Genomic DNA, 144,179 nt, shown 5'->3' with positions numbered 1-144,179 from the left:
GTAGCATCCCTGGCTGAATGATGGTCTCTTATACTGATGCTTCACAGAGGTTTTAATGGAAAAGTTTTTATTGAAACATTCAGTGAAGACACCGTAAGAGCTAGGAACAAAACAAAACCAGCAATATTAATACCATAACATCAAAGGAAACAAATTTCTCCTGCTCACATATAGCATATACATCAAATTTACATCACTCAATTCATTATATCACCTCACCAACTTACAACTACACATAAAGGTCAAGGTCAACAACACATAAACTATTAAACGACATTTTGATTGCAAATAACTTATTTCGTTAAAGGAAACATTAACAAACCTTGTGCTGTCAGCCAGGTACTAATTGGCAAAGGAAACGTACATATTTTTCACTTTAAAGCACACTATTTACCATATCCTAAAAGAAACGTTACTAACAAGCCCTTTACGGTTTTGCGCCAGTTTCCTGTTTCAAAATAAAAGCATGGATTTCAAAATAAAACCGAAGTACCTTTCAAACAAACGTAAAAATATTTACCAAATTTAAAGGTCATTTACACTCCCACCAAATCATGAGTGTTTTAACAAAAGGGAGAACCATAACACGAATGATTTTTAAAAACAAATGACCTTAACCACAAGGCCTTTTACATAAAGAAAACAAAAGAATTATCCATCCATGAGCCCGCAGGTAATGTCCACAAGTCTTCATACAATAAAGGATATAGTCATTGTCTTAGACAGCCTCTAAAAGCAAGATCAGCTTCTGAATGGGCCGTTCAACAATAGATGGCTTTCCAGAACATTGACCCTCCCTTTTCATTTTCTGGTCTCCAAGACGAATCTTAACTTTCCTCACAAGTCCATCTTTATCAGCGACTGTTTCTTCAACTCTGGCTAATCTCCACTCGTTCCGTGGCAGATCATCCATCCTTTCGATGACTATGTCACCAACTTTCAGATTCCTTCTAGAAATATGCCAACGTTATCTAGTGGCAATATTAGAGAGATACTCTCTTCTCCAGCGGTTCCAGAATTGCTCTGCTAGATACTGGATATGACGCCATCTCTTACGAGCATACATGTCTTCTCTGATGAACGTCCCAGGAGGTGGTAAGGCTCCAGTGGGTTTCATAGTGAGTAGGTGATTAGGAGTCAGCGGTTCTGGACCATTTGGATCATTCAGGTTATCCACAGTGAGTGGACGGCTGTTCACAATAGACATTGCCTCGTAAAACAATGTCCTCAAACAGGCATCATCTAATCTTCCAGGTGAGAGTGAAAGAGTGGACCGAAGTACATTTCTTACTGTTCTGATCTGTCTCTCCCAGACACCTCCAACATGGCTTGAATGGGGAGCATTCATAATGAAGTCGCACTGCCTCTCAGCCAAGAATGCAGTCAGACGATTGACATCCATCTGTTTCAGAGCATTATACATTTCATTCTTAGCTCCAACAAAATTGCTTCCTTGGTCACATCTTATTTGTCGTACTGCTCCTCTTATGGAAACAAAACATCAGAGGCCATTAATGAAGGCATCTGCTGACATATCATTCACCATTTCAATGTGAATTGCTCTACAACAAAGGCATGTGAAAAGCAGACCATAACGTTTATTCACCTTACGCCCTTGCTTTGTAAAAAATGGCCCAAAACAGTGCATTCCGCAATAAGTGAAAGGTGGAGATGGATCCACCCGCTCAGATGGCAGGTCTGCCATTCGCTGCTCCTCCACTGATCCCCTGAGTTTCCTGCATTTGACACACTGATGCACATAAGATACAACAGCTCTGTTCATTCCTGGGATCCAGTATCCATTTGATCTGATCTCGTTGATGGTTATACCCGTTCCTTGGTGTTTAACCTGTTCATGATGATGAGCTATTATCATCCTCGTTATGTGGTGGTCCTTTGGAATGATCATTGGATGTTTCTGAGAGGCAGGGAGAGATACATTTTTCAGTCTTCCTCCCACCTTGAGGATTCCATCTTTGTCAAGAAAGGCATCCAATCGAAACAGTTTACTCTGGCGTGAAAGTTGTAAGCCATTACTAAGTAGCTGGATCTCATCTGGATACACTCGTCTCTGTAAATCTCTTATAATGATGCGCTGTGCATCCTCTCGCTCCTGAACTGTGCTGTGACTTGTTGACTTGTCACTCTTGGCTCGGCGAAGAAGTCGCGCAACAGCTTGTTTGACCTTACACCACGAAGAAAACTTTGACAAGCGGTCTGAAAGAGCCACTTGTTCTGCAGACTTCAAATTTAGTGCTTGAACCCTTTTAACCTCAGGGTCCCCAACTGGGATTTCTGGGATTACCTCTACCTCTGATGATACCTCTTTCTCCCATAAGAACTTGGGTCCAGTAAACCAGTTCGATGTCAGAAGCTTGCTTGCACTAGAACCTCTCGATGCAAGGTCTGCAGGATTCTTGTCAGTAGAAACATATCGCCACTGCTGAGGAGTTGTACTGAGATGTATTTTCTGAATCCTATTTGATACAAATGTGTGGAAGCGACGTGCCTCGTTGTTAATGTACCCCAGTACAACCTTGGAGTCTGTGTAGAAGTATTCATCAATCCCTGAAATTCCCAGTTCTTCCTTTAGAGTATTGCTTGCTGCAACTGATACAACAGCAGCAGTCAGTTCTAACCTGGGGATGGTCACAGCTTTGATTGGAGCAACTCTGGACTTTGCCATAATCAGAGCACAATGAACAGTTCCATTTTCATTCACATGTCTCAAATATGAGCACTGGCCATAACCATACGTGCTTGCATCAGAGAAGTGATGTAGCTCCCTCTTTGTGACCTTTCCAAAGTCAGCTGGTACATAGCATCGGGGTATGGTGATTTAATCCAAATTTGCCAGATCACTCTTCCAGGATCTCCAGACTGGTTGCAGTTTACTGATGAGTGGGTCATCCCAACCTGTACCATGCCTACACATTTCTTGAAGCACCTTTTTCCCAGTTAGCAGGAAAGGAGCAATAAGCCCAAGTGGGTCATAAAGAGAGGCAACAGTGGATAGTATACCACGCCTGGTTTCTGGTTGGTCCTTCAAACGGGTATGGAACCTGAAACTGTCTGACTCAATGTGCCAGTGGATTCCTAAGGCTCTTTCCAGCGATGAATCACTAAAGGCAAGATCAAGAGCCTTTACTTCAGTGGCACGCTCAGATGGTGCTATACTCTCAAGCACCTTTGCATTGTTACACACAAATTTGTGTAGTCGCAGACCACCCATAGCACAGAGCCTTTGGGCTTCTTTTGCAAGCTGAATAGCCTCATCTACATCTGCTATGCTTGTGACACCATCATCCACATAGAAGTCCCTCATAATGAATTGAGAGCCCAGAGGAAACAGGCTCTCATTCTCCTTAGCGAGATGTTTTAACCCATAGTTGGCACATCCCGGTGAAGATGCAGCACCGAAAAGGTGAACTTTCATACGGAATTCCTGTGGCTCCACACTGAAGTTTCCATCCTTCCACCACAGGAAACGTAGGTAGTCTCTATCCGCTTCGCGCACATGAAACTGATGAAACATCCTTTCGATGTCGCACATTAGAGCAACATGGTTCTGTCGAAATCTGATAAGAACACCAGTTAGAGTATTTGTCAAATCTGGGCCTGACAGGAGATGATCATTTAGGCAAGTTCCCTTGTACTTGGCCGAGCAATCAAAAACCACTCTGAGCTTCTCTGGTTTTTTGGAATGATAAACTCCGTGGTGTGGAATATACCATGTTTCACCTTCCTTCTCTTCACAGAGAACTTCTTCAGCATCATTGTTTTTAATTACCTCATTCAAAAACGTTACATAGTGAGTCTTGTAGTTCTTGTTGTTCAGCAGCTTTCGTTTGAGATGGTTGAGCCGGATGATAGCTAACTGCTTGTTGTTGGGAAGGTAGGGTCTCTCTTTAAAAGGGAGAGGCATCTCATAGTGACCATGGGCGTTCATGTAAATTCAGTTCAGTTCAGTTCAGTTCATTTTTATTTCAAACATGTGCCTTCACAATCATTTCCAAATATCATTTCATTATTTGTTTGAAAAGGAGTAGGCAGAAGTAATTACTTATTTGTCCCTACCCCCTCAAGTTTTACCTCTCATTCTTTTAATTTTCTTTTAGTCTTAAATTAAACAAACAACATATGAAACAAAAGTACAGCAAAACAAAACAAAACATACATAAATAAAAAAAAAGAAATTAGCAAATGCTTTCCTTTAGCATATTCAGGAAGAGGATGTCATCTTGAGACACTGTTCTGCTGTCCTTGCTGATGTCCTTAAAGTCAGACTCAAGTACTTTAATGGCATCGGATGGCGTCACTGGAGGAAGCTCTTTGACAGTTACTCTATGGCATATGTTGGCAACAGGAGGAGATTCAAGGTGAGGTGGTGAGCAGCCTATGATGCTCCATCCTAGGTCTGTGCGGACTGCATAAGGTTCATTATCTCTTCCTAGGATGACCTGTCTTGGTGCTAGTGCCTGTGAGCAGTTATAGCCTATTAGAAGACCAACTTCACAGTCTAAATGTGGCGGAATGTCATCTGCTATTGCTTTGAGATGATTCCAATGCCTCGCTGTTTCACTGGTAGGAATGTGCCTTCGATTCACTGGTATGCAGTCTTTGGTATAGGCAGGAGGGAGATCAATGAGATTTGTGGAGGTATCAGAAAGAATACTGTATATTTTTATCTACATTTACTTATATTTTTACTTAGAATCTCTAGATAAACTCACCAAAATGTTTTACTTTTATAAAATCTGAATTATTGATGAAATCAAAAATTAATAATAACAGAGTGGAAAATTTGCCATTTTTAAAAAGTTAAGTACTTAATTTCCTGAAAAATTAATCAATTTTCAGAAAAATGAGACCTTGAGTCTTATTTATGCACATTGTTAAATACTTAAAAGTAAGTAGACATACTTCCAATTGATCCCCTGGTAAACTGACTGATAAACTTTCTGGAAAAGTAAGTAAACAATGCCAAAGAAGTGATAAAAATATCATTAAAATAAAGTGCCTTAGTAGTGTGTTCAGCCACTAAGTGCAGCCACAGCAGCTTCAGAGATCTTCTGCATTTATTCTCTGACTCTCTGAACTCTATGAGAAGAATGAAGACCGTTCTTCTAAAACGTATTTCCTCATTTGATGTTTCATGATGGTGGAGAAGCACACTACTTCAAACAGTGGAGAAAAATCTCCCAGAGATTTGAGCTGAAATCTGGTGGCTGTGAAGGACACAACACAGTTTTTACATCATTGTTATACTCATCCAAGCACTCAGTGAGCCTTTGAATTCAGGCATTTTTATAGTAGGAGAGATCGTTCAGTACAGGATAGACAGGTTTCATCAGATAATAAAAGTGATCACCCAGACCAGCTGTAAGTAATTTGAAATGAAACATCGCTCTAACTGGATAACTGGTCCCAGCTTTTTCTTGAATTTGTCATCTGTCTATAAATCCCAAAGACTGGCATTTGGATCAAAGTAAAATTCTAAATGCATTTTAAAAAATCCTTATTTAAATCAAACAGCATCATCAGATTGATCCAAGTCCCCGTGTGAGTCAGTCAGATCATTTCCATAGAGAGCCACTATGGTTTAGAAAAAACTTGAATTTCAAACATCTGTGCATCTTGGCAAAGAGCAACTGTTAAATGAACTTATTTTAAATAGAATCAGTTATTAGTTCTTCACAACCCATCAGGGTCTACGTGGGGTACAAAATGTTGTAAAAGCATATGGTGAAGTCCAGGCCTTTAATTTTTCACATTGTGCTTTTAAACTTACTCAGATCATTTCCATAGAGAGCCACTTTGCATCAGCAGCACCATGCTCCAGTGCTCTGGGAGAGTTTATAGTCCTGAGAGTTGAACACTGGATGACTGACAGCTGTCCTTCATCACAACAGAAGCCACAGAAATCCTCCTCATCAAAAACATGACTTTGATCTGCGTCCTCATCTGGACTCTCCTCTGCTGCTGCTTCACAGGTAAAGTCCAGAGAATCAAACTCCTCTCCTCTATCAACATCTGTCCCTCTGAAATGAAGCCCACAAAACCATGAAGCTGCTTTATGTTTTTGTCTCTGTATCCTCAGAGTCCAGAGGACAGGTCACAGTGACTCAGCCTGGAGCAGTGAGCTCTGCTGTGGGAGGATCTGTGAACATCAAGTGTAGGACCAGTCAGAATGTTGATGGTAATGATTTATCCTGGTATCAACAGAAAAGCGGACAACCTCCCAAACTGCTCATTTACTATATTAGCAGTCGAGCATCAGGGATTCCAGCTCGTTTCACAGGCAGTGGATCAAACTCTGACTTCACTCTGACCATCAGTGGAGTCCAGGCTGAAGATGCAGCAGCTTATTACTGTATGGGAGAATTCTATGTTAACAGTCAGTGGGTGTTCACACAGTGAAAAACAGTCGTACAAAAACCTCCCTCAGTCAGACTGAACAGAAACTGAACTGACTGCTGCAGCTGGGAGATACTGCAGAGACTGATACAGTTCACCGAGGACACACACACATTCTCGTTCAACCATTTTAGTGAGAACATTCATTGACGTAATGCTTTCCCTAGCCCCTCACCCTAACCCTAACCATCAAAAATGAATGCTTAACCCTAACCTTTACCCTAAATCTAACCATAACCTATTCGTAACCCTGACATTAAAACCACATTTTGAGCCTCAAAAGTGCCTTCAAATGCTTTCAAACTTTGAGGACCGGTGTGTATGTCCTCACAAGTGACTGTTGGTCCTGTCAAGTATAGTAGAATGCAAATTTCGGTCCTCACAAAGACGTCTAAACAGGAACACACACACGCACACAGAGAGAGAGAGTAATTAAATGTAATCCTGTGGGGATAAAATAAAGGTTTTTAAATGTAGACATAGTTCTAATTGGCCTCTGCTCAGCACTAAGATTTAATCCTGGGAATTGTTAAAAGATCTGCAGCTTATGACTGAGACCCTGAGCATTGTAACAGCAGTAACCCCAGAGTTATTGGAGCACAGAAAAAGACAGATTAATGAACTAATAGAAGATTTTAAAGGAAAATTCTGTATTGAACTGAGAGCTAATGAAGTGACTTCAATCCCTGGGTAATATGTTCAAACTTCCATGTCCGTGTCAGGAGTCTGTCTGCTGCATCAATAACAAGCTGAACTCTTCCTGCTGATGTTTTGGAGAGTCAAATAAACTGCTGCAGTAGTCTAATTTGCTAAATAGTGATTTTCTAACTTGTGATATATCTTTAAGTAACAGAAAGCAGTTCTGGTAAACTTATTGAAGTAATTATCAAAACTGAGGTGACTATCCAGAACGAAGACAGGGTTCCCTGACTTGCTCACTGTGTACATTTAATGGGCTGGAGTAATCTGTAAGAGTTATTTACGCTAATATGGATTAATACTCAGAATTTTTTCTTTGCTATTCCACAAAAGGTTCAAAAGTGAATGTCAGGAATTTAGACTGCAGAAAATTTGATTAAAGCAATTTAACAAGAGAAAAGCAAACTCAAATAATAATAGTCACAAAACAATCAATCATCAAATCATCTGAAATATACTTATCGAAATAACCTTCTCTGAGTTAATGATTATTTTGTTCTGATCCTTCAGAGGAGAAAAGTTGGAGTAGATAAGCACAACTGCATACGAGGATGCACTTATCTCTGTGTTCCAAGTTGATGATAATCACCTGACTGGGAAACAGCATCTCCTGGGCATTCAGTGGAAGTATTGTGTGAACCAAAGTCCTTCAGAATGAATCATGTAACACAGCAGAAATGAGCAGAGGAAAAAAGCCAAAAATACAAAACCATCTTCCATGTTCACATTTTGGGCAGTGAATTTGGCATCTCTGCTGGAATTTTCCAACTGTGACCTTTTTCAAAATCACTTCATTACAGTTACGCATTTTCACTGGCAAAAACAATTTAATATTGATATTACTGGTAACAAGGTAAAAGAGTAAATGTATAAAAACAAACTTCAAAGCAGTCAGAGAATAATGTCCACAACAGGCTTACAGCAAACGTAAACTTATACAACTGTTATTTTTCTTTTATAATTATTTGATTTCTGCGGCATCTCTCTCTAACCTTTGAAGATCTTTTGTGAAAAAAAATCAAATTAATAAAAATTTGAGAAAAAAAACTCAAAAAAATCAAACGATCTTTACACACTCCTAAATCCAAAGACATTTAATTATTTCTTTGTTCAGTGAAAAACAGAAAGAAAACATGACCTGACCTACATGTGAAGCATTTCCACAGAGAGCCTAAATGTGATTGCAGCAACAATGTTGATTCCTTTAGAAACAAACTGAGCTGCTTCAATAACATTTGATGTTTGCAAAGGGAAACTTTCCAGTCAAATCCAAATGGAAAGTGAAATAAATTTGAACATATTATTGTTAATATTATGATAAAGTGATTGATCAATTGAAAACAGAATCATCAGTTTGATCCAAGTCCTTGTTGTTGTTGGAGCCGGCCAGAGAGCAAATGAGTAATAGTAACCTGAAACAAAGCATCCTGAAAATAACTTAAACATACACTTTATTGTCAAAAGTTTACTCTTACTGATCCAAATCACTGAATCCGCAGGATCAAATTCTTACAAACCCCAGTATATGAACCAAGTCTGGTGCCCCTGTTGCACCAAACGTATGTGACTACTTACCATTATACTCAGAAGGCAGATGAGTACCTGGGGTCTGGTAAATGATCCAAAACAGCAGACAGTGCACAAGGGAGGCGAAGAAGAGAGAGCACGCAGGGTGGAGCGGGTGGAGATTTTCATTGTGAGAGATCAGGGTAGACAAGATTAGAAACAACTCAGGTTGGTTGATTTATTCCTACCAACTATGGATTTACAGTGGCTTGCAAAAGTATTGGGCCCCCTTGAACTTTCCCACATTTTGTCACATTACAGCCACAAACATGAATCAATTTTATTGGAATTTCACGTGAAAGACCAATACAAAGTGGTGTACACGTGAGAAGTGGAACAAAAATCATATATGATTCCAAACATTTTTTACAAATAAATAACTGAAAAGTGGGGTGTACGTAATTATTCAGCCCCCTCTGGTCTGAGTGCAGTCAGTTGCCCATAGACATTGCCTGATGAGTGCTAATGACTAAATAGAGTGCACCTGTGTGTAATCTAATGTCACACAGCTGCTCTGTGACGGCCTCAGAGGTTGTCTAAGAGAATATTGGGAGCAACAACACCATGAAGTCCAAAGAACACACCAGACAGGTCAGGGATAAAGTTATTGAGAAATTTAAAGCAGGCTTAGGCTACAAAAAGATTTCCCAAGCCTTGAACATCCCACGGAGCACTGTTCAAGCCATCACCTGACTCTCGTGGCTCAAGAGTTGGGAGTTCGCCTTGTAATCGGAAGGTTGCCGGTTCGAGCCCCGGCTCGGACAGTCTCAGTCGTTGTGTCCTTGGGCAAGACACTTCACCCATTGCCTACTGGTGGTGGTCAGAGGGTGGTCAGTGAATGGGTGAATGACTGGATATGTAAAGCGCTTTGGGGTCCTTAGGGACTAGTAAGGCGCTATATAAATACAGGCCATTTACCATTTACCATCATTCAGAAACGGAAGGAGTATGGCACAACTGTAAACCTACCAAGACAAGGCCGTCCACCTAAACTCACAGGCTGAACAAGGAGAGCGCTGATCAGAAATGCAGCCAAGAGGCCCATGGTGACTCTGGACGAGCTGCAGAGATCTGCAGCTCAGGTGGGGGAATCTGTCCATAGGACAACTATTAGTCGTGCACTGCACAAAGTTGGCCTTTATGGAAGAGTGGCAAGAAGAAACCATTGTTAACAGAAAACCATAAGAAGTCCCGTTTGCAGTTTGACACAAGCCATGTGGGGGACACAGCAAACATGTGGAAGAAGGTGCTCTGGTCAGATAAGAACAAAATGGAACTTTTGGGGCAAAATGCAAAACGCTATGTGTGGCGGAAAACTAACACTGCACATCACTCTGAACACACCATCCCCACTGTCAAATATGGTGGTGGCAGCATCATGCTCTGGGGGTGCTTCTCTTCAGCAGGGACAGGGAAGCTGGTCAGAGTTGATGGATGGATGGAGCCAAATACAGGGCAATCTTGGAAGAAAACCTCTTGGAGTCTGCAAAAGACTTGAGACTGGGGCGGAGGTTCACCTTCCAGCAGGACAACGACCCTAAATATAAAGCCAGGGCAACAATGGAATGGTTTAACACAAAACATATCCATGTGTTAGAATGGCCCAGTCAAAGTCCAGATCTAAATCTAATCGAGAATCTGCAGCAAGATCTGAAAACTGCTGTTCACAAACGCTGTCCATCTAATCTGACTGAGCTGGAGCTGTTTTGCAAAGAAAAATGGGCAAGGATTTCAGTCTCTAGATGTGCAAAGCTGGTAGAGACATACCCTAAAAGACTGGCAGCTGGAATTGCAGCAAAAGGTGGTTCTACAAAGTATTGACTCAGGGGCAAGGCAAGGCAAGTTTATTTATATAGCACTATTCAACAACAAGGTGATTCAAAGTGCTTTACAGAGACATTAAAAACAAAAACAAATAAAAAGCATGATTTAAAATTGATTAAAACAAGCAAACAAACAAACAAACAAACAAACAAAACAGTATATAAAATCAAAAATCAAAACAGTAGTTAAAATCAGTAGTTAAGAAGTAGGTTTTGAAATTTAAGCTTAAGTGTGGATTTGGTGCTTTATTTAAAAGCAGCTGAGAACAGGTGAGTCTTCAACCTGGATTTAAATAAACTGAGTGTTTCAGCTGATCTGAGGCTTTCTGGGAGTTTGTTCCAGATATATGGAGCATAAAAGCTGAATGCAGCTTCTCCGTGTCTGGTTCTGACTCTGGGAACTGATAAAAAACCGGATCCAGATGACCTGAGGGATCTGGAAGGTTCATACTTGGTCAGGAGGTCACTGATGTATTTTGGTCCTAAACCATTCAGAGCTTTATAGACCAGCATCAGAACTTTAAAGTCTATCCTCTGACGGACAGGCAGCCAGTGTAAAGACCTCAGAGCTGGACTGATGTGGTCCACTTTTTTGGTCTTAGTGAGGACTCTAGCAGCAGAGTTCTGAATGAGCTGTAGTTGTCTGACTGATTTTTTAGGTAGACCTGTAAAGATGCTGTTACAGTAATCAAGCCTACTAAAGATGAATGCATGGACTAGTTTTTCCAGGTCCTGTTGAGACATCAGATCTTTTATCCTTGATATATTCTTGAGGTGATAGTAAGCTGATTTTGTTATTGTCTAAATGTGTTTTTCTAAGTTTAGGTCTGCATCCATCACTACACCCAAATTTCTCGCCTGGTTGGTGGTTTTTAGGTGTATAGATTGAAGTTCTCTGGTGACCTGTAATCGTTTTTCTTTGGCTCCAAAGACTATTACTTCAGTTTTGTTTTTGTTTAGCTGGAGAAAATTGTGGCACAACCAGTCATTAATTTCCTCAATGCATTTACCAAGAGCCTGTACAGGGCCTCGGTCACCTGGTGACATTGTGATATATATTTGTGTGTCATCTGCATAGCTATGATAGTTTATTTTGTTGTTCTTTATAATAATTACGCACACCCCACTTTTCAGTTATTTATTTGTAAAAAATGTTTGGAATCATGTATGATTTTTGTTCCACTTCTCACGTGTACACCACTTTGTATTGGTCTTTCACGTGGAATTCCAATAAAATTGATTCATGTTTGTGGCTGTAATGTGACAAAATGTGGAAAAGTTCAAGGGGGCCAAATACTTTTCAAATACTTCACATGCATGGTTATGCATGTGAAGTTTAACATGTGACAGTGCCACATGGTGCTCAGATATAACCAGAATGAAAACAACTACCACTGATATTCAGTGGGAAGGATTTACGGAGTTGAAGCACAGGAGTGGACCATCTCTGTAAAACAGAAATGTAGACTGTAGTTAAAGGAAGTACTTATGCACTCTAAAGTGAACCTCATTAAGCATTAAGCCCTGTTTGTTAGACAGTGCTGAAGATAGGAAAGGAAAAAAGAACAAGGACGAACAACTGGGTGTCAGGGGTTCAAATCTGGGTTTGGGACAACTACACAAGTGCAAAATGAAAAAAAGCAACAACACAAACACACGTGATACGTTTTGACTGGGTGGCAGGGTATGGAGGGACACATCAGTGTCCAGTGTAGTGGTTTATGTGCAAGTATACCATCAGCACTGACACAAAAACAAGAAAACAGCCTTTGAATAGCGTCCACTGTGGTGACCACTATCCGTGAAAGGGTTAAGACATATGAACATACTACACTAAAATCATTATGATTAGATATTCCAGACCAAGAGGGTTCAGACAGGGTTGTTAACATTTGAAGGAAAATAAATAGATAACTAGGGATGGGTATCATTTAGGTTTTATCCGATACCAGTACCAAACCGGTACTTTTTTTTTTTTTTGCCTGTCCCGTTTGGCTCTTTTGCCATCAGAATTATTGTCTAAAGATGAAGAAAGATGCCCAACGGATTTACTTTACCAAATAGACCATCCCAGCCTTGCCGTGATGGTCTATTTGATTCACCTTTTATTGTTTATTTTATTTTCACTTGCTGAATACGGGACAGACTTGACTGGGGGAAAGAAAGGGGAGAAAGAAAGAGGGAAAGAAAAACAGCTGGGAAGAGGGACGGGGCAAAAGGGCAAAAAACAAAAACCAACAGAATAAGTAGACAAAAAATACATATATTGATCACCTGGATCACCTGTTGAGAAAGAAAAAAGAAAACAAGCAGAAGAAAACGAGAGTAATAGAATAAACAACATCACAATGATATATGGGAATATGACAGTAAATATTAAATGTTAAACATTATTGTGCAGCACGTAAGATTGACAGCGCACAGTGTGCTTTGAGGTAGGAGCCAAAAAGGGTGTAGTTTGTGTGTGTGATCACCCGTGTGTACACCTGTGAGCATGAGCGCGCTTGTTTTTAAAAGGTTCCTTCATGTAATGATCTGCTAGAGGGTGTAGGGGGCCACTGCCCCGTCCTCCAGGGCATGAAGCAGGTATGGAGGAGATCCAGGCTCCAGACATCCAGAGACCCTCAGAACACAAGAGACCAAGGAAGACCAACAGAGGGGCAGCCGCGCCACTATCCCAGAAAGAGCTGAGGAGAGTCCCAGATGAGGGGTCACTCAGCAGCCGCAGAGCAGAAGCCAGGGGGGGTTGTAGTGACGTGCCCGTGAGCTCCGCCGGCAGCCAGCTGTGCCAGAGTGACCGAGCCCCAGGCTGAGAGGCCGAGGGCACCCCATCCCCGAAGTGGCCCGAGCGAGCCCCAGGCTCCAGGCCCCGATAAGCAGCCACCAAGGAGTGAGCCGGTGTATACCTGGACGCCCATCCCCGGACACAAAGAACCACCAACGCACCGATGTCTGAGGGCGTCCGCCACCGGCAGGGGAAGTGGTGGGGGAGATAGGCCTCCAAACCTTGGAGGGCCTGAGATGTCCCCAGAGAGGTGGCGTCTGATACCCAACCTGACATATAGACACAGACATACAGGCACACACAGATACAGACATCCATTCCCACCCTCATGCTCTCATAAGCAATTACTCCACACTCAACCAACGTGGAGACAGACATAAAGAGACACTGTACACACAATCACACTCCCCAAGCGTACTCTAAGAACCGGGACTAGGTACCCTTGCAGCCGGAGGGGGAAACTGCACCCAGACCCAGGTGGCGTTACCCTTTTCCCTGCGGTGGGGAGAAGCAGACCGCCCCGACTCCGCAGCAGCAGGGAGGCCCCACATTCCAGACCCCAGTTGGACGGCCAACTCCTCCTCCTAGCCCCCCCGCTCCAGCAGGCCGCAGAGACCGGGGGTGTGAGAAGACTCCAAACCTCCCTCCACCCGCTCATATGTAGTGTTGATGTATGTGTGTTCTAAGGTGCATTTAAAACCCAGGAGGGCATGGAGCTACCTGCCAGAGAGCAGCAGGTAAGCGCATAGCCCCTCCTGATAGCCCTCAATGTCTACGTGTATTTAAAATTGAGAGGTGGGCAACGACGCCAGGGGTGAGGTGTACACCCTGATGGTAATTTGGAGTCCGTGTTGCGTGCCCACCCCCAAGATCCTATATGTATGTGTTATGAGAGTGTGAGTAATGTGAATGTCTAAGTTGTGAGGTAAAATTGAGGCAGAGGCAAGCAGAAGGGGACAGAGGGGGGGGATGCCTCCTCTGCACCCTGGTGACACACCCCTACCCCAAGGCCCTGCATGTGTGGGTGATTGTGGTGGAGCGGGAAGAGGGAGGCAGCTGGAGATGAGGAGGGAAGGAAGGGAGGGGCAAGTGACCCCTCCCTGGGGCCAGCTCCCCCGCTGACCCCAGTAGGCACCCCCATACTCTGCAACCCGCCAGGGAAAGGGGGCCCAGGCCCATCCGAACCAGGGCCCAGTGCAGCAGCGCCACCCGGCCCCACAGAGCCCGGGACAGCCCACCCGACCCCACCACAGAGAAAACTGCACCCACCCCATCATCCACTCATCTTCCAGACTATCCAAGACAATAGACGCCCAGGCTGAGATCTTCCTCCACCTCTCCTATATCTCCCCCTCCTGCAGGGAGAATTCCTGAAGAGAGGAAAGCTCCTGCAAGATGTGACAACCTCCCCCACCAGTTGAAGAGCCCCCCAGGTGGCTCGATGCACTGGTGGCACCCTGCACCAGTGCTGGGCCCCCATACACCCACCCGCCTACAACCCCGGCAACACACCAACCAGGAGCCAAGCCCCTGAGGCCTGGCCAGGGCCCCAGCCCAGAGACGGAGTGCCCCCAGAACCTCACGCCCGTCCCGGACCCACCCAGGGGCAGCCAGGCTACCAGGTCAGTAACCCACGTCCGTCAGCACAGACCCTCCCCTAGCCCCGCTGCACGCAGCCACGAGGAAACCGTCACCTAAGAGCCAACAGAGCCCTTAATTGGCCATGACCGCTACCCCGGGTTGAGCCCCCCAAGGAAGATGCTCCTGGTTAACCCCCCGACGCCCTAAGCCTGTCCCTACCCCCACACCAATCACAGCAGTGAAGGTGGGACCAAACTATGACCCCCCCACCCCCACTAGGTGATGGAGCTGATCAAAGGAGCCCAGAGCAATTGATCTGATGTGGTGGCAGAGGCTGTATCAAGACTGATGTAATCTAATAGATAATTTCTATATTGGTTAGAATTAAGATTATTTTTATTTTTCCAGTTCATGAGGACTGTTTTCTTGGCTATGCATAGGGCAGTGAAAACCATATGAGCTATATTCTTTTCTGTAGTGACATTATCTAAGCTGCCCAACAACCATACTAAAGGGGAAGTTGGAATGTTACATTTCAGACACTTTGATAAGTCTTCACATATCTCGCGCCAAAACTTCTGAACTGGTGGACAGAACCAAAGAGCGTGGATATAATTGTCCGGTGAATTGGTTTGGCAGTGTGAGCAGTTGTTGGTAGACGTAAAGCCCATCTTGAACATCCGATGACCTGTATAGTGCACTCTATGTAGTATTTTGTATTGAATTAATTGAAGACTGGGATTTCTAATTAGATGAAAGGTTTTTAAGCAAATCTATAGCGGCAACCCTTCCCATGAGTGATATGGGTAGACATTTCCGTCTAGCCAGATCACCTTCTACTTTCTTTAAAAGTGGGATATGGTTTAATTTAATTAGATCTGCAAGCTTGGGAGAAACATTAATACCTAAATATTTTATATTTCCCGATTGCAGTGGAGTAGAAGAGGAATTATGGAAGGAGCAATTAATCGGAAGGACTGTAGATTTTGACCAGTTAATTGAGTAATCTGATATTCTTGCAAAAGAGTTTATCAATTCAATCACCCCAGAGATATTGGTTTGTGAATTTTGGAGAAAGAGTAACACATCATCCGCATAAAGGCTGATTTTATGTTCCACGTTCTTGCATTTTATGCCCTTAATTACTGAATTCTGTCTAATTGCTGCTGCTAGTGGTTCAATAAAAATTGCAAACAGTGAAGGGGAGAGTGGGCATCCCTGCCTGGTGCCCCTCAGGAGACAGAAGCTGGAGGATGGCTGGTCATTTGTTCTGACACAAGCGGTTGGGGAATTATATAATATTTTTAACCAGTTGATGAAAGAAGATCCAAAACCAAATTTGTGTAAAGTTGCAAATAGAAATTTCCAGTTAACTCTGTCAAACGCTTTTTCTGCATCTAGAGAAAATATTGTAGTTTCAAGGTTTTTACTGTATGAGTAGTCTATCAAATTAAGTAATCTACGTGTATTTGTTGATGAGTGCCTACCTTTTATGAAACCAGTTTGATCAGGATGAATTAACAGGGGGGTTATTTTCTCTAGTCTCTTCGAGAGAGCTTTGCAGATTATTTTAAGGTCTACATTTATAAGGGATATTGGACGATAGCTTGAGGGATATACAGGGTCTTTGCCTGGTTTTAGCAGGAGATCAATGTTTGCAGAATTCATATTTGATGGAAGTCTGCCATTTTCTTTGATTTCCAACAACGTTCTGTAAAAAATTGGGGCTAAAATTGTCCAGAATTCTTTGTAGAATTCTGCAGGAAAGCCGTCTGGGCCTGGAGCCTTATTATTGGGCATATTTATCAGGGCTTCCTGGAGTTCACCTGGTGTCAGTGGCGAATCCAGTGCCATTGCTTGAGAGTCTAATAATTTTGGGAGAGTTATGTTGTCTAAAAACTGATCAATTTCCTTTTTAGATGGGTTTATTTGTGGTGAATACAACGTTTTATAGAAATCCCTGAAAATGTTGTTTATTTGTTTCGGGTCATATATTGTGTTCCCAGATGAATCTTGAACAGCACATATAGTTGTTTTTTATTTATTTATTTTTAGCTGGTTTGGTAGAAATTGACCGGATTTATTACTATGTTCATAATTTTGTAAGTGTAGTCTTTGTACTAAGAATTTTTTTTTTTTATCAATTATCTCATTTAATTCTAGTTTTGTTTTGCATATTTTGTTCAATGTTTTCTGATCTTGGTGGGACACATAGGCTTCTTCTAGTGATTTGATGGTTTTTTCTAATTCCTGAATATTTTTGTTTTCTTTTTTCTTTTTATGTGATGAGAAAGAAATTATTTTACCTCTCATCACAGCTTTCCCTGCTTCCCAGAGGACAGATGCTGATGTTCCGGGAGTGTCATTAAAGTCTAAATATGAAGTCCACTCTTTTTTAAAATATTTAATAAAGTCTTCATCTTTAAACAGTGATGTATTAAATCTCCAGTTTTTACTAGGCGTAGTATTATTCTTGTGCATTAGTGTTAAAGATACAGGAGCATGATCGCTGACAGCTAAGGGTGAATCTCAGTGTCTGAAATGTCCCTCAGCAGTGAGCTGCTGACCAAAAAATAATCCAGACGACAGTAGGAGTGATCGACATGTGATAAAAAAGTATATTCCTTACTGGTGGGGTGAAGGGAGCGCCATGCATCGCAAAGACCAAAGTCGCTCATATACTGTTTGATTATATTTATGGACTGCCAATTACGCTGAGTTACTGCTGTATTGAGCCTATCCATTTCTTCATTTAGTCCAAGGTTGAGGTCGCCTCCAAGAACAAGTGTGCCATCTAAGTGTTCAGAGAGTGCACTGAAAAAACCGTGAAAGAATGAGGGATCATCAACATTTGGACCATATACACTTACAATACATAGCTTTTTATCAAGTATAGATAGTTTAATGATTAAGAATCTGCCCTCTGGATCTATAACTGTATCGAGTACTGTGAAATTAATATTTTTATGTATTAAAATTGCTACTCCCCTTTGTCTAGAATTATAACAAGCTGAGAACACATTAGGAAACTCAGGTGTTTTAAGTTCATTCGAACCTCTAAGAGGTCTGTGGGTCTCTTGTAAAAGGACAACATCTGCCTGTAGTTTTTTGAGTTGGTTAAATATTTTTAGCCTCTTTTCTCTGGAGCCAGCTCCATTTACATTCCATGTAACGAATCTTAGTGCACCCATAGATGTCTGTGTATAACTAGGGGTGTATGCTGTGTGTGTTGCTTAGACAGGTGGAGAGAATACATCACTTGTTCGTAAATAAAGAGAGGGAGAGAGAGAGAAAATGTGTGGCGAGATGCTCCCTGAGTCTGACTATGTGTGTGCATATTTAGTAATATGAGTACGCTTGGCTTAAGTGTGTGTATCCTATACGACTGTGTGCACTGTCTGACTGATGTAAATGTGCTGCCGTTGAGCGCATGACTGTGTGTGATCGTGCTGTGCGTATGTGTCGAAATAAAGGATGTTGTTTGTGGATGAGTCTGGAAGCAGGTGATCGAAGCAGTGAAAGAAAGAAAAAAGAAAAAAAGAAACCAAGGACAAGGGTGAGCAGCATAAAAACAAGAGGGGGAAAAGGAGAGAAGAAAAAACGAGAAGAAAGGAAAAAAACCCGGAAACATTCCAATCAAACCATTGACGGAGAGTGGCGGTGTTAATTCTGCTATGAAATCACACTTAAGATGTGATTTGATACTAGTAAGTTAAATAGATGTTAATGCAAGTTAGTGTGAGTGGATAGGGAAAGCGTGTAGCGGATTCTTATCTGGTGTGAAGTTAATACAGCCACGGAGTGATGTCGGGGTCGCGGTGGAGCTGTCCGTCCACGTACAGCCGGTCCACAGCGATGACAGCGCGGGAGCCCTTCTGGATGGGAAGAGGACCCTGCATCGTTCCAGGATCTCTTTGGGGAACTGGTCGTTCACGCTGAAGTCCGTTCCTTTTAATTCCCTGCCGCAGCTTTTCACCTGTTCCTTTTGTTTGAAGTGGCCGAATTTGGCCACGATAGGACGTGGTCTCCCGGCCGCAGCCCGAATGGGGCCGAGGCGATGCACCCTATCGAAGACGATGTTCTTCACCGTGTCCTCCGGCAGCTTCAGGTGGGTTTTGATGAAGCTTTTTACCGTGGTCTCCGCGTCCTCTCCAGCGGCTTCTGGAATACCAGAAAATACCAGATTATCATGCATGCTACGGGCTTGTAGATCTATAACTGATTCTTTTATTTTTTTATTTTATCTATTTAGCTGAGTAACATTGTCTGTGAGACATTTCACCGACTCCCTTAGCGTGGCATTTTCAGCAGCGAGCGTTTCCACCTGCTGCTGGCTGAACTCCAGGGACTCTCGCAAGGATTTAAATTCCCGGTGAAGAATCTCCACCAAGGACAGCCTTGCATCGAAACTGGACAATCGTTGGTCGATTGACTCCAGTATGTCGACAATATCTTTGCTGGCTGGCGATGTCGTGCCGGGGGAATCTGCCGGGCGAAGTCTTTTCGACGACGGCGTCTCAGGTTTTGCCGGGGAAGATGCACACTAGAGATGGCACGATACCACTTTTTTATGATACCGATATCATAAATTTGGATATCTGCCGATACCGATATGAATCCGATATAGTGTGTTTTTTAATCAATAAAACTGTTTTTTAAATATCTTGCTGCATTTTGTATAAGTTCATACTCAAGTTTAAATAAACAACAACACTAAAGCTGTTCTGTTATACCTGTATGTAAAAAAATAAATAAATAAATAAAAATACACTGCGCCCAAAATATTTCATAGTTCAGCAACACTGATCAATCTAATAAACTTATACCTACTCCATCCTCCCTATTCTGGTATTTTAAAGAGTATTTAGTAGAAATATTAAGCAAACTAACTAATAGGGTTGTAAACTCCCAGCAAAAGAAAATGGGGAACCACCCCCACCCTCCACCTGATGATACTTAATTGATGTAATTAACTTTAATTTGATGCAGGGTGAAAAAAAATGCACAGAAATAAATTATTTTTCAAGAATAATTAAATAGATTCAATATCTTTCTTCAACAGAATTGCAGACTGCACAGATGGTATCTTCCCAAAGGAAAAAGTACTAGCTTACTAGGGTATATTAGACTTAACAGTTACTATATACAGTAATGGACTTCTATATATTTTACATCAGATTAAAACTTTGGGTGTAAGATTCAGATAATTATTTATTGAAAGCTAGATATTTTAAATGAGAATAAGAAAGAAAAGTATGTCTTTGTGCCCCCTTTTCCCTGTTCATGCCCCATCGGCCCCCCTGGCTAAACTTTGCTAGATCCGCCCCTGCACAGTTACCAGCCGTCAGCTGCTTAGAAAAGGATCCTGGTCTAGAAAGTAATATTAAATAAATTCTAAAGACAGCTTATCAAGCTTAAACGTGCTGCTGTTGTTCAGCCGCTGGTTTCCTCTTTCTGGCGCAAAGTGGGCCAAAAACAAAGAAGAGAGACAGACTCGTGACAGAAAAGCCGATCAGCTGATCATTAATCAGTTTCATGATTGAAGTAGCAGCAAGAGAGCCAGAGGCAGTCGCTCCATATATCGGTTGTTAAGCTTAACATGGGAATGCTTTACAAACATTCAGAGATGAACTTACACACTTGCTTTACTTCTCTCTGGGATCACTTCCTCAGAGATGAAATGCTGGTTAGCGAGGCTACAAATACACACAGCCGCTCTATCACGTGACGCATACTGCTCCGACGTGCTACGGTTATGAGCCGAGTTACGCCGTGTCGCAAGTTTTGTGAGGTGTTTTTTTGATATTTAATGGATCGGATTACATTTTTTATTTCTCGCCGATATCCGATCCAGTAATTTAGGTCAGTATCGGACCGATACGTAATATCGGATCGGTCCATCTCTAATGCACACTGAGCCTTCTTCATCACGAGATCCTGGAAGCACTGATCAATGTAATCTTGGAGAGCCTCTAAACTCTCCCCGTTGTTCTCCAGGGTGTTGGAGATGATTTAGACAAATGTTGTTAGTTATTAGACAATTGATAAGTGTATTTGGTAATACTGAAGCTTAAAGGAATTTGTTCAAATCTAAACTACCATTCGCTTTAATTTTCCGTCAAAATCTCCGGCGTCTGACGTCAGTTACAACATGAGTCGCTTACCTTGTCCGTCACTTCCGTCACTTACCTCCTCACTTCCGTCACTTACCAGAATCAGCCGGACCAGACCGGTACTTTTGAAATGGTGCCGGTGCTTAAACGGTGATTGAACCGGTGCTTAAAGAATGGAAAACACAAATTTGTCCTAAAACCTCTCATTTTTAGCTGTTTTTTTGTAAAAAGATAACAATGTTTGCCTTTTCTGCAGCTATAGGGCATATATGGTATCACTCTTGGCTGGAAGCAGTGCTTACAATGGAAAAAACACAAACTTTGCCCAAAAACCTCTAATTTTTAGCTGTTTCCCACTTTTTCTTTGGTCATTTTAGCCTTTTTGGCCAGGGTGAAGGGAGCATGTGCCATCAAACAAGAGGACAACCGCATGTAACTACCACGGTGTTTGGTAGTTCACCTTACATGCATTAATTTAATAACGTGGTTAGCCTACGCAAAGTAAATTACACACGAACAACATTAAGCTACTGACCCGGAGAAGAACGGCTGCTGCTGCCATCATCATCCTCATCATTTCTGCTACACTGGCAGGGCTAGGGACCAGGATTCTACTCTTTAGGTTCTTGGGGGATGTTGCTAGCTCAGGCAACCCACCCGCAGTAGATGTGCTCGGTGTGAGGTCTCGCAGCAAGCTATCAAATACGGTGCATTTCTCGGCTTAAAAAACGCTATGCGTCGCCAGGTGTTTCATCAGATTCTAGGTGTTACCTCCTTTGCACAGTATCACCTTAAAGCACTTGTTGCAGGCTGCTGAGTTTGCATCTTTTGCTGTGAAGTACAGCCAGACTTTGACCGCTTCGCCTTGGGTATTTTTAATCTGTAGCTCTGCTCTAAAAGAACGGACGTACCTGGGCCCGCCTACTATCTTCGGAAACGTAAAATGATTGGCTCGAATCCAAAGTGTATGACATCTCAGGAAAAAAAAGCACTGAAATAAAGCACCGAAATGTGCGCTGCTTTTCGGTCTGGTTACTACCGTTTATGTCAGAACCGGTGCCATGATGGCACCGGATACCGGTACCCATTCCTATCGATAACACTACATCTTTAAAGCCTTTACAAATTCTGTGAACTTGAAGTTTTAACTTCAGTGTGAACTTGAAGTTTTAACTTCAGTTCACAGAATTAAACAAAAGGAAAAAAAAATCTGTCAGATCATTTCCATAGAGAGGCACTTTGCATCAGCAGCACCATGCTCCAGTGCTCTGGGAGAGTTTATAGTCCTGAGAGTTGAACACTGGATGACTGACAGCTGTCCTTCATCACAACAGAAGCCACAGAAATCCTCCTCATCAAAAACATGACTTTGATCTGCGTCCTCATCTGGACTCTCCTCTGCTGCTGCTTCACAGGTAAAGTCCAGAGAATCAAACTCCTCTCCTCTATCAACATCTGTCCCTCTGAAATGAAGCCCACAAAACCATGAAGCTGCTTTATGTTTTTGTCTCTGTATCCTCAGAGTCCAGAGGACAGATCACAGTGACTCAGCCTGGAGCAGTGAGCTCTGCTGTGGGAGGATCTGTGAACATCAAGTGTAGGACCAGTCAGAGGGTATATGGTGGAAGCTATTTACACTGGTACCAACAGAAAGATGGAGGAGTTCCTAAACTGCTCATTTATGATGCTGACACTCTAGAATCAGGGATTCCAGCTCGTTTTACAGGCAGTGGATGGGACTCTGACTTCACTCTGACCATCAGTGGAGTCCAGGCTGAAGATGCAGCAGTTTATTACTGTCAGAGTTTTCATGAGATCAACAGTCAGCTTGTGTTCACACAGGCAAGGCAAGGCAAGTTTATTTATATAGCACAATTCAACAATAAGGTGATTCAACGTGATTTACAGAGACATAAAAAAAAATAAATAAATAAAACGCATGATTTAAAATTGATTAAAAAAAAACAGTCGATAAAATCAGTAGTTAAAATGTAAGTTTTGCAATTTAAGCCTAAAAGTGTGGAGTCTTCAAAAAGGTGAGTCTTCAACCTGGATTTAAATAAACTGAGTGTTTCAGCTGATCTGAGGCTCTCTGGGAGTTTGTTCCAGATATAAGGAGCATAAAAGCTGAATGCAGCTTCTCCGTGTCTGGTTCTGACTCTGGGTACTGATAAAAAACCGGATCCAGATGACCTGAGGGATCTGGAAGGTTCATACTTGGTCAGGAGGTCACTGATGTATTTTGGTCCTAAACCATTCAGAGCTTTATAGACCAGCATCAGAACTTTAAAGTCTATCCTCTGACGGACAGGCAGCCAGTGTAAAGACCTCAGAGCTGGACTGATGTGGTCCACTTTTTTGGTCTTAGTGAGGACTCGAGCAGCAGAGTTCTGAATGAGCTGTAGTTGTCTGACTGATTTTTTAGGTAGACCTGTAAAGATGCTGTTACAGTAATCAAGCCTACTAAAGATGAATGCATGGACTAGTTTTTCCAGGTCCTGTTGAGACATCAGATCTTTTATCCTTGATATATTCTTGAGGTGATAGTAAGCTGATTTTGTTATTGTCTAAATGTGTTTTTCTAAGTTTAGGTCTGCATCCATCACTACACCCAAATTTCTCGCCTGGTTGGTGGTTTTTAGGTGTATAGATTGAAGTTCTCTGGTGACCTGTAATCGTTTTTCTTTGGCTCCAAAGACTATTACTTCAGTTTTGTTTTTGTTTAGCTGGAGAAAATTGTGGCACAACCAGTCATTAATTTCCTCAATGCATTTACCAAGAGCCTGTACAGGGCCTCGGTCTCCTGGTGGCATTGTGATATATATTTGTGTGTCATCTGCATAGCTATGATAGTTTATTTTGTTGTTCTTTACAATCTGTGCCAGTGGAAGCATGTAAATGTTAAACAGAAGAGGTCCCGAGATGGAACCTTGGGGAATTCCACATGTGATGCTTGTCTGCTCAGATGTGAAGTTACCTATTGATACAAAGTATTTCCTGTGCCTCAATTTTATCCCACAACTTAGACATTCACATTACTCACACTCTCATTACACATACATATAGGATCTTGGGGGTGGGCACGCTACACGGAATCCAAAAGACCATCAGGGTGTACAACCTCACCCCTGGCGTCGTTGCCCACCTCTCAATTTTAAATAAATGTAGACATTGAGGGCTAGCAGGAGGGGCTATGCGCTTACCTGCTGCTCTCTGGCAGGTAGCTCCATGCCCTCCTGGGTTTTAAATGCACCTTAGAACACACATACATCAACACTACATATGAGCGGGTGGAGGGAGGTTTGGAGTCTTCTCACACCCCCGGTCTCTGCGGCTTGCTGGAGCGGGGGGACTAGAAGGAGGAGTTGGCCGTCCGACTGGGATCTGGAATGTGGGGCCTCCCTGCTGCTGCGGAGTCGGGGCAGTCTGCTTCTCCCCACCCCAGGGAAAAGGGTAACACCACCTGGGTCTGGGCGCAGTTTCCCCCTCCAGGGGCAAGGGTACCTAGACCCGGGGCTTAGAGTACGCTTGGGGACTATGATTGTGTGTACAGTGTCTCTTTATGTCTGTCTCCACGTTGGTTGAGTGTGGAGTAATTGTATATGAGAGCATGAGGGTGGGAATGGATGTTTGTATCTGTGTGTGCCTGTATGTCTGTGTCTACATGTCAGGTCGGGTATCAGACGCCACCTCTCTGGGGACATCTCAGGCCCTCCAAGGTATGGAGGCCTATCTCCCCCCACCACTTCCCTTTCCAGTGGCAGACGCCCTCAGACATTTGTGTCCGGGGGTGGGCGTCCAGGCACACAACGGCTCACTCCTTGGTGGCTGCTTATCGGGGCCTGGAGCCTGGGGCTCGCTCGGACCACTTCGGGGGTGGGGTGCCCTCGGCCTCTCAGCCTGGGGCTCGTTCACTCTGGCACAGCTGGCTGCCGGCGGAGCTCACAGGCATGTCACTGCAACCCCCCCTGGCTTCTGCTCCGCGGCTGCTGAGTGACCCCTCATCTGGGACTGTCAATGGAAAATTGTACTTAGTAGTCAGTATAAGCTTTTAATTTTATAAGTTTGCATATGATAGAATACTGCATGTTGACCTTTTGATGACTTAGACTGTTGTCCACTACAAGACTTGTTCCTGTTTCATAAATTCTTTCTCACAGCGATAATAGCTGAACAAGCAGTTTCACTCCTACCAGGAAGAGGAGAGCTGGACACTTATCTGCGCTCCCTAACAAGAAGAGGGGCCGCGTCCTTCTGAATCTCACAACACACTCATACACATACATACGCACTAACATTCCTCTGTCTATGAACAGATGTATTCACTATTGTATTACTTTTGTATATAAATAAAGACCAGAGCAGTAACAGAGCGCTGATCACAGGGCCCCCACTTTCGTGTGAGCGCTCTGTGACCGCCTGTCAGGAGTTGCTGAGCGGAGGTGAAGTAGAGGACTCAAACGCAGGACTCACGGTGAAGGTTCAGGGTGTTTATTGTGAGGGACAAATGGCGAGAATAGGAGATGGCTGACTGACTGAATAACTGGACTGAAAGAACGGCTGACTGATCTGAACTGAAAGGCTGGCTGACGACAACATACCATCACAAGAACATCATACGAACATCACGGGAACATCAATGACACGACACTGGACTGGTTGAACTGAGGAACATAAATACACAGGCTAAGTGAGGAGTGATTAGAAACTGGTGAGTACACAGCTGAACATAATGAACTAATGATAAATGGGAAGAGGACTGAACATAATGCGCATGGACCAATATAAACAGTGAACATGAACTAAGAATACTGGGTCAACGACCCAGAAACCCTGACACCGCCCTTGCAAGTAAAAGGCTGCAGCGTGTCTGTGTGTTTCTACCCTCTCTCTCAGCTGAAGAAGTGTCTTTAGAATAAATCTCTTGACAGGGGCTCTCCTCAGCTGTTTCTGGGATAGTGGCGCGGCTGCCCCTCTGTTGGTCTTCCTTGGTCTCTTGTGTTCTGGATGTCTGGAGTTTGATCTCCTCCATACCTGCTTCATGCCCTGGTGGATGGGGCTGTGGCTCCCCACACCCTCTAGCAGATCATTACATGAAGGAACCTTTTAAAAACAAGCGCGTTCATGCTCACAGGTGTACTCACGGGTGGTCACACACACACGACACCCTTTTTGGCTCCTACCTCAAAGCACACTGTGCGCTGTCGATCTTACGTGCTGCACAATAATGTTTAATATTTAGTATTTACTGTCATATTCCCATATATCATCGTGAAGTTGTTTATTCTATTGCTCTCTTTTTCTTCTGCTTGTTTTCTTTTTTCTTTCTCAACAGGTGATCCAGGTGATCGATATATGTATTTTTTGTCTGCTTATTTTGTTGGTTTTTGTTTTTTGCCCTTTATCCCCGTCCCTCTTCTCCGCTGTTTTTCTTTCCCTCTTTTTTTCTCCCCTTTCTTTTCCTCAGTTAAGTCTGTCCCGTATTTAGCAAGTGAAAATAAAAAATAAAATAAACAATAAAAGGTGAATCAAATAGACCATTAAGGCAAGGCTGGGATGGTCCATTTGGTAAAGTAAATCCATTGGGCATCTTTATTTGCCTTTAGACAATAATTCTGATGGCAAAAGAACCAAACAGGACAGGCAAAAAAAAGAAAAAAAAAGTATTTCCTGTTTTCTAAGTATGTTTTGAACCAGTTTAGTACAGTTCCTGAAAGACCTGCCCAGTTCTCCAGTCATTTGAGTAATATGTTGTGGTCAACTGTATCAAATGCTGCACTGAGATCCAATAAAACTAAGACTGACATTTTTCCACTGTCTTTATTCAGACATATGTCATTAAACACTTTGGTCAGAGCGGTTTCAGTGCTGTGGTTCTGTCTAAAACCTGACTGGAAGGCATCATAGCAGTTATTCTGTTTTAAGAAGTAATTGAGCTGTTGAGAAACTGCTTTTTCAATGATCTTACTTAAAAATGGGAGATTTGAGATCGGCCTGTAGTTGTTCATTTGTGTCTTGTCAAGATTGTCCTTTTTCAGTATAGGTTTAATTACAGCAGTTTTTAGTGGTTCTGGAAACACACCTGACATTAAAGAAAGGTTGACGATCTGTAACAGCTCTGACTCCACAGTCTTTGAGACCTTTTTGAAAAAACTTGTTGGCAGGACATCTAAACAGCAAGAGGAGGAGTTCAGTTGACCTAAGATGTCCTGCAGGTCCTTGCTGTTAATAGGGTGAAACTGTTTCATGGTGTTTAAACAGTTTTTCGGTGGACACAGTACATATCCTCAATCTGCTGTTGATGTACCAATTGCTTGTCTAATCTTTTGGATTTTTTCTGTGAAGAATTTGGCAAAGTCATTGCAGGCCATGGTCGAATGAAGTTCAGCTGCCACTGACACAGGAGGGTTTGTTAGCCTGTCAACTGTAGAAAATAAGACCCGAGCATTATGACTGTTTTTGGTGATGATGTCAGAGAAGTAGGACCTCCTTGCACTCCTCAGTTGTAAATTATAATTGTGAAGTTTCTCTTTATAGATGTCATAATGAACCTGGAGGTTTGTTTTTCTGCATCTGCGCTCAGCTTTCCTACACTCTCTTTTTTCATTTTTCACCAGTGTGGAGTTTCTCCATGGAGACTTTTTCCTTCCAGAGATAACCTTCACCTTAATGGGAGCAATAGTGTCCATTACATTTAACATTTTAGCACTGAAGCTAGTGACGAGCTCATTGACTGAACCTCTGGACAGGCCAGGTGTTAATGGGAAGACCTGGTTAAAGATCTCACTACTGTGTTCAGTTATACACCGTTTTGTGATCACTGCTGTTGATATATTTGTGTGGGCTGAAATTTTACTTTCAAAGAAAACACAGTAATGATCAGACAGGCCCACATCAGACACAGTAACCTTTGAAATGCTCAGGCCCTTGGAGATCAGTAGGTCAAGAGTGTGTCCTCTATTATGTGTGGCCTCTGTTACATGCTGAGTCAGCCCAAAGTTGCCCAGAGTGTTACTCAGGTCTTTAGTCCCTTTGTCCTGAGGGTTGTCCACATGGATGTTAAAATCCCCAACAATAATTACACAGTCGAAATCAACACAGATCACAGACAGCAGTTCAGCTGCTGCTTACATTGAAATGATTCATTAAATAAGACAGCAACCCCTCCTCCTCTCCTGCTCACCCTGGCCTCACTGGTAAAACTGTAGTTAGGAGGGGTCGTCTCGATGAGAACAGCTCCACTGTTACTTTGGTCCAACCAAGTTTCAGTTAAAAACATAAAATCCAGGCTGTGCTCAGTGATTAAATCATTAATTAAAAATGTTTTCCCAGCTAAAGATCTAACGTTAATAAAGCCAACTTAAGTGTTTTAGAGGTATTATTTGCCCCCTCGTGTTTGGGAGCAGTCTGTGGCACACAAGCTTTGTTTACTATATTTTTAGAGTGCAGCTCTCTGTGTTTTGACCAGGCCACATGTCGCCTTCTGTCACCTAAAAGTACAGAAATTTTAAAACCTTCTAGTGTGAAGCTCGCACACAAGAAATTCACTCACATGTACCAGTGTACCTGCACATGTGATGTGACAATAAAAGTGATTTGATTTGCTTCTCTTAAATGTCATTTAAATGATCTTTGTTTAAACATACAGATGACACCCTGCTCTTTAATTTTAATGATTTGGATTTTTTTCTACATCATCAGATTAAAATGTAGATCATAAAACAGCTTTGATACTAGAAATTCTGAAGAGCACACAGAACATCTATGGTTGACACTACCTCAGCATCTTATACAAACTAACAAATATGTGTATAGGAATATATTTAAACATTTTCACTGCACATTACACTTGGTGTATCAGTAGACATATTTCTTTAGGTCTGGCTTAATACATTATTCAAAATCTTTATTTTTTTTATGTGCATTTATTAAATTCACAGAGTCAAAGAACATGTTTCCTTGTTACAATTTTATTCTTTTAAAAGGTTGAAATATCAGCTTTACAAAAAAAGATGAAACTAGAGGAGTTTGTTGCTATGATTTTTGTCATTATGGGATGGAAATATGACTATTTGATGCTTTTTGAAAAATCTGCAAACAAAAAGAAACAAAGAGACAGAAGATAAACAGCATGAAAGACTCAGTGATTGACATCAGGACTGGGAACACTGGTCTCTCCTCAGTATCTCTGAGACCAGAGCCTGGGAGCCCTGGGTGGCCTCACAGGTCACAGAGCCCACCTTCCCCCACTGGTCTGCAGTGAGCGTCAGGGTGCTGCTCCAGCTGTAGAGGCCGTCATTCTGCAGCACTCCAGGAGTCCTGCTCTCCTCCCCTCTGATGCTGCTGCTGCCACTGCTGTCGCTCGTCTTCCAGGACAGACTCCAGTCTGAGGGGAAGCCCTTGTTGGCCACACACATGAGTGTGGCCTTCCCATTCTCCAGCTCTGCACTGGAGGGACCCAGCACCTTCAGGGCGGGGCGGGTATCACCTAGGAAACACCAATCAGCTTAGAGGACACGAACCACAATTTGAATTTCTCCGTTAAGAAGTTTCTGTCAGGTGTTTTTTCTGCTCCACCAGTCATTCACTCACACATTGTTTCACTTCCCTTTAAGAAACCTCTCATGCATATCAGCACAGAGAGAATCACCTACAGTTTGACCTGAAATATGTTCAAACTACACTGGAAATAAAAGAAGCAGATTGGAAACATTTACAGCAGAAGTTTGGCTTTAAAATGATTAGAAGTCTAAATCATGGATGACTGAAGAAATGAGTGGACACAAGCACAGAGCAGCTACTCATTCATATAGATTTGAAATGTTATTGAACAGCTCACATGATTTCAAACTAAATCTGAAACATCTGACACGATAAAAACATCAGAAAGCAAACTTTAACTCATCCAAACAGCAGCTGATGTGGTGGAAATTTACAAACTAATCATAAGATGAAGTTTACTCTTGTCTACATATATTTTACTATGACAGAAATGTAGATTAAACAAGAGAAACTTGCAGATCTCATCTGAATTTGTCCAGTAAAAAGGACAAACATCGGTAACTAAATTATTTTAATAAAAAAATACTTTTATTTCATCTACGCATTCTACAAGTGGTTATAAAATAAAATGATAAAAATATTTAATAAAAAACACAGTTTAATTAACTTACTTCCAACATCCAGTCTGGTTCCTCCACCAAAAGTCAACCACAGTGATACAAACTCATTGAGCCGCCGTACAAAAACCTCTGACTGTAGAGAGACACGGCTCTCTGACTCTGTTAGACTGAACTAAACCTACAAGCCCTCAAAATACAACTTTATCATCAGAACCAGAAATAATAATTAATAATATGAAACATCCCAGATTTTTATCTAAAATTGTACTAAGGTTTTGAATATACATTTCCAAAGCTGACTTGGTTTCTTAGGACAAAATTTATGTCTAAAATAATTTATCAGTTACACAAAAAGTTTCCTAGCCTTTCTTATAAAATAAAATGGAAGAAAATAAAAATTAAAATTAAAAACGCATCTAAGTCTGACTTACTTCCAACATCCAGTCTGGTTCCTCCACCGAACGTGTACCACAGTGATACAAACTCATTAAGCCGCCGTACAAAAACCTCTGACTGTAGAGAGACACGGCTCTCTGACTCTGAAACAAACAAACTCAACAAAAAAATTCACTGTTTGTATCATTTTTTTCAGCTGATGTGAAAACTGAAAATATTACAGTGCGTCACATTTAAATAATAAATAAATTTTTTTTAATGTAAAACTTGGGACTTTTTCTGATATCAAAATCTCAGAATAACACAGTGGATCCAGTTTACAGTATTTTAAATGCTGATAAAAATGCATCAGTATTAATTAAGAGTTTTTTTATTCGCTATATTTTTAGCATCTATTTTCATAAATATTGAAAAATATGCGATCCAGTGTTTTGAGTTTGTGTTTATTTTATATTTCTTGATTATTGTTATTCGTCGTTTTGAGTTCTCTTGATGGTTTTCTGTTCATGTTAAATTTGTTGTTTTTCTAGCTTCTAGTTTCAGGTTTCTGTATCTTCCCTGCATTCCATGTGTCATATTCAGTCTGTCTCTCAGTGTCAAGTTCGCGTCTTTGCGAATTGTCTCATGTTGGGGTTTTATTTTATAGTCCCAGTGCAGCGTGCAGTGTAACTATTTTTGCTTCCCTTTGTCCCGTTTCCTATTCTCTTGTTACTGCCTCTTGTATTTAAGCCCTGTGTTTTCCTTGTTCTGTGTCGCATCGTGCATCCTCACTGCTGTGCGTTTATCTCCGTGTTTCCAGCCATAGCCAAGGTTACAGTTTCTGGTTTGTTTTTATTTGAATTTTCCAGTTTCAATTTGTAGTCAATGTTATTTTCTCCAGCAATAAAGCTGCACTTTGAGTTTATCCTTCATCTGAGTGTCCTGGATTTGGGTCCTACATTGGCCTGCCACACAGCACACACCGTGACATTTGTATTTGATGCTCTGATAAACTGGCTGATCCACTCCATACAAAGATGCATATATACTGACAAAGGACACAAACATACAATGGTATTGAGCCACCACTGAACAGCAAGACTAAGACTGTGAACTCTGCTGGAGGGATGAAGGCCATTCTCCAAAAACATGTAGAGACCTCTGTCTAACACATCGCTCCAAAATCTCCCAGAGATGTTCAACTGTGTCGAGCTCAGGTGACTGTAGAAAACAGCACGAGAATCACATCATTTTTATTCTCATTTAAGCATTCATTGATCTCTGGTGCTTGTTGTGGATTTTTATTACATATATATCTGTGTACACTGGACATATACTCACATATACACTATATAGCCATATATACTCGCATACTCTCTCTCTATATATATATCTGCACTGGAGTGTTTATATAATGGAATCACTGTGATAAGCATTTAACCTGCATGTTTAAAATCACAAGATCCACATCTTTAGATCAAATATTTTTCACAAGTATATTAATGAAGTTGGTGCCACTTATTGAATGAGCATATGTGATCAATAATGTCTGAAAAGTAGTGATTAGGATCAATAAGTAACCTTTGATTGTATTATGGCCAATGATAACTAGTCCAAACAAAGGGTTAAATAAACTTGGCCCTGCTGAACTGCACCTGGGAGCTTCTCCGCTGCCATAAGGTGGCAAAGCACCCATCTCTAGCCCATAAAACTAAACAAAATTTGCCGGCCTGGGAGTCTGTCAAAAAGAACCTAATTAAAATGATTGATGTCAGGAACAGCCGTGGAGAGTTATGGAGCAGTGCCAGAAGGTTATGTAACACAAGTGTCGGAGATTTAAGAAGAACAAAGTGCAAAATTGACAACTGATTGGGGAAAAGTATTGACAAACATATTACATCGATTATTGGGGTTAATGTTGACATTTGTAGAGTTGAGAAAATACTTATTAGTTAAATTTTTAATATGGAACAGGGAAAAAGCAAGGAATGGAAAAATACCAAACATCAGGAGGAGGGGTCACTGACCCTATATAAAGAGGAGGGTTGAGATGCCCTGGGCTGTTACTGTTGCTTTTTTTTCCCCTGTCTGTCATTTTTTGTGTTTGAGCGGTTTGTGCTTAAAGGCTCTTCACCCCGGGGTTTTGCTTTACTTGCTTTCTGCTATGCAATTCTCTTGCTAAATGTCTATATGTATTTTCTTGCTGTTCATATGATTCTGTGTATTAAACTCTGTTCCAAGAATTCTTCTTTTTTCCAGAGCATCTTTTTGAATGCATTGATTTTAATTGGATCTAAAAAAAGCTGGATCTCCACATCATTGGTGGGATAAGGTTATCAGGGTGGCTTCAAAATTGGCGACCACATGCTTCCTGTCATCCTGGAAGAGATCACTCAGTTCAAGACTGAACTGTTGAACAAGTTGTGTTATCTTAATATTAAAAGAAAGATCAAATGTATCTCGTTATTAGGACAGGGATTTACATCAGTCTGTGGGTCTGTAGTAGAGCTGGGCGATATAAGATTTTTTCATATCACGATATGTTTTTTTCATTTCAGGCGATAACGATATATATCACGATATAAGCCAAATAACTATATTTGTAAGATTTAAATGTGCCGTTGCTCACAAGTAAAATGTGAAATAATCAGCAGCTTGTTTTGATTTAAATATTTATTTCCCATAATAAGTTTAACAGGGTAGATGTACTTAAGGAACATGAGACTTTTTCAGATAAATAAAGGCAAATATTGCAAACTACACAAAAGGCAGCCGCTAAAGCGTTTAAGTTTCAAAATAGAACAAACAAAACAAACTACTAAATTGTCAATTCCACTTAGAAACAAAATATTAATTCTAAAAATAAATCTTAGTTTGTTTTACAGAACAACAGACAAAATTGACTAACTTTTGTCAATATCAAATAAACTAAGAACTAAAAGGAAATTCTCAATCTCTCCTTGTTGTATAGCTTAGCTTTTCAAACAGTTACTTTAGTCTGACAAAAGCTGAATGACGAATTAGCACTTTTAGTCTTGGCGCAGTAACACCTCGGTGGCAACAGGCATCTGTAACCGAACGTCAAAAAATGGTGGTGAAGGAGGTACGTCAACAGGAGGAAACAGCCAGACATGCCAGAGCCGTAGCGCTGGCCAAGCAGGGTCGCTGGATGAATTGGGAGAGCGCTGAAAAGAGGAAACTCACATGGAGTGAAATCTGGGAATGGAGTTTCATCATCCGAGCGACATCCGTGCTACCTTCCCCAATAAATCTGCAGCTGGGGTTTGCCCCCTGTGTACAGTCCAAGCCACACTCAAGCACATCTTGGTTGGTTGTAGGACTAGCCTTACTCAGGGCAGACACACATGGAGACACAACCAGGTCCTCAGTTGTGTAGCTAAACAAGTTGAGTGCAAAAGCAAAATCCATCAACACGCAGCCTTTCACGAACCAAGAGGAGCGTCAGTATCCATCAGCATTTGTCTGTGTGATGGCCAAACCCATGGCCACGCTCTTAAGGCGGTAACTCTTGTATTTTCATTCCTTTGTTTGAACACAGTAACACACTTTAGTTTCTAATAAGTTTATTGATTGGTTTAGATACATTTGTTCTATTTGTAACCGTGCACATTTAGTTTACTCATGTATGCATACCAGTTCATTACTTTGTTTGATTTCTGACTAACCTTTGTTTCTTTATTTGCTTCTTACCTGCCATCATCCTTGGGAGTTGCCAGACAAAAGATGGCGGCCAGGGTTTAGAGCCATTAAATAAAAAGAGGAATAACTGGACCGCACCACCACTTCCTGCTGAATGTGTGTTTTCTCAAATTAAAAACAAAGTATTTGCATTTAAATAAATATTTGAGTTTAGGGTTTAATGTTTTTGATTTTCTTCTTTGGTGTTTAGTTTATTAACCCTCTGGGGTCCAGTCTATAATTTGCCGTTTTTGACAACTTTTGATTTTACCTCTGTATTTCACCTTTAAAAACTGTTTATCTTGCCTTGTTTGGTATCATTATTTTCAACACAACCTCATAAAAACAAACAAAAAAAAAAGCCTGACTGTGTGAGTCAGTCAGATCATTTCCATAGAGAGGCACTTTGCATCAGCAGCACCATGCTCCAGTGCTCTGGGAGAGTTTATAGTCCTGAGAGTTGAACACTGGATGACTGACAGCTGTCCTTCATCACAACAGAAGCCACAGAAATCCTCCTCATCAAAAACATGACTTTGATCTGCGTCCTCATCTGGACTCTCCTCTGCTGCTGCTTCACAGGTAAAGTCCAGAGAATCAAACTCCTCTCCTCTATCAACATCTGTCCCTCTGAAATGAAGCCCACAAAACCATGAAGCTGCTTTATGTTTTTGTCTCTGTATCCTCAGAGTCCAGAGGACAGATCACAGTGACTCAGCCTGGAGCAGTGAGCTCTGCTGTGGGAGGAACTGTGAGCATCAAGTGTAGGACCAGTCAGAATGTTTATGTTTATAGCAACAATCACTATTTATCCTGGTACCAACAGAAAGATGGAGAAGTTCCCAAACTGCTCATTTATAAGTCTAGCACTCGAGCATCAGGTATTCCGGATCGTTTTACAGGCAGTGGATCAAACTCTGACTTCACTCTGACCATTGGTCGGGTTCAGGCTGAAGATGCAGCAGTTTATTACTGTAAAGGAGAATTTGATCTCAGCTACTGGGAGTACTTCACACAGTGAAAAACAGTCGTACAAAAACCTCCCTCAGTCAGACTGAACAGAAACTGCATTAACTTCCAGCTGCAGCAGAGACTGACACAGTTCAATGAGCACAAACACAATTTCATGAAGGGACTGAATTTTTCATCATAAAACTTTAAAATGAAAAGTTCACTGTTAAATGATTATTATGGTGGAAATCTCAAACTGTCACAGTTGTTGCTGTGAAACTTTGAGTGGTTAGAAGATGCTTGATCATGAACTTTGACCTCAGCTTCATAATGGATCACAGAACACACTGTCTTTAAATAAAAGAAACAAATCTCAACACTCAGTCACCCTGAAGCTCAACGATTTCTGAAGATTATTAAAATGATTCGTTTTAAGAAAACAAACACTGCTCTCAGCCAGTTCAGTGTCAGCGTGGTTCTCCAGGTGTCCTTTTAATAAATAAATCAAATTTTAAAGGGAAAAGGAAATAATTTCTTTTCAGAAATCAAATCAGTTTAAAGTAAAATATATACAGTTTTACATTCAGCTCTTATGACACCAGAGTTTTTCTGTTTTTTCTGGTCTTCATGGTCAGACAACAAACATTAGAAAGTGAGGCCTTTAGCCTGCATGTTAACAGCTTTCAGCCAATCAGAGCAGAGTTCAGGATGAATAAAGTCACTTAGTACATTAGTGTGAACTCATCTGCCTTCTGCAAAGAGGACACCTTCTGTTCATTTAGATCAGCCACAGAAGAACTCAGGCACACATTTCATAAACAGCTTCACCTGAGCTGTGCAGAGATGTTTGAAGGGGCGGGTGCTCAAAGTTAAAAAGGGGCACATAGAGTCAGGCTGGATGACAACAACCACATTCATCAAGAATCTAATATGGAATCGCGTCATACTATATCACTATCATCAGGTGGGGACAATGGAAAGCAAACATAGCCTGTGTTTTAGCTGATGGGTACAATGTTGTTGCTGAGGAGTTGCTCCTGCTGCTGCTGCTTCTGGTGCTGATGGTGCTGGAGGACAAGGCTGTGTTGATTAGGGATGGGTACCGGTATGCGGTGCCATTATGGCACCGGTTCTGACATAAACGATAGTAACCAGACCGAAAAGCAGCGCACATTTCGGTGCTTTATTTCGGTGCTTTTTTTTCCTGAGACGTCATACACTTTGGATTCTAGCCAATCATTTTACCTTTCCGAGGATAGTAGGCGGGCCCAGGTACGTAAGTTCTTTTAGAGCAGAGCTACAGATTAAAAATGCCCAAGGCGAAGCGGTCAAAAGTCTGGCTGTACTTCACAGCAAAAGATGCAAACTCAGCAGCCTGCAACAAGTACTTTAAGGTGATACTGTGCAAAGGAGGTAACACCTCGAATCCAATGAAACACCTGGCGACGCATAGCGTTTTTTTTAAAGACGAGAAATGCACCGTATTTGATAGCTTGCTGCGAGACCTCACACCGAGCACATCTACTGCGGGTGTGGTGCCTGTTATTGGACCCGGAGTTAGCAACATCCCCCAAAAACCCGAAGAGTAGAGTCCTGGCCCCTAGCCCTGCCAGTGTAGCAGAAATGATGATGGATGATGATGGCAGCAGCAGCCGTTCTTCTCTGGGCGAGTAGCTTAATGTTGTTCGTGTGTAACTTACGCTGAGTAGGCTAACCACGTTATTAAATTAATGCATGTAAGGTGAACTAGCAAACACCGTCATAGTTACGTCCGGCTGTCTTCTTGTTTGATGGCAGATGCTCCCTTCACCCTGGCCAAAAAGGCTAAAATGACCAAAGAAAAAGTGGAAAACAGCTAAACATGAGAGGTTTTTGGACAAAGTTTGTGTGTTTTTTCATTGTTTAAGAACTGCTTCCAGCCAAGAGTGATACCATATATGCCCTATAGCTGCAGAAAAGGCTAACATTGTTATCTTTTTACAAAAAAACAGCTAAATATGAGAGGTTTTTGGACAAAGTTTGTGTTTTTTTTTCATTGTTTAAGAACTGCTTCCAGCCAAGAGTGATACCATATATGCCCTATAGCTGCAGAAAAGGCTAACATTGTTATCTTTTTACAAAAAAACAGCTAAATATGAGAGGTTTTTGGACAAAATTTGTGTTTTCCATTCTTTAAGCACCGGTTCGAGCACCGGTTCGAGCACCGTTTAAGCACCGGCACCGTTTCAAAAGTATCGGCTTGGTACTGGTATCGAATAAAACCTAAATGATACCCATCCCTAGTGTTGATCTGAGACTACAGACATTAAAACATCCATAGGAGAGATGATTAAACAAGTGTTATGAGATAATAATAAAATGCAAATATCGGTGACAGCGCTTGGAACCATAAGGCAACAACTGTGGGAAATAAACAAGGTTCTGCCTGTGACTCACCCTTTGCCATCTCCATCTCCTCTATCACTCTCCACCTGCTGTCCATCTGAGAACAAGGCACAATTTGCTGTTGCATTAATCTATTATTTAATTATCCACACTTAACAACTCTTGCACCTAATTTATAATAAAGTAATGATAGGAAATGCTACTGAACTAAAATATTGGAATTGTGTTTATTGGTGTTTTTATACTTGAATACCTCTGCAATGCAACAACTGGTAATCCAGCTGGTGAGAGATCCACTGCCTTCAGCAGCCTCACAGAGCTCCTTTTGTCACTGTTTCCTCCTCCTCTCCTTATGGGGCATGTCTGGACAATGTTTTTTTATTTTTTTATTTCAACATGTGAACAATATACAGGTACATTTAGAAAAGAAAATAAGAGAGAGAGAAAAAAAATACTATACAAAATACATACAAAAAAACAACAACATTCTGATTAATTTACATGTTGAAAGGGAGTGGGAAGAAGTAAACACTTATTTAATCCCACCCCGTTGCCATAAATTATCAGTTAATATTTAGTCAGCTTCCTTACTGATATAATTTGTAACAGAAATAGTGAACAGATTTCTGATATACTTTATACTATAATATCACATCATGAATTTTTTTTTTAAATTTTATTTATTTTTTAAATAGAGACATTCACTTAATTTCAATATTTTCCTTTTCTTTATAGTTCGAGAAGATCATATTTTTATAACTCTTTTTGAACAGTTTTATGTTTGGCTTTAATTCCATATTCAGACTGTTCCACAGTTTCACTCCATGAACAGAAACACAAAAGCCTTTTCTTGTAGTTCGTATCTTCCCTGTTTTGAAGTTACAAAAACCCCTTAAATTATAACTTCCTTCTTTCAAAAAAACATACTCAGAATATTAGCTGGCAGTTCTTTATTTTTTGCTTTGAATAGAATTTGTGCTGTTTGGAATTTCACTAGATCATCCATTTTCAATATTTCAGACTATATAAGATAAGATAAGATAAGATAAGATAAGATAAGATGACCTTTATTAGTCCCACACGTGGGAAATTTGTTTTGTCACAGCAGGAAGTGGACAGTGCAAAAGTTATGAAGGACAATTAGAATAAAATAAAATAAGAATAAATACAGTACACAACTGTACAGAATAGAATAAAAATAGAATACTATATACAGTAGAATAAAATAGAATAAAATATACAATAGGATAAAAATAGAATACAAATGCTATATACAACAGAGTGAAAAATACAACGGTGCCAGAAAGATTATTGCACATTTGTGTTATTGCACATTTGTGGATGTGTGTGTATGATCAGTTAAAGTCTTTGTTGTGGAGTCTGACAGCAGTGGGGAGGAAAGACCTGCGAAATCTCTCCGTCCCACACCGTGGGTGCCGCAGTCTCCCACTGAAGGAGCTGCTCAGTGCTGTCACAGTCTCATGCATGGGGTGGGAGATGTTGTCCAGCAGGGATGACAGCTTAGCCACCATTCTCCTGTCACTCACAACCTCCACTGGGTCCAGAGGGCATCCTAGAACAGAGCTGGCCCTTCGGATCAGCCTGTTCAGTCTCTTCCTGTCCCCAGCAGAGATGCTGCCACCCCAGCAGACCACACCATAAAAGATGGCTGAGGCCACCACAGAGTCATAGAAGGTCTTCAGGAGTGGGCCCTCCACTCCAAACGACCTGAGTCTCCGCAGCAGGTACAGCCTGCTCTGCCCTTTCCTGTAGAGGGCGTCTGAGTTATGAGTCCAGTCCAGTTTGTTGTTCAGATGAACACCAAGGTACCTGTAGCTGTCCACAGTCTCAATGTCGATACCTTGGATGTTCAGTGGTTGCAGTGGAGGATGTTTGTGCCTGTGGAAGTCTACCACCAGCTCCTTTGTTTTACTGGCATTGATCTGGAGGTAGTTCAGCTGGCACCAGTCCACAAAGTCCTGAGTCAGTCCTCTGTACTCCTTGTCGTCCCCATCAGTGATGAGGCCGACTATAGCAGAGTCATCAGAGAACTTCTGCAGGAAGCACTGGGTGGAGTTGTGGGAGAAGTCTGCAGTGTCGATGGTGAAGAGGAACGGAGCCAGAACCGTTCCCTGTGGGGCCCCCGTACTGCAGACGACCCTGTCCGACACACAGCCCTGAGTCCTCACATACTGTGGTCGGTCGGTGAGGTAGTCCAAAATCCAGGTAGTGAGGTGATGGTCCACTCCAGAGTTCTCCAGCTTGTCCTTCAGAACCGAGGGAAGAATAGTGTTGAAGGCACTGGAGAAATCAAAGAACATGATTCTCACAGTGCTTCCAGCGGTCTCCAGGTGAGCGAGGGAGCGATGTAGGAGGTGAATGATGGCATCATCCGCTCCAATGCCAGGCTGGTAGGCAAACTGAAGTGGGTCCAGTGATGAGCTCACAAGGCGCCGAAGCTGAGCCAGGACCAACCGCTCCAGGGTCTTCATCAGGTGGGATGTCAGAGCCACCGGCCTGTAGCTGTTGAGGTCCTTGGGGCGTGAAGTCTTTGGCACTGGTACAACACAGGAGGTTTTCCAGAGCTGTGGGACTCTTCCCAGCCTCAGGCTCAGGTTGAAGAGGTGCTCCATCACACCACACAGTTGGTCCGCGCAGGACCTGACGACCCTCGAGCTGATGCCATCTGGACCCGCTGCCTTCTTGCCATTAATCCTCCTCAGTTCCCTCCTAACCTGGGTGGTTGAGAGAGACAGTCTGAGCCTTGTGTTGATTGTGTATTGGATGCTGTTGTTGGGGGTGGGGAGGAGTGAGCAGGGTGAATAGAGGAGGTGTGAGGTGTCTGAGGTGTCAGAGGTGGAACAGCAGCAGTGGGGGTGGTTGAGTCTGCAGCCGATGTTGGAGACTGCCTCATGGCTGAATCAAATCTGTTGAAGAAATGATTCAGTTCATTTGCCCACCTCACATCCCTCCCAGGCAGAGAGTTCTGATGTTTGTGGCCTGAGATGATTCTGAGGCCTCTCCAGACTTCACCAACGTTATTTTGCTGAAGCTGGTTCTCCATCTTCTGCCTGTAGCTGTCCTTCCCATTCCTTATCAGTCCCCTCAACTCTCTCTGCACCCTTTTCAACTCCTCTTTTATATCATGATATAACATATATTATGTTATATCATGAGTAATAATTTTAAAAAATCTATACACATAAAACATGCACACACACACGCACGTATACAGACACACATACACACACACGCACACATGCATATACAGTGACATTTTATACTTTCTCCAGAATACTGTACATACTATGGCCAAAAGTTTGCATCATGGTGCTAATCCAGAATTTATTCCGAGTGCTTTAATAATAAAGTAATGAGAATAAAAAACAAATAAAGCAATAAATATAAAATAATGTATTTATTATGATTCAATCTGTTAGACTAGCCACTCTTTGCAGCCAGAAAGTTTATTAAATGTTTAAACTGTAGATATAAAATAATTTTTCTGCTGTAAAATCAGCATTTTGTCATATTTGAAATAAAAATCTAATATAATCTGTTTCTTACTGTATTTTCTTCAAAATACAGTGTTTGTTTTTTGGAATATTGTAATTATAATAATCCATAATTATGTGGCTATTCATATTAGATTGTTTTTTAGTGAAATATAAGCCCTCCAGAAAGGCAGGGAAAGCTCTGTAACTAACTTTAAAACTAAATATGTTCCCTAAAACGGTGGACAGAGCTACAGACCCATGACACCCTTATACCCACTTAGCTAGCCACTAATGACCAGCACTACTCGTGCAGGTAATAAAAGGACAGGTAATAAGGTTGGGCGATATGTAAAAATTTTCCAACACACAATCGTCAGTCCAATGACCGACGACAGGTGATATTATCTTGCAGGCGCAGACTTTTTGATGGACGGAGCAGTGTAATCATGCACGGGCTGATTTGAGCGTTTAGAATTAAAATGTTCACAAACTACAATTCCATGTCATAATATTCAATATCCTCAATATGTGATGATATAATTTAGAGATGCTTTTAGTACTGAGTGGGAAACAGCTGCAGCTGACTGACTCTGTGTGTTTGCATATGTGTCCTGCCTCTCTGCTCACAGCTGTTAAGAGGCCAGTGTTGATCAGCGGCTGTCCAGGCCTTTCAGAGCCACTCACACACCAGCAGCACAATGATGATGTCACTGACTCTACTGCTGGCCACCCTGGGGCTCCTTGTTCAGGGTGAGACTCTCTGTGAAAACTTTGCTTCAGCATGCAGCCAGGTTCACCACAATGATGTTCTGCTATGATGGAGAAACTCTGAAACAAGCAGCACTGACCTTCTTCCATCTGTTCTCCATGTCAGAGAAATGATTCTCTAATGTTTGGATGTTGGTCATGTTTCATCTTTCAAACTGGATTTGTCTCAATAACTCTTCTTTTTCATATTTCCAGGTTCATCAGGAGAAATCATCATGACTCAGACTCCTGAAGCTCAGTCTGCTGTTCCAGGACAGACTGTCTCTATCAGATGTAAAGCCAGCTCAGGTGTTAGCAATGAGGTAGACTGGTATCTTCAAAAGCCTGGAGAAGCTCCTAAACTCTTAATTTATTGGACTTCAAACCGTCAGTCTGGAGTTTCTGAGCGTTTCACTGGGAGTCAATCTGGGACTGACTTTACTTTGACCATCAGTGAAGTTCAGGCTGAAGATGCAGGAGTTTATTACTGTCAGCAGGATTACAGCACTCCGTTCACACAGTGAAAAACAGCTGTACAAAAACCTCCCTCAGCAGAAGAGGAACTGATCGACTGCATTCAAAGTCTGATGGAGAATGACAAATATTATTTGAATGTATATGTTTTCTCCCCAAAATAATAGACATTTAAAGTCAGTGTACAATTGTTACTCAAATATAAGGAAAATTTCCAAAATTTTATTTTAATATATTATTTAAATTATTAGAATTTAATTTAAAATTATTTATTTTACTCTCAGTTCAGCTTCGGTTTCCTTCTTTTCAACCAAACCTTTTTCACTTTGTCATTATGGGGTCCTGTTTGTAGAATTTTCAGGTGAAAAATGAATTTAATCCATTTTAAAATAAGACTGTAGCATGACTGTGAAGAACGTCCAGATCTCTCGGCCCTGGAGCTGCCACCAATCTTAACTGAGGCCTTCACATACTGCAGTCTGCTGTATTGATACTTGCAGCTTATGATGAGCTAAACTCATGCCAAGAAATATTTCTTAAAAGGAGAGAGATACACCCTGTTGCCCTTCAAATAAGTTTATTTATCAAAAAAACTGTTTTTTTAGAAAAATATTTAAATAAGTAATCAGTAAATCCATGTTCTTACAAAATGTCTCAAGAAACATGCTTCATCAGGAGGGAAGCATCCCTACTGAAACCTCAGGATGACTATCAGAAAGAATACTGTATATTTGATCTACATTTACTTATATTTTTACTTAGAATCTCTAGATAAACTCACCAAAATTTTTTACTTTTATAAAATCTGAATTATTGATAAAATCAAAAATTAATAATAGCACAGTGAAAAATTTGCCATTTTTAAAATGTTAAGTACTTAATTTCCTGAAAAATTAATCAATTTTCAGAAAAATGAGACCTTGAGTCTTATTTATGCACATTGTTAAATACTTAAAAGTAAGTAGACATACTTCCAATTGATCCCCTGGTAAACTGACTGATAAACTTTATGGAAAAGTAAGTAAACAATTCCAAAGAAGAGATAAAAGTATCATTAAATTAAAGTGCCTTATTATTGTGTTCAGCCACTACGTGCAGCCACAGCTGCTTCAGAGATCTTCTGCATTTATTCTCTGACTCTCTGAACTCTATGAGAAGAATGAAGACCGTTCTTCTAAAACGTATTTCCTCATTTGATGTTTCATGATGGTGGAGAAGCACACTACTTCAAACAGTGGAGAAAAATCTCTCAGATCTTCATCTGAGCTAAAATCTGGTGGCTGTAAAGGACACAACACAGTTTTTACATCACTGTTATACTCATCCAAGCACTCAGTGAGCCTTTGAATTCAGGCATTTTTATCGTAGGAGAGATCGTTCAGTACAGGATAGACAGGTTTCATCAGATAATAAAAGTGATCACCCAGACCAGCAGTAAGTAATTTGAAATGAGACATCGCTCTAACTGGATAACTGGTCCCAGCTTTTTCTTTAATTTGTCATCTGTCTATAAATCCCAAAGATTTACATTTGGATCAAAGTAACATTCTAAATGTATTTTTAAAAATTCCTTATTTAAAGCAAACACCATCATCAGATTGATCCAAGTCCCTGCTGGAGTCAGTCAGATCATTTCCATAGAGAGCCACTTTGCATCAGCAGCACCATGCTCCAGTGCTCTGGGAGAGTTTATAGTCCTGAGAGTTGAACACTGGATGACTGACAGCTGTCCTTCATCACAACAGAAGCCACAGAAATCCTCCTCATCAAAAACATGACTTTGATCTGCGTCCTCATCTGGACTCTCCTCTGCTGCTGCTTCACAGGTAAAGTCCAGAGAATCAAACTCCTCTCCTCTATCAACATCTGTCCCTCTGAAATGAAGCCCACAAAACCATGAAGCTGCTTTATGTTTTTGTCTCTGTATCCTCAGAGTCCAGAGGACAATACACAGTGACTCAGCCTGGAGCAGTGAGCTCTGCTGTGGGAGGATCTGTGAGCATCAAGTGTAGGACCAGTCAGAATGTTTATGACTCAGATCGTTTAGCCTGGTACCAACAGAAAGATGGAGGAGTTCCTAAACTGCTCATTTACTATGCTAGCTATCGAGCATCAGGGATTCCAGCTCGTTTTACAGGCAGTGGATCAAACTCTGACTTCACTCTGACCATCAGTGGAGTCCAGGCTGAAGATGCAGCAGTTTATTACTGTCAGAGTTTTCACTATCCTAACAGTCAGTGGGTGTTCACACAGTGAAAAACAGTCGTACAAAAACCTCCCTCAGTCAGACTGAACAGAAACTGAAGTGACTGCTGCAGCTGGAAGATACTGCAGAGACTGATACAGTTCACTGAGGACACACAAACACAAGTACGCATGCACAGACGCACCCACAAACACATATACATTTTACCATATTTCCCATGCTCTTAAAAGCAGTCATCACTTTTAATTACATTACAACCCCAACTGTTTATCTGATTTCTCAGAAATTTAAGTCATGACCTTTGACTTCAGGTTCAGATGACTTCACTGTAAACCCTGTTAAAATACTGAAAAATTAAACAGCCTCAGAAAACTTGTGAATGTATATAAAATGAAAGACAATCTTTCTTATAGGAAGTCCAAAGTCAAGAGGACAAAACATGAGTGACCACCTAATGTCGAGTCGCAAATTTTAGAGGTTGACCATGCACCGCTCAAGTCAGAAGAAGTTGATTTCTGCATCCAAATTCCAATTAAAATCAAAAACAAAAGATCACAGGAGAAGAGCAGAGTTCTATGCCAGTTGTTTTATTGAGCGGTCAAGGTCAGCAAAACATCAATAAAGCAAAAAGCTCCCCCGGGGTGTTCGCCGTAAGCACATGCAGATCAAAAACAAACAGACAAACAGCAGCCCAAAAGCTACCTGAGGCGCATCTGACCCATCAGTGACCCCTACCTCCTCCTCCTGCTTGGTTATTTTTCATTCCCTGTCCGTATTAATTTCAAACTAATAAGTATTCCCTTAACTTTACAAATGTCAATATCACTCCATTTATCAACGTAAGACATCTGTCAATACCTTAATCACTTGTCAGTCCTACTTGCATTTTGTTCGTTTTTAATTCCTGTCACTTTGGTGTTACATAACTTTCTGGCACTGCTCTCACTCCTTGCCATTCATCATTTTTAATGGTGTCCTTTTGACAGTTATATGGCCAAAGTGAGTTCAAAAGCAAAATCACAGATATCAGGCCAGCTGCAGGGTAATAACAATTAATCCTACCAACAACTTTGTCGGGTTTGCTGCCAAGTTAGCTACTATATCTGTTATCGAAAGGTTTTTCGCTGCTTTGGGCAACTAAGGCAGGAAAAAAAGAGTCCCAGGCGCATTCTCAGATGCTTATTATATCGGCCACTTCACTAGTTTTGTAAGCATTGACTGGCAGAGAGGCTCCCAGGTGCATCTTGAGCCGGGCAGAGTTCATGTTAAGGACACAGTGGGCCATAATACAGTCAAAGGTTACTTATTGACCCTAATTTCTACATTTCACACAGTACTGATAACATGTGCTCATACAAGAAGTGCCACAAACTTTATCAATATATTTGTGTATAATATGTTGACCTAAATATGCGGGTCTTGTGATTTTTTGAACATGTAGGTTAAATCCCTATTCACAGTGATTCCAGAGTATATATGATTACAAAGTATGTATGTGAGTATATGACTGGTGTATACAGGTATATATGTCATAAAAAATACACAACACTAACCCTACTATACCAACATGAACACGCAGTATATAAAAGCCAAAACTAAATAAATTTCTCTCATTAATTCTTGTTTTTTATATTTCCAGGTTCATCAACAGAAATCATCCTGACTCAGTCTCCTAAAGCTCAGTAAAGCCAGTTCAGGTGTTCGTGATGACGTTGCGTGGTATCTTCAGAAATCTGGAGAAGTTCCTAAACTGCTGATTCATGATGAATCATTTCTGGTCGTTTCAGTCTGGAACTGACTTCCCTTTGACCATCAGTGGAATTAGGCTGAAGGGGCAGGAGTTTATTACTGTCAGCAGCATCACAACTACCCACTCACACAGTGAAACAACACTGTACAAAAACCTCCTTCAGCTGGAGAGGAACTGAGAAGAGGAAAATCTGAATCAGCAGCTGCTCAGAGATGTAAACTATTTCATCATTTGATAAGAGCTTCAATTCTAACATTTGCAGTTATTAGATTTTAAATATTTTTATATTTATGTTCAATTTAATTACACCAGATCAGAACAACAGTTACTTTAAGATGCTTTATATTGTAGGTAAAGACCCTACAAAAATATTCAATGAATTACCTGCAAAAACATGAATTCTGGTATAAACCATCAACAAATAAAATTTATGACTACTATATCTCTGGTTTCACGAGAATACTCAAAGAACATGTTTGCTCATTGGATTTTTATTATTTTCGGAACAGACAGTAGACACAAAAGGATCAATGTAGAGGCATTTGTTATGATTTTTGTATTCATGAGATGGAACATTTTTTAGTTTTCGTTTTTCTTAATATGAGAAGTAAAAGAAACAAAGAGACAGAAGAAAAACAGCATGAAAGACTCCGTGATTGACATCAGGACTGGGAACACTGGTCTCTCCTCAGTATCTCTGAGACCAGAGTCTGGGAGCCCTGGGTGGCCTCACAGGTCACAGAGCCCACCTTCCCCCACTGGTCTGCAGTGAGCGTCAGGGTGCTGCTCCAGCTGTAGAGGCCGTCATTCTGCAGCACTCCAGGAGTCCTGCTCTCCTCCCCTCTGATGCTGCTGCTGCCACTGCTGTCGCTCGTCTTCCAGGACAGACTCCAGTCTGAGGGGAAGCCCTTGTTGGCCACACACATGAGCGTGGCCTTCCCATTCTCCAGCTCCTTGTTGGAGGGGGGCAGCACTGTCAGGGCGGGGCGGGTATCACCTAGGAAACACCAATCAGCTTAGAGGACAGGAACCACAATTTGAATTTCTCCGTTAAGAAGTTTCTGTCAGGTGTTTTTTCTGCTCCACCAGTCATTCACTCACACATTGTTTCACTTCCCTTTAAGAAACCTCTCATACATATCAGCACAGAGAGAATCATCACACAGTTTGACCTGAAATATGTTCAAACTACACTGGAAACGATGTTAACACATTTACAGTAGAAGTTTAGCTTTAAAGTGATTAGAAGTCTAAATTCTAAATAACTGAAGAAAATAGTGGAAACAAGAAGAGGGAAACAACTCGTTACCGCAAATTGTCCCTCATTTAGATTTTACATTTAGTGACACAGAATTGAAAAATAATTCAGAAAGAGTCTTTGACACAATAAAAATATCAATGAGTTTAAGTATTCTTTAATGTCCTGTTTTTGGAAAACAAAGAAAACTTTCACTTGTCCAAATAAGAGTTGATGTGGTGGAAATTCCAGGACTAATAACAGGAAGATGAACTTTTTCATTAAAAAATATTAATGTTGCAGAGCTAATCTGAATTAGCCCCGTCAAAGAGGGCAAACATCTATCTCGAAACTATTTAAAATAAAAAATACATTTCCATCGTTCAAGCATTCTAACAAGCAAAGAAAAAACATAATATTTAATAATGAACACAATTTAATAAAGTTACTTCCAACATCCAGTCTGGTTCCTCCACCAAAAGTCCACCACAGTGATACAAACTCATTGAGCCCCCGTACAAAAACCTCTGACTGTAGAGAGACACGGCTCTCTGACTCTGTTAGACTGAACTAAACCTACAAGCCCTCAAAATACAACTTTATCATCAGAACCACAAATAATAATTAATACTATGAAATATCCTAGGCTTTCATTAGAAAATGTAATGAGTTTTTGAATATAAATTTCAAAAGGTCACTTTGTGTCATGGGCAAGAAAATATGAAATTATAAATTATTAATTAACATAAAGTGTCTCATAGCATGCTGAATATTAAAGGAAATAAAATGAATGAAAAGAAAAAATACACTTAAAAAAGCTCTAAGGCTTGCTTACTTCCAACATCCAGTCTGGTTCCTCCACCAAAAGTCCACCACAGTGATACAAACTCATTGAGCCGCCGTACAAAAACCTCTGACTGTAGAGAGACACGGCTCTCTGACTCTGAAACAAACAAACTCAACAAAATAATTTAATCCTTCCTTCTCAGTTTCGCCAACTGATCTGAAAACTGAAATTATTGCAGTGCTACACATTTAAAGAACATATGTTTTTATTTTGAATATGTGAGTTTTGAAAATGGGAGAAATTGATTTTTGGGGACTCAAATCAAACCAATCAATAATGAAATCATCAATTTAAAATTGAATTTTAAACTTGATTTAAAATATCTCAGTATAAACTCATACATCTTTGATTCATTAAAATATTTTCTTTTCATTTTTCTAATTTTTACGCAGTATAGTTTAATTGTAATACATCCATAAATACTGAAAAGTACGTACAGACATATTTGCATCCAATAAATTGAAAGATATATACATACATAAAAATTAAATACTAGTGTTGAGTTGCCACTGAAAGGAACAGCTTCAGTGCTCCTTGGCACTGATTCTCACAGAATTTGAGCTGTACTGGAGGGATGAAGCCCTTTCTCCCAAAACATGCAGATGGAGAGCTCTGTATAACACATCGGCCCAAAATCTCCTTGACATTTAAATCAAACTCTAATGATTGTAAAAACATAATTTCTATCCTCATTAAAGCATTAACTGATCCCTAGTGTCAGGGGCTGATGTGACCCAGTGTTTTGAGTTTATTTAGTATTTTTGATTTCTTAGGTTATATTAAAATATGTAAATTTCTTGTGGTGTTATTCTTAGTTAGGGTTTAATTGAAGTTTAGCCTAGTTGTGTTACCACCTAAGTCTCCATGCTTGTGAGTCTTTTCCTGTCTTCTGTGTTAGTCTATCAAATGTTATCATGTCTATGTCTCTCCACATTTCCTGTTTTACTTTGAAGAGTCTAGTATTTCCATGTTCATTGTGCTTTGTTTTACTTTCCCTGTGGCATCATTATGTGTATTCCAGTCAGCTATTTTCCCAAGTGTTTCCACTTTCCCTGATCACTTCCTGTGGCTATTAGGTCTGTTTTCCGTCCCCCACATCACGTCAGGTTAAAAGTACGTATTTCATCATTCTGTTCAGGCCATGTTCATGTTTTCTCATCATAGTTTCTTGCATGCTCCTACTCAGAATCATATTCATATCACTGAGCTGATCCAGACTTCCTGTATTGGGGTGCTGGTCCTGCAGATTGACACTACGTCTTTATTAGGTTATGGATTGGCAGTGGTGTGTGGGATTGTAGTATCAGGGCTGATACATTTTCAAGAAAGGTAACAATTAATGCATTTATGTATATGTTTCAACAATTATTTATAGTCATAACTACAGAAGCATGAGTCATCACAGACTCTCTGAGAGAAAATGATGGAAGAAATTGGAAAAGAAAAATTGGTCAAGTTTAACCTTTTAACCTTTGTATTTTTCACTCTGTTGTATATAGCATTTGTATTCTATTTTTATCCTATTGTATATTTTATTCTATTTTATTCTACTGTATATAGTATTCTATTTTTATTCTATTCTGTACAGTTGTGTACTGTATTTATTCTTATTTTATTTTATTCTAAGTGTCCTTCATAACTTTTGCACTGTCCACTTCCTGCTGTGACAAAACAAATTTCCCACGTGTGGGACTAATAAAGGTCATCTTATCTTATCTTATCTTATCTTAAATGCAAATTGATAAAACATTGTGGAGATTTGGATACTTAAGTAAATATACATGTTCCTGTGTGCTGAAATATCTTTAATTAGTAAATGCAAATTGAATAAATAAAAATACAAAGTAAAAAAAATATGACACAGGATGACATGAGGAGGAAAGCTGACTTACTCCCTGTGTTTGCATATGTGTCCTGCCTCTCTGCTCACAGCTGTTAAGAGGCCAGTGTTGATCAGTGGCTGTCCAGGCCTTTCAGAGCCACTCACACACCAGCAGCACAATGATGATGTCACTGACTCTACTGCTGGCCACCCTGGGGCTCCTTGTTCAGGGTGAGACTCTCTGTGAAAACTTTGCTTCAGCATGCAGCCAGGTTCACTACAATGATGTTCTGCTATGATGGAGAAACTCTGAGACAAGCAGCACTGACCTTCTTCCATCTGTTCTCCATGTTAAACAAATGATCCTTGAATGTTTGATCATCTTTTTCTGAGTTCGATTTGTCTCAATAACTCTTCTTCTCTTCTTTTTCATGTTTTCAGGTTCATCAGCAGAAATCGTCCTGACTCAGACTCCTAAAGTTGAGTCTGTTGTTCTTGGACAGACTGTCTCTATCAGATGTAAATCCAGTACATCTATAGGTGATGACATTAACTGGTACCTTCAGAAATCTGGAAAAGTTCCTAAACTCCTGATCTATGATACTACAATTCATCAGTCTGGAGTTTCAGATCGTTTTCGGGCAACAGCAGTTCAGACTGACTTCACTCTGATCATCAGTGGAGTTCAAACTGAAGATGCAGGAGTTTATTACTGTCAGCAGCATAATAGCCGCCCGTTCACACAGTGATACAACGCCGTACAAAAACCTCAAACAGCTGAAGAGGAACTGATCAACAGCTGTAGTCACACAATATACCATAAAATATAGAATTTTAAATACAGTGACATAACAATCTGATCAGATGTGTTAACAAAAACAACACTGAAATAATTTCATTTCAGATTTTAAACATTTGGGGGTTTTTTTCATATATTTTACATTTGGTATATTAAACCAATTGTCAAAAGTTTATATCAAATACTTTTTAAAACTTTCCAACTCTTACCTGCTCTGTGTTTTAACCCAAAAAATATTGTTTTTTTAATTTAAGTTTTCATCTATTTATTTGACATTTAATAATTCAGTACAGAGTCAAATATCAAGCATTTCTAAATGACATACATTAACCATTACTGGCCTTTGATTATATATTTCTAGTTTACATTTTTGTGTCAAAACACGTGACAAAAGTTATGAGTTCAAACAAAATATGCACGACCACAGTTGATTTATTAAATATTAACAGCAGCTGTTCTTTTCTAAATCCCTTTATACGTGCTCTTTGATACCAAGACTAAAGTATTTTTATTGTTTTGACTTTTTAAATTCAAATATTCAGAGAGAAACATGAGGAAATAATCTGGATAAAAATAAAACAAATGTGGATGTGAGAACTTTGTAAACAGTCCTTAAAACATAAAAATGGCCTGTGATAACTGACTGAATTTTTCCTTTAGAAGTAATAATTTAACCACTGTTACTGCTGTACATAAAATCAAACATTTTGCACATATGAAAGATATTTATTATTTGAAAGTCTTAAAGTAGCCATCTATACGACGATGGTTTATGGATGAATCTGGAGCGTGACAGTGTTAGAAACTGTAGACTGAAAGCAGGAGTGTAAAACTATACTTCAACTGGGAACACTGGTCTCTCCTCAGTGTGAACGAGCACTGGGTGACCTCACAGAGCCCACCTTCATCCACTGGTTTGCATTGAATTCAATGAACTGTCTTTCTGCAGCACACTGGGACTCCAGAAGTTTCTGTCAGGTGTTTTTTTTTTGTTTTTTTTTTTAATCTGCTCTGACAGTCAGTTGTTCCCACATTGTTTAACTTCCCTGTAAGAAACCTCTCATTCATCAAATCATCAAGTTTGTATTACTCAGAAAAAGGTACAGATAAGAAGTCTCCATCAGTACTTCACATAGATTCCAATCATTATTTTTTTTAATTGCTTTTTTTCCAATATCAAAGTCAAAGTCAAAGTCAAAGTCAACTTTATTTGTCAATTCTGCCATATGTACAGGACATACAGAGAATAGAAATTTCGTTACTCTCAAACCCTAGATGAAGTAGCAGCAATAAAAATAATTAAAAAATTTAAAAAAAAAAGTAAAATTTGAATAAATACAGTACAATTTTACATATAACAAAAAAAAAAAAAAAAAAAAAAAAGCTATACAATATACAATATTCAGGTAACGGTAAATGACATTGGGTGTAGACCAGGCAAGGTAGTGCAAATAGGCAAATAGTGCAAATGGAGATTTGGTAATGTACGGTAGGAGATAGTGTAACAAAGTCTTATGAGGTAATGGCAGTCCAATGCTCCACAAGGTGACTAATAACTGGTGCAGGCCAGTGAGTGAGTCAGAGAGTGTGTGTGTGTGTGTGTGTGTGACAGGTTTAATTGTGAAAAGTATTATTTAATTCACCCCACCAGAAAAAGTGTCACGATCCAGGTGGGATTGGATTTTGTTTTCTTCTATTTCTTGACATTTAAATCAAATCATTAAAAGGCTAAATATCCTCTGCCTCTTAAACCCATTAGAGTTCATCAAAGAGCATACCATGACCAGTTCTGACAAAAACAAAAAGATTGAGGAGTTCCCGAACATCTCATTAACTATGCTGACACTCTAGAATCAGGGATTCCAGCTCGTTTTACAGGCAGTGGATCAAACTCTGACTTCACTCTGACCATCAGTGAAGTCCAGGCTGAAGATGCAGCAGTTTATTACTGTCAGAGTCTTCACTATCCTAACAGTCAGTGGGTCTTCAAATTGTGAAAAACAGAACAGACTGAACAGAAACTGCACTGACTGCTGTTCACAGTCTGTTAATTTCTCACCTTTTATCTGATTTGCCAAAACTTGAAAGGAGCCGTCAGACAGAGAATGAGAAATTGCTTTTCCAGGTTCACACTGGAAAATATCATTAACAACTGTATCTTTCAAATGTAAAGACTTGAATCAAAAACAAAAATCTTCATGAAACTTCAACAGCTTCTTCGGATCTGATTCTGCTCAAAAGTCAGTTAAAGACTTGATTTTATCAAACTGAGATTACAGATGGAACGATCTGATTCTGATTTCTGAATCTCACCACTAAGAGCTGAGGTGGAGGTTTCATTCATAACACCTGATCTTACTCACAGGTGGAGACACATCTATCGCTGAGAAATACTACAAACTCCATGTGCTGAGTTACAGTCATCACAATAAAAACCAGAGGAAATCTGAGCTCACAAAGGTTTTTGTTTTGGGAGAAACTCACATGGCTTCCATGTTTACAGCTTTTGCAAATGTCCAAGACTGATGGATGGAGTTTATCATCTATTTTGATCTCAGCATCACTTCATGTGGTATGTTTCTCTATTCACATCTCCACATTGTAAACACCTATGTCAAACTGGAAAAAACATATTGTTGTTACTAATGACTTGTGAAAAGACCAGAGTAGAAAACTGCAAAGCATTTTTTTAAATAAACTACAATTAACTGTCAGAACATTCAATGTCCTCAATATGTAATAATGTAAAGTGGAAATGCCTTCAGTACTGAGAAGGAAACAGCTGCAGCTGACTGACTCTGTGTGTTTGCATATGTGTCCTGCCTCTCTGCTCACAGCTGTTAAGAGGCCAGTGTTGATCAGTGGCTGTCCAGGCCTTTCAGAGCCACTCACACACCAGCAGCACAATGATGATGTCACTGACTCTACTGCTGGCCACCCTGGGGCTCCTTGTTCAGGGTGAGACTCTCTGTGAAAACTTTGCTTCAGCATGCAGCCAGGTTCACCACAATGATGTTCTGCTATGATGGAGAAACTCTGAGACAAGCAGCACTGACCTTCTTCCATCTGTTCTCCATGTTAGAGAAATGATCCTCGAATGTTTAGATGTTGATCATCTTTCTCTAAACGTCCCCTATTTTTCATGTTTTCAGGTTCATCTGGAGAAATCGTCCTGACTCAGACTCCTAAAGCTCAGTCTGCTGTTCTTGGACAGACTGTCTCTATCAGATGTAAAGCCAGTTCAGGTGTTAGCAATGATTTGCAGTGGTATCTTCAGAAATCTGGAGAAGCTCCCAAACTCCTCATTTACAACGCAGACAGTCGGTTCTCTGGAGTTTCTGAACGTTTCAGTGGGAGTCAGTCTGGAACTGACTTCACTCTGACCATCAGTGGAGTTCAGGCTGAAGATGCAGGAGTTTATTACTGTCAGCAGGACAACAGCTTCCCATTCACACTGTGAAAAACAGTCGTACAAAAACCTCCCTCAGTCAGACTGAACAGCTGACTGCTGCAGCTGGAAGATACTGCAGAGACTGATTCAGTTCACTGAGGACACATAAACAAATTTTATTAGAGTTTTCCTTTCTAACTCAGTTTGAAGAACAATACAAACATGATTCAAGAGCATAAATAAGACCTTATTGATTTTTAGTATTAGGCACAGTCAACTATGGACATTTGGACGTCCATCCCTGACGATTAACATTTAAACTTTGGACTGGGTCATTTTTGGATGTCATGTGCTCGTCTATGATAGGTGCAGGAAAATTACATGATTAATAAATATAATATTTTATTTACAAATATAATGATTGTTGTTATCAACATGATACATATGAATATAAATTATTTACAAACAAACATGGTTTACTGTGTTTTAGCCTGTTGACTTTTCCAGTATATATATTTTTCTTTCTTCTTTAAGTGGTTTATTTATTTCAATTAATCAGTGTGTTTGTAACCACATAAGACTGTTATTTAATAAAGTATGTTGAAATTTTAAAAACGTTGAAATCCATGTTAATATATTTATACACATGTATAACAAACAGAAGAAATAACAAGACATGTTCAGGTGAAAAATCTTTATTGCTGTAAAATCTTGACAAGTTCATAAAACAGGCAACAAACAGATGAAGATTAGAGAGACTGAGATTGAAAAAGACTGCAGACTGAGAGCTGTAGCAAAGTGTAAAAAACAACAACAACTAGAAAAATTTGCATTTCCTGCGAAAATGCAGTGTGGATGCTGTAAAGCTGAAGCTGTCTGCTGAAAATAGCTGAAGAAGCTGAAGAAATCAAAGTCAGTGTTTAAAAAGTTGTTGAAATTTAATAACGTTGCAGAACAACATCAAGTTAACAAAAATGTAATAACTTAGCAGAAATGCAATAACTTAGAAGAAACATAACAATTCAGCAGAAATGTTGTAGTTTACCAGAAGCTACAACTTAGCAGAAATGAAATAATTTAGAATAACATAACTTAACATAACATAACATAATAAATAAAAGTAGTGTAACCTAGCAAAAATAATATAATTTAGTAGAAAATTAAAAACTTGGCAGAAATATTACAAGTTATCAGAACTGCTATAATTTTGCAGAAATGTAATAATTAGGCAAAACTGTCAACAGATAACAGCTGAAAAGGCTGAAGTAACCTCAAAGTTACTTGTTTAACTGTTAAAAATTACCAGAAACATTAGAAAAGGAAGAAAATCAGCCAGCAGATAAACTGATGTGGAACAAAACCAAGGGAAAATAACAGAGTTTACACAGCTGGTGAAATCTAAAAATGGCAAAAAAAAAAAAAAAAAAAAAAAAAACCAAAAAAACCCACACAAACAACATTTAGGTAATAAATGCACAAGATGCTGCGGTCAGAGATAAAAACACCCAAAAATAATGTTATTGAAATGCCAAAGAGTGGAAGAAAGCTTAGAAAGTAGAGCAACAGTAGCAGAAAAGTAGAACATTCAAATATTTTTAGAAACATATGATACAAAATATTTACTCAGTTGTTTCCAATGATTACAGTAATGGCATACAGAAATAAAAATCCCATTTGGGATAAACAGAAAAATATTAATAGAAAATGCAAATCAAATGGATCGAACATCTATACAAACAATTGAAGCATCTGTTAGAATTGTGAACATATCCTTGTTTGCCATGTTTATGTTTATGGCCCAAAGATGCGCAGACACATGATAGGCTATTAACTGCAAAAATATACACATATATAAACAGCAAGTGAGAGACAAAAATATATCCTCTGATTTGCTGGAGTTTTGTGTAAATACCATTTGGCAAGGATAAACAACATGTTCCAATGCCACGTTAAAATTTTCATAAGCTTCATTTTTTCAATTAGTTTACAGTTTCCTGATTTTATGATAAATATTGGTACCAATCTACAAAATACTGTCGAAATGAAGTCCATATTGTGATATATTTGAGGTGTAGAGAGTCACACAGCTGAACAATTGATGTGCATATTTAAAGAAACAGGGATCAAATAAAGAACATTATTGTGGAATAAATTACAGTGAAAATAATCACTGCTTTGTGTTAAAGAGTGACTTATGATGAGGTATTAATTGGATTAACTTTACCTCTAACAGCTTTTCACATAGTGCTGTGACCAGGATGAAATCCATCATAAAGTAACTGTAAACAGTAGAACCATTAGCATGAATGTTATGGTTCTACTCTGATCAAAACTCAAGTCAGCTGTGTGACCTGATATAAAATGATAAAGAGGAACACATATAAATGGATGTGACCTACATGAACTTTTCAAAATGACTTTATATGTCTGACCCATTATCTATATATATTAGAGCAGATGTGGAAAACCACTGTTAGACCTACTCTATACTAATGTAGTTACTGACACCCCATACTAAGGCAGGATTCATACAAACACACATTATTTATTCACTTAAACACTTTCTTTTTTCACATTTTGAGATTGTGTAATGAATTCAGCTTGCTATACTTATAGACTTAGATATATTAATCCACTATTTACCCAAACAAGTTACATTGTTTGGGTAAATAGATTGGGTTTGTCCTACAAAATAATTATTCAACAATAAAAAAACACAAAAAACATCTGCACATTAATCCAGAGTTCAGTTTCATATGTCTGATATTGTTTGTTAAATCTGGTGACACAAACACAGTCAAAAATTCATTGCTAGCGTGACATGTGGTCCTTTTTGCCTTTGACCAATGATATGCTGGTTACTTGGACCAGTTTAGTATTTGCTGTCACAGAGGAATGTTAACCATAAATCCAAAAGACAAAACTGAAAAAAATATGTTAATTGCAAACATGTTTTTGCTTAGTCAAATGATTGAAATTACTTGGAAACTGTCACCTTAAAACCTCATTGTAAATATCATCACAAACAGATGTTTTACACACAGTTAACAAAGCTCCACCACATCCGATCACTGCATATAAATCTAAAAGAAAACAAAAAAAAATTTAAAAAAAATAAAAAAATTAACACAAGGGAAGACTTTTGATTTAATATCTAAGCTTAAAATAAGTGTTACCTTTGAATATTTGTGGGAAAAATCTGATACTACCCCAAGAATTCAAAGCCACACTGGAAATGATGACAGGCTTGCAGCCCTCTGTCTTCCTGGACTGAGGTGCCTAGCAGTGAGTTGACAGAAGTCGGTGTTTGTAAGAGTGGTCAAACACTGATACTCTGTCCAGTTGCGTAGAGACTAAGAAGCTGGAATGCAGGCACACAGGACGAGCTTGTTCTAAAAAATACAGAAAAAGGAACATTTTATTTGTGTTAAGGCCTAAAAACTAGAAATAAGTTATAAAATGAACAATGTTGAAATACCTTATAGGTGCTGCAGGCCACATAACCAGACTCCAGAGCAATCTCACACTCACATGATGGTGAGGAAAGACAGGAGCTCTGTGATGAGGTTTGAATGTCTCAGTTGGGACACTGAAGAACTCAGAAGACAGCAATACCTGCACAGAGAGACAGAGTAGAAAAAGCATAGATTTGTAATCCATAATGTGAATTAAAACTCAAAAAGTGTCAACAACTATAATCATTTGAGTGTGTAATTCTTTATGCAATAAACAGGATTTAAATTAATTAATTGAATTAAAAACACTGACATTTTTTATCAAAGATAAAGAATCATACCTCTCTCTGCTCTGAGGATCACTGAGCATCTCTGACAGGAAATACAGTTTCCTCAGTATGAGTCATCATTGATGGTCTCAGAGGTGTGTAGTGTGACAGCATGATGATGGTCTCCAGATCAGGCAGGAGGTCAGGTGATGGGTGTGTCATCTTCTCCATTGAAGACACACTGGTAAGGCAGTTCATAAAACAGCAGTCTCCTTGTGGCATGTAGTTATCTGTGCAGTCCAGCACTGATGGATCAGGTCTGGCTCAGCAGTTCATGAAGATGGTGTTAAGATGTTGTTGTTTCAGCTGAGGATGGTGAAGTTCGAAGGTTTTCCCACAAAGGAAACAGGACTGTGTGTGCCCTGTCTGAAAAAATACATCTACAAAACATAAAGTGCTTTTAACACCACCCACCCTCCCCACCCACCCATCTCAGCCCCCAAGTGTCTATGTAATGCTGGTATGGGGTGTCAGTTACTAAATCTAATTAGTGCATCAGAAAGCGTGGGCTACACCTAAAGCCCACACTTTCTGATGTCTTTTTGCAGCTGCTCAGAAAATTCTGACTTGGCCTTTATCCACCCAAACCCAAACCCACCCGGATAAAGGCCAAGTCAGAAAATGGATGCAGAAACTTTCCATGTACTTCTAAATCAGTTTTTATACATATTCTGTAAGCTGTAAAAATGTTTTTCTCTACATAATGTATCATTATAGACATCTCTGGTAGCCTAAAGATAGTTTAAAACTTTTAACATTTTTTTATCTGTAAAACATGATAAGCAAAACCTCATTCATCCCAAAAACATTTGATTCTACAAAATTTACTATAATCAAGAAAATATAATTGTCTGTTATTATTCATGTGACCCATAATAAAATACCTGCATTTATCTTGGATTTATTTATTTACTATTTCATATTTGAAAGCACTTAGAGGGGAAGCTCTCGTTTGTTGAGATACATACGTCAGAGTAAAAAAAGTATCAAAAAAGGAGATGACAATTAACATCCATGAAAAAATGCATTAGTAGATTTAGTCATTTAAAACATGAGAATAAAAAATAAATTATGTCCGTTTAATACTTTTTGCAGCATATTTCAGATCTGAGGTGCATGATAACAGAAAGCAGATCTCCCGCCTCTGCTTGAAGCACAGCCATGATTTGGTGAAATGATTAATAACATTGCAATAAGAAAGGGTCTTCTTACAGACAGAGTAGGGAAGACAATATGAAGAAATAAGATTTTTCAATGAAAAATCTTTTTCATGCTCTACAATCAGTAAACTCTGTAACAAACATGATCTGTAATTGTTTCAAAACTCACCAGACGACTTCATGATTGGCTGGAGGACAGGACACAAAACACAGGGTTGTGGTAACTGTAATATGTCCTCAGGACACCTGAATGGAGACTTTGCTGTGGCTGAGAAACAAAAATGAGGTCAAGCAGGGTGTTCTTGTCTGTAGTGACAGAAGTGATCAGCTGTGAAAACCCTCTTGACTGAAACTGCTCCAGAATCTGTTTCCTTCCACTCTGTAACTGGTTCTCATTAAAATCTCCACACACAATGATTGGGTGACAGTCCATTATTTCAAGTGAATCTAAAAGACTTACCAGGTTTTGCATGAATGGTGTCAAACTGTAGTCAGGAGGTCTGTACACAACCGCAATGAGCGCAGGGAATGGAGCCTGAACCTTTAACACTAAGAACTCAAGATCAGTGACATTATGCAGATACTGTTTTACCTGAACCTGAAAATGATTCCTCAAATACACAACAACTCCACCACCACTTCTGCTGGCCATGTGAGGAAAGTTTGTGTAGGACACATGTCTGTTGCGTTTGAACATGGTGTAGCCGTCCAAATGAAGACTGTCTGCAACAAAGGAGCCTTGGAGGTGAGACTCTGTGAGACACAAAACATCTGCTAAACACATTTCATGATGACTCTTGATGTCACTGATGTGAGATGGCAAACCCTCCGCATTGTGATGGATCAGTGTAAGAGTGTCAGGTCTGCTGGCTGTTTCTCTGACCTGAAGAAGAGGCATCATTTCCTCAACACTGGCTTGTCTCATGGTTTGGAGCGCTGCAGTTACCTCGGGATTGGCATAAATCTTGTTCTCATCCAAGTCCTGCAAATAGAGTCCACTGAGAGACGTCACCCTGCTGAGAGCAACATAAGCCATACCTGGTTCAAAAATGTTCTTCATTGAAACTACAGCTGTCTGTGTTGTAAGACCCTGGGTTTTGTGGATTGTGCAGGCAAATGCTAGCTTTACAGGAAACTGTCTGCGTACCGCTCCTTTAAACTTCAGACTCTCCTCTGCTCTCTCAATGTAAACCAGATCATCAGATGCTGCATTAGCACTGCGGTTGTGTCTCATAGGCTGCCGGTTGTCCATTCTGAGCCCCAGTTTATTTATGTGTCCATCATTTTCAGATCTCACCACCTTTATCAGTATACCAAAAGCACCATTGACCAAACCGTTTAGTGTGTCCAAGTTTCTGGTCAGCATGACTCTGGCTCCTTCAGCAACATTCAGGGTGTCAGGTAAATCATTTCTCCCACCTGTAAATGGTTTGTCTCTTCGTGCCATTCTGCCTGTACGTTTATCCTTCTGGAAATCGTCTGCATTGATGATTATGATGTTTGAATGAAGCTTCTTGAGCGTATCTGTGTTGTGGGATTCAACATTCTTGTTGGTGGCATAAATGTGTAAGACCTCAGTTGGACATTCTTCTGGTGCAGTCACAGCCTGTGACAACAAATCTCTGTCGAACTGAGAAAGCTCATCTGTCTTTTCTTTGACTCTAATCCTGTTCAACATCTCTGCAAAGGCCACATCATCTTTCTGACGCATGATCTCGGAGTGATCATCTGAAAATGTTCCTGCCACAGGTCAATCTGTTCTGGATCATAAACACAGAGAGGTTTAGACTGTCGCACTGGTGGCAGCTGGTAAAAATCTCCAACAGCTAAAACTGACATTCCACCAAAAGGTCTCTGAGTGCCTTTGATTTGTTTCAGTCTTGCATCCACATAAGCAAAAAGGGGTTTTGAAACCATTGAAATCTCATCAATAACAATAATTTCAGCATTCATAAGCTCAGATCTGACTTCATCCAGTTGGTTACCAAGTCCTTGAATGGGTGGTTTCAGACTCCTGGGTAGTTTCAGTAGGGAATGTAACGTAGAGCCATTGATAGAAAACGCTGCTGTCCCGGTAAATGAAGTCAGTAAAACAGTTGGATTTGATATGTCAGCTTCTTCTGCATTAGCAGGCAGTCTGCTCAGGATCTTTGATGCTTCAGAGTGAATACATTTAATCAGATGTGACTTTCCAGTTCCTGCACCACCGTTGATATAGAAGAAAAATGGATCTGGGTTCAAACCACAAACTCGCTGAATACACCAGTCTCTTATAGCATAGAACACGCAGGCCTGCTTCTGGTTCAGATTCTGATACATTACACGTACCACAGCTGGATCGACTGCAGGTTGTTCTCTGACGGCTCTGATCTCTGTTACAGCATCAGACTGACGACTGTAGTCGGGGACATTCTCCTGTTCGTTCTCATCATCAGAATGTCTTTCAGGAAGATTCTCATCACATTGCAGCCTCACAACTTCAGATTCAGGAGCAAGATTACACCATTCATCAATCACAACATCCCTATTTTGTTCAAACTCTTCCAGTGCACTCTCAATATCCTCAGAGTTCTTCTCATACTTGTCTTTATTTCTCTTCACAACCCTTTTCACGGACTCACTGTGGTCTGAACATGGAAGTCGCACAAAACCTGAGTTGTAGAAGGACTGATAGGTTTGGAACCCTTGTGGTTTCAGTTCCTGCTCTGATCTGTGTGGAAGGTAAAGTCTCAACAGTCAACCATAATATTGCTCAGGATCTTTTTCCTGTGAACAGTGGTAATACCTGATTATAGCTGGTTTATCATTCTTTCGCCTTTGTACAAATCCAAGCTGGTTTAGAAGAGGAAGCACATCTTTTCCTTCATTTGGACCACTCACCAACTGGCACAAGGCGGCAAAATCAGCCAGCGACATTTCCTCATATTCTGGTGTCTCAGGTCTGCATTTGTATTTATCACTCAAACTTGTCATCCAAATATTACAGCTGTCGTGTGTTGTGGTTTCCAGGTAGCTCATCGGGCGACTCATTTTTACTGGGTTATCATCTGTTGGTACAAATACAACACTGCGGGAACATTTTTTCATTTTTAGGCCACAGACTCGAGTCACACACTCCTGTGCGCTGATTTCTCTCTTTTTTGAATAAGCCTGCATCACAGCTCTCATTTCATCACATTCATTGACCGTGTTCTTATCAGAGTTGTCAATAACTGTCTTTAGGTATTCAGAGAGGCCAGATTCTTTCTTCGTTATATATTTACAGAGGTATTCTATACATGAATAGGCATTCAAGATTAACGAGACATCTAAATTAGAGTTCCAGGCTTCAAGCAGGTCTGGGTTGTAATTGTTGATCCAACAGTCCTTTGGGTCACGTTTCAGAATCAGCGCTGTTTTCTTGTTTATGTCTTGGAGGCATTGTTCATACTCATTCATTGCCAAGTTGCATCGTGACAGAATCTGCTCTATGGTGAGAGAAGCAGCTTCAGGTTCCTTCAGCAGGTTCAACAAAGGTCTGAGTTTGGCTTTTGCACCTTCAGTGTCTGAATCCTCATCCTGTCTCACAATCATTGTTCTTGTGGCTGGTGGTTTTGGAAACCCAAATCTACAACCAGAGTTCACACTCTTAAAGCATGTCTTTGTGTGGTTTTTGCTGTGCTTTTGTAGTTCAGCAACTTTTTTGTGCAGTTCAGGCTGTTTTTCTGGATCAGGGAGTTGAGCTGAGATGTATCTGTCCACAAAGTCACAGACCGTTTGGTCATCATCCACATCTACTTCTACCTTTTCTCGAATCCACAGCAACATGTGTATATGCGGACTACCTCTGTGCTGGAACTCAACTCTGTAAAAGTAATCAATGATCTCACCAAGGGGCTGTGCAGGAGAAAAAAGCAAATCTCTGAACAAAGCCTCAACACGCTTATCAAACATTCGCATGGTGGTTACTGGATTTGATCTTAGAATTTCACACTTTTCTGACCAGTCCAGGGCTTCAAAATCAACCTCTTCACCTTGCTGTCTCTTTATTACTTGAATCACTTCAGGCCATCTCATCTCAGCAGCAGAGAAAGTGACAAAGAACTGAGGTGTTCCTATTTGACGAACCATACTGAATAGATCTCTGGTAGTTTTCTGCCAGTAAGCTGGAGTTCCTCTGAGTGGCTGCATAAATCTGATTGCATCTTTATTTCTTACCAGCTTCTCTACTTCTGTCTTATTTTGTAGCATTCCTGATGTGATTTTGCGTCCATCTTTGGTCATAGTTTTACCTTTCCTTAACTGTATTGTCATGCTGGAATTAGCCAGGTGTATTTCAGTGACAAACTGTGAGAAAAACAGGTAATTTGTATCTTTAGCAAATCTTGCATCAATGTTGAAAAGCCTTGACTTGAAGTAAGCACTTGGTGTGAGTTTAAGACGTCTCTTTTCATCCAGTGTATTCTGACCGGTAGGAAACTGCACAGGAAATGCCATGGCTTCCAAATGAGGAGTTCTGAAGAAGCTAACAGGATTGTTTCTTTCTGCAGGAGCCACACAATATGTGTTATCAGTGAAACAGAGAATCTCTTCTGAAATGTCTACAGGCTGCAGGCAACTTTCTAGAGCAAAACCTCCATTGTTCAAATCACTTTCTGGTTCCTCTGGATTTTGTTCCTCTGGTTGTTCATCACAGGATTGCATATTAACATCTTGTTCACTTTCAGACTCGGTTTCACTCAAAAGGGCATCTTTTTCATAGTTGTCAATTTCCATCAAATCTGCTTCATCATAATCATCACTTCCCATGCTGGCTTCATCACTGCTGTCATCATCAGGTAACGTTGGATCACAAAGCAATGCATCATCTCTGATAACAATATCTGTGTACTGTGGATGAATCTGTTTGAGTTTACGCAGGGCTTGGATCAGTTTAGACCAGGTGACAGTCTGGAACAGCTGATGGCCTTTGTAGCACAGTCGTCTTTTAAGCTTGATCCTCATTATCTGTGATTGGTTTCTGAGCCTCGGTAAACAGTCAACTGTTTGTTGGACTTCAGATGGTACACACACCACATTACCACGTATGAGTCTTTGTCTGCCCTTTGGAAGTGGAATAATCTTAGCAAATGGTATGCATTTGGCAATCAGATGTCTCTCCAGAATGTTGAGATCACACAGTTCAGCTGGGATATCCTGCAGTTCTAAACCATTGACAGCAGCGAGCCTTGGCATGCGTCCACTTTTGAGGGAACTGTGACACATGTGACAGATATACTCCTTTTTTCTCTCAACAGGAAAGCTGCAGTGATCATTACATGCTTCATCACACACATGAACAAATTTACCAGTTAGACACTGCTGAGCCACAGTTTGGTGTTTTGAGTAATTTTCTCTTTTGCAGATTTTCACCTGATTAGGAAAAGAAGCTTTTAGACAAACAGTACAAACATAAGATGGTGCTGATTTAATGTTTGATCTGAAACGAGATACGGCCTCATTCATTAAACTGTTATCTGGATGACACTGTAAACTTTCAGCTTGTTGATGCATCTGACGATATTTTCTTTTTATGTTCATTGCACATCTGATATTATGCATCTGTCTAAAAGAAAAACCATTCCAATATTTTACTCTCATTTGTTCTCTCATATTGTCCTTGTGTTGCTGCTGAATTTGTGTCTCTTCTCTATAACGTTTAGTCATGTAAGATCGTTTTTTTCTGTTTAAATTCTTCACTTTCTTTATATACATTATATATATATGACCTCATGTAAGCTTTATGTTTCTCTCTGAATCCAGCACAAGTTCTGTAATTTCTTCTTATACGTTCCTTCTGTTTTTCTCCGAATAAAGAATCTTCTTTATACATCCTTATGACACGTTCTCTTTTTCTCTCTCTAATGTTAGCACTGTCTCTGTAGATTTTTCTAAAATATTCTCTCTGTTTCTCTCTATATGTAGCATTGAGTTTATACAGATTATTTTTGTACACACTCTTTTTCTTACTGTGATCAGAATCATGAGACTTTCTACTAGAATCTTTTTTCTTTGCCTTAAAGCTTTCATCAAAAGTGTACGTCTGTCTTTCTTTCTTTTTCTCATTTTCCTTTCTCTGTGGTAGTTTTTCTTGGACCAATAATCGTCTCCTAATCTTTCTCCTTTGCTGTTTATTATGCTTGAACAGTTTATGTGCGAGTTCCTCTGTTGTCTTAGTTAAACAGGAGGCAGTGTTTAAATCATTCTGAGGAACAGAATCTTTTGTTACCCGAGTGTCTCTTACAGAAGATGCAGAGGTTTCTATTTCTAAATAATCAGAAGGACGATTGTTCAGCTCAGCAGCTGGCTCATTTGAATAATCCACTCTGGATGACGTCACTTCAGTAGCTAAAGTGTCGGTCACAGTTTTCTGTGTCTGCTCAGTGGATTTTGGGGTTTCAAATTCAGGTTCATTTAAAGCTGGTGCTGGAACACTTGTAGCTGTTTGTCTGTTTTCATCAGCATCTCTTTGGTCAGGTGCGTTTTCACTGTGAAATTCAACAGCCTGTAGCTCATAAGTGCAGGTTGGCGCGATGCTAAGCATTCGGTACAAGTATTTGAGCCTGTCAATCATGTCGTTAAGACGTGTGAATTTAAACATAACTGCAGTTCCACCACTTACAGCTAGCGACAATGGCATTCCTGTAGACTTACGTGGGTGAGGATCAAAATATGCGTATTCACCAGAAGTCAGCCTGCAAACTGCGATGACATTTCCTCCCATGACTAGCAAAGCATAGCGAACGTCTGAAACCAAACACTGTAGTCCCTGTTCAAGGCTCGGAAAATGATCTGTACCATCAAATGTGCCATAATGAGCAAACTGAGACATGTCCACTTGATACTCGTGTCTGCGGCTGGTGACCACTGTGGGAAGCTCATCACAGGCTAGAAACACGCTGTTCACAAACCTCTTTCTGGCATCTGAATACACGGCATGGCCTTTGTCCAACACACGGTTAAGATCTGCTCTCGTAATGAATTCATCCTCGTGTAAGAATGACAGGAAAACCAAACTGTTCGCCATGCATTGCTGATTCCGGTACTTTCCATACTTAGCAGCGGCCTGGCTTCGGGATGCACAGATGCTACTCACTCGTGGACGACTTTCACTGCTTGTAACCTGTACATGAGACGGTCCTGGAGCTTCTCCATCATGCTGCGTTTGCAGTGTTACCTGGGGTTCAGTCTGGATTACCTGCTGTACTTCAGCATTTGGCACACATGCTGAGCAAACACCTCTCTTTACCACATCTGCATAAGACACTGCAGCTGTCTGAGCACTGCTCTGCACTTCTGGACTGGGAACAGTTGTAACAGACACCTTTACCTCCTCACCGCTCTGAGAAACAGTTACCTGTTATTTCTGCTTTTGCCATCTAAGCTTCTGGGACTGCGACCTTTGACCTTTTCTTGGCATTTTGTTGAAGTACAAACTGGACGTTATATGTAAACAAAACTCAACCTGTAAACACTGAAAAACTAATGACTTTAATGACTATTAAATCAGAGATTTATCAGAATTGATGTAAAATGCTGACTTAAATACAAACTCAATATAAAAGTTACTTAAAGTTCTTTGAAAACACTTTGGTCTGTTTTATTGTAGCTTTTTCAAAAACTGTATATTATTACTTCTTTTTTTTTTTTTTTTTAACCAGACGGGATAACAAATTGGTCTATACTTCTGTAAAGTAATATGCAGAATAAATCTCAACAATCAACAGGCTATAATAAAACTCTTAGCTTTGAAGTAGACTTTGTGTAAATCTTTCAGATATTTAAAATTTAAAGCAAATATAAGGAGCTGTGATGGTGTGGTGATCAGATGACAGGCGATGAGGATTCTTCAGCTGGATGTTCTGCAGCAGTCAGGAAACAGGAAGTCTGGGTTCTCAGGGCAGCCTCTAGATGACAATTGTAACTGAATACTTACATTGAGTGACAAAAAAGGCTTTGTCCTTAAATAATAATAGTATAAACTTGTAGTCAAATGTTATAGCCAATGAAACAGACTTGAAAAATATATTTGAATCCAATTTATTATTTATGTGAATATAAGTCTGAATGTATGTATTACAAAATAACCAGATTATCTTATTACAAATAAACCTTGAAAAAGGTGTGTATTTTATATAATTTATCAAAGTAACAGCACCCGTAAGCCAAACTATCAGTGTTTATTCCAAAGTGTAATGTAAAAATTAAAATGACAAAAGTAGGACTGTGTAAGTAGTTTCTACTGTGAGTTCTACTGTAGTGTAATTCTACTACTGTAATTTCAACTTTCTACTTGTGATTTTCAGCAAAATGACTGGATGTGAGAGAGTTTAACGACAGGAAAGATGGAGCAGTGAGAGCGGAGATCTCTCAGAATTCTGAAAACAGATTGACGAAGTTCTGGTAACTTCAATTCCAAAAACTTAGATTCTGGTAAAACTTGATTTCAAGTAACAGGATTGCGTTTCAACTCAGGTTCAAGCTTGTCAACTTAGATAGAGCTCATGGCGGAGAAATGATAGAAGATAGAATGGCTTGTCAAAAAAGATGGAGCAGGGAGAGGGAGAGTGACAGGACAGACTGAATTGCTTGTTAATGATAGAGGGAGAGGGTTTTCTGCAGCAGGTCACCTGTAAGACAGAAAGAAAGTGGAATTAGACACACTTCCAGTAAACCAGGCTTTACTGTATTTTTCAGACTATAAGGCACATTTAAAAGCCTTTAATTTTCTTAAAAATAGACAGTGCACCTTATGTATGGTTGTGCTTACTGACTTCAAACCAATTCTATGTGGTAAACGGCACTCAAAAATCTGTCAAATGTTTTAGTATGACTTTGGTAAGCTACAAAGCAGAATCACTTGATGTATTGTCGGAGCATGGCTACCATAGTCAGCACCCTCGTAGAGTAATTCGTACTATGCTTCAACATAATATGGTGTGTGTGTATAAGGGCCTGGCACCTGTTGAGAGCCATGCTTGTGAAGCAGATTTCAAACTGATCAATCCACATTCATCAATCCACAAATCCTGAAAAGTGAGTGTATTCTGTATTTTATGTCTTACAACTGAACAATTTTGAGAGTTATTGTAAATGAGTTGAATAAAGTTTGGCTTATCTGTTTTGTTTGGCTTAATGTGCCTTAGAATTTAGTGCGCCTTACAGTCCGAAAAATACAGAACATGTATATCATTACACACTGAAGAGTTGTACAGTACATTATTAGATTCAACTGAATGAAAATGTTTAACATATGGTGGTGGAACATTTCTGAGGACATTTTTGCATTCTATTAACACAATAAAAACAAACAGAGTCTGTAAACCAAGATGTGGTGCTACAGTAACTTACTATAAACATTATATGGTCAAGCTAAACCCACACAATGAAGTTAGAGCAGACAGTTTCAGACCACCTGCTTTAAACACTTCACATGCACTCAACTCAAACTTATGACACATCACATGTTTCTAAATGCCCAAAGGTCTCAAATTCCCATTTCTGTGTGTACTTACCTGGTACAACAGTATATCATAATGTCTGGGGAGCCGTTAACATAAAAGTAAAAAATAATTTACTCAGTATGACTTTTGGCAAAATGAAAAATTTGGAGACAGATGACTCCTATACAGCAGTTTCTACATATTTCAGTCAAATATGGGGCATGTTTAATACACACCCCACTAAATCTACAATAAACTTAGCATGGCCGATATTAGGGCCTAATTAAAAACGTAGTATGATGATAAGAGAGATTTGTAAGTCTGGAAATGTTTACATAGACTTTTCTATTATTTGATGATTGCCAAGAGCTGTGCTCACTCACAGCACTAAACTGAATCTCCTATAATGAGAAACATTTCCCAGCACTGCACATCAGACAAACCTTTACTTACCAGACTTGAGACGATCAGATCAGCAGTCTAGAGAAAGGAAACAATTCATCAGATCACTGTTTGATGATTCAGACTGTAGAGCCTCTTCACACACAATCCAATTTACTGTGACATAAATTAACTAGTAAAATCCTCAATTTCTTTAAGGCTTTATGAGCTTACTGTAGTCTAAAGAGGAGATAAATGAACTGCAGTGTCTCACATGGCATGTCTAATAAAAGCATTCATTACTACAGAAATGCAAAGAATAGCCACCAATATTTGTTGGCACAAGTGCAGGATATACCAAATATTTCCTACACAGAAGCCTTGTGGCTCCAACATTTTCTACAACAGGTCAGTGCTAATAAAGTGTGAAAAACCAAAACTTTTAAAAATGTTAGATACAAAGTAATTATATAAATCAGAAGCAACAGAAAACCTCATCATGTCTGATATGAATATGTAAATCTTAAAATAAATTTCAATATTGACATGTTACAATAGCACCATGTTTTGTAATTAAAATTAAATGTCTTAAAATATTACACTAAAAAGTCCTTTCATTGTACCCGTTGCTAGGAATATTTATGAATTTTTGCAGTGTACCTTTTTGGCAACTTTTCTATTTAATTTTAAAACACATTATATTCACGAAATAAGTAATAAACAAATTTGACACTTTGGCTGTAATGTACCTAACAATGTCCACTCACACCTCTGGTTCTCTTCGTTTATATTATTGCTTAACTGTTAAAGCTATTACTTATACCATGTCAGGCAAAATACTTCTACAGTGTTCTGACTTTAATGTAATACATCAGCAGAATTTGAGAGAAAATATAAATCAATACCTGTGCAGCTCTTAAGTGTTTGAGCAACCACTTATACTGACTCCCCTAAAACACTTTCATTGTTTTGTCTGCTACTTAAATCCACAAACATAAGGAGAAAATGAACAACTGTATAAAGACATCTGACATTTAGTTATGTTTAGATTTGATAAGCCATAAGAAATTTAAATCATACATAAATGGGCTATTAAACTTCAGGGACATTTTCAGGGAGAGTCAGAGGGGTCCTGTGTGGGGGCTTTGCTGCTACAGGTCACAAATCCTGTGTTTTTGCCAATCAGTAAATGGAAACATATCACAAAAGGTCAAACTACTGTATGTAAGTCGTCAAATGTGCTACGCAATGCTAGGTTCATACTGCTTCAGTTACAATCACTGTTTACTTACCAGCAAAGGCAAAACCAAAGATCTCGTTCACTCTGTGTAACAAAAGACAAAGCACAGAAATACAGAATGAGACAACTCAAATCAGCATCAGAGTCAATACTGCATCAATCTGTGTAGTCCAAAAGATTCAGTACACTTCTTTGTTTACCACAGCAACAAACAACTCACCTCTTTTTTCTACATCTTATTAAAGATTACTGTCTTCATTAAGGTAAAATGTGGTTTCATCCATTTGTAATAAGCCACACAAGTTTCTCAGTTATGTGATAGCTCTATTAGTTTGGTGCTATTAGATAACACAGATTTAATAAGCAATGATTTGCTACACCTAGCACTGCACACTTTATCAAATTGTGACATCACAATTTCAAAGCATGAGCAATCATAAATGAAAGCTTGGGTGATATATTTGTAGGCTTCAACATTTGAGTTGGTCTGCATTCAAATTCTGCTTCCTAAAAATATTATCACCTGCACACAGTATCATTTAATATGCTGTTGTTTTAAATATCTACATATCATATTAATAATATTAATGGCGCACTGCAGCATTATATTTATTTGAAGGTGGCCTTTTTTTATATTTCATTAACTTCTCACTTTGTGAAAAATTAAACAGAGCTGCAGGTGTAGGTTTTACTTAAAAACAAACCAGTCTGCACAAACTAGTGTTTGTTAAACAGTTCTTAAAATTTAACTAAAAAACTAAAATTGATTAATTGAAAAAAACTTCTTCTTGTTAAGAGATGTTATTATTCTTATATTATGTGTTTTATCCTCACTCTCTCTCTCCCTTCTGTTAATTAACCCACAACACAGACACACCCGCACAGGCACGTGACTCTTTTTCTCCCGGCCTTCTGTCAGAGGTGTAAAATGGCTCCTTTGAAGTTGCCGACCCTGCTGCTTCAGCAGCTAATCAGTGGCTCTAAAATGGTGGCTCATTACCTTACAACCTATAGAATGAGGCCGTTTTAACTGACTGATTTGTGAAGAGGAGAACTAACTTCAGCTTCCCTAAGAGACTCAGAAACACTAACACACCGAATGAACCAGATACAACACAATAACTGTATTAAACAATCAAATGAACCAAATACATTTCGCACTGGGCCTATAGGAGCTAGGCTAGGCGTTAGCACTTGGTTGTTAGGGCTAGCTTACCAAACACTCCTTTTAAATACTAAAATTACAACGTTTCACTAACAAAGCAGCCATTGTGTTACTTTAATATGACTTATACTTCGACTGGCTTTATAAGTCACTAACAACAACTGGGTAAATCACTCAAACAGCTTATAGACATTTCAGAGAAGAGAGACAGAGAAGCAGTGCTTACCGGCAGGGATCGAGCAGAGAGTGGGCGGAGATTCAGGAGTCAGCCAGAGACATAAAATAAGAGGCATTCACGGGTAGTGGGAAACTCTGGTATTACACAAAATTGGCATTGAAAATGTGAAAAATATATGTAAATTTAAATAGTATTAAACTAGATATTTTTGGAACAGAAAACAACTAACAGAGATTTAATTCTATAAGTTGAATAAATATTTCAAACATGATTATTTTAATTTAAAATTATGGTTAAAAGTCATAAATAAATATAAGGTCATTATGTTAAAATGTACTGTATTATGATATATTTATTTAACTGGCTGGAGTAATAAGAACAGTCTTCTCCTGAACAACAAAACCAAGGGGCTGGTGTTGGTGTTCACCTAAGCATCCTCACAGTACAGTAGGAGCTGCAGAGGCTCGCCTCACTGCACTGCAGGAATCAGAGGTTCAGGAGGTACTTTAACCCCACTGCCATGAGGCTTTTCAACAGTGACTCCTGACATGTTCATTGCACATTTATTTATTTTATTCTAATACATATTGGTTATAATCATATGGATTCTAACCTAAATAGACTTGCACCCACTTGTTCACCCCTGCTGCAGTGAGGTAAAGGTGTGGCTTTCTCCAACAAGACTCTTCAGTGAAGGTTTTAAAGACAACCATCTAAACCAGGGATCAGCAACATTTAAGAACCAAAGAGCCATTTGGACCCGGTTTGCACGGAAAAGAAAACACTGGGAGCCACAAATACTTTTTGACATCTGAAATGAAGATAACACTGCACACATTGTTTTTTTACCTTTATGCTCTGTATAAACAACTATACTGTGTTGCTTATGAAATCCATGAAATGCTACAAAGTAAATGAAATTTTATTTATGTAATGAACACATTTTGAACTCTTAAAAATAACAAAAAGTAAAAACATCCAGTTGAAGGTCTCTCTTAAATGAATTAAAAAGCTGAACTTGAATTGTCCATGTATCAAACAAAAACTGATCCTTATATCACCTTTGGGCTTTCAGCGCATAAAGGGCCTTCACCTGAATTTGGAAAAAAGCACTATGCTCCTAAAAAATGAATAATAAATATTTGCAAAATATCTACATAAATATTTATTTTACCTGGTTAACATGTATGGCGGGGTGAGGCCTGCTAAAATTTATTTTAGTTACAGAAATATTGTAACTCAGCAGAAACATAGTAACTTGGAAGAAGTAGTACAACATTGCAGAAGTGTTGTAATACAGCAGAAATGTTAATATGTAGCGCAAACCTAAAAACCAGGAAGAAATGGTGTAAGAGTATAACTTAATATACAGTAGTATAATAGTAACACGTAGTAGAAATGCAACATAGGAGCTGAAATAGTATAATGTAGCAGAAAAGTAATAATTTAGCAGAAAAGTAATACTTTAGCGGAAATATTGGAAATGCAAAACAGCCAGCTTCAAAAAGCTGAAGTTTCCTCAAAAGATTAGCTGTTGTTCAACTGTGAAAAATTGGTAGAAACATTAGAAAAGTTACAGAGGAACTGCCAGCAGATACACAAAGCTAAGGCAAAAATGAGATGCCTAGCAATGTTTACAAATAGGGACAAACACACACAGTGATAAATAACCCATATTCAGAAAACAATGTGCAAAAACATGGATGCAAGGATAAACACAGACATACATACAAACATACACACACAAGGGCACACAGGGACAAACAAACGTGTCCTGTGTGTTTCTATGCCAGTCAATCAGTCTGAATCTGGTCAAGTTGAATACACTAATGGATGTTGGTCACCAACGAATAAAAATTGAGTCACACAAGCACAGACAAAGACACACACACACACACACACACACACACACACACACACACACACACACACACACACACACACACACACACTTCTGTAAAGTTATTAGAAGTTAAAAAACTTCAAACACTGACCACTGACATCGGCTTCTTCAGTTTTTTTTTTTCAGCTTTATATTTTCAGCTGTATCTATGAGAGTCAAAAAGCCTGGATCTGCTCAATTTGAATCCACCAATCAGAGCTGTCACTTCTGTCTGCTTCATCAGGCTATGTAGTTGTCCCTGTCAGTGCAGCTGCATCCCTTGCTCACACCGACAGAGACATGGGCTTTCTGTAATGTATTTCAGACATGGAGCAGCAGCATCACATCTTAGCAAAAAAATTGTGACTTAAGAGAAACATAATAATTTAGCAGAAATACTATGATTTGGAAGAAATAATAGTATTTGGCAGAAATACTACATTTAGCAGAGAACCTATAAAATAGCAGAAATGGCATGACTTGACATGCTGTATTTAGCACAAATAGTAAAATGTAGCAGAAATACTATGAGTTTGCATAATAGTAATAACTTAAGTAAAAATATTGGAAAAGCAAAATGGACAGCTGAAAAAATGCTGAACATGGTTAGGTTCCAGTGAAAAATTCACAGAAATCTTTAAAAAAACAAACAAACAAAGAGAAATAACAGCCAGCAGATACACACAATTACAAATATGGACACATATGCACAGAGGGACACACACACACAGGATCTATGGCTGTCAACCAGTCTCAATATGTTCAATTTATATCCTACAATGAGATGCTGCCAAAAAAAGGGTCACACACACACACACACACACACACACACACACACACACACACACACACACACACACACACACAAACTCACTCTATTGTTAAACTCTCTTTAAACTCTTCATACAGAAATTCAATAACTTTTCTTCAAAAAAATTATCTGCAAAAGTTGAAAAATGCAATAAAATATACACCTCTGGTATATCACACATCACACATCCGGAAGACGACCATCACACAGCAAAGCTTCCCCAAAAGTAAATATCTGGACCCGATATTTAATCAGTGGCTGTCCAGGCCTTTCAGAGCCACTCACACACCAGCAGCACAATGATGATGTCACTGACTCTACTGCTGGCCACCCTGGGGCTCCTTGTTCAGGGTGAGACTCTCTGTGAAAACTTTGCTTCAGCATGCAGCCAGGTTCACCACAATGATGTTCTGCTATGATGGAGAAACTCTGAAACAAGCAGCACTGACCTTCTTCCATCTGTTCTCCATGTTAAACAAATGATCCTCGAATGTTTGGATGTTGATCATCTTTCTCCTGCAACTTTTTTTTTTGATTAGCATTTAAATCTCTCAATGAATTAGAGCATTCAGTAATGGTTTTATTCTTTTACATGTTTTTTTTTTTTTTTACATTCAGTAAAAAGAAGTATTAGCACACACATTCACAGTTACCTTCAAAACAACAGAGAATGTTAATTTATTTAATGTACAGAATTCACCTGCTTGCTGCATACATGCTACTACTGCACATTCACCTAATGTATATATATGTCTCCCCCCCACCCCCCCGCCTTTGCACAAGTCAAGGAGCGTGTCAGGCTACATTTCACTTATACCTGTATAACTATGCATGTGACGAATAAAGAACCTTGAACACTGAATTTATTTAGCTACAGCCGTCAGCCGCCTGTAGGGTGTCGCTTTAGTGGAACTGTATCGGAAGCTTTCTTAAACTTTAACTTCATTTAAATGATTTCTCCTGAAACATACAGATGACACCCTGCTCTTTAATTTGAAATATTGAGATTTTTTTCTTGTACATTGTCAGAATGAAATGCAGGTGAAAAAAACAGCTTTGAGAATTGAAATTATGAAGAGCACACAGATAATCTATGGATGACACTGGCGTAACATCTTATAGAAAATATTAAATGTAGGTGAAAGGATATATTACAGTGTAATGTGTAATATATTAATATATCGCACTTGTGTGTGTTCTGGCTAAATAAGTTTTACAAATGTTTTCTTTCTTGAATGTGCATTTATTAAACTCACAGAGTGAAAGAACATGTTTTCTCGTTACATTTTTATTCTTTTAAGAGTTTGAAATATCAGCTTTACAACAGACACAAAAGGATGAAACTAGAGGAGATTGTTGCTATGATTTTTGTCATTATGAGATGGAAACATGACTGTTTGATGGGTTTATTTTTTTGTAATCTGCCAAGAAGAAGACTCAAAGAGAAAGAAGAAAAACAGCATGAAAGACTCAGTGATTGACATCAGGACTGGGAACACTGGTCTCTCCTCAGTATCTCTGAGACCAGAGTCTGGGAGCCCTGGGTGGCCTCACAGGTCACAGAGCCCACCTTCCCCCACTGGTCTGCAGTGAGCGTCAGGGTGCTGCTCCAGCTGTAGAGGCCGTCATTCTGCAGCACTCCAGGAGTCCTGCTCTCCTCCCCTCTGATGCTGCTGCTGCCACTGCTGTCGCTCGTCTTCCAGGACAGACTCCAGTCTGAGGGGAAGCCCTTGTTGGCCACACACATGAGCGTGGCCTTCCCCTGGTCCAGCTCTGCACTGGAGGGACCCAGCACCTTCAGGGCAGGGCGGGTATCACCTAGGAAACACCAATCAGCTTAGAGGACACAAACCACAATTTGAATTTCTCCGTTAAGAAGTTTCTGTCAGGTGTTTTTTCTGCTCCACCAGTCATTAACTCACACATTGTTTCACTTCCCTTTAAGAAACCTCTCATGCATATCAGCACAGAGAGAATCATCACACAGTTTGACCTGAAATATGTTCAAACTACACTGCAAATAAAAGAAGCAGATGTGGAAACATTTACAGCAGAAGTTTGGCTTTAAAATGATTAGAAGTCTAAATCATGGATGACTGAAGAAATGAGTGGACACAAGCACAGAGCAGCTACTCATTCATATAGATTTGAAATGTTATTGAACAGCTCACATGATTTCAAACTAAATCTGAAACATCTGACACGATAAAAACATCAGAAAGCAAACTTTAACTCATCCAAACAGCAGATGATGTGGTGGAAATTTACAAACTAATCATAAGATGAAGTTTACTCTTGTCTACATATATTTTACTATGACAGAAATGTAGATTAAACAAGAGAAACTCACAGAGCTAATCTGAATTAGTCCAGTAAAAAGGACAAACATCAAAAACTAAATTGTTTCAAATAAAAAATACTTTTGTCTCATCTAAGCAGCCTAAGAGATAATTATTAAACAAAATGATAAAACATTTAATAAAAAACACAGTTTAATGAACTTACTTCCAACATCCAGTCTGGTTCCTCCACCAAAAGTCCACCACAGTGATACAAACTCATTGAGCCGCCGTACAAAAACCTCTGACTGTAGAGAGACACGGCTCTCTGACTCTGTCAGACTGAACTAAACCTACAAGCCCTCAAAACACAACTTTATCATCAGAACCACAAATAATAATTAATACTATGAAACATCCCAAATTTTCATTACTAATTGTCTTGAATGTCTGAATAAAATTTCCAAAGCTCACTTTGTCTCTTAGGACAAACTTTATTTATAAAATAATGAATCGATTCACACAAAAAGTTTCTTCGCCTTTCATATTAAATGAAATTAAAGAAAAGAGAAAAAAGCTCTAAGACTGACTTACTTCCAACATCCAGTCTGGTTCCTCCACCAAAAGTCCACCACAGTGATACAAACTCATTGAGCCGCCGTACAAAAACCTCTGACTGTAGAGAGACACGGCTCTCTGACTCTGAAACAAACAAACTCAACAAAATAATTCACTGTTTGCATAATGTAATAATATTATAATAGTGTAATTAAAACACATAAAAACCATTACAACAATATTCAAAGAATATGACTTCAGAATGTACATTTTACAGTTTTCCACATGTTCTCTTTAAACCTGACACTTTTTTTTTCACAACTCTAAACAGTGAAATTAATTCTCAGCCTAAATTTGTCATGGTCCTGGGATTTTTGACCCAGCGTTTTTTTGTTCTGTCAGTGTATAATACCTGTTTTACTTTGAAGGTCTGTGTCTTTGGTCAGTGTGTCTAGTTTTGCTTCCCTTGCCTCGTTAGCTCTAATGTCTTCCAGCCGTGCTTCCCTCCTGTCTCCTATTCCCTGATTACGCCACTGTGTATTTAAGCCCTGTGTTTGCCTTTGCCCTTTGTCGCTTCACTAATGTTGGTTCACCCTCATCTTACTCTTAGTTCTGCCTGCCTGCGTGCAAAAGTTTATTTTTGTATCTCCATTTTTGTTACTTTAGAGCAGTGGTTCTTAACCTGGGTTCAATCGAACCCTAGAGGTTCGGTGAGTCGGTCTCAGGGGTTTGGCAGAGCCTCCGCCGTGACTTGCACGACTCATTTTGTGTACCAGTTAAAAACATATCTATGTCTTGAATTGGAAAAAAAATCATATTTTGTTTTTCACGTAAGTGGGGTTCAGTGAATGCGCATATGAAACTGGTGGGGTTCGGTACCTCCAACAAGGTTAAGATCCACTGCTTTAGAGTTCAGCGTTAAAGCTCTTTTGACTTCACATTTGCCTCTATGAGTCCTGCACACAGTGATCCATGACAAAATTCAAAAATACTTCTGATTCATGTAGTTATGTTTGAATTTCACAAAAATATTAAGTTCTGGAAAGTGTACCAGTATTTTTTTAAGAATGCCTGCACATACGGGGGTATTTTTAAAAAATGAGTTTTTATTTCTATCTTGGACTTCTGTCTACAAATAATGTTATTTTAGGAATTTTTGAAAATTCCTTCCAGGTAGAGAAGACTGTGCTCTGTGCTGTTGGTTGAAGGCTTCTAACTGGCAAACATTAAGATTCAATTAGGGTTTATCACCATATGTCGCTTTGGTTTGTTTTTGATATCGTTTCTCACACACACACACACACACACATTTTTTAAAACACTTCACTTACATTTATTTGTGAACAGTTAAATGAACTTCAGTAAATATTTTCCCATCACAGCTTTTCTCAGTTGCTTTGGTGAAAAAGTCTTACATCAGGAACGTCATTCTCACCACTCTTAATGCAGCTCTCAAAATATGTAAGTCATATTTCACGACAGACTCATCTATGCAAAAGACACTTCATAAAACACTTTCACCATCGTTTTAAGACAAATTGGGGTTTTTTGTTTTGTTTTGTTTTTTTAGTTTTTTACTTTCTCAAAATCTTACTGACTTTGGAAAGAGTCACAAGGGGCTGAAGGCCTGTACGAAACTGGACTCAAGTCCTGGACCACATGTGGAGATGGTTGAGTTTGCTTTACACAAATCTTTATTTGGCACAAAAACACAGAGTTATACTTGGTGTGGGATTCATGACAAGAAAACCTAGTGTGGTGGCCTAAGGTGGCGTGGTGATCAAGAGGAAGAGAGGAAAAGAGGGTTAGTGGGTTCACAGACTTCTCCAGGTGTGGTTGAATTTTAAAGAGGAGTATGGCTTATGTTGCAGGTGGAGTTGGTGGTACTTTGAGGGGAGTAGGTGAAGGTCCGGGTGAGCTGAATAGATTTAAGATGGGCTGACCTGAGCTCCAAGTGATCCCGTGCGAAGCAGTGGCAAGAGGGCAGACAGGTGTGATATTGAAATCCTTCCCAGGAGACGGAGCATGAAACTGCAGTGAGTATGGCCGAGTGTCTGAGTGGCGATCTTAGCTGAAGAGTGGAGCAGTGGTGTGACCAGAGAGCTGTAGCACATGAAAAACAAGGTAAGTTCCTCCCAGGCCCTCCAAAGTGTGGAGGCCTATCTCCCCTCACCACACTCCCTGCCGGTAACTGATGCCCTCAGGGGTCGGTGCATTGGTGGTCCTTGGTGTCCGGGGCTGGGCGCTCAGGTATGCACCGGCTCACTCCCGGTGGCTACTTGGCGGGGCCTGGTGCCTGTCGCTCGGTCAGGCCTCTTCCGGGGCAAATGGGGCCCTCGAGCCTCTGGCCTCGGGGCCTGCGACTCGGTTCACTCCGGCACAGCTGGCTGCCGGCAGAGCCGGCGGGCACGCCGGTGCAGCCCCCTCTGGCTTCTGCTCCGTGGCTACTGGGTGACCCCTCGTCTGGGGATCTCCTCAGCCCTTCCCAGGAGGGTGGCACGGATGCCCCTCCAGTGGTCCTCCTTGGGCTCTTGCACTCTGGGGCCTCTGGATGTCTGGAGCCTGGATCTCCTCCATGCCTGCTTCATGCCCTGGGGGACGGGGCTATGGCCCTCTACACCCTCTAGCAGACCGTTACATGGAGAAACCTTTTGTATACAAGCGCGTTGATCCACACAGGTGTGCACACATGGGTGTTCACTGTTCGTAGACATAAACTACACCTTTCTTAGCTGCTACTTCAAAGCACATTGTGCGCTGTCTGTCCTGCGTGCTGCACAACAACATTCAATATTTAGTATTTACTGCTGTTCACACTTAGCTAGATTAACGTGATGGTGTTGTGTTTAGTATGTTGCTTTGTTTTTTTTTGCTTGTTTTCTATTCTTTTTCTCTCAACAGGTGATCCTGTTGTAAGTGCCCTTTCTCACTGTCCCTTTTCCCTTCTGTTTTTCTTTTCCTTCCTCTCTTTCTTTCTCCCTTTCCTATCCCTCAGTCATGTCTGTCCCATCTGTAACAACTGACAATAAAATAAATAAAAACAACAAAGTTTGATCAAATGGACCAATACGGCAATGACCTGATGATCCATTTGGCAAAATAAATCCATTTGGTATCCTTGTTGGTCTTCAGACAACAATTCTGATGGCTAAAGATCCAAATGGGACAGACAAAAAAAAAAACACACAAAAAAAAACAAGGTAAGTACATAGACTTGGGCAAGGGGCATGAAGCATGGTAGCCTGTTACCACCGTGGGTAAGTTAACAAACTAGCAGTGAAGAGACGGCAACGCTGGTCTTAAATATCCTGAGTAGATTGCTCCAGATTGGCTCCATGTGAGGAGATGACAGCTCTGCCCAGGGGCAGACACAGCAGAACATGGACTTAGTGGAAATTTACCAGCAGCTCACCCGGACTGTGACAGCTAATGAAAAGTTTAAAACTGTTTTCAGAAACAAAAATCAAATCTGATTTTTTTTTTGTTTTTTTTTTTTACTTTACAAAACTGAAGAAATGGAGAAAAGCAAAATAATACTCATTAAACTATATGTGTCAGGAAAAGAAAATGTATACAATCTGAGACCACAGCACCAACTACTGTATAGCCCAGTAAAGTCATACTGCATGTGTTTATTAGGTTATTAAATACACCTGTTAAACTGCTTGTTAATCCAAATATCAGCCAATCACATTTCAGCAGCTCATAGCATTTACACATGTAGACATGTTGAACACAACCTGCTGAGGATTAACCCAAACATCATTAAGAAAGATAATTAAAAGTGTCATGGTTGTTGATGCCAGACAGGCTGATCTGCTGGGATTTATTTAAACAGCCATTTGTAGGGTTGACGGGGAATGGTCTGAAAAAGAGAAAATATCCAGTGAGGTGTAGTTTTCTGGGTGAAAATACCTCATTGATGTCAAAGGCCAGAGGAGAATGATCTGAAAGTTTTGAGGTTATAACAAGGCAACAGTAACTCAGTAACAACAGTAACTCAACCAACCACTCGATACAAACAAGATGCAGAAGAGCATTTGTGCAAGCACAACATGTAACCTTGAAGCAGATGGGCTACAGCAGTAGAAGACTGCACTGCAGGGCCTCTGACCTAAGAACAGGAAACTGAGGTTATAATTCACATGGATTGACCAAAATTATACAATATAAGAACAAAAAAACAAAAACATGGTGCTCCAATGGCCTCCACAGTCACCAGATCTCAGTTCAAGACAGCATTTTTGGGATGTGGTTGAAAGAGGTGTCCAGCTGACAAATCTGCAGCAACAATATGAAGCTATTATGTCAATAAGGGGCAAAATTTCTGACTATTCAGCAAATTGACAGATCTAGAGCTCTGTCAGACAAAACTGTTTTGAAGTTTCAAGTGGATCAACAAAGTAACAAATCCCTTTATTAGTGTAGAAACAACAGCAGTGTGTATGTGTATACAAAAACGATGAGAAAGGCTCATTTGATTGGGGAAAAGCATCACTGATTTGAGAACTGCGCCAAAGCGACTGAGATAAAACTGTAATATATGTTTGAGGTGGATGGTATTGGAGGAAATCATATTGTATCATGTCTATTGAACCATATTTAATTTTGGATCACAGCCATCTTATTATGGTCTCCTATAGCACAATTTTAAAATTGACATTGTCATAAGAAACCGAAAAAAAAAGTAAATTGGGAGGTTGTTACATTAAAAAAGTGTATCTTGTAATTTGAACACAAAAATTTCATGTTTCTATCTTGAACGTAATTAAATCATGTGGGATCTGTATGAAATTCAAAGGCTTAATTTGTTCTTGTTGAGATGACGTGATACAATCTAGTAAGAGGGGTTAGTTGCTGGACTCAAGAAATTCACAAGATCGCACGAGATTTCAAACTGCAGGAAAATCAGTGGAGGTATAAGAGGCAGACAACTACACACACACTATGTGTATGCTATCACTATTTCTTGTGGTTTAACCTGCCAAGGAAAAAAACGTACAGAAAATTCAGCATCAAGCCTTGAAATCATAGCTTTCCTGCTTTTGTTAAGCCTGGATTGGTGATTAGTGCTGTTGCCTCACAGTAAGAAGGTCCTGGGTTCAAATCTGCAATCTGGCTAGTTTGCACTGGTTTCTCTCTGGGTATTCTGGTTTCCTCCCACAGTTAAAAGTCATGCAGTCATTAGAGTTAGGTTAGGTTAATTGGTGATTCTAAATTACCTGTGAGTGCAAATGGTTGATTGTCTCTGTGTAATAGACGGGTGAGCTGTGTCAGGGTTACGCCCCAACCCCCCCTGCAACCCATCTAAAGATAGTTGTTGTAGATCCATTCAAATTTTATCTTAGCCAGACTCTAGACTTTGTTAAACATTATGTAATATGAAGACAACATGTAGTATTTAAGTGACCAAGCAGTACTGGGGCAAAAGTTATTGAATAGTGTTGAAATAAATGACAAAATTGTGAAGGATTAAAATATTCCAAGAGCTCAACTTACTTCATCTAAACGTGTTTCAGGCGTGTTTTATCAACACAAAATGCACAGGCTTATTGACTATGAATAAGTTGTGTTGATTTAAATCAGTCGTTTAAGTTTCTGCCAAAGCAAAACAGTTGTGTGCAACCAATGTCCACTATTGAATTAAGTAAATCCAACATAGCCTTTTTTTCAGTGTACAGTGAGTATAACTGCATTTATACAAATAATATGTGGTATTGCATTCTTTCCAAATACCAACACAGTGGAGGAAGTGGTTTAGAAAATAGTTTCTCTACAAAGTCTATTGTATTCCCATTGTGAAGCTTTTAGTTATGTCACATGATCTTCACCAGCAAGTAGAATTTACTCAAAAAAGTTACTTGAATAAATGTGTCAATGGAAAGTTGTACTCTAGTGGTCAGTATAAGCTTTTAATGATATAAGTTTGCATATGATAGAATACTGTATGTTGACCTTTTGATGACTTAGACTGTTGTCCACTACAAGACTGTTTTATAAATTCTTTCTCACAGCGATAATAGCTGAACAAGCTGTTATTATTTCACTCCTGCCAGGAAGAGGAGAGCTGGACACTCTTATCTGATGCTCGCTAACAAGAAGAGGGGCCGCGTCTTTCTGTATCCCACAACACACATACATACACCTGAACCACTCTTATCTTCACTCCCTACACACTAACATTCCTCTGCCTATGAATAGACATATTCACTGTTGTATTACTTTTGTATATAAATAAAGACAAGTGCAGGAACAGAGCGCGCATCGCAGGGCCCCCACTCTGGTGTGAGCGTTCTGTGATCGCCCTTGTATACAAGTAAATGCTGCAGCGTCTGTGTGTTTCTACCCTTAGACTCTTAGCTGAAGAAGTGTCTTTAGAATAAATCTCTTGACAAAATGTAACTGTATAAATGTAAGTGTGATCCAACAATGTACACCACCATAAAGTCACTGACTAAATGCTTTCCATGAAATATTTAATTATACAAACATGAACGAAGGAATTCAGAAAAAAATGTGAATTCCTAACATCTCTACATCTTGGCAAAGAGCAACTGTTAAATGAACTAAATATAATCAGTTAGTAGTTCTTCACAACCCATCAGGATCTATGGGTACAGAATGTTGTAAAAACAAATGGTGAAGTCCAGACCTTTACTTTTTCACATTGTGCCTTTAAACTTGGTCAGATCATTTCCAGATCAGCTCCAGTGCTCTGGGAGAGTTTATAGTCCTGAGAGTTGAACACTGGATGACTGACAGCTGTCCTTCATCACAACAGAAGCCACAGAAATCCTCCTCATCAAAAACATGACTTTGATCTGCGTCCTCATCTGGACTCTCCTCTGCTGCTGCTTCACAGGTAAAGTCCAGAGAATCAAACTCCTCTCCTCTATCAACATCTGTCCCTCTGAAATGAAGCCCACAAAACCATGAAGCTGCTTTATGTTTTTGTCTCTGTATCCTCAGAGTCCAGAGGACAGATCACAGTGACTCAGCCTGGAGCAGTGAGCTCTGCTGTGGGAGGAACTGTCAGCATCAAGTGTAGGACCAGTCAGGATGTTTTTAGCTCCAACACTTTACACTGGTACCAACAGAAAGATGGAGAAGTTCCTAAACTGCTCATTAAGTTTGCTAGCACTCGAGAATCAGGGATTCCAGATCGTTTTACAGGCAGTGGATCAAACTCTGACTTCACTCTGACCATCAGTGGAGTCCAGGCTGAAGATGCAGCAGTTTATTACTGTCAGAGTGCTCACTGGTTGAACAGTCAGTGGGTGTTCACACAGTGAAAAACAGTCGTACAAAAACCTCCCTCAGTCAGACTGAACAGAAACTGAACTGACTGCTGCAGCTGGAAGATACTGCAGAGACCGATACAGTTCACTGAGGACACACACACACACACACACACACACACACACACACACACACACACACACACACACACACACACACACACACACACACACACACAGGTTAATTTCTCTGTTAATTAAAAATTGTTTATTTTTTTAGTCCAGAAATACAAAGTTCAGAGGAGCCAAAAGTGGAAAGTGAGAAAACTCTTCCCCATGACCTTTGACCTCAGTTTCAAACTGGCCTCAGTATCACCTATGATTTGTTAAAAGTGAACAATCAGATCAGGAGAAAGGAACATAATGTTAAAACATTTGAAACTTAATACAATACTTCTCGTAGAGCTTTTATTTTAAATAATATAAATATAAAGTTGAAGTTCAAAAACAAAAAATGACTCAGAGTCAAAAAACAGAAGTCAAGATGTGCTTTCATCATTAAATCATACGTGACCATTTCTGCATAATATCCAAATCATATGCAGTGACATATTTGTCACATATATACAACCCTTACTCTGAGATTCAAAGTTCATCCTGCACTTTAGACTCTCAGATGAAACAATCTCACCATGAGATACAGCCAGTACCTGTTGAGGAGCTTTCAGTGACAACACATGAGCTTCCTCAGCAGATGGAGGCGTCCATTTATTATTGACATGTATGTGATAAATATACCAGTATCAAATATTAATGTCCTATTAGTGTGTGGCTATGGAACGCCAGGACTGCCATAATGAATTAATTAAATACACCATTAAATAATTAATTAAATGTGGCAATAATTAATTAAAATCTGAAATAATTAATTACATAAATATTTACGACACATTTAATTAATTAATTATTGACACATTTAATTAGTTATTGACATATTTAATTAATTAATGACACATTTAATTATTTATTTATGTATTTCACATTTTAATTAATTATTGCCACATTTAATTAATTATTTAATGGTGTATTTAATTAATTCATTATGGCAGTCCTGGCGTTCCATATGTGGCAGCCACACCACCACACGCAAACTGCTGTGTAGGTGCTGATCTGAATTTTGACGTGACCAACACAATGCATTATGGGACTGTTGTTCATGCAAAGTTTATAATGGAAAAAGGAGACAGAGGTTGGTTTGGGGTCTAAAGTTAAAATGTGGAAATTAGCTGCTCTGCTGTAAAATTTAATCGCTCATATGACCAAACAGAAGCATTTCATGGAGTGGACTGATTTTTGTACTTAAAGCTTGGAACCATCAACAAGTCTCCTAATGAAATTGACACCTTCTTCTCGATGAGAAGCCCGGCCTCGGGGGAGCCTGATCGTCCTGCAGGGACTTTTGCTGCCGGACACACGACAGCTGGGAGAAGTGGAGTGTCGGGGGGGGGGCACAGTTCTGCAGCTCTATATACATATGGACAGTATTAACAGAGGGGAAAAAAAAAAAAAAAAAAAAAAAAAAAATATATATATATATATATATAAAATGTACAAATATACAAGCCGGTTTTAAAAAAGTAATATGTAATAAATAGTGTTGTGTATATACAGTTGGGTTATTGCACATAGAATTGGTATTGGACAGTGGTGGTTCATAGAGGAAATGGGAAGAAAAAAACTGTGTGTGGGCGGAGGGGGGGACTGTGTGAGTTCAGGGTGGTTATGGCTTTGGGGAAGAAACTGTTTTTGAGTCTGTGGGTTTTTGTGCTGATGCACCTGTAGCGCTTGAGGGAAGAAAACAGGATAAAGACATGCTGTGGAAGAGAGAAAGATATTAATAACAGATATGATTCAATGCAGAGAGGTCTATTAACACATAGTGAGTGAGAAAGGTGACTGGAAAGGAAAAACTCAATGCATCATGGGAATCCCCGGCAGCCTACGTCTATTGCAGCATAACTAAGGGAGGATTCAGGGTCACCTGGTCCAGCCCTAACTATATGCTTTAGCAAAAAGGAAAGTTTTAAGCCTAATCTTGAAAGTAGAGATAGTGTCTGTCTCCTGAATCCAAACTGGAAGCTGGTTCCACAGAAGAGGGGCCTGAAAACTGAAGGCTCTGCCTCCCATTCTACTTTTAAATACTCTAGGAACTGAAGGTAGGACTGCAGAGCGAGAGCGAAGTGCTCTAATAAGGTGATATGGTACTACAAGGTCATTAAGATAAGATGGGGCCTGATTATTTAAGACCTTGTATGTGAGGAGCAGGATTTTGAATTCAATTCTGGATTTAACAGGAAGCCAATGAAGGGAAGCCAAAACAGGAGAAATATGCTCTCTCTTTCTAGTCCCTGTCAGGACTCTTGCTGCAGCATTTTGGATTAACTGAAGGCTTTTCAGGGAGTTTTTAGGACAGCCTGATAATAATGAATTACAGTAGTCCAGCCTGGAAGTAATGAATGCATGAACTAGTTTTTCAGCGTCACTCTGAGACAGGATATTTCTAATTTTAGAGATGTTGCGCAAATGGAAGAAAGCAGTCTTACATATTTGTTTAATATGTGCATTGAAGGACATGTCCTGGTCAAAAATGACTCCAAGGTTCCTCACAGTGTTACTGGAGGCCAAGGTAATGCCATCCAGAGTAAGAATCTAGTTAGATACCATATTTCTAAGATTTTCAGGGCCGAGTACAATAACCTCAGTTTGATCTGAATTAAGAAGCAGAAAGTTAGCGGCTATCCAGGTCTTTATGTCTTTAAGACATTCCTGCAGTTTAACTAATTGGTGTGTGTTACCTGGCTTCATGGATAGATAGAGCTGCGTGTCATCTGCATAGCAGTGAAAATTTATGCTATGTCTTCTAATGATGCTGCCTAGGGGAAGCATGTATAATGTAAAAAGAATTGGTCCTAGCACCGAACCCTGTGGAACTCCATAATTGACCTTAGTGTGTGAAGAGGACTCTCCATTTACATGAACAAATTGGAGTCTATTAGATAGATATGATACAAACCACTGCAGCACAGTACCTGTAATACCTACAGCATGTTCTAATCGCTCTAATAGGATATTATGGTTGACAGTATCGAACGCTGCACTGAGGTCTAGCAGGACAAGCACAGAGATGAGTCCACTGTCAGAGGCCATAAGAAGATCATTTGTAACCTTCACTAAAGCTGTTTCTGTGCTGTGATGAGCTCTGAAAGCTGACTGAAACTCTTCAAATAAGCCATTCCTCTGCAGATGATCTGTTAGCTGTTTGACAACTACTCTTTCAAGGATGTTTGATATGAAAGGAAGGTTGGAGATTGGCCTATAATTAGCTAAGACAGCTGGGTCTAGAGATGGCTTTTTAAGTAAAGGTTTAACTACAGCCAGCTTGAAGGCCTGTGGTACATAGCTGATTATTAGAGATAGGTTGATCATATTTAAGATTGAAGCATTAATTAATGGCAGGACGTCTTTGAGCAGTTTTGTAGGAATGGGGTCTAAAAGACACGTTGATGATTTGGAGGAAGTAATTATTGAAGTTAACTAAGAAAGATCAATTGGAGAAAAAGAGTCTAAATGAATATCAATGGTACTAAAAGTAGCTGTATTTTTCCTCTAATGATTAAAGTTTTATTTGTGAAGAAGTTCATGAAGTCATTACTAGTTAACGTTAAAGGGATTGTTGGCTCAGTAGAGCTCTGACTTTTTGTCAGCCTGGCTACAGTGCTGAAGAGAAACCTGGGGTTGTTCTTATTTTCTTCAATCAGTGACGAATAGTAAGATGTTCTGGCTTTGCGGAGGGCTTTCTTATAAAGCAGCAAACTATTTCTCCAGGCTAAATGATGATCCTCTAAATTTGTGACACGCCATTTCCTCTCCAGCTTACGAGTTATCTGCTTTAGGCTACGCGTTTGAGAATTATACCACGGAGTCAGGTACTTCTGACTCCGTGGTATAAGAACCCACCCACCACTTGTGGTGGGTGGGTTCTTTTGCATTTTGAGAGAAGTCAATTGAGTCTAATAACAGATTAAATGCCATGTTGAGGCTGTCATGAATGTTAAAATCACCCACAATAATTATTTTATCTGAGCTAAGCACTAAATCAGATAAAAAGTCTGAGAAATCAGAGAGAAACTCTGTGTAAGGCCCAGGTGGACGATAGATGATAACAAGTAAGACTGGTTTGTGAGTTTTACAGCTGGGGTGGGCAAGGCTAAGCATCAGGCTTTCAAATGAATTAAAAGTCTGTCTTGGTCTTTCGTTAATTAATAGGCTGGTGTGAAAAACTGCTGCCACAACGCCCCCTCGGCCTGTGCTTCGAGGTTTCTGGTAGTTAGAATGACTCGGAAGAATAAACAAGCGGTACAGCTGCTCAAAATCCCACAAGGGCTGGCCGGCGATGTGATGGGCAAAGCCGTGAGTTCTCAGACTGTGCTTGAACACAATATGGATAAGATCTTGGAGAAGCTCGCGACTCTGCAACAGGGAATCAATAGATCTGGGGACCAGTGATGGACATTAGATCAGCTGTGAAATTGGATACAGTTTGTTGATACTAAACCTAACCAAAACAACCATTATCTTCATGCGGCTGCCCGGGGCCAGCCAGAAGGCCAAATGGCTCCAAGGCCGAATGGCTGGCTGGAACAACAATTTCTCCCAGATTATAAGACTGTGTTTGGACTCTGACCCTGTCCTTCAAGGCCACCTGCGTAGGCTGGAGACTGTTGACTTTTGCTTAACCGGGTGAAAGGACACTCTCTCTCAGTTGAACACGGGACACGCACACATGCATACACATGCATGTACACTGACATAGACACACACTCACTCTCCTCTCCCCTTCCAAACGCCTTTGACGCTTACTTCCACCAGCGCCGGGATGGCTGCAGGACCGGATGGGGCTGTTGTCTACATCGGCTAACTCCATATCCGATACCCCCCCGTTGATTGTCATGTGTTTCTCTGGTGTAAAGGTGTGAAGATTCGCAGCTTTTTTGTGCTGTGGAGGTTTTTTTTCTGTTCTCACACTGATCCCCTACCAGGTGTTCAGTCTGAGTAGAGTTCTCCTTTTATTTCTCCTCCTTTCTCCTATTGTGTAGTACATTTCATTGTTTTTCAATACGTAACTATTCAGACCTGTCTCCCCGATGTGATGTTTGTGTATTGTATGTAGGGTCGGAAGACGTCCAATTTCACTGCAGGCAAATGCAAGTGTCAAATAAAGGCTTCGTCAATCAATCATCGATCAATTAAGTCTTAGGTAGCAACTGGAAGAAGGAAAAACAATATTTCAAAAAATATGTTTGTTTGATCTCAGCACTGTATACTGGTAAGTTCTAATGTCAGCACATGTAACTGTTGTAGTTACATGTTGTAGGGCTGTGGGCAGCTTACAGCGATGAGATATGTCAGTTTTCTTTGCTAAACCACAGCGATACAAACTCATTGACTCGTCATACAAAAACCTCTGACTGTTGAGAGACACGATTCTCTGACTCTGAAACAAACAAACTCAACAAAATAATTCACTGTTCATATTTTTTAGTCAACACACACACACACACACACACACACACGCACTGCATTTAAATTAAACTCCTCACATCTCCTCAGTAAGTTTGACTTCATTAACAGAATTTCTTAGAATCAGTCATATTTCTCCTTTAAAAAATATAAATGAAACCAAATAAATACAGAGAAAGGATTTATTCATTTTTTAAGGTGGTCACACTCTTCAGTCTCTCTACAAACATCTACACAGGGTTCTCACAACGAGAGGCTGCCTGTTAGTCAAAGCTTGGATTCATGAGGGAGAATAGGTGCTTTGTCCTGTTTGTGGATCACGGTATCAGCTCTTTACACTTTTGAAGACACTTGAAGGTGTTATTTGCTATTTGCCCCTCCCTTCCTTCCCTCCCCATCACCAGCTGCCTCCCTCTTCCTGCTCCACTACAACCACCCACACATGCAGGGCCTTGGGGTGCAGGTGTGTCACTAGGGTGCAGGGAAGGTATTCCCCCTCTGTCCCCTTCTGGCCGCCTGTGCCTCAATTTTATTCCACAACTTAGACATCCACATCACTCACAATCTCATGACACATACATATAGGGCCTTGGGGGTGGGCACACTATACGACGATCTGTGTATTCAACCTCACCTCTGGTGCCGGTGCTCACCTCTCAATTTTAAATGCATGTAGACATTGAGGGTTCTCGGGAGGGGCCGTGCTGTCACCTGCTGCTCTCTGACAGGAAGCACCATGCTCTCCCGTGTTTTAAATGCACTTTAGAACAGCACGCAGCAACACTACATATGAGCGGGCGGAGGTAGGTTTGGGGTCTTAACACACCCCTGTTCTCTGTTAGAAATCGGGGTGGAGGGGCTGAGAGGAGTAGTTGTCCATCTAACTGGGGTCTGGGGTGCGGAGCCTCCCTTCTACTTTGGAGCCGGCGTGGTCTGCTTGTCTCCACCCCAGGAAAAAGGGTAATATCTCCTGGGTCTAGGTGCAGTTTCCCCCACTAGGGGCTGTAATGATAACAGCAAATCCTTATTTGCCTAGTATCATGTTTTATGTTGTTAATACTCCTAGACTGTAGGGGGAGCTAGAGAGAGTTACCTCGGGGCAGATGGTGATGGCTAAGCTTTGTTTACATGTGAACCACAGTTCGATAAAATACCTTCTCTTCAAGTAATGATGTCATTCTTGAGAACCCACAACAACATAAAGAAACAAGACATGGTGTCAGAAGATGGACTTGAAGAAAGGTAACGGACTACAACATAGCAGTACCGACGGATCAGCTTAGCAGTGAATGTAGTGTAGCTAACTCGCTGAGGGGGAGAAAAGGGACCTAGCGACGTGAGCATGGACGGCTTACACCCACCACCGATTCTTCAGTTGACTGGAAATGTGGCTGAAAATTGGAGAAGATTTAAGCAACGTTTCACGTTGTACCTATCAGCAATTGGACTTGACGAGGCAAGTGATAAAAAGCAAGCATCAGTGTTTTTGCATATAATGGGTGATGAGGCACTGGAAGTCTATAATAACTTCACGTTTACTGATGGAGACGGAATGAAGCTGAATAAAATAATGGAGAAGTTTGAGGCTTACTGCATACCTAAGAGAAATGTGACATTTGAGAGGCACAGATTCTTCACATGTGTACAGAAGACAGGGGAGACAATAGATCAGTATGTCACAGAGCTGCAGAACAGGAGTAAAACATGTGAATTTGGAGGACTGACAGACTCTTTGATAAAAAACAGGCTTGTGTGCGGGATTCCAGACAACGGTCTGAGAGAGAGGCTACTGAGAGAGGAAAATCTTGACCTGGAAAAAGCATTGACACTGTGCAGAGCAGCTGAAACGGTGAGGGCACAAGCTAAAGAACTGCTTAGTGACAGCTGCAGAGTGGATGCTGTGAATAAGACCACACACAGAGTCAAAAAGGAGAGTCCTGCTGCTGAAATGAAACTGCAATTGAAATCGTCAGCAAACAGGGACAGAAAAGAAAAGACTTGTGGTCGCTGCGGAATGCAACATCCTTCTAAAAAATGTCCAGCATATGGGAAAAGATGCAATAATTGTAACAAAAATAACCATTATGCTAGGTGCTGCAAAGCTCAAACCCCGAAACAAAGTACAGTCCATACTGTGGATGAAGAAGACACAGAGGAACTCTATGTAGCGGCAGTGACAGACAATAAGACAGGTGAAAAGGACTGGATAATGACACTCAAAGTGAATGACACACTCATGAAAGTCAAGCTGGATACTGGAGCTCAAGTGAATGTGATATCAAAAGCAGAGTTCAAGAAAATCAGACCTAGACCTAAAATACATGCAACAAAGGTGAAAGTGAGTGGATACTCAGGTGCAGAAATACCTGTGAAAGGAAAATGCATGGTTAAAGTGACACACAAAGATAAGGAGCACACACTAACATTCATTGTGGTGCCGAAGAATGTGCAGCCTATACTAGGGTTACATGCCTGAACCTAGTGAAAAGAGTGCTCGTTGTGGAAACGGATGATGACATGGACTATAATGAGTTGATGAAGGAATATGGTGACCTATTTCAGGGACTTGGTTGCCTTGCTGGAGAACACACAATCAGAGTCAATGAAAGTGTAACACCAGTCATTTATCCATGCCGCAAAGTACCATTTGCTCTACAAAAGCCACTAAAAGCCAAGTTGGACAGGATGGAAAACCTGGAAGTGATTGAAAAGATCGATGAACCAACGGAGTGGGTGAGTTCTCTTGTTATTGTGGAGAAAAAGACTGGAAAGCTCAGAGTTTGCATGGATCCTAGAGATCTGAATAAAGCAATAAAGAGAGAACATTTCAAACTACCTACAAGAGAAGAGATAATGTCACAGTTTGCAAAAGCAAAGTACTTTAGCAAGCTAGACGCTTCATCAGGATTTTGGCAACTGAAGCTGGACGCAAGTTCAAAACTGTGCACGTTCAACAGCCCATTTGGCAGGTACAGATTCCGGCGACTGCCATTTGGCATTGCTTCAGCACCTGAGGTGTATCATAAGACAATACACATGATCTATGAACACCTGGAAGGAGTCGACAGATCAATGGATGACATCATTGTGTGGGGTAGCACAAAAGCTGAACATGACATGAGACTGAGAAATGTTCTTGAAGCAACCAGAAAAGCCAATCTGAAGCTGAACAAAGAGAAATGTCAGCTTGGGGCGAAGGAACTGACATTTGTTGGAGATATCCTGAGCAGTGAAGGCATCAGACCAGATCCTCAAAAGGTGTCTGCAATTGAAAACATGCCGAGGCCGCAATGCAAGAAAGATGTGCAGAGATTTAATGGCATGATAAACTACATGGGAAAATTCATACCCAATCTCTCGGAAAAAATGGCACCACTGAGACAGCTAACTGAAAAGAGAATCGCATGGGAGTGGAATCATGAACATGAGAAAGATAAGATAAGATAAGATAAGATAAGATAAGATAACCTTTATTAGTCCCACACGTGGGAAATTTGTTAACCTTTATTAGTCCCACACGTGGGAAATTTGTTTTGTCACAGCAGGAAGTGGACAGTGCAAAAGTTATGAAGCAAAAATTAGAATAAAATAAAATAAGAATAAATACAGTACACAACTGTACAGAATAAAATAAAATACTATATACAGTAGAATAAAATAGAATAAAATATACAATAAGATAAAAATAGAATACAAATGCTATATACAACTGAGTAAAAATACAACGATGCCAGAAAAGATTATTGCACATTAGTGTTATTGCACATTTGTGGATGTGTGTGTTTGATCAGTTAAAGTCTTTGTTGTAGAGTCTGACAGCAGTGGGGAGGAAAGACCTGCGAAATCTCTCCGTCCCACACCGTGGGTGCCGCAGCCACTGAAGGAGCTGCTCAGTGCTGTCAGAGTCTCATGCATGGGGTGGGAGATGTTGTCCAACAGGGATGACAGCTTAGCCACCATTCTCCTGTCACTCACCACCTCCACTGGGTCCAGAGGGCATCCTAGAACAGAGCTGGCCCTTCGGATCAGCCTGTTCAGTCTCTTCCTGTCCCCAGCAGAGATGCTGCCGCCCCAGCAGACCACACCAAAAAAGATGGCTGAGGCCACCACAGAGTCATAGAAGGTCTTCAGGAGTGGGCCCTCCACTCCAAACGTGCAACTTCTCTCCGCAGCAGGTACAGCCTGCTCTGCCCTTTCCTGTAGAGGGCGTCTGAATTATGAGTCCAGTCCAGTTTGCTGTTCAGATGAACACCAAGGTACCTGTAGCTGTCCACAGCCTCAATGTCCATACCTTGGATGTTCAGTGGTTGCAGTGGAGGATGTTTGTGCCTGCGGAAGTCTACCACCAGCTCCTTGGTTTTACTGGCATTGATCTGGAGGTAGTTCAGCTGGCACCAGTCCACAAAGTCCTGAGTCAGTCCTCTGTACTCCTTGTCGTCCCCATCAGTGATGAGGCCGACTATAGCAGAGTCATCAGAGAACTTCTGCAGGAAGCACTGGGTGGAGTTGTGGGAGAAGTCTGCAGTGTAGATGGTGAAGAGGAACGGAGCCAGAACCGTTCCCTGTGGGGCCCCCGTACTGCAGACGACCCTGTCCGACACACAGCCCTGAGTCCTCACATACTGTGGTCGGTCGGTGAGGTAGTCCAAAATCCAGGTAGTGAGGTGATGGTCCACTCCAGAGTTCTCCAGCTTGTCCTTCAGAACCGAGGGAAGAATAGTGTTGAAGGCACTGGAGAAATCAAAGAACATGATTCTCACAGTGCTCCCAGCGGTCTCCAGGTGAGCGAGGGAACGATGTAGGAGGTGAATGACGGCATCATCCGCTCCAATGCCAGGCTGGTAGGCAAACTGAAGTGGGTCCAGTGATGAGCTCACAAGGCGCCGAAGCTGAGCCAGGACCAACCGCTCCAGGGTCTTCATCAGGTGGGATGTCAGAGCCACCGGCCTGTAGCTGTTGAGGTCCTTGGGGCGTGAAGTCTTTGGCACTGGTACAACACAGGAGGTTTTCCAGAGCTGTGGGACTCTTCCCAGCCTCAGGCTCAGGTTGAAGAGGTGCTCCATCACACCACACAGTTGGTCTGCGCAGGACCTGACGACCCTCGAGCTGATGCCATCTGGACCCGCTGCCTTCTTGGCTTTAATCCTCCTCAGTTCCCTCCTAGCCTGGGTGGTTGAGAGAGACAGGCTGGAGCCTTGTGTTGAGTGTGTATTGGATGCTGTATTGCATGGCGTGACTTGAAAGATCTGCTTACAAAAGAACCAGTTCTGAAGTTTTATGATCCAATGAGACCTATTAAGATCTCATCAGATGCATCACAGAGTGGGCTTGGAGCTGTTCTTCTGCAGAAGTATGCTGAGTGGCAGCCTGTTGCATATGCATCGCGATCCATGTCAGACGCAGAGACAAGATATGCACAGATTGAAAAAGAACTGCTCAGCATAACATACGTCTGTGAGAGATTTCACCAGTTTGTGTCCGGGCAGGCCATCAGTGTTGAAACTGACCACAAGCCACTGATAGCATTGTTCCAAAAACCACTGAATGACTGTCCGCTGAGAATCCAAAAAATGATGATCCGGCTGCAACGTTACACGCTTAACGTGATGTACACACCTGGCAAGCTGATGTACACAGCTGACATATTATCCAGAGCTGCTGATCCGAATGAGCCAGCAAATACCAAGATGGATGATGATGTAAGAGCATATGTGAGCATGGTCACAAGTGCACTTCCAGTTGCAGGAGGGAAGATGGAGCTCATAAGAACGGAGACAAGCAATGATGGAACGTTACAAGCACTGCTTAAAACCATCATAGATGGATGGCCCAGCTGTAAGCAATACTGCTCACCTGTTATTCAAGAGTATTGGAACTGCAGAGCAGAACTGTCTGTAGTGGATGATGTGGTGTTCAAGGGAAGTAAAATTGTCATCCCAAAGAGCCTGCGGGGAGAGATGCTCAAAAAGATATACGAAGGGCATCTAGGCATGGAAAAATGTAAAAGGAGAGCACGTGAGGTGATGTACTGGCCACGGATTAATCAGGATGTGACAAATGAAGTGTCGAACTGTTCAACATGTCTGACATATCAAGTAAGCAATCCTGCCGAGCCACTAAAGCCGCACCCAGTGCCAGACCGACCATATCAGAAAGTGGGGGCTGACCTCTTTGTGTCTGGAGGAAAGGACTATATTGTGGTCACAGACTACTACTCTTTGTATCCAGAAGTATGTAGACTGCAAATGACAACAGCAGAGGCTGTAATCACTTCTATGAAAGCCGTATTTGCACGACACGGTGTGCCAAGTGAAGTGTTCACAGACAATGGACCACAATTCTCCAATATTAGGTTTGGACAGTTTACCAAAGAATGGGATTTTGTTCACACAACATCAAGCCCGCATTACCCACAATCTAATGGACTAGTGGAAAAGTCCGTCCAAACAGTGAAGAGGCTGATGAGTAAGGCGAGAGACAGTGGTACTGACTTCTACCAAAGCCTGCTAGTATACCGCACAACGCCACTTGAGTGTGGTATGTCACCAGCACAGCTATTTATGGGACGACGCCTGAGATCAAACCTGCCCATTCAGGATAATCTGCTTAACACAAAAGAGGGACACAGCGTGAAGAAGTTCAAGGAGCAACAAAAAGCAAAGCAGAAGTTCTATTATGACAGAGGGACAAAAAACTTACCTGAACTGCATGCTGGGGATCAAGTGAGATTCAAAGACAAAAACAACACATGGGCACAGAAAGCAACTGTTCTAAAGAAAGATCAATCACGATCATACATCATTCAGACAGAATACGGCGCTATGCTGAGAAGAAATCGCCGAGATCTTCTTAAGGGACCAGTAGTAGTGGAGCAGAGGTTGGAGGCTGCTGAACAACCCCAACACACACATGAGACACTATCACCTGAAACACCTACACATACACAAGAACAAACACTGAGAAGATCTGTAAGACAAGTGAAGCCACCTATGAGACTGATTGAACAGATGTAATGTGTTGACATGTTGTTTGGAAGATGATGTCATAGTATCTATGCAAGTTGCACTATGTTTGGTTACTAGTGTTGAACGGACCATAATTGTTGAAAACTAGTTGTGTTGTTAACGTTACATTGATTAAGCCTGGTTTAACAAGTAAAAAACAAATAGAGACTGTTTATGTTTGTGAAAGTAGGTATGTTATTTTATTTTATTGTTAAAAAAAAAAAGGAAGATGTAATGATAACAGCAAATCCTTATTTGCCTAGTATCATGTTTTATGTTGGTAATACTCCTAGACTGTAGGGGGAGCTAGAGAGCTAGAGAGAGTTACCTCGGGGCAGACGGTGATGGCTGAGCTTTGTTTACATGTGAACCACAGTTCGATAAAATACCTTCTCTTCAAGTAATGGTGTCATTCTTGAGAACCCACAACAACATAAAGAAACAAGACAGGGGCGAGGGTACCTGGACCTGGGGTATAGAGTATGTTTCGGGAGTGTGATTGTGTGTACAGTATCCATTTCTGTTTGTCTCCACGTTGGATGAGTGCCGAGTATTTGTATATGTGTGCATGAGGGTGGGAATGCACGTTTGTGTCTGTGTGTGCCATTACAATAAATTTTAAAATATTGTTTTTAGTTTTTCAAAAAGTACACAAAATGAAATAAGAATTTCTGAACCAGTTCAGAGCCTTTAACAACTACAGTGAAACAAATAAAAACAATCAAGATCAAAAGAATAATTCACTCTTCATATTGTTTTTTTCAGATGATATAAAAAAATTTGTTAAACTAAGCGATTTCTGATTAAAGAGCTTATTCCAGTGTTAGTGGTTTAAGAAATGTGTTACCAGGAATCAACAACTTTCATATAGATATAATAAATATAATTAAATATAATTACTTAATACAAATCCTATTTTATAGAGACAGAAAGATTATACTTTTTATTTCATTTCACTGATAATTAGGGGAAATAAGGGATTTGCTATGAGTACATGACATAAACAAGAGCAGTCAAATATTGCATATAGTCATCGTACACAGCATGAATTCCAAACATACCATTTGATCCATTGATAAACAGCTAAAGTCAGATGATTTCCATAGAGAGGCACTTTGCATCAGCAGCACCATGCTCCAGTGCTCTGGGAGAGTTTATAGTCCTGAGAGTTGAACACTGGATGACTGACAGCTGTCCTTCATCACAACAGAAGCCACAGAAATCCTCCTCATCAAAAACATGACTTTGATCTGCGTCCTCATCTGGACTCTCCTCTGCTGCTGCTTCACAGGTAAAGTCCAGAGAATCAAACTCCTCTCCTCTATCAACATCTGTCCCTCTGAAATGAAGCCCACAAAACCATGAAGCTGCTTTATGTTTTTGTCTCTGTATCCTCAGAGTCCAGAGGACAGATCACAGTGACTCAGCCTGGAGCAGTGAGCTCTGCTGTGGGAGGATCTGTGAACATCAAGTGTAAAGTCAGTGAGGATGTTTATGGCTCCTACGCTTTAGCCTGGTACCAACAGAAAAATGGATATCCCCCTAAACTGCTCATTTATGCTGCTGACACTCTAGAATCAGGGATTCCAGCTCGTTTTACAGGCAGTGGATCAGACTCTGACTTCACTCTGACCATCAGTGGAGTCCAGGCTGAAGATGCAGCAGTTTATTACTGTCAGAGTTATCATGAGATCAACAGTCAGGAGGTGTTCACACAGTGAAAAACAGTCGTACAAAAACCTCCCTCAGTCAGACTGAACAGAAACTGAAGTGACTGCTGCAGCTGGAAGATACTGCAGAGACTGACACAGTTCACTGAGGACACACACACACACACACAGACACACACACACAGTCTAACCCTAAATGTTACTATGGGTTTGATTCAAAACATCAGACTTATGTCCATCCTGACGAGCTAGTACAGTAGAACATGTGATATACACAAAACAGTTGATACTGTGAGTCAGATCTGTGATTAAGAAACTCCCCTTTAAATATTCAAACTGGGAAGTAGTTATTAAATGAGAATATTTTAGTAAACTGCAGTACTGATATATGTATGTATGTAGATTGCTCAGCTACAGCTACATTCTTGGTCACAGAAATATTTCACATGATTTGATCTGAAAATTTACTTTAAAATTTAGTTCATCAAGTCTTTAACCTAACTTGACCTTTGTGACATAAATTATTCTGACATTTACACTTTTAAAACTACACTGATGTTCTGAAAGAGACATTTTTTAGTGTCTCCTATGTTGATAAAGAAAGTTTAGTTTTTCTTTGGGTTATTTTATCAATTCTGACTTTGATCTAATGACTTTGAAGAAAACCAGGACGGGTCTCATCATGGGTCACATGCAGGTTACAATAATCTGTCAGCATCTTTTTCTGCTTATGCGACACCCAACATGAAATATCATCACAAAGTTCAACATGATGCAGCTACAAACAACTCGGAAACTATTAATAGCAGAAAGCAGCTGGTGGTGATTATATTAATTGTTTTTTTAAGTTTCTGATGTGATACAGCACATGTGATTCTCTCAGTAAAAGTTACTGAAGGAGAGATTTTCAGTGTATGGAAGCATCACTGCTGAACCTGAAGGATGATTATCAGACAGAAGAGCAGCTGAATGGAAACACATGAAAACCACTATTTGAAGACCTCAGTTTTTATTTGAAGTATTAAAACCATCAACAGTGCCACAAGCATGAAAACATGAAAACTATCAAAGCAATACAGACACAGAGGGAGCAGACTGAGAGAAGCTGCAGACTAAAGCCAGTATCAGAGTCCCAGTGAGTCAGCTCAGGACTGGGAACACTGGTCTGTCATCAGAGTCTGTGAGAGTGGAGTGTGGGAGCCCTGGGTGGCCTCACAGGTCACAGAGCCCACCTTCTCCCACTGGTCTGCAGGGAGCCTCAGGGTGCTGCTCCAGCTGTAGTGGCCGTCATTCTGCAGCGCCCCGGGGCTCCTGCTCTCCTCTCCACTGCTGCTTCTTCCATCCACCTTCCAGGACAGCCTCCAGTCTGAGGGGAAGCCCTTGTTGGCCACACACATGACTGTAGCCTTCCCCTGCTGCAGCTCCTCACTAGAGGGCGCCAGCACGGTCAGGGAGGGGGGACTCGAACCACTGCAGAGAGAGAGAGAGATGTTAGAGAAACTGGGAGTTTGGGTGAAACTGCTCTCCAGTTGTTTCACTTCTCTCTCTGAGCTTGGTAACCATGGTAACAGACATGCTTCACTGCTGAACCATGGCAACAGACGAGTTTCAGTACCAAAGATAAAAATATTAAAGCGTTTCTTTGACTTCTGATGTTCTCGTGTGTGTTTGAATAATTTATTAGTTTTACAATTAGAAAACAAACAAAAACTAAAATTTCAAAATTTTGTCACAAACTTGTCATAAACAATTTAGTAAATAAAAAAGAAAAAAGCATAGACTTGTTTTTGCTCTATTTGGGAACAATAAAGATAACTGTACTTACTCACACTTTAAAATTGATAAAATGATCAAACCTCAGACAGCTCACTGTTAATGTGTCGTTAATAATGTTAAATCTGTAAGAACTATTAATTTTAAATGGATGTCACATTATTTGCAGCAAAAGGTTGAAGACAAAACTTTTATGGAAATGTAAAATATATAAATTTTTTCTACTTTTCTTCAAGAAAAAAACGTTTTAAAAGTTTAATTTCCAGTAAAAATAAAAGCACAAGACAATTTTAGTCTGAATTCAAAATTCACACTGATATTAGATTTTATATTTATGAGAAACATGAAGTATTTATGTAGAAGGGAATGAAATTAACCTTAATGATACAGGTTTGAGCTTCATAAATGAGTCAAATGTACTTACAGTTAACATTCAGTCTGGTTCCTCCACCAAAAGTCCACCACAGTGATACAAACTCATTGAGCCGCCGTACAAAAACCTCTGACTGTAGAGAGACACGGCTCTCTGACTCTGAAACAAACAAACTCAACAAAATAATTCACTGTTTGAATAATTTTATACAAATTAGAACTGAAACAAGAAACAGTGCAACATGTTTTTATAAGTTGCATTTTTAAAATTAGATTCACAGTTCAGATAATTTTATTAATTCCAAAATTTGTTTGCAGCTTTCCCACACTACCTGCTCACATGGTCAAACTCACACAGCCTACAGTCTTTAAACAATAATCACAAGCACTGTTGCAGGTCAAGGCAGAGATAAACAAGCAATGAGGTCAAGAAAAAAGTAAATAAATACATCAAAATGAACAAAAATGTTCAAAATAAATAAATAGAATATGAAGGGTAAATGTCTCAAAATGAACAATCACAGAAACATTCATCTAAATGACTCCTGTCAGCGTTCAGGAATCTAACAGCTGAGTGAATGAAGGATTTGAAGTTTGTGTTCGTTCTACACTGAGGTACAAGGTAACGGTGACCTGAGAACAACTTCCTGAACTCAGATGACAAAACACGTTCAGGATGGATAATAATGTTTTTTCCTTCTTCATTTTCAGAGTGAACACAAATCTCTCTGCCTGACCTCCGTGGTTTTGGAGCAGGTATTTATAAATAAAACACTGAACCAGCAGTTCAAGAAAAGACTTTCTATAAATGGATATTAAAAGTGTCATGGTCAGGGTGAGTTGGCTGTATTTTTCCATGATGCCTCTGTGCTTCCACCTCTGGGCGGAGCCATCGTCAGCACACCTGCCATGCTCACCTGATTGTGATCCAGGACAAGCGGCAGTATTTAAGACCAGCATCAATGTCTCTTCTTTGCTGGTCCGTCTGCTCAAAACATGTTAGTTACTGTCACTGGCTGGGTTTCTGACCCAGCGCTCTGAGTGTATTTTGTATTTGTCTTATGTTAGATTTGTGATTATAGTTCATGTGTTATTCCTATTTAACTTTTAGTTGAGGTTAAAGTTAGCCATTATTTATCACTGTCTCCTTGGTTTCTGTGTTTGGGTTCTTGTCTAGTTTATCATGTGTGCCAAGTCTGTTAAGCTGGTATTGTCTTGTCTATGTTTCCTGTTTTATTTTGTAAAGGTCCTGTGTTTCCCTTGGTCAGTGTGCTTAGTTTTACACCTCCCCAGTGTGTCATTATGTGCATTTGTGTCAGCTATTTCCTTTGTGTTTCCACTTCCCATGATCACCTCTTGTGTATTTAGTCTCTGTGTTTCCATTCGTTCCTCATCATGCCGTCTGTTTCCTCACCCTTCTTGTCACCTCAGGTCTTTCATGATGTGGTGCAGAACATGTTCATCTTTCTGGTTCTCATAGATATTTCAGAGCTTCTTTCATGATCCACTGCATCATGTTCATAGTAAATTGTAGTCATTTCAATTTTTCACCAGTATAGGTTTAAGTTTAGTTTTGTTCTTGCCTGGTTTTCTGTTCCTGAGTCTCAGACAAATACAGGCTCGCTTTTTGTTGGAATTCTTCTGTCTCCTCGTCTGTGTCCACACCTGGGTCCTCCACACACACGCCACACGATCTGCCCCCCGCAGGAAGTGACAGTTACAGGCCACCTTTGCATCTCGTGCTGTGTTTAACTTTCCTTGTTCTCCTTGTGCTCTCAGTAGCTTCTCAGATCCATCAGTCACATTATCAGCAGTTTGCATACCTACCTTTACGCTGGTCATGCTCATGCTGCTTCATGTTCACGGACTCATGTTTCATCACCTGTCTGCTCTCCTGCCTTCAACTGTTCTGGATTTGGGTCCACATCCACGTGCTGGCCTCCAGGTTCCTTTGTATAAAGTTAAACTAAACTTTTTTTATTAACATTAAAAGAGTTCAACCTTCTTCACAATTATTTATTCTCTCTTATCCCTGTTTTACGATGGACTCTGTTCACATTGAACTTGAGCTGACGTTCAAAGATTGTGCTGAGTTACAAATATCTTGGTACAATCTGGACGTCCAGTCCATGAATAACATTGACTTCCTTCTCAGTGTTACAGCTTCTGAAAGCATTTAGGTTCAAATATTTATCATTAGATCATTTCACAAATCACTTCACAAAAGAGGACGGTGTCATCAGAAAACCTGATTACAAATCTGTTCTCATAAGTCCTGCAGCTGTTGGTGTACATAACTGTAAACCTCCGTCACGACTCGTGAGGCACATTGTGCTTGAGGAGAGCTTCTCGAGCTTGCTGCACCACCCCTCCCCTGCAGCAGAGCCAAAGACCACACCTCCACCATAATAATGAAATAAGTGATAACAGAACACAGCCATGAGGTGAAGCAGAGCTCAACACAATCCTACATTTGTCCGTTAAGGAGAACCTGTTGACCCTTTCACTAAGAAAGTTTAAGTTTTGATAGGAAGTTTAAAATGAGAGGCAAGTCTCTCCATCAGAATATGAGGCTGAATCTACCTTTTGAGCCCCAACACCACTGGTACTGGGGGCAAAGGGGGGTGATTCTGTTACATTAGCTGTAACACGAGGTTGGCTATGTACATACCAGCATGTGTGGTATCCACTGAAACCTCAGAATCTCAGCTAAAAGCTCATATAAACCATTTCTATAACCACCAAACACAGTGAAAACAACAAACAATTAAAAGAGCAGTTATATCATTTTGCAAAGTTTGCATAAACACAAGTTGAACCCCATTTTCACTCCTCAGCATCTAACAGGAAAATGAAACATTTTCCAAAAGCACAGATCTCACAGATTCTTCATGCTCTGATCAAAATTCACTGAACCAGCTGCAAAATATCACAAATGTGTCAAAAAAGTCGAATATGATAATCAAGACTTATGCATGCCATTTCTCTGTAGCTCATTTCAAAATATTCTTGAAACAAGCGTCTTTAGGCATCTAAATAAAGTTAAATCATTTCTGCTGTTCAATAACTAAGAAATTTCAACTCACAGATGGTACCAAAATGTGCCAATTGGCAAAACGCCTGACTATGAGTTTATACAACCCACTGTAACATTTCTGTGTTTCACTTCAGCAGCACCAGTCTTTGCACAGATGATGTTCAAATGTTAATCACTGGTTTTCTGGAGTTTATTGTATTGTGAAGCATATTTAGAAAATGGTTATATGCAATCAAATCCAAAAATAAATCGGGCGAGGAAAAAAAATCGACGTACTTTTTCTGTGTTCCCGCCTCAGTAACTTTGATACAGTAACACCTGCTGTAATATTTACACCTTTGATGAAATCTCACAAGTGTCGGCTTTATTTGATACCAAGATTGTCTACACAGAGTTTGTAATTGCAGAGAAATATTCTGTTTATTTTGGACATGTCATTTTCAAACAGGAACCTCAGAAAGACCCTGTTGTCTCCCTTCGAGCCTCCTTCTCCTCTTACCTCCCTCATTATCAGCTCCTTTTCCTGGAATGACAGAGACAAAAACACCTGCCTGCCCAGCCTTGATTATTTAATATTATCCTGATACTGATTCTATTTATCTAGTTCGGGATATTCTGTTTGGACTCCCTTTGGCCCAGAAAATATCCTTCTAACCGTTTTCTAGTGTGATGTGTAAGCATGCAGCAAAAAAGTGACCCTCTGCTCTTCTACGTCAGTTCTCAATATTTCAGTCCAGACATAGTGCTGGACGAAGCCTTTGACCCTCAAAACACAGAATGCCAACTCGTAAAAAGGACACATGCGATGTGAATATAAAAATAAAAGTGGAAAATGTTAAACTTCTTTAAAGAGCTTTAAAATGGTATGAAAAAAATAATGTTGTAGGAAAATTAAGTGGGTTTAAATAACAGACATTCAGAAAGGAACAATTTCAACACAAATAAGTCTAATGTCTTGACAGTACATTATCCTTTAACTCTCACATCAATAATATCACTCGCTCAGCATATTTCCAGCTCTGTAACATCAACTGCCTCCGCCCCTTCCTCACTCCACATGCCACTGCTATTCTCGTCCATAGTCTCGTTACCTCTCGGATTGACTACTGTAACTCACTCTTATTTGGCCTTACACAAAAATCCATCAACAAGCTTCAACGTGTCCAGAACTCTGCTGCCTGTATTATTACTAGGACTCCCTCTACTCACCACATCACCCCTATCCTGAAGCAGCTTCACTGGCTCCCGGTTCAACTCCGCATTAATTTAAAATACTCCTTTACACATTTAAGGCTATTCATTCTCTCTCCCCACCATATCTCTCTGATTTGGTACAGATGTCCATCCCATCCTGGTGCCTCAGATCCTCCTCTTCTCTTCTTCTTTCTGTTCCTTCATTTCGTCTTATTACCATGGGGGGCGGGGCTTTTAGTTGCTCTGCCCCTCGACTTTGGAATTCCTCACCCCCTGACCTCAGAAACATCAGTTCTTTCCCCCTTTTAAAGTCCACCCTCAAAACCCACCTGTTCAAGATAGCCTACTCTGTATAACTACTCCATGCTCTTACTTTGTTTTATTATTGTGTTCATTTCCTGCTTTTATGCTTGTCTTATTTGTTCTGTAAAGTGTCCTTGGGTGTTTTGAAAGGCGCTTTTAAGTAAAATGTATTATTATTATTATTATTATTAATAATAATAATAATAATAATAATTGGACACTGTTGGTCAATATTATCATGAAGTGATTGATCCAATGATAGAAATCATCAGATTGATCCAAGTCTCTGTGTGAGTCAGATCATTGATCTGCAGGTCCTCAGTCATCCAGATCATGGTAGTGTAAGGAGCTTGAAAAGAAAACAGCTGGACTTCTTTAAGTTTCTTCCAGATGTTTCACCTCTCATCCAAGAAGCTTCTTCAGTTAAAATTGTCTTTGTTAGAAATGTGTCTAAAATGTTTTCTCTGTTATAGCGTTTCACATTTTTCACTGGTGGAAATCAAATTTATGTTCTTCCACAAGATGCCATGAATTATTTAATCAATCAGGAATCACTGAGAGGGAAACAGTATGTTATGTTGAAGACAGCTGTCCTTCATATTATTGCTACATTAAGGAAGAGCATCCTGCTGTACAAACCAACCTGAGGAAGGATCTAGAGATGTGCAGAATGGAAGTGCTGTCAGAGAGCTGACCGATGGAATCAGAATCTATTTATAGAACGAATGTTTACTGTCTGAAAACAGTAAAAGAAAACAATAAGAGAGACAGATCTATATGCTATTATGTTCCTCACATTTTTATCTGACCAAAAATAACAATATCGAGAGTTTTTACAGAATACAAGAAAATAGTTGGACATTAAGTTTGTACGTCAGCTTTGTAGACCACAATTACCTCCACCTAATATAATATAAACTAACATACAGATGAAGACACTGATCAGCAATTTGGATTGAACTGAATATTTGTATTTCTCAAATTTTTTTTGCTTTTGATTTGTTTTTATACAAATAAAAACAACATCATAAAATGTGTGAGTCGGTCAGATCATTTCCATAGAGAGTCACTTTGCATCAGCAGCACCATGCTCCAGTGCTCTGGGAGAGTTTATAGTCCTGAGAGTTGAACACTGGATGACTGACAGCTGTCCTTCATCACAACAGAAGCCACAGAAATCCTCCTCATCAAAAACATGACTTTGATCTGCGTCCTCATCTGGACTCTCCTCTGCTGCTGCTTCACAGGTAAAGTCCAGAGAATCAAACTCCTCTCCTCTATCAACATCTGTCCCTCTGAAATGAAGCCCACAAAACCATGAAGCTGCTTTATGTTTTTGTCTCTGTATCCTCAGAGTCCAGAGGACAGATCACAGTGACTCAGCCTGGAGCAGTGAGCTCTGCTGTGGGAGGAACTGTGAGCATCAAGTGTAGCACCAGTCAGAATGTTTATGTTTGGAGCAACTACCACTATTTAGCCTGGTACCAACAGAAAGATGGAGGAGTTCCTAAACTGCTCGTTTATGTTGCTAGCACTCGAGAATCAGGGATTCCAGCTCGTTTTACAGGCAGTGGATCAAACTCTGACTTCACTCTGACCATCAGTGGAGTCCAGGCTGAAGATGCAGCAGTTTATTACTGTCAGAGTTTTCACTATCCTAACAGTCAGCATGTGTTCACACAGTGAAAAACAGTCGTACAAAAACCTCCCTCAGTCAGACTGAACAGAAACTGCAGTAACTTTCAGCTGCAGCAGAGACTGACACAGTTCAGTGAGCACACACAAACACACACACACACACACACACACACACTGCGGTGAAACTAAAACATGTTTAAAATCAGTGATTGGAGGAAATTTCTCTGCATCAGTTTTTCAGCATCCATCTCTGTCCCATCATGATCCCACATTTTATCTCATTTCCAAAAATATCAACACGAACTGAGCTGTGACACCTAATGAGAAAATGTTCAGCCATCATGTCTTCACCTGAACTTCACACACGTTTCAGCTACTCACACTTAAAAATGACAAACATGAAGACAAAGATCAGCATCAGAATCCTTCACAGTCAGCAATAGAAAAACATAAGACGACGCTCAAAATGTCCTTTTATAATATTTATATTTATGGAAAAGAAAATCTCAGTGTCAACCAGAATCATAAAGAAGCTAAAGTTTCCTCCTGTATGTTTAATAATTATTGAACATATTGTTTACTGTCTAAACTTCTAAACCTTATACACGGACACACAGAGATACAAACATAGATACAACCTCATATTACACCCTTTAAACACTATTATTGAACCTTTAAACAGTCAGTGCAAAGAACCTCATTAATATTGATCAATATGAAGGTTATGATCCAGTTTATTTTCAGCTGCATTGTCCCCTTGCAATGACGGCTCATCGCTCGTGCTGCATTACAATGTAGATTCGACCAGTCGGCCCCAATACAGGAAGTCTGGCTTGAGGAGACTCACCCAGCTCTAAATGCTGGTCCTCTGAATGTCCACCCTGCTTCCACTGAAGGCGTGAACATACAGAGAGATGTTCTCTACCCATCACAGGAAACTAGAGGCAGAACTACTTATTCCGTCTGCATGAGGTTTTTATATATGTTCTTCTTCTCTCTCCTCTCCTTCATGTCCACATCATAGGACATTACATCACCCTATTTTAGGCCACGCCCTGCTGCTCTCTCTATGACCTTTCACATACATGATTTCAAGCAAAGTTCAGTCATTCATTACAACCTTTTGAATAGAAAATGATGCAGGTTTATTTCAGGCAGTGTTTTTGATATTTATTCTGCCCTCACACTTAACTAGCCAGTTAGATTACCATCATCTCACAAAGAAAAACCACAGCGTTGTTCCTTTCTGGTAGATTGTTTTTTCATTGGATGCATAGCATGGCTTTTGATGAAAGAATGAATGGTAAAACTCTAAACAAGACACAAAATATCATGTGTCAGCTGACATGTGTAAACATTTTACAGTTCGAAAATATTATGACCTATAAACATCATAGGCTATACTTGTTACCATGCAAAGTGAAGCAGAACTAAATAAGATTACAAGCTAACGTTAGTGGCTAGCTAACCTTAACTAGAGTCTAGTCTAATCGCTGTGTCCCAAAACCTAGGCCGCATCCTTCGGAGGACCCGGCCTTTTGGGTCTACGTGGACCGGGTCCTTCGAAGACCGAGAAGGCCAGAAGTGCGAGACTGTGAAATGGGACGGTCTAGCCTTCAGGTCTGCGTCACCGCTGTCTCAGTGGATTTTAATGAACTCAACTGTCTGTTCCTTGCTATCTAAAATATATCAGGACACTGGAGTAAATTCTCGACCATCTCACACTTCTGTTTAATCAGTTTTCTGTTTGACGTTTATTCAGCTGTGTGAAAACCCCGGAGGATTAATAAAGTTTTATTTAATCTAATCTAATAACTTTAATCTCAGCCAAACTGATTTACTCACAAACAAATAAAACACTGAAAAAAGTCAAACAATAACATTTTTAGGTTATCTAAGTGACTTATATATCATGTTTAACCTGAGTAGCGAAAGACCACGGGGGTTAGAAAACAATGTGCTGGGGATCCACTGCTCTCTCTGACTCGAGTGACCATTGAACCCCCGGTCAGCTATCGAGCTGGTGGGTAACAGACATCTCTGAGCAGATATTTGAAGTTTACACAGCTACATTCTTGCCTGAAAATATCTTAAATGTTTATTTTGTGACCCAGAAAGCGTAATAAGAGTAATATTAAAACTAAGTAGACGCATTCCGTGTTGAGCAGCCTTCAAATTGAAACAGCCTTCGTCGCCTGGCTGTGATGTAATCGGTCTACAAATGTGGCCTTGGAAAGATGCGGCCTAGGTTTTGGGACACAGCTAATGTCTGACCTCGGTAGTAATGAAGGTGTTTGAGAGGCTGCTGAAGAACATCATCTCCTCCTCCATCCCAGACACCACAGATCCGCTCCAGTTCGCCTACCGACCCAACAGATCCACTGAGGACGCCATCGCCTACGTCCTGCACACCACCCTCAGCCACGTGGATAAGAAACAGGGTAACTATGTGAGAATGCTGTTTGTTGATTACAGTTCAGCGTTTAACACAATAGTGCCCAGCAGACTGTTCACAAAGCTGAGGGATCTGGGACTCAACAGCCGTCTGTGTGCGTGGGTGTTGGACTTCCTCACTGGCAGAACTCAGGTGGTGAGGGTGGGTAGGTGTGTCTCTAACAGCATCACCATCAACACAGGAGCACCACAGGGATGTGTCCTCTCGCCACTGCTCTACTCCCTCTACACTTCAGATGGTGTAGAGGGATGGTGTTGCAGCCATGGCCACCCACGGCTGCAACACCATTGTGAAGTTTGCGGACGACACAGTGGTGTTGGGCGCCATCTCCAACAACGATGAGGCGGCCTACATGGACGAAGTGAAGAATCTGGCATCATGGTGCCAGGACAACCACCTCCAGCTGAACGTCGGCAAGACCAAGGAGCTGGTGGTGGACTTCAGAAGGAGTCAGCACAGAGACTACAAGCCTATTATCATTAATGAAGCTCCAGTGGAGAGGGTGCGGTCCTTTAAGTATCTTGGCGTCCACATCTCCTCAGACCTGACATGGGCTGCCCACATTCAGGTCCAGACCAAAAAGGCTAGGCAGCGCCTGTACCACCTACGACAACTGAGGAAGTTCAGGGTCTCTCCAAAGATCCTCAGGATCTTCTATACAGGCGCTGTGGAGAGCATCCTCACACAGAACATGACATCGTGGTTTGGAAACAGCTGTGTGAAGGACCAAAAAGCTCTCCAGAGAGTGATCCGTACAGCAGAACGCTGCTGCAGGATTGCTCTCCCCCCGCTTCAGGACACCTACACCAGGAGATGCCGGACTAGAGCAACGCAGATACTGAAGGACCCTTCCCATCCTGGCAACAAACTGTTCCAACTTCTACAATCTGGTAGAAGGTTCCGCATCATCCGGGCAAGGACAGAGAGACTCAAGAGGAGCTTCTATCCCCAAGCCATCCGGGCCCTAAACACACCCGCCCTCTCACATCATCTATAATTGACTGAGACAGGACTCTCTTCCAGACACTCTAAACCCACCGGCACAATGTACATTTCAAATCCCTTTAACTTTAAATATGTTTATATTGTCTATTCTGTAAAATAGTCAGATGTCTATTTTTATTAATGTACAGAATTCACCTGCTTGCTGCTACTACTGCACATGTATATACTATATATATATATATAATGTTCTTCCTCTACCCCCCCCCCCCCCCCCTTTTTTTTTTACACATGTCGAAGAGCGTGTCAGGATACATTTCACTGTGTGTTATACTTGTATAACTATGCATGTGACAAATAAAGAACCTTGAACCTTGAATAAAGCGCACCTTTGGGTGAACTCACTTGTATAAATTATCACAAGCAACTAACAGCAGTTAGTGCCAAACACACACTGGTGAAATACAACATTACTATCAACTTACAGACTGTGCTGGCTTAAGAGGCAGCAAAGGCAGGCACAGGAGTAGATAGCTGTCCTTCTCCCTGTTAGACAGGAAGCAGCGAGAGGCACCATTTCCGGTAGGATGTCAAAATAAAACGGACAGTTTAAAAAAATGTCCCCAAAATATACAAAGACCGTATGAACCCACATAACACCATATAATATCTGAGGTGACTCTGGAGGAGCCAGAACAGCATCCTCACATTTATTAATGAGACCCTAGAATGTGTTGTTTTTATCATCAAGCATGAACTTGTTTTGTATCCTCAAGAGTCCAGAATGATTGAAAGATTCTTAAAGAAACATGAAGAGCTTCAGAACACTCACATTGCTGTACACACATGTTAATATATAAACTTCAGACAAAGAAACGTGAGAAAAAGCAGCAGACAGTTGCCTTGTCTTTGTCCTGGTAGGATTTTATGTGGTTTTATGTGATGACTTCTCCATTCTTCCCCCTAAATGTAGGCAGGACTATACAGCATGACAGATATGGGAACACTTACAGAAACATTTTTCTCTGAGATCATTTAAAGTCTGGATCATACATGAGACTGAAGGAATTACAGGAAACAAGTACTACAGTTACTCACTGCTATAAAATATATTTCATGTAAATTTCAATTATGTTCAGAATAAATCTGAAGCAATAACTGACTGAATAATAATACGAGAGAGTTTATATATTTACAAATACACAGTTTTATTAAATAAAGCAAATTTAATGAACCCAAAGAACAACTAATGTGGTACAAATTTCAACATGAATCATATGAGGATGTAGTCTTGTAATCTTGTTTACAGATAAAATTCAGTTTGACATTAATGTGGAGAAAACAGCTGATGTGAGAGAGTCTCCATGGTATAAGAGGAATGAAGGGATGGAAATTATTTTCCCAAACATATTCCCTCATTTGATGTGACAGGGAGCTCCTTCTAATACATTTGTATAGAAAATGAAGAGAGACCAAAAAAATGAGGATATAAATATGTAATTAGTAGGGGTGCAACAATACACAAAATTCACGGTTCGGTTCGGTTCGATACTTTGGTGTCACGGTTTGATATTTTTTCGATACAAAAAAATGTTCATGTCTTTTTAATTTGTCATTTATTAAAATTATAAATATATATTTTACCTCAAAAGTACAGTTTTTAAATGTAATGTTGCTGAAACAACAAAATAATAAAAAAAAATAAATCTATCTGATTGAGAAATCACTCATCTTTGGAAAAGAGAGTTTATTACAGAGAAATGGCTCTTTCCAAAATAAAAGCTATACTATACGCTTCTTCTGGGCTATATTCTCAGCAGCATATTAAACATATCAGGTTCTCATAAGGAGAATCATGTGCTAACGGCTGTCTAAATGACTCGGGTAAAGTTTGTAGCATGCGTGCTTGTTGTTTTTGTCTGCTTCCACTTGTCTTTGCATTAGGATGATGTCGGCGTAAATGTGCAGTCATATTCATTGTGTTCCCACTAGTGCTGTCAGCGTTAATCTCATTAAAATGACATTAACGCCATAACGCCGCAAATCTCCGTTAACGAGCTACCGCGGATCGTCCCGTGTGTAGGGCTGGACAGCGTCAACAAGTCAACGAGCTAACTGCGCTAACGCACTAGTTCCCACCATTGCGTGGCACATCCGACGTACTGTTTTACTTTTGTCCATGACGCGCTTACCATCAGGGTCATACTTCACATGAAAACCAAAATAGTTTCAAACGCCAGATCTGAATGCGGGTGGGAGAGGTTCAGTTTCGGGTAGCGTTGAGGCAGTTGCCATGTTGCAACGAGCTTAGCTTCTGTCTCGCTAGCTTGCTCAGTGGATCTGCGCTCGACAGTGCAGCCTAGGCGGAGTAGTCGAACACAGATCCACTGAGCTCTCAACACAGACAGCATCGTCAGAAGAAAAGTTGATAAAATAAATTACAGTTTTGTATTGTTCGATACACATGCGTACCGAACCGAAAGCACTGTATCGAACGGTTCATTACCGATACAAGTATTGTTGCACCCCTAGTAATTAGGGGATAGTGATGACTTCTTAGAGCAACTTTAATACATTTTCAGTGACCCTTCACTCTAAGAGGACAAGTGGTACCAAGTCAATGATTGATCCACTGAAACCATCAGCTCCACCCAACTCCCTGTTGGAGTCAGATCATTTCCATAGAGAGGCACTTTGCATCAGCAGCACCATGCTCCAGTGCTCTGGGAGAGTTTATAGTCCTGAGAGTTGAACACTGGATGACTGACAGCTGTCCTTCATCACAACAGAAGCCACAGAAATCCTCCTCATCAAAAACATGACTTTGATCTGCGTCCTCATCTGGACTCTCCTCTGCTGCTGCTTCACAGGTAAAGTCCAGAGAATCAAACTCCTCTCCTCTATCAACATCTGTCCCTCTGAAATGAAGCCCACAAAACCATGAAGCTGCTTTATGTTTTTGTCTCTGTATCCTCAGAATCTAAACCTCGGGTCCCAGTGACTCAGCCTGGAGCAGTGAGCTCTGCTGTGGGAGGAACTGTGAATATTAAATGTACAACTGGACAAAATGTTTATAACAACAACTATTTAGCCTGGTACCAACAGAAAGATGGAGGAGTTCCTAAACTGCTCATTTATAAGTCTAGCACTCGAGCATCTGGAATTCCAGATCGTTTTACAGGCAGTGGATCGAACAAAGATTTCACTCTGACCATCAGTCAGGTTCAGGCTGAAGATGCAGCAGTTTATTACTGTAAAGGTGAATTCCTTGCAAGCACTTGGGAGCTCTTCACACAGTGAAAAACCGTCGTACAAAAACCTCCCTCAGTCAGACTGAACAGAAACTGCAGTAACTTCCAGCTGCAGCAGAGACTGACACAGTTCAATGATCAAACACACAATTCATGAAGGGACTGAAATTTTTTATCATATCACTCAAAAATCTAAAGTTCACTGTTAAATGATTATTATGGTGGAAACTTCTTTCTACCTACTCAAAACTCAGGAAATCTCGAACTAACACAGTTGTTGCTGTGAATCTTTGAGTAGTTAGAAGATGCTTGTTCATGAACTTTGACCTCAGCTTCATAATGAATCACAGACACACTGTCTTTAAATAAAAGAAACAAATCTCAATCCTCAGTCACCCTGAAGCTCAACGATTTCTAAAGATTATTAAAATGATTAGTTTTAAGAAAACAAACACTGCTCTCAGTCAGTTCAGTGTCATCGTGGTTCTCCAGGTGTAAATAAATTAAATTTTAATGGAAGAATAAATAATTGTATGTCAGATATCGAATCAGTTTAAAATAAAATATATACAGTTTTACATTCAGCTCTTATGAGTCCAATTTTTTTCTGCTCTTTGTTGTCTTCATGGTCAGACAACAAACATTTGAAAATCAGGAAATCAGTGGGGTGAGGTAGACTAAACACAGGGAGACTTCGTGGGGGACACTAGAACACGAGAGGAGCACAGGTGACTGACGGAGCTGCAGCAGTGAGTCACTAGAAAACGGGAAGAAAACGGGATTAGTGGTGGAGACAAAGTCTGGGAATTTGGACTGTGATTGAGAGAGAGAGGTAGCTTACTTGCATTGGAGGCTTTTCTCAGGCTATGGGAGGGAATTGCGCACCGAGTGAGCGGCAGAGTAGCTGGCTGAGGAGTGAGTTTGTGCAGTCTGAGGTTAAGAACTTTCAGAGCTGATGGAGGGCAGGCAGCTGAGGTGAAGGGAATCCAAAATTCAGACGGTGAGGTTTGGTGGTTGAAGACGTTTCCGGCTCGAGGCTGCAGACTACTGTTGGGGTGAGCAGTCAAACCAGGACTATGAACACAAAGAGATGAGGTAAGGCAAAAAAGACATTAACCCTAAGGAGCCACTTAAGGTATGCGGTTTGTTACCACCATAGGTAGCTGTAGCTGTCATGGTCCGGGTGAGTGGCATGTCTGTCTGCTGTGCTTCCGGCCTCCACCCCTGGGCGGAGACCTTCATTCCCTGTGGAAGCCACACCTGAGGCTGATGATAGTAGCAGTACTTAGGACCAGCGATCACATCCACTCTTCGCCTGAAAGTCTGCTAATCACCCTTAGTGTTTGGCCTCTTAAGTTTCTTACTTTAGCTAGTATATGTACTGACTCTGTCTCCAGTTAAATCCATGGACCACGGATCGCAGCCTTCCCACAACTTACTCAGTCAGATCACTGGTCATTCCTGCCATTAACTCCACTGTCACTCAGGTACCAGTTGTCTCCACTCTGTCTCATCTGCCTGCCTCCCTGCCACACTGTTGGGATTACGCCCAACATCCAGTCTGGTTCCTCCACCGAACGTGTACCACAGTGATACAAACTCATTGAGCCGCCGTACAAAAACCTCTGACTGTAGAGAGTCACGGCTCTCTGACTCTGAAACAAAAAACTCAGCAAAATAATTCACTGTTTGTATCATTTTTTCAGTTGATGTGAAAACTGAAAATATTACTTTGCATCACATTTAAATAATAAATAATTTATTTGGAATGTAAAACTTTTGACTTTGATGTCTTTTGATTTTTTCTGATATCAAAATCTCAGAATAACACAAGGAAATTTAAATGTTAATTAAAATGCATCAGTGTAAATGAAGACTTTGTTGATTCCCTAAATTTTTAGAGACTATATTCATAAATATAGATAAATCAGATATATTTGTGTTTGATCCTCTGATAAACTGGCTGATCCACTCCATACAAAGATGCATATATATTGACAAAGGACACAAACATACAATGGTATTGAGCCAGCACTGAACAGCAAGACTAAGACTGTGAACTCTGCTGGAGGGATGAAGGCCATTCTCCAAAAACATGTAGAGACCTCTGTCTAACACATCGCTCCAAAATCTCCCAGAGATGTTCAACTGTAGAAAACACGAGAATCACATCATTTTTATTCTCATTCAAACATTCATTGGTCTCTAGTGCTTCCTGTCATCCTGGAAGAGATCACTCAGCTCAAGACTGAACTGTTTAATGACATTAGTGATCACTGGGAACAAATCGTGTTATCTTAATATTAAAAGAAACATCATATGTACGTCTTTATCAGGACAGGGATTTACGTCAGTGTGTGGGACTGTAGCCTCAGGCTTATGTTGTACTCTTTTTAGTAATGACCCTGACACTAACCATCCTGTCTGATTGGCCAACAGGTCAAACAACCCAGTGTGTCACAGTTTCTGTGTTTCTGACTTCATCTTTGCACTGAAACAGACAATAACAGACATCTTTGTATTTGTTATACAGTCTCTCAGCTGGACTAAATAATAAAAATCAACATATCTGCATGATAAACATTTACCCAAACCTAATCTAAAATTTTACTGCAAATGTAAAGACCGTGATGACTGAAGAAAACCCAATGCTATGGTAATAAAAGGAGACATGCATTGGGCTACATAGTAAATGTATATTAAAAGCAAAAACTGAACAAATACAATAAGACTAATTGTTTCAGTTCAATAGCAATTGACAAAACATTGTGGAGGTGTGAAGACTTCGGTAAAAAATTAATGATTTTTGATAGGTTTGTAGCATAAACCTATTCGCAGGACAATTTGCTACACAGCAAAAACAAGACACAAGCAGGCAAAGTTCTTTGTGTTACTCATGCATGAGGGAGGCCTGCTTGGAGCCAAGTGTCGTTCCACCCACTTGACCTCCGTCAGACTCTCAGCCAGGTTCCCCATAGCACTCCTTTTATTGTGGTTACATGAATATGCATAGGGTCATTAACATATAACATCTTACATAGGTACATGGGGGGGGGGGTCAGAGTGTGACCCCATAAATGACTTCCCTAAACCTGCTGGTCTGGAAGTCCAGCAGTTCATCTAAACAAAAGGCACTTAGCCTAAAACAGATATAGATACGTTTATCCTACCATAAAACAATAAGACAAGGTACGACCTCTCCCATACTCCCAGGACGTAGGTGTGAATGCCAGAGCACTCTGGAATGCACACAAAGCCTTTGCAGCCTACTAAAGATCACTTGTCAACATTTTCAGTGCAGGCTTCATTTCATATACACACATTAGCCTTTGCATCCATGTCACTCTGCTGCAACAGTATGTAGTTGGTAAAAGTGTTAGCAATCATTTTATTCACCATCGATCTTAAACATGGCAGGAAGCAACCTGTAAACAAGCAAAACAATGCCACCAATGTAAGAATGGGAGTCAAAAACTTTAAGAACATGTTCCACCATGGTCCAGATGTCAACCAGGCTATCCAGCCTTGTGACGCGTCTCCTCCTGATGTGTGGTCCGCCACATATTTCTGCAGAGCAGTTAAGTTCTGCAGTGCCTAATAGATGTCTCCTCCAGTCGTGTAGCCATCCGGGATAAACGTACAACATGTCTCTCCAGTGAGCTTACACACTCCTCCTTGTGATGCTGTTATCAAGTCCAGGGTCAGCCTGTTCTGCAGAACCATCGTTCTGATGGCCTTTTGCTCCTCTGCTAAGGCTGTCCCCAGAGTCTTAGTGAGATTAATGTGTCGCAGTAGGGCATACCGGTTGATCTCCACGTGATCCCGCACCTCTGCAACTCCGATGTTTGGGATCAGACTTTGGAAGAACTTAGCTCCTCCACTCCAAATGCGGAATTCCCACGGCACTCCAGTGTCTACTGTCACTCCAAAAGAGTTTGGTGAGGCTATATCCACCTCACGCTTCTGTCGGTTGGTAGGGTGATGTTCAACTCTGTCCATGAAGAAGACATGATCCGATAACTTCACCAAGGCACACACTCCTCCCCATCCCTCAGGGAGTGATAGATAGGCTTTATGTCCACACATGAATTACCAATGAGCCAACACTCTTGTCCCTTTACTGCTTGGCACTGTCTTTGCACAGCCTGTCCCCTCCTGGCTCTTTGCTTTTACTGGTATTCTGTAAGCCAGGTTGAACTTGCATTCAGTCCTCCTCAATTTCAAGTTCTCAGCACACTTTGCACTGGTCAAGCATTTCATACACCTGCTCTCATTCTCTGGAAGGCAGTAGGTGTATATGTATTTACATAAGTGAAGCGGCAGCTCCCCCACTGACAGTGTTCCATTGTTCATCACACACACCGGTAGTTGAGCTGCGTTCAGCTTGTTCAGCAATATTATGTCTGGCAGTGGGTCTGACACTTGAGGCCAGGCCAATAAGTCAGTTTGTCCAGAACAATTCACGTTCAGAAGTGGCGACATCTTCCAGGTGATGTTCAGAGGTGTACTATAGTTGGCCTTGGACCAGAGGACTCTGTTGCCAGGATGAGTTGCTAAGCCTAACAGACACCAACTTCTGTCCTCTGGTATGCTGTACAGCCACAGTCCAGATGTATATGCTGACAACGGCATATGAGCACACACATAGCAGTCCGTCCTATTATTCAAGTGAGCAGTTGTATTCATAAACTGACACCAAAAGTTTGTAGAATAGCCATGAGGGTATTGGGTGTGGTTTCCTTGGACATACAGGGTCTCCACAGCTGACCATGACGACATCAAAGCCATTACACCCAGCAGGGTAGACAACACTTTACCAGCCATTCTGATGAGTACCTGTGGCTCAGTTGGTTTCTTCACCGGATTGAGACGAGGGGCCCTGGAGGGGCCCTGGAGGGGCCCTGGAGGCCCCCCCCTTGTACCCGGTCTTCCTGCCACTTACTCCGAGCTGGCCTGGATGTGTGTCACCTTTTTGCAGTGGCTTTGGTGTATCCAGGTGGGTCGTTCTGCGATTTTCACAGCTGTTGGTGTTGTCAGCAGAGCCTGGTATGGTCCGTCCCACCGTGGCTTCGACCAGCACTTCCTCTTTATGACCTTTATCAGCACCCAGTCTCCTGGCTTCAGACGTTTTTCCTGTACAGAAACAGAATCATCTGGCAGATTATTTGCACTCATGACTTCTTTGCTTTTCAGCATTTTAATCATCCAGTCTGCTAGTGTGTTTTCTTCTTCTGCTTTATGATTATCAGTACAAAACACTGGAACTCTAAATGGCCTGCCATATATTATTTCAAAAGGCGTTAGGCCATTATCAGTTGGCGTAATTCTCATATACATTTTCACTAGCTCAATGCAGTCTACCCATGTTCTGCCTGTTTCCTCCATTGTTTTCCTGAGTCTCAGTTTTACTGTGCCATTAGTCCTTTCAACCAGCCCTGCACTTTGTGGGTGGTATGAGCAGTGGTTTTTCTGTGTTATCCCCAGATGTTGTGACATTTTCTCAATTACTTCATTCACAAAATGAGGACCATTGTCACTGTATATAGTCTGGGGGATCCCATGCTCTGGGATCACATTTTTGCATATCGCTTTAGCCACTGAAATAGCATCTGCTTTCTTAGTGGGGACAATTTCAACCCACTTTGAGAACGGGCACACAATTACCAGGCAGTACCTGTAGGTGTTACAGTTAGACAACTCAATGAAATCCATATGGATTACTTCAAATGGGTAGCTGGTCTGGGAAACCTTCCTCTTCTAGGTCTGAGGTTCCCCTGAGCTCACCTTTAGTGAGCCACAGCTGCTTCTCAGCTGGAGGTGAGTGTGACTGCATGTCTGCTAACACATCATGTGTGATGGGCATAGTTTGCTCCTGAGACGCCAGAATATGAACCCCATGTGTTCCAAGGGCCGCTTGTCTGCAAAGGCATTGCCTAGTACAATGGGGTCAGTGCCATGTGTATGTGCTGCACATTTACAAACCGCAACTTTACTGGGCAGTAAGACTGCTTTCAACAGGTCCTGTAAAAGTGTCGCATGCTCCACAGGTTTCCCTGTTGATGTTGTCATGCCTCGTCTTGACCACTGAGTGGCAAAGAAATGAAGTGTAGCATATGCATACTGACTGTCTGTATATATAGTCACTACCTGCCCCTCAGCTGCTTTGCAGGCTTCCGTCAGAGCCACTATCTCAGCTGCTTGGGCAGACATGGAATGTGATAACTGCCCAGCATGGATGACCTGTACATCATCCACAACAGCAAAACCTGTTTTAGTCTTTCCCTCTGCCGTTTTAAAACTTGAACCATCAACAAACCAAACCTTGCCCTCAGTGAGTGGTATGTCCGTTAAATCACTTCTAGGTTTACACTGTGTTTCCACATGCTCACTACACACATGTGGTGTACCCTCTTCCTCTGTGGGCAACAGTGTAGAGGGATTCAAAGTTGTACACCGCTTAATAGTTATGTGTGGCTGGGAGAGCAACAATGACATCAAAGATAAGTGTCTTGCAGGTGACAAGAATGTCATTTTAGTCTGCAGCAATAAAACATCCACCTCATGTGGAACTAGCAGGGTCAAAGGGTGAAACAAAACAATTTCACCAGAACACTTTACGGCTTCAGCAGCTGCACACACAGATCACACACAATGAGGTAAGGCACAAGCAGTGTTGGGGAGTAACGGAATACATGTACCGCCGTTACGTATTTAAAATACAAAATATGAGTAACTGTATTCCGTTACAGTTACCGTTTAAAAAGGTGGTATTCAGAATACAGTTACTTTGTTGAAATAAATGGATTACACGGCGGTATTTTCCTGTTTCATATTGTGGCGGGTCAGGACTGTTTGGGTTTTGTTTGACAGCTACGTTCTGTTGTTCCAGGCGGCAGCGTTACGGTTGCCATGGTTACAGGGCGACGCTCTCTCTCTCTCTGCGACTGTGTGTTTCCTGGGTGAGAGAGCGCCTTTTTGTTGTTGTGCTAAGCTAATAGGCAGAATGCTACAGGCATAGCTCTAAAGAATGTAGCCTCATGGGCAGTGTAGTCCGTGTTGCAGGGAGAATGGACTGCCATACACATTATGTGTCTGTGAGCAAGAGGAGGGAGAAAAAGGAGAGTGGAAAAGTACGAGTTGTCATCGAGCAAAAACGGGAGCTGGAAGCATGTAAATATAACAGGGCTCTAGAGTGCGACCAATTTGGTCGCAAATGCGACCAAATTTTTCCGTGGTGCGACTAAAAAAAACATTTGGTCGCACCGGTGCGACCAACTGTTACCAACATTTGGTCGCACCTGTTTGGGTAACAAAGAAAAAATCTCTGCAACTCTCCATGTGGTCAACAACAGACACACATTATGCCCCTATCGTGGACTAAACCAATCAGAGATAGTCAGTGGCAGGACCTCTCTGATTGGCCGTGGTCCAGTGGAAAGTGCAGGTAGAAGAGGGAGGTGAGTAGCTTTAATAAGGCGATATCAATTCATTAACGGATTCCACACAAAGACGTAAACACAGAGCGGACCCGACGCATCAGAATCAGCTTTGTCTTTCTCGGCTTTCTCACCGGACGGCCCGCAGACGGACACGCTGTCGGAGCTTAGCGATTCTGATGCGTCGGGTCCGCGCTGTGTTTCCGTCTTTTTGCGCTGATTCTGAGCTGCAAGTTTTGTCTCTCCAACCAAAATTCGCCGAGCCAAAAAGAAGCAGCAAACTGCGCTTCACATTTGATCAATGTCGTCATGAATTCCCTCTGACTTTTGCTGTTTTGCTTCCACCACGATAAAAATTACACTTCCTACACAGCTCCCTGTGTGTACTTCAAGAACAGTTTCCCGTCTCAAATCTCTGTTTTCTGGATTATTCATTCGCTTATTACCCACCAGTCTACCGTTGTTTACAGCGCTGTCTTTTCTTTTTTTCATGTAAATGACATCCGACAAGAAAGCCTAATTTCTGCTGTTTAATACTGAAGAAATTTAAACTCCTTAAAATTATGCAAAATTGCAGAATATTGCAGAATATTTTTAAGGTTATCTGCTATAAAAAGCCAGACCAGGAAAATCTCCTTCATGTTTTTCTGTGTTTTATTCTCAGTTACTATGACACAAAGGCCTCTGCTGTGATGTTCACAGTTCTGATGAAGTCTCACAAGTGTCAGTACTGATAAATGATCAGAATTATAATATTTCTGACTGTCTGAGGCTAAACTGAATCGAATCAGGACTTTGAGAACCGGAATCGAATGGATTATAGAAATCAGTGATGATATCCAGCCCTAGTGAGCAGCCTAGGCCTGAGAGAAGTGGATGTAGGTGTGGGTAATAAGAAAAGATGAAAAGAACTGTTGATAACTTTTGTGTTAAGGCCTGATCCGTCTGAAATTCATAGCCAGCTCTGACATGGTGCCATCAATCTTTGAATGCTGAAAAAGCAGCAGTGTATCCAGAAAACACACTTTATGCTGCAATAAATGCACTGCCCAAGTGTCCCCTCTCCCCCACTGCCTTTCAGCAGCAGGCAGCAGCAAACAGGTCGTCAGAGGAGCCAAGATGATGATTAAGTTTAACATTTTCTACAATATTGACAAAGCACTTTAAGCACACGATTGTTAGTTAATAATTTAGAAATGAATATTGTCTGTATGGGCTTCCCCCCAAAAAAGTGCACATGTAAAACTGCGGTGTTAAGCGAAGCGGTTGAAAAATTTGAGTGCGCCTAACTTTTGTGCCGGTACGCCTAACTTTTGTGCCGGTACGCCTAAATTTTTTAAGTTAGGCGTACCGGTGCGCCCATGTCAAAAAGTTAGTCTAGAGCCCTGTATAATAATAACCACTGCAGCCAAAAAGAGTGCCTGACGAGCCCAGCTGTAAGTAAGCTATTAAGACTCGACTGTACGCTGTGTTCGTGTTTTCCTCCAAAAACAATAAGTTCCGTTGGAGCAGTCTTTCAACGCCTCTCTCTGTCTCTCACAAGCAAAGTTGACCCAGACAACAAAGTAAAGCTATTTTTCGGCTACGAGCCCGACACGGAACCCACCGTATTAGCCAGAGGTCCCTTTACTACGGTTCGGAGCCGCGGACCTTCAGTAATAGTAATAAATCACACAGCAATAGTACATTCACGTAGTTGTAAAAAGCATGATAATATATTAAGTAATCCAAAGTATTCAGAATACGTTACTCTCATTGAGTAACGTAACGGAATACGTTACAGAATACATTTTGGGGCATGTATTCTGTAATCTGTAGTGGAATACATTTTAAAAGTAACCTTCCCAACACTGGGCACAAGCCACTGAATCCAGCCTCTTAGAATAATAAGCTACTGGCTTCATTCTACCTCCACATTTTTGTGCTAAGGCAATGCCAGTGATATGTCTCTACAATTCTTCTCTGAATTGGATGCAATTAAAATGTCATCGACATATACCAACATCTGTGAATGTGATGGAATTACAAAATCAGACAGACAATTTGTAATGTTCTGTGTGAAAATTGTAGGACTGTCACAAAAACCTTGCGGCAATCTGGTGTATGTGTATTTTTTGCCTTGATACGTAAAACCAAACCAGCCTTGTGAGTTCTCATGAACTGGTATGGAAGCATTACTTAAATCTACCACAGTGAAGTGTGTCTTGTCTGGCTTAAGCTGATTTAACAAGGTGTGGGGGTCAGGGACGCATGGAGCTATACCAGGGGTGGGCAATCTCAGTCCACGAGGACCGGTGTCCCTGCAGGTTTTAGATCTCACCTTGGGTCAACACACCTGAATCACATGATTAGTTCGTTACCAGGCCTCTGGAGAACTTCAGGACATATTGAGGAGCTAATTTAGCCATTTAAATTGGCTGTGTTGGTTCAAGGACACATCTAAAACCTGCAGGGACACCGGCCCTCGTGGACTGAGATTGCCCACCCCTGAGCTATACTCTCCACTGCCTGATTTACAGCCCTTAAGTCTTGAATCATGCACCACGACTGTGAATCAGCCTTTCTAACTGGGAAGATGGGTGTATTACATACTGCCTGTGGAGCTTCAACTAGTATCCCTGCTTTAATCATATCCTCTATTACTGGTTTAATGCCTTCCACTGCATCAGGTTTCAAGGGATATTGTTTCACTCTTGGCCTAAAAGATGTTTTGGGCTTTATTACTACTGGACTCACTGTGGTCATTAACCCCACATCAGTCTTCCCAGTAGACCAGAGCTTCTCTGGGACCTGTTTAAGCTCCGGGTGATCTCTGACATCTACAACATATCATTCTGTTGTGTCATTTTCACCCCCCTCTAAGTGTGTTTGTGGTGTAATACAGTGGGGCAAAAAAGTATTTAGTCAGCCACCGATTGTGCAAGTGCCCCCACCTAAAATGATGACAGAGGCCAGTAATTTGCACCAGAGGTACACGTCAACTGTGAGAGACAGAATGTGAAAAAAAAAATCCATGAATACACATGGTAGGATTTGTAAAGAATTTATCCGTAAATCAGGGTGGCAAATAAGTATTTGGTCACCTCAAACATGGACAATCCCTGGCTCCCACAGACCTGTAACGTCTTCTGTAAGACGCTTTTCTGTCCCCCACTCGTTACCTGTATGAATGGCACCTGTGCGAACTCATCATCTGTATAAAAGACACCTGTCCACAGCCTCAAACAGTCAGACTCCAAACTCCGCCATGGCCAAGACCAAAGAGCTCTCGAAGGACACCAGGAAAAGTATTGTAGACCTGCACCAGGCTGGGAAGAGTGAATCTACAATAGGCAAGCAGCTTGGTGTGAAAAAATCAACTGTGGGAGCAATCATCAGGAAATGGAAGACTTACAAGACCACTGATAATCTCCCACGATCTGGGGCTCCACGCAAGATCTCATCCCGTGGGGTCAAAATGATCATGAGAACGGTGAGCAAAGATCCCAGAACCACACGGGGGGACCTGGTGAATGACCTGCAGCGAGCTGGGACCAAAGTAACAAAGGTCACCATCAGTAACACACTAAAACGGCAGGGAATCAGATCCCGCAGTGCCAGACGTGTTCCGCTGCTGAAGCCAGTGCATGTCCAGGCCCGTCTGAAGTTTGCCAGAGAGCACATGGATGATACAGCAGAGGATTGGGAGAATGTCATGTGGTCAGATGAAACCAAAGTAGAACTTTTTGGTATAAACTCAACTCGTCGTGTTTGGAGGACGAAGAATACTGAGTTGCATCCCAAGAACGCCAAACCTACTGTGAAGCATGGGGGTGGAAACATCATGCTATGGGGCTGTTTTTCTGCCAAGGGGACAGGACGACTGATCCGTGTTAAGGACAGAATGAATGGGGCCATGTATCGTGAGATTTTGAGCCAAAACCTCCTTCCATCAGTGAGAACTTTGAAGATGAAACGCGGCTGGGTCTTCCAACATGACAATGATCCAAAACACCCCGCATAACAATGGAGTGGCTCCTTAAGAAGCATTTGAAAGTCCTGGAGTGGCCTAGCCAGTCTCCAGACCTCAACCCCATAGAAAATCTGTGGCGGGAGTTGAAAGTAGGTGTTGCTCGGCGACAGCCCCAAAACATCACTGCTCTGGAGAAGATCTGCATGGAGGAATGGGCCAAAATACCAGCTACTGTGTGTGCAAACCTGGTAAAGACCTATAGTAAACGTTTGGCCTCTGTTATTGCCAACAAAGGTTATGTTACAAAGTATTGAGTTGTATTTTTGTTATTGACCAAATACTTATTTGCCACCCTGATTTACGAATAAATTCTTTACAAATCCTACCATGTGTATTCATGGATTTTTTTTTCACATTCTGTCTCTCACAGTTGACGTGTACCTCTGGTGCAAATGGCCTCTGTCATCATTTTAGGTGGGGGCACTTGCACAATCGGTGGCTGACTAAATACTTTTTTGCCCCACTGTATGTGTCACCCATCCCAGCTTTTTACGAAAGATGTTGTGCTGCATGTCTGTCTCCCAACCCCCTCCAGCTTTCTGCCACATTCCAACACTCTCCCCCTGTCTCACCAAAGATGCTAAGTCTGTCCACTCAGCCATGCTACTCTTTGTCAGTGAAATATGTGGTGTCTGCCCTGTAAAAAGTTGTTGTGCAGCTTCATAAAGGATCACATTACATCCAGCCATGGTTTCACCATCAGTATATATTGCTTTTATGGTGATTCTCTGTGGCCCTAATTTCAGCACTTTATCTGTGTAGGCCTTATCAGGCGTGGTCTTAAATCTCAGTGTGACATGCAAGTCTTCTGGTGGCTGTGTGTCGTGGCTGGTTGTCAACATTTCCTCAGCTGCAGCTAACAGTTTACAGTTTATTTGATCAGGTCTGGAGGCCGACAGGTCAAGTGTCCAGTAATAATGCAAATCCCCACTGTCCTGATGAACCATTGTCTCAGCAGTTTCTCCTTTTCCTGCAGCTATCATCCCAATGGATGTTGGAATTATTGAAATTCCAAGTTTCATCATCATATCTCTTCCCAAGAGGTTCACCGGACAAGTTGGGCACATTACAACTGAACCCTGAGCTGCCTCTCCTGTGGTAGGATCTCTAATCCACACTGGTTTAGAGATTCTATGCTGATTTAACTGACCACTTGCAGACTTCACATAAATTGTGCCACTTGAAGGGTCAACTCCTGACACATGATCTTTTAAAACAGTTTTATCTGCACCAGAATCACACAGAAATTGAATGGTTTTACCCTGCACAGTTAACGTGCGAACTGGTTTTACTTCTTTCCCTGACAGATTTAACAATACTTCAGTTAAATCTAGAGTCTGAAACACAGGCTGTTGTAAATTCTGGCAAACTAAGGGATCATTTGTACATGTATGTGTGTTAGCAGTGTCAACAGGTGCTACTCATTTATTATAATAAGGGTTTCTTGCATCAGGGCATTTATACTCTTCAGGCATGCGTATAGGACACTCTCTTGCGTGGTGGCCCATTTCCCCACATGCATAGCACTTATCATCTCTTTTGCCACGGTTCCCCCTAAATTGCCATGAGCCTCCTACTCCTGCCTCTATTTTGCTCTCTTCCAGCCTGTCCCTGAAACAAAATTTCACCTGCTAAAAAGGCAGCGGCCGCAGAGCTTTGTGACTTCTTTTTTTATTTTTAATAACTTCCTGTGCATGGCGGGCCCAATTCATGCATTCAACGGACCCGTCAGTGTTCTGATTAATATTTTGTTTTCTGATGAAATCAGCAATGGGTGCATGGAAGCCATTCATCAGAGCATGTTTTAACTGCTGCTGATATGGGCTGGCCTTCTCCGCACTCTCTTCAAGGCCGCTATGTTCTTTGAAAACTTCCTCTAATCTCGCCCTGAACTCATGAACATCCTCTCCTTCTTTCTGCACACATTGGGCGATTTTGTTGTAATCTACAGAAGCTTTAAAGGTAGTTCTAAGACGCTCATAAACCCCATTAACTTGGTCTCCTAAATTTGTATGGCCATAGGGTAGGACAGTATTACCATCCCTCCCTGTGTAGGTGCCTCGCACCCGAGCCCAGTTATATGTGAGACACTTCCTAAAAGTAGCTTCTATTTCCTGACTGTTTAAGCGGTACGAGGAGCAGAGTTGCTTGTGTTGGGCGATAAATTCATCAACATTAGTCAACGGGTCTCCTAAACCTTTACAAGCCTCTGCACATTCAGATTCAGTCCATGGCCTGTAAACACAAATAACACGGCTTGGGTCACCTGCAACACCAAAATGGGGATTCGCGACCTCCACCATGGGAAAGGTATCTGCTGCATAGACAGGGTAGACAGGCATACCAGCTGCACCCGTCTCATCCCTTTTAGTTTTGGATCTAGTGTTATAAGGGCTTAAATATTGTGCTGCGGCATCCCCAAACTCCTGTCGCACTCTATCCTCCTCCTCTCTCTCCCTCTTTTCCTGCTCCTGTTTTTCTTCCTCCTCTCTGGCCTCTCTCTCCCTCTCTAATGCTGCTCTACGCTGTTGGTCCCTTAACGTCAGCACCACTGAAGTAGACTGCACCGTCTCATCTTCAGGTTTCACAGCTAATGCCTGCAAAGCTGCTCTCTTCGCGTTCACTGCCTCCTGTCTTTTCTGCGCCTGCTCTAACCACAGTTTAGCGGACGCCAGTTGCAGTGTTGGGTGTAACATGTTACTAAGTAACGCGTTACTGTAATTAACCCTAGAACACTATCGCCGGGTGATTTACACCCGGGAAAATACATTTACATGATTTCTCTCTGCTGCAGCTGTTTGCGTGTCGGAGAGCCTGTGCCTTCACCAGGGAAGTCTCAAATTTCCCAGGAATGGGTGGACCAAAGACCAGCTTTCCAAAGTCATTATTTTGTTTTAGGAGGGGTTTTTTTTTCATTTTGTTAGACATGGCACAGTTGAAAGTAAAAGAAGACCACTCTAATTTGTCATGTGTTGTCATATTTTGATATATTTGATTACTTTTTATTGGTTATATTATATCGGGTAAAAATCACCCGGCACTAGTGATAGTGTTACTATTTATAGCGATAGTGTTCTAGGGTTAAATTACTTTTCCACTGAAAAAGTAGAGTAACTGATTACTGTTCATTTTTAGGTATTTTAATTACAGTTACTTACAATGTACTTACGTTACATTGTAAAATAATTAAACTCGCTGAATATCATTGTTTAATTTCAATAATTTATCTTCTAAAGGTAAAAGTAAACTCTGCCGCTTTAACATCGCTGTAGTGCAGCTGCACGTCATTTCGTGCCAGTTTGCTGCATAGTCGTATTCTAAAGCGGAAGATGTCGGACTCGGCTGAAGCGAGTGGCTGTTTTATGAAATGGACATATTCCCGTCTCTTCACTTTTCTGAAACAAGCAGACAAGAACATTACAGTAATATGCAAAAACTATCGGCCGCTGTTAATAGCACTGAAGCGCCTGACACGAGAGCATAGACGAACACTTCTGAGTGATTATTGTTAATCATCCATAACACTGCGGCAACTCCTGCTAAGCAGCAAAACCTGATTTTACTTCAGCAGCACAGAAAGCGTCTGAAGGTGAGCTTAAAAAATGATTGCAGGCTACATTGTGGAAGAGATGCTACCGCTGCGTACTGTAGAGCAGCGGTCCCCAACCCCCGGTACCGGTCCGTGAGTCATTTGGTACCGGGCCGCGAGAGTGAGACTCAGGTGTGAAATGTATGGTTTTCAGGGTTTTTATCGGTTTTTAGCATTATTTTGTTATCGTTTTTTTTCCGTTAACTCGGTTTTCCTGGGTCTTTTCACGTGTGTTATGAATAAATCTTCTTTTTTTCGGTACCGGTACTAGTTTTATTTTGTTGTATTTATCCGCGACACCTTAATGGCCGGTCTGTGAAAATATTGTCGGGCATAAACCGGTCCGTGGCGCAAAAAAGGTTGGGGACCGCTGCTGTAGAGTCTCCGGCTTTAAAAAAATGTATTTATTATTTAAAGAGTTTAATTTCTATTGTTTGTCCACTCAAGGTTTATAGGGATTTTAAGAAGTATTTAGTTAAATTACTTATTGAGTAATTAAGTTACTTTTCAGACACAGTAATTAGATAAGTATTTTAAATACAATATTGATTAAGTAATTAGTAATTAATTACTTTTTTTAAAGTAACTTACCCAACACTGGCCAGTTGTAACTCTCTCTCCTGTTTCAATTTCCCTTTTGCACAAGCTGCCTTTACTTTCAACTGGTCTATTAGCATTTGACATTGTCCTACAACCAATTTACCTTCAAAATCATATTTCTTGCGCCAATGTCCTAAATACTTTGTGCTTCCAGGAGCGAATTTCATCATAAACTTCTCGTCACTCTCTGACGCACTCTTGGTTGCTTGGGAATCCATAATAACAACAACAGCTGACGTCACAGACCACGTGTTCTGCTCCGCACCCACTCACACAAAACACACTCACAACCACAACAACGACAGTAACAAAGAATAGGCCTATTGTCCACCACAAATGGACCCCGCGGAACTGCTCAACGCCCCACTGAGCGGTGGAGAATTTATTACAGGACCCCACAAAGCAGTCCGTATTTCGCCCCACTAAGACGGCGAACCAAAAAAGTTTGAACTGCGCAACTCTGCGACTTAATGCTTCTGTACAAAAAACCCCCACTGAGCGGCTTTGTACATCGCCCCCCTAAGACGGCGAATTTTAGCCGCACTAAGCGGCCACGGACAACGCCCCACTGAGCGGCGAAGACGTACAGTTATAGAGATGGACGCTAAACTTACTTGGAGTTGTTTATTGCGAGTAGCATCAGTCCCGAATCCCGTCAATCACCATCCATCGAGGAGAAAAACAGACGGCTAATCCACCTGCCCGATGACGAATTCTCACGCCTCGGGGCTTTGCTGCAGGACCTCTATAAGTCCTGGCTGACGTCAGTCTTTCGGCGTGTCTCTTTTCCCCTCGGTGAATGTCGATTCCAGGGATCCGGCTCAAGAAGGACCAATTAATGATAGGTTTGTAGCATAAACCTATTCGCTGGAACGTTCAGGACAATTTGCTACACAGCAAAAACAAGACACAAGCAGGCAAAGTTCTTTGTGTTACTCATGCATGAGGGAGGCCTGCTTGGAGCCAAGTGTCGTTCCACCCACTTGACCTCCGTCAGACTCTCAGCCAGGTTCCCCATAGCACTCCTTTTATTGTGGTTACATGAATATGCATAGGGTCATTAACATATAACATCTTACATAGGTATACATGTGAACAAAGAATACCTTGTCTGTGTGTGTGTGTGTGTGTGTGTGTGTACATGACTTCCTGCCATACAATATATGCTTACAACTGTTTAACCACATTTCCTGGTTATCCAAAGGTCATCTCCCCACACACGTATATGGCTTAACCTTAATGGTTCACCATATGGGTGCATAGATGAGCCCCTAAATGGCTGTGGGTGGACATCCCTCAGAAGATAAGGAAACCAGGATCTCACATGGAATGTGCCTGCAGTTAAACAGCTACAGCTAATTCCCTCCCCCAGCGTCATAGATGTGTAGGGGAGGAACAGACGAATATCTAACCATGCAGTTTAAGGCATGGTTTACAAATTTAAGTACAACAATGACAACATTTAACAATTTACTCTGACAGTCCCTCCTGTTTGTCATTTTTGTACTATAAATTTACAGTTATGCACCCTTGTGTTTGACAGTTTCAGTGTAGGCTTCATTTACATACAGCTCCTCATGTCATTCACCTCCTATCACGAAAAACCTCCAAAAGTTGATTCTGTTCATCTGGATGTAGCGTTTTGCGGGAGAAACGTTTCGTCATTCATCCAAGTGACTTCTTCAGTCTCAGCTGACTGCAGTCTTCCCCAATCTTATAAACAGTACATTTGCATAACGACTGAAACCAGCCCACTGAAGGAACAATGGGCTGTGAGGTCAGTTCCTTAATCATTGGGGGGGAAGATTGGGGAAGACTGCAGTCAGCTGAGACTGAAGAAGTCACTTGGATGAGTGACGAAACGTTTCTCCCACAAAACGCGACGTCCAGATGAACAGAATCAACTTTTGGAGATTTACTTTCCTGGATGATTGAGAATGCATCAAGACATATCACGAAAAACGTTCACAGTTAATACATGTGTTAGCAGTTACCCTATTTCTCATGGATCTCATACACGGTAAACTGCATCCTGCAAGTAACCAATGAATGTCAACAGTCAAACAGGAATTAACATGTTCAAAAGAATATGCCACCACAGTTCAGGCATCAACCAAGCTATCCAGCCTAGTGGTGCATCTCCTCTCGGTGTGTAAATCACACACTTCCCTGCAGAGTAGTTGAGTTATGCAGTGCTCCATAAATGTCTTTTCCAGTTGTTTCCTTGTTCAAATGTATGTAGGAATGGGCATTCAAACATACCAGTTGGTTTTGTTGCTTATCCAGGTGGCTTACAGCTATCTTCAAAGCTCTGGACCTGGTCAACAGTCCCCTTTTTATGACCTCTATTAAACCCCCAAATCTTCTCACTTCAAGCATCCTTCCTGTGGGGGATACAAAGCCACCTGGTGAATCATCTGCATTTGCAACTCCTCTACTGTCATTTCACCTCTCTGCAGAAAAATGTTTTGAAGAGGAAATTGGATGCAGTTGTTTTTGATCTTCTCCCCCCTTTTTGAATCATGGTCACGCCCATGGCTCAAAATTTCAGCCAAATTTCAGCCAAATTTCAGCCTTGAAGAAGTGTTCATGATGTAAATGACACAAAGGAAAGCCCCTCTGTATCAAGCCTGCATGGCAAAGTGACACACTTTAGGTTTCATCCTTGAGAAACTGCTGTCAGTCATTTCCCAGTCATCTGGTGTCTGTGCAGTTCACAGAATCATAATTCCATCGCTGAACTTCCCTCTCTGCGCTGTCGATTGGAGCTGGGCCCGCTCCCTTCATCCTTCAATCGTCCCCTGTTCCAAAGCGGCTGAAGATTTAGGGCAGAGCATGTCTTACACCCCAGTTGTCTTCCTCAATGTCAACGTCGAATCTCTTTCAGTCCAGTTCGGATTTTGCTGCTCAAAATCTTCTCATGACGATCTTCTGGAAGCCCAGTGGCACAGCCCTCTGGGGGATGTCTGCTGTGCTGAAGGTGATCTCTGCTCCTCATTGATCCTCCTGAAGCCTCTCTCCTGGCCTCAGCTTCCATCTTGTGGATGATCTCCTTCAGTCACACCTTCCATCACTGCACCTAACGACACCTGCAATTTAACACTCGAAACTCCTCTCTTGCCACACGGCCCTTGCCATGTGTCAACTTCACACAAGTAGACATGCACAAGAAAATTGCCCAGGGCTTTTCCCCTTGGAGTAGCTCCACTCCAGGCCTGTAACATTGTCAAAAAATATTAGTCAGTTGTTAAACGTTAAGCTTGTTCAACTCCCAGCTCCACCTGGAGCCTGCATCCACACTCTCATCATTACTGCCTGTCAGACAAAACCTGTAAGTTGAAAAAAAACCTTCACATTTGCAAACAACTGTATCATAAGAGTAATAAGGTATTCGGCATAAAAGAGACAAGTATCATGTGCAGGTTTTCTCAACTCTTTAAACTCACTAATGTTGCCATAATTTGCCTCAAATCATGGATCATCCCATGTATTAATTCCACATTGTAATCAGTGACTTTCCTTAAGCAATGTCACTCACTTATCACTATGAGCTAAATAGTGGTCAGATAATGAGCCCAATACTAAACTGCTCTATAATCACTGCACATCTGTTCAATTGTCACTTGTCTGTCTGTGCTGAATCCTTCACAAGCACTCTTAGAGAGAAACAACATTAGCAGTAGCATCCTGGAGGTCAGGCCTAAGTCAACAGGTTCCAGAGGTGCTGTAAAAAAGCCATAAAGTTAACACTCTCATCAGCATTCTGTTTTCCCCCCAGCTATAATGCAATCATCTGCCCTACTATAATATTAGTCCACTAGTCTATGTATCACTTTTCATCCAACTAAGTGAACTGGACAAGATGATAAACAGAAACACATGCTTAAGATGCTATTTGGTCTTCATGAGTCTCATTGTATGTGTGTGTAGGTGTTAGTAGGGTTAATGCATTTTCTGTTTGTGTGTGATTTTGTGTACCTCTCTCATTTTGTGGCCCAGACTCCTTCACAATTTTTCCACTTAAAGCAGCCAGTTTCCTTTTTCCCAGGTTTGCTAACCCAAATTTTTGATTTCCCACGCTAAACAACAGCCTTCCTCTGTGTTCTCACCTGCTTCCTCCACTCTGTTCTCCGCTCCCACTTTGCAGTCTAGCGGCAGATCAGCTTTCTTCATCTTTGTCCTGTGTATTCTCCCACTGTCTCTTTCATTGCCATTTAACTGCAAAAGTGTCAAATGTCACTCAGACAGTCTCCTCAAAAGTCCTCTTCACACACAGTGAAGTTGCAGCTTGCTGTAAATGCATCTCCATCCAGTCAAGGTGATGCTGTTTTCTCCATGCTGATGCTGTTTTGCACAACTGCTGCTGCTGGTGGACCTCTCACTGCTCAGGATACTGCTGTTTCTTGACCTGCTGTGAGCTCTTGATATCCATGTCGTTGTTCTGGATCTGCATTTCTTGTCTTCAGGGAAAGATTCTTGGAGCTTGTTTTCTCAGGATGAGGAACACAGTGAAGCTGTAAACACAATTCAGCCAAAAGCTCAGCCTGGGTGTTTCTAATGATGTTTAACCTATAATTTTCTTCCAACTGCTGCACGTGGAAAATTGATCCAGGTCTGCTCTTCACCTGCAAGTGACACACTGAGAGACATTTTCATCATTCTCATTACTACTTAAACAACACACATCTCCTCTCTCTGGTTTTTGAACTCTCCTTTCTTAAAAACAGAAATTGAGATGGTAGTTGTTTTAGGCTGAGCAACACCAAACACTCTTATTATTATTGCCTTTTTTTTTTCATCAATAGCACAACTATTTTATTTCTTTACATACAGCACAGCATACTGTATATAAATACCACTGTTTTGCACATACCAACCTCTGTATATTTTATATATCTTATTTTATTGTTTACTTTATTTCATTTGTAAAACATGTATATACATACTATATACACACTCAAACACACACACGTAGAAAAACATATTTAGTATACACATTCAGTAATGTATATACCTTTACATATTGTACATATATTTATTACTTTTTAGATTAGCCATTTTTATATTTTGCTTGTTTTACATTATTGTATTTTGCACAACTCTGTTGCTTGTGAAGCTCGCACACAAGAATTTCACTCACATGTACTGTACCAGTGTACCTGCACATGTGATGTGACAATAAAAGTGATTTGATTTGATTTGATTTGATTTGATTTGATTTGATCTTTTGTGTCCACTAGAGTAGCTGGTGACCTGCAGAATCACCACTCCCCCAGCTGGAGACCGCTTCACACACACACACAGTGACGTCAGACACCTTCACTTGTCTTCTAATAGGCTGTTCTACCCAAAATATATAAATAAACACATTTTTAAATAAGTAATTAGATATTTGGAAACAGGATGATATTTTGAAATAAGGCCCTAAATTGTAAATCCACCTTCTTGCAAAATATCACAAAACAATGTCTGAAAAACAGAGAAAAGTCACCATGAAGAAGAACAAATAAACTGAACAACATTTTTTTGTGGGTTAGGGTCAGGGTTAACCCCTCAACATTATTTCATTTGTATTAAAACCAGCATCAGAGTAAAGCCAGCATCAGTTAGGATTTCTAGAATCTCTTTATTTATTTTAAATGTTTCACAAAATGAAAAGTTCATAATAACATAGTGAGTGGCAAGAATTTCCAGAATTTAAAAAATAAGTCCTTCAATTTCCAGTAAATTATTTGATTTGAAAATATAAAATAACTTTAGTAGTTGTTTATATTAACATTCATAAATACTGAAAAAAAGAGTAGATATATTTATATAAATATATTTTCAGTTGATCACCTGATAAATGGTGATACAAAGGTAAGTAAGCAATGTCGAAAGAGAGAAAAAAAGGGTCATTCAAAATAAAGTATATATATAATAATATATAATATAAATCAATATATAATTGATTTAGTTTATGCACAAGAAATACTCACTTTTCTGCATAGCGCTCCATTAAGTGTAAAATAAGTATTCGGACCCTCCATCTTTCATGTATGGATATGTGCTGGTGTCCTTCAAGACTGGCAACCAAAGATATCCCCCTCAGGTGTACCTCACAGATGTTCTAAAGTGAAATAATTAAAGTTAAAACATTTTTAATGTTAATTTTAGAATAATTGAATATACTTGTAGGCTTAACCATAACACTACACTTACATTTTTCTTTCTTTAAATATAGGATTTAATTTACAGGGTAATAAAGAATTGGTTTTAGTTTAGAATGAATTTACTTATACAATCACACATTTTTTTTCTCTGTTAATACTGGTCATTATACTGGCCATAATAATACTGGTCAACTGTGCACCCCCTCAGTATGTTTGCACTGAGTAGGAGATGCTCTGTATCTCGTTGTACTACTGTATAGTGACAATAAAGGCATTCTATCTATTCTATACAATCACATAATACTGTGTTCCAAAATAAGTGCATTCATTTTAGTTTACACTGTTATGAATGTCTGATTTAATTTTTCTTTGTTTCCTGAGTTACCTCAGTGGCAGCTGCTCCCAGTCTCTTGGTTGATGAGCTAAAAGGTGGAGAAGGGGCGGAGCAAGCCTATGTGGAGACCTGCAAATTGGGTCATACCACAATTCTGGATCATGGGGGGAAATGGAATTTGTTATGTTAGTGTGAGTTGGGTTTTGTGTGTTCTACGCCTTTCTGTGTTTTTGTTGGTTGATCAGCCACTGTGTAAGTTTCCCCTTTGTCTCGTTAAGGTAGGTTAGTTTGTTTGAGTTAGTAGTATTGCTTGTTGCCAGCTTTTCTGGAAACAAAGAGTTCTGTTACTTTGACCTCTTTTATGGGCCCAAGATTTTGAATTATCTGTATAATTTAACCAAGTTTGTTTTAGGGTCAAATAAAAAACTTTTCGAACTTTTACCTGTCCAACTTCGGTTGGACAGGTAAGATTTAAACCATTCCAATGCCGTCCCTTTGATTCCAACACAGTGTTCAAGCCGAGAGATAAGAATCCTATGATCTACAGTATCAAAGGCAGCACTGAGGTCTAATAGTATTAAAATGGCACAATCTCCCAAGTCAGTAAATGTTAAAAGATCATTAAAAACTTATAGAAGAGCAGTTTCAGTGCTGTGGTGTGCTTTAAAACCAGACTTTACTAATGCCATTTTTATCTAAAAAGGTCAGGAGCTGAAGAAGGAAAACTTTCTTCAGGACTTTAGAAAGAAAAGGCCATCATGCAAGATTGGTATTTGGGCACAACAGTCTAACATGAAAGAGGGAACTCAAATATAACAGGCATGTGGTCAGAGAAATTAATGTTGCAGATTTCGGTGTCACTGAGAGTCAGGTCACTAGACAGTACAAGTTCCAAGGTATGTCCAAGTTTGTGTTTTGGGCCTTTAACTGACTGAACAAGATTAAAAGAGTCTGTAAGATTTAAAAAGTATTAGTCAGCGGTGTATTTAAGCAACAAACATGGATATTAAAATCCCCTACAATTAAAACTCTGTCATACCTTGGCACAATTCCTGCCAAGAATTCAGAGAAGTCTTGGATAAAATTCTTCTTGTATTTTGGTGGTCGGTACACCAGCACACACAGCACCGGAGTGGACAGCGGGATTTCAAACAACTGCAGTTCAAACCTGGTGTAAGCATCAGCTATTAGCTGCTGACAGTTGAAACAGTTTTTATAAACAGTGACTAACCCTCCACCCCGGCCGGTAGTCCAAGGCGAGTCGAGATAGTTACAGTCTGGAGGGACAAGTTCAGAAAGCGGGCTCAACTCATTCAACTTTAGCCAAGTTTCTGTCACCAGAAGAAAATCCGAGCGACGAGTGGTGAAGAAGTAATTTAAAATAAAGTTCTTATTTGCTAACGACTTAGCATTAACCAGAGCCAATCTAGCTAACAAAGGGTTGCTAGCTGGCTGGGATTCTGGTCATCCACTCCACCTCTGCGAAGACGAGGCGAATGCCGTGAAAGCTGGACACTGAGATGCGGGGCCACAGGTGCGATCCATTGGTGAACCAATTCCAGGGATCACCAGGAGATGAACAAATTATTGTCCGAGGCAAGTTTGTTCAGAAGAGCGCATGGATTAGTCATCGGTAATGCAGCCATGCAGTTTTTGAATTTTACCAATACACCACCCTTTCCCTCCCTTTCTGTGGCATTTCTTCCTGGAGGGATGGCAAAGTGAACAGTGGTACAGTCTCTAGCACAGGTGGGATACAAAATTTCTCACATCCTGGGACCAGTCAGGACTGACCTTCAAAAGTGGCTCGGATATTTAGCAGTGACTGGAAGTCATAAACCAAAAGAGTAGAGACAATTTTAAAGAAAACAGATGTAAACGAAAACAAAACAGGTAACAGCTGACGGAAAACTGCACACACAGGCACCATCTTGGATCACTGACATTGCAGGACTGAATCCAAGCTGAATCCAAACATTGTTTAACTTGAAGGCCTACTTTCTCCCACATTGGAAACACTTGAATGATACAGTTATTTTAACATTAGCTAATAAGACTGATTCAGGACAGACAACAAGTTATTTTAAACTTTTCTAGCAGTCTTTCACAAAGAGGGAACAGTCTGTCTATTCTCTCCATCTGTCAGCTGGTGCTGGCTCTTCCACAGACACTGCTGGAGTTTGTCCTGGTGGATCATCAGGGGTGCAAACCCTCACAGATGATGTGCAGCAGTGGGTTCCTCAGTCTGTCCTCACTCTGGACACTTGCAGTTCTCACTTATGGAAATAAAACATGTGATAAGCTGCAGGATTCAAATCTGGTTAAAACAAACATTAAAGTCCGTTTGGCTCGACACCACTGAACAGAGGCTGCAAAATAACCAAACTAACATTAACAGTGCAGTGGATCCTGCTTGTACCGTTATATTTGGGACTGAACACCAGGCAGGATTCACTGACTTTCAGCTTGTTCTGTTTGTGGATATATTATTGACTTTACCATAAAATCGGCATATTCTCTGTAATAGTAAGGTCAACTATTGGCCTACATATATTTTAAAGTAAAGGCTTTAAAGCCAAGTAGAACCTGAACCATGTTAAGTACTAACATCACTAATGCCACATAACTTTGCCGACATGTGGCCAACAGTAAACGTTTTAATGTCCTTCATTATTAAAACATTTGTACCGCCACATAAAAAGTGACATAAAAGTCAGTACTTACTTTTAAAAGTTTACTCTTCAGCCGCCCCACTTCAGCTGTCCGCTACTTTTTTGAAAAAATTATCCACCGGCACCGCTGCGCGATGAATCCTGGAATATGTTGGGCCACGAAGGATACACCCGACACATCATTCAAATCCTGGGAACAGGATTTTGGGCCCCATTTGGAGCAGCCTTCGAACTGGGACAGCCTTCATCGCCTGGCTTCAAATGTGGCCTCCGAATGATGCAGCCTATGAATTGTGACATAGCTTTTCTCCTTTTTCTTTGAATTTCAATAAAAATAAGACAAGATGTTCCAAAATGGAACAGTTATTGAGAAAACTCTTCATAATGACCTTTGACCCATGGGTAAATTCCCTGGGCAAATTTGAACCACTTAAGGAAGAAGCACACATTTTTTGAAATTCTGTGATGCATTTACTTCTCACATCTTAAACTTGATGGTAGTGTTGTCAAGGTTTGCATTTCTCATGTATTTCTAAAACCCAACATCAGCCTGTGCCCTGCCAACCCTCAGATGGAAATAAAAATGATTTTCACTAATTTCATCAGACCATCTTTAACATTTTAAGCTATTTTTTGTTTTTTTTTTAAATCACAAATTTCAACATTCTATATTTTACATATCAACAGCTTTTAAGGAGTAATGCAGAACATGGTCTATTTCACTCTGAAGAAAGCCTCGCAAACTGACAATCACTTTTAGAAGATGGGCGCAGTTTATGGCTCTCAGAGGTGGGTCGAGTATCCAAAAATTGTACTCAAGTAAGAGTAGCATTACTTTAAAATATTATTATTCAAGTAAAAGTGAAAATTAGTCATCAAAAAAGTTACTCAAGTAAGAGTAAAAAAGTAGTTGGTGAAAAGACTACTCAAGTAGAGTGTAACTGGTTGTAATGTCCGATTTATTTTTTAAATAAATGCTATCAGACAAACAAATATAAATGTACAGATTTGAGTATTTTCAAGTAGAATATATGTAAAAACATCAACAAAATAAGGCACAAGAATTCTAATTTCCAGATTTCAGTTTTTCACAACATAAAGCCTATTTAACCAATACCTACAGTAAAAAATATAAATATATAAACAGTGCAAACCACTAGCAGTGACTAGATATGCTATTCACTTTATATTCATTTTTGCTCCAAATGGCACAGCAGCCTCAGAGAAAACATTAGAACAAGACAACTTCAGCATATGTACATACAAGGCAGCTCAGTTTACCATAAATTGTATGGGTGCGCATCTATTTCTGCATATTTAGCAAAAATGTGCCATTTCTTCACTCAGTGAAGTGATGGTTAAGCTTCAGCAGCAGTTTGCTCTCAAGGTTCTTTCTGTGAAGCTGTAACTGTTTAGAAGTGAACAGGAGTCCTGCATGACTAAGCAGTCGTTCACAGGCTCCAGATACAGGAAGAGCTATATTGATTTTGATCAACAGCTTCTTGATGTGGAGAAAGCCATGCAATAGATCCACACCTCCAGTGAATGGACATGAAAGGTACCTCTCCAGCTCCCCTGCTTCTGGCTTTCCTGACCCAATGGATCCATTATCTTTGTCGGTTAGGCTGCTGTTTGTGCTCTGTGTCTAGGTGATGTCTGATGAAGTCAAGGTCAAGGTCAAGGTAACTTTATTTATACCCAAAGGCAAGGTAAATTTGCTTTACAGAAAAATGACAGCAGAAGTTGAGACCTGTGGAAAGATGTATAGATCCTCCTTGCACTGTTTGTCTGTTACTCTGGGGAAAAGCTAGAAAGACAGTGATGAAAGCCGTGACTGGAGCTGCGATGTAGCCTCTAATCTCTCCATGGCTGTCATAAGAAGGCAAACACCTCAGTCTGCCTGGCTGCAAACAGATGAAACGCGCCCCTTCCAACCACAGGGGAGGGAGACAGATGAAGCTAGCCTCCTAAAGCTGGGCATACACTGTGCAATTTTTGGCCCATTTTGAGACGATTTTTCAGTCGTTCAAGTGTTTTGGGGAACGACCCGAGTTTCGCCTTAATCGTGTGTCGTGCATCATGTAGTATACATGGGTTAACGAGAAGCGATTAACACCTCATGACCAGCTCCCAATCATCAATCATATGGTCGCAAGAAAATCAAACCTGTTTGAAATCGCGGCTTGTGAGGGTGTCAACACAGCCTCTCACACTGCGCACGTGCAAACACAGAAATGCAGCATGGGATCTGGACACAAGCGATGGAGGCACAACTTGTAGAACTTTTGCAAACTCATCCAAGTACGGAAGCTTATAGCTGCCACCCAGGCAAAAGAAAAATAGCACGGTATAGCACGTTATAATGTAAAAAGTTTGTTTTTCTAACAACATACTATCATGTAAGTCAAATATACTTTTCATGTTTGTACAATATACTATCACGTTATTACAATGTACATAATTATCACGTCATAACAAAAAACCTTTCAAGTTCGTACAATATAAATATTATATAGTACGAACGTGATAATTCTGTATATTGTAATAACATGATAGTATACTATACAAACATGAAAAGTATATTGTTAGAACAATAAACTTTTCACGTTATAACGTGATATAGCTCTATTTTTCTTTTGCCTGGGTGGCAGCTCTATGCTTCTGTATCTGAGGCTTTTCAATGTGGCCTCACAAAATTATCACGACTACAACAACCGTGAAAAGAGTTGGATGGACATTGCTGCTCAATTGCAGCTGTCTGCCAATGTTTTTCATTAGCAATTTAGCAAAGTTGATGGTGGTGGTGTGTGTGTGTCTGTGTGAGTGAAAGACAGAGAGGGAGAGCGAGAGACAGATTTTGTATGATAAGCTTCATGTTATGGACGCACAGTGTGAGCACTCAGGTCGCATAAGAGCATCGGGCCGTATAGTGTGAGACCCTGCATTGTGCCCTACAAACTTCTAACCTCTGCGATTCAGTCGTAGTTTGAGAAGGAGGTGAATAACGTGACTGAAAAAAATCGCACAGTGTTTGCCCAGCTTAATGCAGACTGTTTAAACTAAACAAGCTGCTGTTCCACATAATAAACCCTGTCAACCACAGTATTGCCTTCTGATTTAACAGTTAAAGCAGTAGAGACGAGCTGTTTACATGTGCGTGGAACTCTACTTTCATTAACCAGGCTAGCTGTTAGCTTCTAGCTCACAATAGCTAACCAGCAAGCAGTTAAAAGCTGCGGAAACAACACCCACAAACTTATCCCACTACAACGTAGCGCTGAAAATATGACGTGATTCTAGTTTAATAAAAATCGGGGCTCGAGCTCGACACAGCTGCTGTATTATAAGACTGAGATCCAACTAACCACAACTAAAAAGATATTTAGAGTAAACTTATCGCAACACGTTTCCTCAGGTTACATGAGCTGAGTTTTTTCTCACTGAAAAGTCGGTTTGTTTTGGCTCACACTGAAGAAACCGACACTGAAGACATAGCTGTTCTTTTGTTCTTTATTTAAGCAAAATAATCTTTGTATATGAGGCCAAGGGGTTCATCCTCTTCAGTTCTAGTGGAGACAGTTGACTCTGCCATGTTTTCATGTGTTTCTTCTTTCCGTGTGTCCGCTACTTTAAAACGCTTGGACCGCTCTGCCCGCCACAGTTTCAAACTGGTCATGTGACTACATGGCCACATCTGATTGAGTTACAGGAAACTCCACTGGCGGCATGATCCATTATTAGCAGTATTATCTAATGTGTGAAATTAATCTTTTTTTTTTTAAGTAACGAGTCGAATATTGCCAAATTTAGTGGAGTAAAAGTACCATTTCTTCTTCACAAATGTACTCAGGTAACAGTAAAAAGTAATGTGCAAAAAAGGTGCTTTAAAAGTACATTTCTTTCAAAAACTTACTCAAGTAAATGTAACGGAGTAAAAGTAACTCGTTACTACCCACCTCTGATGGCTGTTTATCAGCTACAACACCAGGTACCACTGGGATGTTAGCATTTTTTACAAGCTGGGGTTGTTAGCCCCCAACCTGTAGGTTCCAGGTGTCTGACCTCTAGAGCCCCTTTTCCATTAGTACTTACTCGGATTGTTTTGCCTTGGTTTTCAGGGTTTTCTTTTAGGTCATAATACCTGGTACCAGGTACTTTTTTACTACCTACTCTGCTGGAACCAAGCAATTCAAGGCAATGCCAAAGTGTGACTTCAACAGACTACATGTCACTGATTGACTGGTCAGTGATGTCACTCATTGAGTCATGAGAGTGTCTCGTTCACAAAAGTCAAAACTGCCATTTTTGAAACCTGACAATGAGGGGAAATGACTGCAAAAAATAATGCAGTGATTATGTGACACACATGCACACAGGGCTCGAGAGCCTGTCAGTTGTCTCTGACTCCAGTCTGGTGGGAAGCCCTTCATGGCCATGCACATGATCATGGTCTTCCCCTTACAGAAGGCTCAGAGGAGGACTTGCAGCTGTGGATTTCAGTATAAGTTTCAATTCCTTCTAAGTTTTTATTTCCTCTCCCAGCTCCGTAACTACAGCATCACTGCTGAACCATGACAGCAGAAGGTTTCAGTACTAAAGATAAAAACTTGCACAAACACTTTAAATTTAGCATAATTAAAAAAATGCAAAAGTTGAAAGGTTAATCAGAAAAAGGTAAAGTCAGGTGAAGATTTTTAGTTTGCTTTATATTTATTTGCCAGTTCAAACCAAAAGCTAATGGGTTAATCATATAATATGTAGGGTGAACAGTTGAAAACAGCTGACTCTGTGTGTTTGCGTATGTGTCCTGCCTCTCTGCTCTCAGCTGTTTAGAGGTCAGTGTTGATCAGTGTCTGTAAAGGCCTTTTAGAGCCACACACACACCAACAGCACAATGTCTCTATCAAATATAAAGAAACCGCATTTATAGGTGATGACATTAACTGGTACCTTTCTGAAAAATCTCTTAAATTTCTAATTGCTGATGCAAAACATCATCAGTTTAGAATTTCATGAATTTTAAAGAGAAACAAATCAGAATGACTTCACTTTGACCATCAGTGGACTTTAGACTGAAGTTTATTAATGTCAGCAGTGTAACAGCTACCCACTCACACAGTGATGTCAAAAAAATACAAACGTTTTCTTTATTGTATGTCATTTTTACATTTTATATAAACTTTTCTGAGAAAAAAATATTGTATTAATTAGTTTTTCTGAAAGGTTGAACTACTACTTTCTCTTGAATCACTCAATGTCACGGTTTATATCTATAGATACAGAAGACATAACAATTGTTTTTATTGATTTATTTGTTCATTGTTTTTTCAGAGTTTCATAAAATATCATATGATGTATTGACGAGTCATCAAGCGGAAGAAAATCCGAAAGTTTGAATCTTTGTTTAGTCTGATGAGAGAAAGAAAGAGAGAAAGAGACAGTGATGACTGAGAGAAGAAGTAAAACAAAACCAGCACCTTTAGAGTCCAAACTCCAGGTCACAGTGACTCAGAGTGGAGCAGTGAGCTCTATTCTGTGAGGCTCCATCACCATCAAGGCTAAAACCAACCACAATGTTTATATTCAGAGCACCTGTTATACTGGTACCAGCTGAGAGGTAAAAAAAACTAACTTGCTTATTACTGATAGTTATTACTGATACTCATCTAGCACTTGAGTATCAGGGATTCTAGGCAGTGGATCAAACAAAGACTTCATTTTGACCACCAGTAGAGTTCAGGA

The 144,179-nt window shown here is 40.6% G+C and overlaps 1 protein-coding gene and 4 gene segments (V, D, J or C); 1 reads left to right on the top strand and 4 right to left on the bottom strand.

Moving 5' to 3' along the window:
- Positions 1-29,071: 29,071 nt before the first annotated feature.
- Positions 29,072-30,594, bottom strand: LOC134619862 (Ig kappa-b4 chain C region-like). The segment is given in 3 exon segments: positions 29,072-29,472; positions 30,158-30,239; positions 30,538-30,594. Coding segments are annotated over 3 exon segments (474 nt in total).
- A 16,258-nt stretch (positions 30,595-46,852) lies between these two features.
- LOC134619785 (Ig kappa-b4 chain C region-like) lies at positions 46,853-47,295 on the bottom strand. The segment is given in 2 exon segments: positions 46,853-47,187; positions 47,292-47,295. Coding segments are annotated over 2 exon segments (339 nt in total).
- A 6,487-nt stretch (positions 47,296-53,782) lies between these two features.
- Positions 53,783-54,355, top strand: LOC134619757 (Ig kappa chain V region 3368-like). The segment is given in 2 exon segments: positions 53,783-53,853; positions 54,048-54,355. Coding segments are annotated over 2 exon segments (360 nt in total).
- Positions 54,356-75,831: 21,476 nt separating this feature from the next.
- Positions 75,832-89,407, bottom strand: LOC134619789 (Ig kappa-b4 chain C region-like). The segment is given in 2 exon segments: positions 75,832-76,166; positions 89,344-89,407. Coding segments are annotated over 2 exon segments (399 nt in total).
- A 10,415-nt stretch (positions 89,408-99,822) lies between these two features.
- LOC134619859 (immunoglobulin kappa light chain-like) lies at positions 99,823-115,246 on the bottom strand. The gene is made up of 3 exons (XM_063465673.2): positions 115,095-115,246; positions 114,528-114,716; positions 99,823-100,147 (listed from the first exon to the last, which is right to left on the bottom strand). Exons 1-3 carry the CDS (start codon positions 115,244-115,246, stop codon positions 99,823-99,825), a joined length of 666 nt encoding a protein of 221 aa, XP_063321743.1.
- Between the last annotated feature and the right edge of the window lie 28,933 nt (positions 115,247-144,179).

Source organism: Pelmatolapia mariae, linkage group LG22 (genome assembly GCF_036321145.2).
Source record: "Pelmatolapia mariae isolate MD_Pm_ZW linkage group LG22, Pm_UMD_F_2, whole genome shotgun sequence".
Taxonomy (NCBI): Eukaryota; Metazoa; Chordata; class Actinopteri; order Cichliformes; family Cichlidae; genus Pelmatolapia; species Pelmatolapia mariae.
The sequence above is the reverse complement of the archived record's forward strand: the minus strand, read 5'-3'. Positions and strand labels throughout refer to the sequence as shown.

Excerpts from the sequence above, each read along its gene's own strand:
- LOC134619859 (XM_063465673.2), bottom strand. The coding sequence starts at position 115,246 with ATGAGTTTGTATCACTGTGGTACACGTTCGGTGGAGGAACCAGACTGG. Across the intron at positions 114,717-115,094 it reads GTTAATGGCAGGAATGACCA|TCCTGGTTTGACTGCTCACC; the intron begins GTGATCTGACTG and ends TTGTGTTCATAG. Across the intron at positions 100,148-114,527 it reads GCTACTCTGCCGCTCACTCG|TGGTTCGAGTCCCCCCTCCC; the intron begins GTGCGCAATTCC and ends CTCTCTCTGCAG.